The following is a 144,179-nucleotide window of genomic DNA, read 5'->3' as shown; positions in this document are numbered from 1 at the left end:
GTAACAAGCAAGACAAAATATGCAGGGTCTCTGTGTCCATAGGATCTACTCAGCAAGAACCACTGGGTTTTTATCCAAGTAAATTTGTGATCCTTCTGGGGCAGATAACTATTCCCTTCCTACTAAGCACAATAAGTCTGGACAAGCTACAATCATATGACACAACATTAAATTACCTGCCCTTCCTGAGTTCCTTTTCCTCTGACAGTTTATTCTGTGTAATGGATGCCAAAGTTTCATGAGGTGGACAATGGCTCTTTTTATCACAGAGATCTGGTCCCAGCATTCAGAGCTGTTCAGAAAAGGAAATTAGACAATGTTTTTGCAAAGTAACCTCAACCCGGCATAATCCGGGGATACCTTATAATATGAAACGGTGGTGGCACTTCCTGAAGCTGAGCTATGTCATACAACCCTCCTGGCAAGCAGTTCTGAGAGGACATCCCCTCTTTGGAGTAATGAAAATTTAAACTTTGCTTCCTGCCCAGTGCAGGAGGCTTTGGTGGAAGTTTGATCCATGCTGTATACAGGTTTCCATTACACATATCCAGCTGAAGGGTGTTTTCCTTGCTGCACAGTAGAGTTTTCATGGAACAGTAGGCATCGTTATTTGAGATTAAGTGTTAGCTCCTATCCATCTTCTTCCAGTGTTTGTGTTGCTATGTAGTTGTGTAGGGCCAGAGGCCTTCAGTCCTGTGTGTGCTTACAGCACATAGCACAGCAGGGCCACGATCCCTGACTAGGGTCTTTAGGTCTACTAATAACGTCTCAGGGTTTTGTCTACATGGGGACATTCAAAAAAATTAATCTGAATTAAGTAAAGATGTGAATTTAAAGTGAATTAGTTAAACTGCATTAAACCCCTTTGTGGACATACTCATTCAGCACCGGAGTGGCCTTAATTAATTTTAGCCTAATTCACTGAAGTGAATTCAGTTCAAAGTGAATTAAGCTAAACCAAATTAAGGCCACTTCAGTTCTGAATGAGAGCATCCAAACACATTTTTCATAAAGTTTAACAAATCCCCTTTAAATTCACACCTTTAGTTCATTCAGATTAATGTTCCTGAATGTAATGTCCCCATGTAGACAAGCCCTCAGATAGTTTGATGGCAATTCCACTGCCCACATCCTATTTTAAAATATGTTGAGTTTCCCAGCAGAGTAATTTGCATTGTGGAACACTGAAAATGCTGTTGCTGAGTCTGAGTTTGGTTCAGATCCCAGTTCTGACATATCTGCCTAGCTAAGCAATCTTTCACTTTAGTCAGCTGTAGCTTCCAGATAAATACCTCATTTACTGTCTGACACTGCACACGAGAGAGTGTGTCAACTTCTTGTATACATTACGAGTTACCCAAAGCCTAGGTCTGAACCATGTGTTAATGGCCTGGTCTCTTTTCGTTCAAATACAACGGTGATGGGTCCCAGATAAGAGCACAGGACAGACAGATTTTTCAGTGCTGACCATTAGACTGCAGGGTGAAGCTAACTTTATGGAAGTAATGTGATTCTCAGGAAATGTTAAATGTGAAAAGCAACTTTCAATAGTTTGTAGATAAGACTCCTACACTCCAGGTATTTTCATTCAGTGAGTGTACAATGCTTTTATCATGTGCTTCATTGGCTGTCTGTATTGTCAGTCAATATCTTGCTGGGCCAGTGATGTGGGAGGAGGCTGGAATAAGCCCATACTGTCTTGCTCATGTGGGTGAATTTAATCATTTAATAAAATCAGTTATTTTTCTAACTCACCTCTAGGATTTTTACTGGTGTTACTCTGGACACAGCAATGAGAATGAAGAGCTATCACAAGGAGACCTTTCAAAATGCTCAAGATGTAGGCCGTGTTGGTGTAGCTGTGTCAGCTCCAAAGTAGGTGAGGTCACATATTTTACTAGACCAGCTTCTGCTGGTGAAAGAGAGAAGCTTTCAGTCTTGCACAGAGCTCTTCTTCAGGTCTCCCATCCTGGGACAGGTTTCAGAGTAGCAGCCGTGTTAGTCTGTATTTGCAAAAAGAAAAGGAGGACTTGTGGCACCTTAGAGACTAACCAATTTATTTGAGCATAAGCTTTCGTGAGCTACAGCTCACTTCGTCGGACGCATGCAGTGGAAAATACAGAGGGGAGATTTTATATACACAGAGAACATGAAACAATGGGAGTTACCATACAGACTGTAACAAGAATGATCAGGTAAGGTGAGCTATTACCAGCAGGAGAGCGGGGGTGGGGGGGACATTTTGTAGTGATAATCAAGGTGGGCCATTTCCAGCACTTGACAAGAACGTGTGAGGAACAGTGCGGGGGGGAAATAAACATGGGGAAATAGTTTTACTTTGTGTAATGACAAATGCCACTATCCATCACCTTCAGCCCCCAACTAAAACCTCTCCAACGCATCCTCAAGGATCTACAACCTATCCTGAAGGATGACGCATCACTCTCACAGATCTTGGGAGACAGGCCAGTCCTTGCCTACAGACAGCCCCTCAACCTGAAGCAAATACTCACCAGCAACCACATACCACACAACAAAAACACTAACCCAGGAACCTATCCTTGCAACAAAGCCCGTTGCCAACTGTGTCCACATATCTATTCAGGGGACACCATCATAGGACCTAATCACATCAGACACACTATCAGAGGCTCGTTCACCTGCACATGTACCAATGTGATCTATGCCATCATGTGCCAACAATGCCCCTCTGCCATATACATTGGCCAAACTGGACAGTCATTACGTAAAAGAATAAATGGACACAAATCAGACGCCAAGAATTCAAAAACCAGTCGGAGAACACTTCAATCTCTTTGGTCACTCGATTACAGACCTAAAAATGGCAATTCTTCAACAAAAAAACTTCAGAAACAGACTCCCAACGAGAGACTGCTGAATTGGAATTAATTTGCAAACTGGATGCAATTAACTTAGGCTTGAATAGAGACTGGGAGTGGATGTGTCATTACACAAAGTAAAACTATTTCCCCATGTTTATTTCCCTTCCCTCCCCGTCCCCCCCCCCCCCCCCCAGTTCCTCACACGTTCTTGTCAAGTGCTGGAAATGGCCCACCTTGATTATCACTACAAAAGGTCATCGTCCCCCCCCGGCTCTCCTGCTGGTAATAGCTCACCTTACCTGATCACTCTTGTTACAGTCTGTATGGTAACACCCATTGTTTCATGTTCTCTGCGTATATAAAATCTCCTTACTGTATTTTCCACTACATGCATCCGATGAAGTGAGCTGTGGCTCATGAAAGCTTATGCTCAAATAAATTTGTTAGTCTCTAAGGTGCCACAAGTACTCCTTTTTCTTCATACTGGGACAGTCCAACATCCCAAATTCCAGCTGCTGCTTCACACATCGAATAGATGGATTTTTCTATTACCACTTTCATGCCAATTACAGGCATCTCACAACACTTTACACAGCACTGGGTTCTATAATGACAGTGCAACAGGTCTCCTGCACACAACTCACACTTTGTCTGAGACACTAGCATTAGTTTTATTGACACATGAATCATGGTCTTTTAGTGCCCATCTAACACTAACCAATCGTCTTTACTCAATTGGTGTCGTGTCAGCATAGTACAGGATCCTGGTATGGGACCCACAGAGACAGGAGGCATACTGGTTGTGGTGGCTTTAGATTCTGCATGCTTGCAATGAAATTGGGTCTCAAATGGGGACACTTGGTTATGTGCAAGCGGCTTTTCAGCAGAGGGGGGACATCACATTCCAGCTGGCCTCTGAGGAGTAGAATGCTGAAAGCTAAACAGCCTGGTCACCAGATGTGAACTGATGCAGTGGGAGGACAAATTGAACTGGCAGTTACAGTGGAAGGCCAATATATCCATGCTGTCATTAAATCAGTGCAACTCCCACCAAACCAGAGTTGCATCTATTGCAAAACAGTTTAATTGTTATGATTTAAGTGGAGTCAAATATTGTTAAAAGACAATTTGTGTATGGACATGAGGAAAGTTATAGCAGTGCACTCTCTCATGCAGACAACCCCTACAGGACTGCATTGCTAGTACTACCAGTGGGGATGGGCAGAAGCGATTTTGGTTTAACATCCCCTTTGATGGGAACATGAGAACAAGCGTTATCCTGTTGTCATTATATCACTGCCATAAAAGCCATTCTCCACCAGGCAATTGAAAACTGGGCAGCATAGAACTTAGCCAGTATCTTCCAGAGACTTAGTGAGCCATTCCCAGAGGCTTGTGATAAAACTGTGTCCCTAGACGCATGAGGCAAAAGTCTTCTTCACCTTGTGCATTAAGCTGATGAAGGAATGATTATGCCAAATGAAATTCTAAATGGCACCCACATAAAGGGCCAGGCTCAGTCTTTCAGGCCACATTCCTGACATTTCCTGAAGGGTCTTGCTTGGGTGCTTGCTCTCTGCCTTTAGCCTGTAAAGGCTCTAACAAATCCTGAAGCAATTTATCTTGCAGAGGAAATGAGAAAAAGTTCCACCATCTGCACTGAGCCAGGTGTCCACATCTGGGCTGCAGGCATGTGAGCTTCAAAAGGGTCACTCCCATTTGACATTATAAACATACAGATAAGCCCTGTGGGTGAGCATTTCTGGATATATAGCCTGAAGCACCGGGCTGAGTCACGCAAAAGTGTATGGGCTCAGAGACTGGCTGCTGGGACGCTACTTGGACACCTCCCTCAGATACTCTGTATTCCTAAGAGATCATTGTCATGCTCCCGTATCAGATATGGACAGGCTATAGAGCTTCCTTCTGAGCCAGATGCATACCAGATGTGTTCACTGTAAGAGCTTTTAGCGCTCTGCCTGGCATGGCGACGGTCAACTTCAATAAGGTTTCAGAGCAGCAGCCGTGTTAGTCTGTATTCGCACAAAGAAAAGGAGGACTTGTGGCACCTTAGAGACTAACCCGTTTATTTGAGCATGAGCTTTCATCGGATGAAGTGAGCTGTGCGCAGATAAACGGGTTAGTCGCTAAGGTGCCACAAGTACGCCTTTTCTTTTAACGTAAATGAGGTATTTTACATACAGTGCCATCTAGTGGATGAACAGTATACTACAGTTTAGCATCCCATTACATCTACATCCCTCTCAATTACAAAATTTACACTAATGTGCGATCTTTGACGTTCAGTAAGTACTGTTTTAACAGTGATTGTAGCTGTTCCTTTTGCAATAGGCAAGTTAGCTAAGATTTTTAAATGGATGAGCCACCTAAATCCCCCGACTCCTTTAAAAATCTCATCCATCAGACATACAACACATTCTACAGACGGGTACTTACACATTAAAGGTTACAACCATGTACCTACCCTTTTTTTTTTTTTTTTTTTAAGTAGTATGATTCTGAGAGAGCCTCCTCAGTGCTATACAAACATGGAAGGAGACAGGGTCCAATCCCTGATTAGTTTACAGTGTAGTCATAGACAAAGCATCTCAGGCACACATTGCATAGGAGCTGGTGTGAATTCCAGGGGGTGTAGGAATCTTGCAGAAGTCATTTTTGAAAGGTTTAATGGAAGAAATGTGTTTGGAGCAGGGATTTAAAGGCAGAGAGGGAAATCATTTGGCACACGGGACAAGGAGACTGCTCCAGCTACCAAACAGTTATATGATACAGAGTCCTAGAGGTACTGCCTTCCATTCTCCTGAACAGACATTTCCTCGTTAATGATGGTGACAATGACACCAACAGCACCTTCCTGAATAATAAGCCCTTCAAGGCCAGGTGTGCTCAGGACCTGAACCACAGAAAGTTTTTCATGTGGATTTTATATTTGCATGTTCTACAGTGAATGTCTAAGTGCATAGGGAGGCGTTGCTTCCCATGGCCAGTGTGGTGGTATTGGTACACTGTCCCAGAAGGGACGCAGTACTGCTCTGCTGCAATAATAAGTCTCCACTGATGTAATTTGAAAGAATAACCTCCCAATTTTCTCATCCCCTTTCAGTGGATATACCTTATCATGTAACTGGCAAAGCCTAATGTTTGGTTAAGGAGTTCAAAGGTTAATACACAACAGATGGGCAAGTTGCATATTTCTATGGTGGCTAGAGAACGGTTCTACTGAAAATACAGCAGACTTGAAATCTAGGCCAGAAATGTCAGACAATTGCTTAGCATTTCATACTGAAAATATGATTGTTTGCAGCCAAACTGAGCCTTCCCAGTACCCTCCCCTTCATGTAGGCACCAAACACGGAACAATGTTGTTAAAAGGGTTCCACAGCTTCCCATTTTTGAGTAGCTTTGTTTAGGAGGTTTTACACTAATTAGTTAATAGGATAACTTGCATATTTGCAACCTCCCTGTGCATGGCTGGGTCCAGCCATCAGGGGAACAGAGAGCAGCCACATGAGGAGGCCAGAGGGCCTGCCTGGCTCACTGTTCAGCAGGCATCACACAGAGGCCCCTGGAGGCAGCCAGCATCAATTGAAGCCCAAGACCACCTGCTTGCCCGGAGCCCAGCTGAATGCACCATTGTCACGCAAAATGCATGACCCGCAGCGGGTCTGCAGGGCTCCTGGTCTTCCTGTTGCACTCCAACAGCTTCTCAGAGGATGCGTCACTGCCCTAATACTCTCATGAGTTAATGTAAAGAACACAGCGGCCCCCAAGTGCATGTTGTGCACACACCCCTGTAGCCAAACATTCAGATCACCCAGCCTGGATGATAAAAAAGCCATTAAAAGAATCACTTTGTAACCAGGCATTTGATCAATCAGTTCTTGTTCTACACACACAAATCCTGCTTCCAATAAAATCCCTCGCTCACAAATCTGGACATAGCTTAGCAATTAAACTTCAATACTGCATGAAACAGCCACAGTCCTTCCCCCTCAGGCCACGCTCATATAAAGTTTCATCAGCCACTATCTCATATTCTGGATAATTCCCATCCCCTGGGGAGGGGGTAATGCCCCTCCAAGAAATATTATATGTCTGCATTAGTGAATGGACTATAAATGTTGGGATCCCTGCAGCAACACAACCTCTAAAGGAATAGACAGGAAACCCATTTTCTCCCAGCGATTATAGTCGACGGGCTTCTGTCTGAGTTGAACCTGCCGGGTGCTGACGGTAAACCAATCTCAGTGTCAGGCTATCAGCTTTCAAGCTGTATTTGTGAATTATGATGGAGCAGTATTCATTGCAGTGCTGGGTGGAGGCAGGTGCCTGCAGAGCCACACGGCTTCCTTTCCCCACCCTCGTCTCACACACTGCCACATTGTTTTAATTTAGCCATAAAGGAGCGGCTTTTATTCAGGGCCAGATCTTTCCCCCCACCATTTTGCACTCTTTTTTTTTTTTACAGACGTAAGCAGCTGGTTGTCTAGCAGATCCTCTGGGAACAGATTGCAAAGAGAGATAATGGAGGTGAGTAACAGAGAGGAGGGTGACTTCATGTCAGGGAGACTCGAGTCATGTTTCTTGCTTTCCTTTTACAGAGGAAAATGTTTGGTTTGTTTTAAAACCCTCTTACTCATGCTGCGGGTTCCTGGCTTTGAAGCCAGAATCAGGAGACATGTTGGATTTGACACTTAGGCTTTTTAATGGCTTTTAGTTTTTAATTTCGTAAAATGGATTCCACACCCCAAATTCCCAACCTGTGATTGCCTGCCATTCAGGGTCTCAGATGCACAGTCTCTATTCCTCAGGCTCTGGGATTTGTCTCTGCAGTGAACGTTAACCCAGCAAGACCCCAGAAGAGCTGGTCACTTTCTCTGATGTCTCTCTTATGAAGGTTTCCCCCCTTTTATTACTCACTGGACTAGTCTCATCTCCTCTCCTCCCTCGTCTATATTTCTCTTGTCAAGGATGATCATCAAATGATAGCACTAATAGATTCAGAACACAGATTCCCCCTTGCGTTGGGAGAAGGAAACCATCAGAGCTAAGCTCATTGCTCCATCCATCCAACCAGCAAGTGGGGTTGGAGAGAGGGGCAAAGGACAGTCTGACTGACTAACAATTTCCTCCAATATCCTGAATGGACTTTCCTGAATTAAGTTAAACCTTATTGAACTAGGTTTAATACAGTTGGGATCCATTGCATTAAAAATACAATTGCCTATGCATTATTATGGAATGGCATGGAACTTTTCTAGTAGGAGGGGCATGCTAATATAATTTCTCCATTATCAACCCTTCGAAGCCACCCCTGGAGAGGTACGCATATACCAGTTCAAACTGGATTCTCCAGGAACCAAAAGACAAAGAAAGGTTTTTGGATAAATAACCTGGTTTGAAACAAGCTCAGGGCCTTCTTCCTTTCCTGATCCACCAAACGGACACGACCCCTGGAGGGCCCAGTTCTGAGGGAAGGGTTGGAAGGACTGGGCCTACTGAGACCCGTAAGACTGAGGGCTTGTTCTGACTGGAAGCTGTGATGAACTGCAGACCACAAGGAAACCCTTGGGTCAGGTGTTGATGGGCTGCTCCTGCCAGAGCCCATCTGAGGGGTGGGTGATCAATGGTAAGGTCACTAGCAGCTTCGTGAATTCTTCTATTCTTTTAATATGTTTTCTCTGTAATTCTTTTTATCTTAAGGATGAAATAGGCTTGCTTAGAAAGAGCTGTGTGGTGCCTCACAGCTGTGGCAGTCACACTGTTAACTGTCTCCGAAGAGAAAGCCAGCAGGTGTGCTTGGGCAGTCTGTCTCTGCCAGGAATAACACAGTGAAGGCAGGTTCAGCCTGGGATCCCCACTCAGAAGGGGGAGAGACGTATCTCCACCCAACAGAGGTGACTGCCAGGAGAGCTGGAAGAACCAAGAGTGGGCGCCCTGGCAGCGCCATAGAGAGGGGTACAGGTTGCCTGAACTGGGACACAGCCCTCTGCTTCCACAGTCAGCGGCAGCAGATCAGGCTGCCCCATGATTTGCCAAGTCAACACAGAACCTCAAGAAGTCAGTGACAGAGCTGGCCAGGAAATGCTTTTTTCCTGTGAACATTTTTGACAAAAGTGAAATTATTTTGTTTGTCAATTTTGATAATTTTTCAGGGGCGAAAGGGGGGAAGCATGTTGAAAAGTTGAAAATTTTCAATCAAACAGGCATTTTTTCTCAGACATTTTCCTTGAGTCAAAAAGTGTTTCAACAGGAATTTTTTTTACCAGGTCTAGCTCCACTGGCACCCAAAGATAGCACCACTGCACCTTCCTTTGCCTGAGCAATTCTGGTAAAAAAATGAAAGATTAATCTGCCTCGTGACCTGTCCAGAAGCTCCTGGGGATTTCTGACCTCAGGCTGGAGTCCAGCCCCAGACACCCAGAGCTCAGTCTCTGGTTACCAGCCTCAGCCCACCCTGACAACAGAATTTCATGCAGATTCCAAGAGAGTTTGTAAAGGCAGTTTGAGTCCTGATCTGTCCACAAAGCTGGAATGGGGTCATCTACAGAGTCTGAGTGTTTGCAGTGCCAAAGTGGGGCTGCAAAATGCAGCCATAGCAGAAAAGTGAGTGGATGTAAAGAAGACAACATTAATTCAAGTAAAACAGCCAAATGCTGCTCTGCTCTCCTAGATTCGTTCTGCTTTTAAATGTACGTCTACTTCTCAGAGAGAGAAGCAGAATCCAGAGGAGGAAAACTCAGAAGAGAATCCAAAGGAGACTAGTCTGCCCTGGTCTGGCAGTTCCTCTGCTCCAGTGCTAAGGAGAAAGAGTTTAATGGAATTCTGCTGTTGCAGAGCAGTGAAGCAAATCTTATTAAGAAAATTAATTGAGCTCTTACTTTTATCAAACTAAGGGGGATTACAACACACAGGCATCAAGGACCCCAATTCTATTCTCAGGCTGTGAAGCTCCCCTTGCATATTGTTTGCTCTGATGCTGTTCTCTGTCAGATTTCATTTCTCGTGAATGAGTCTCTCCCAAAAGTTTCTAAAAAACGTTTGATTTTTTCCCTGCAACATCTGCATTTACATGTGGCAGGTTCATAGTCAGAGGAGTTCCTATCTATTGACTCCGGGCTCCATTTATCACATTGATGCCCAGACTCCCTCCCATTCTGGCATGCCAAGATCTAGAAAAACCTGTACGTTCACAGAAGATCAGGGACCAAGATACCACCTGTCCTTTGACAACAGATAGCTTGGTTCTTGATGTTCGCGCACCTCAGAGTTGCCAGGCTGAGATGAGCATTGTGTGGGACAGCTATAAATATGGGAGATGTGTCCAGTTCAGCACGGTGACCATCTGCTTCGGGAGTCTGCACACTTTACTGTTCTCATAAGGGCAGTGTGGGGAGCAGCTCAGTTGCTGCCTCTGATAACCATCACGGGACCAGGATATGCTCCACATCCCTCACCTCTCTGCACCCTGAAACCACAAAGGACTTCCAGACATCTGTGGGGTGCAATGTCACATCCCCCATGTGCCAGCAGCAAAGCTGCAGAGAGGTTTCTCCCCTTTCCAGACGGTGCATAGGCATGGCTGGTGGCTCTCTGCTGCTCTGGCACCATTCCGCTGACTGTAGTCTAAGATGGCTGTGGTGTCTAGGCTGATGGAAGCCATTCATCTGCCCTGATGGAAAGAGAGCAGAACAAAGGCCGCAGTGCTTACTGCTGGGAAAGGGCTCGGGGATCTAAAAGGGAACACGGTGACATCAGAACAAACAGCAGAGAAAACAATTAATTCGTACCAGGAGTTTGCAAATAGAGAAGAAAACAGGAGAAAAATAGAAATTAAAATTTGCCGTCACTTGTGAGTGTGTCTCAGCTTAAACACGTGCCAACACACATGCATCTACCCAACGGCCCAAGCCATCTGGTCTATCAGGAAAACACAAGGCTTTATTACTCACAAGGCCTAGCAGCATGGCCGGAATTGGAGGGTGCTTCCTAACTGCAAGTAGCCTCGCTTCAACTGAAATATGTTATACCAAAATGTCCTTTAAATATCATGTCTTTAAAAAATGTCAGTAAAAAGGGGAAATAAAGAATAAGATGGGAAACTTCGGCCTCAAAGAGAAAGATTTTAGAGACATCTCCCTCTTGTTTATTTGTAAAAGGGAACACAGCCACAACTGGTATATGTTTTACATTACACCAAATAAGGGCTTGTGGCATTCCTGTCTGCACTCAAGACATGTTTATACTGTTGGGTTCCATTACGAATCTGTTTAATATCCTGTGAATTCTCAGAGTCCTTCAGACACTCCAGGCAGGAAGTCTTTAATGCACACACTGGGAAGAAATTTCCAACCATTCAAACTTTAAATAAATAAGCATTTAAAAAATCTTCCTATTGCAAGAATTAAATTCTTCCTGCTCAAGTGTCTTTACAACAATATCTTGCCTGTAGAAAACTGGCCTGATTTTATAGCACGGTTGCTCATAGGCTCAGAGAAATGGGCATAGGGGAAATAAAACCCAGACACAAATATAAGGGGCCTGATTCTGATCTCACTTGCACCTTTGATTTGTATTTGGTAGCACTAGAGGCCCCAGCTAAAATCAGGACCCCCGTTGTGCTGGGCACTGCACAGCCACATAAGTAAGGGAAAATCCCTGTCAAAAATGTTTATAATCTAAATAGACAAGGGAGGCAAAGGATGGGGGAAAGGAAGCATTATCTCTATTTTACAGAGAGAGACCCCAGGCACAGGGAGATAAGTGACTTGCTCAAGATGATACAGGGAGTCTGTAATAGAACTGAGAAATGAGTTGAGATCTCCAGAGTTCCACTCCAGTGACTTAACAACAAGGCCTTTCTTAAACTGATGTGACTCATAGACTCATAGACTTTAAGGTCAGAAGGGACCATTATGATCATCTAGTCTGACCTCCTGCAAAACGCAGGCCACAGAATCTCACCCACCCACTCCTGCAATAAACCTCTCACCTATGTCTGAGCTATTGAAGACCTCAAATCATGGTTGAAAGACTTCAAGGTGCAGAGAATACTCCAGCAAGTGACCCGTGCCCCACGCTGCAGGGAAGGCGAAAAATCTCCAGGGCCTCTGCCAATCTGCCCTGGAGGAAAATTCCTTCCCGACCCCAAATATGGCAATCAGCTAAACTGTGAGCATGTGGGCAAGACTCACCAGCCAGACACCCAGGAAAGAATTCTCTGTAGTAACTCAGATCCCACCCCATCTAACATCCCATCACAGGCCATGGGGCGTATTTACCACTAATAGTCAAAGATCAATTAATTCCCAAAATCATGTTATCCCATCATACCATCTCCTCGATAAATTTATCAAGCTTAATCTTGAAGCCAGATAGGTCTTTGGCCCCCACTGCTTCCCTTGGAAGGCTATTCCAGAACTTCACTCCTCTGATGGTTAGAAACCTTCATCTAATTTCAAGTCTAAACTTCCTGATGGCCATTTTATATCCATTTGTTCTTGTGTCCACATTGGTACTGAGCTTAAATTCATCTCCCTCCCTGATATTTATCCCTCTGATATATTTATAGAAAGCAATCATATCTCCCCTCAGCCTTCTTTTGGCTAGGCAAAACAGGCAACCTAGTGACAGAGGATGTGGAAAAAGCTAATGTACTCAATACTTTTTTTGCCTCTGTCTTCATGAACAAGGTCAGCTCCCAGACTACTGCACTGGGCAGCACAGCATGGGGAGGAGGTGACCAGCCCTCTGTGGAGAAAGAAGTGATTCAGGACTATTTAGAAAAGCTGGACGTGCACAAGTCCATGGGGCCGGATGAGTTGCATCCAAGAGTGCTAAAGGAGTTGGTGGATGTGATTGCGGAGCCATTGTCCATTATCTTTGAAAACTCATGGCGATCCGGGGAAGTCCCAGACGACTGGAAAAAGGCTAATGTAGTGCCCATCTTTAAAAAAGGGAAGAACGAGGATCCTGGGAACTACAGGCCAGTCAGTGTCACCTCAATACCTCAATTCTCAGTGGTAGCGGACGACAGGAGAAGGAGTAATGATCTCAAGTTGCAGTGGGGGAGATTTAGGTTGGATATCAGGAAAAACTTTTTCACTAGGAGGGTGGTGAAACACTGGAATGCGTTACCTAGGGAGGTGGTGGAATCTCCTTCCTCAGAAGTTTTTAAGGTCAAGCTTGACAAAGCCCTGGCTGGGATGATTTAATTGGGGATAGGTCCTGCTTTGAGCAGGGGGTTGGACTAGATGACCTCCTGAGGTCCCTTCCAACCCTGATATTCTATGATTCTTTGATTCTAAGCCAAGCTGCTTGAGTCTCCTTTCATAAGACAGGTTTTCCATTCGACGATCATCCTAGTAGCCCTTCTCTGTACCTGTTCCATTTTGTTACCTAGGCTCCTCGCACTGATGTCCAAACATCTTAATTTTTGCTGTTTGGCCTCACTCACTTTCTTCACCCGATTAGGCACTCCACTGACTTCAGGGGAGTTACTCCTCATTTACACCAGTGAGGGATTAGAATCAGGCTCAAAATGTGTCATTACCAATGATAAATCATTGTCTCTTCTGTACCGTGAGAAGTGCGCCTGCCAGCAACAAATTGGAAGAGCAGCTGGCAAGGAACTTTTGTGCGTGGGACTCTCTAGAACTGAAGAAGAAACCCTCGGTTTGGGGCCAAATGTCCCAAGGCCAATTGAAAGCTGGTCTTCTGGACATTATCTATCAGATGTTCCCAGGAGCAGTTGCAGTTGCTTTGCCATCTTTTACACATGCAAAGAATATAACACATGATTTGGAAAACAATGTAAGGTTAATAATGTTGGATTTGGATTATGGACATAAATTCAAACATGAAACTTGGCAAGAATTCCACTTTCCTTGGCAGCTGCTTGGGCTAACTCGAGTAGCATTATTTTAGCGAGAAAAATGAGCTCCCTTTTATTACCATCTTCCCTCTGCAAAAATGTCACTCTCTCTATGCCAAAACCAAAATGAGAGGATGCCAAGAAAAAGGATGAGCTCATGGCATTTAAGTGTATGAGATCTTCCAAATAAAAACCTACACTGCCTTGCTCAGAGAGACACTGGCCATGCGGCAGAGTTAAATAGCAGGTGTCTTTCTAGTGGCAATGAAAGGAAACTGCTCCATTCTTCAGGTGCAAATGGTGGTTGCTAGTGCAGAGAATGTATTTCCTGCAATATTAAATAGATCATTCCACCATGAGCCCAACCCTGTGGCACTGCTCTCTGTTAGCCTTATTCCTAAAGTAACCTTTGGTATAAGATAGTTACTTAGGGCCTGATTTTCAAAGGTGCTGAACACCAGCAGCTCCCACTTACTTTGCTGCATTGTGTGTGTGCTTAGCATTTCAGAACATCAGGCCACTGCTGATACTTGCAGCAAGGCTCCAACAGCAGCAGAGACGCTCTCATAAGCTCCCGGCGCATTGGGAAGGACAGATGTAAGAGTAAAGTGTGGGGAGGGGAGGGTTGGGGTCGCTCTGTTTTACAGAGTTCGTAAGGCACCTAGGATTTGCTGAGATGCTTTTATAAAATGTAAATGAAGATAATGCAGTGTATGCATTGCCCACATCTCTCATTGTAGGGTGAGTCCAGCTCCATGGGCTGTCAGCAACCTTGTGCGTGCAGCCTGGCTCTACCCCAGCCTTCTCCCTGCCTGTCCTCTCTCCATTAACTGTGTGGGGTCTTTCAAACAGAGAGTTATGGAACAGTTTAAATCATAGAATCATAGAATATCAGGGTTGGAAGGGACCTCAGGAGGTCATCTAGTCCAAGCCCCTGCTCAAAGCAGGACCAATCCCCAACTAAATCATCCCAGCCAGGGCTTTGTCAAGCCTGACCTTAAAAATATCTAAGGAAGGAGATTCCACCACCTCCCTAGGTAACGCATTCCAGTGTTTCACCACCCTCCTAGTGAAAAAGTTTTTCCTAATATCCAACCTAAACCTCCCCCACTACAACTTGAGACCATTACTCCTTGTTCTGTCATCAGCTACCACTGAGAACAGTCTAGATCCATCCTCTTTGGAACCCCCTTTCAGGTAGTTGAAAGCAGCTATCAAATCCCCCCTCATTCTTCTCTTCTGTAGACTAAACAATCCCATTCCCTCAGCCTCTCCTCATATGTCATGTGTTCCAGTCCCCTAATCATTTTTGTTGCCCTCCGCTGGACTCTTTCCAATTTTTCCACATCCTTCTTGTAGTGTGGGGCCCAAAACTGGACACAGTACTCCAGATGAGGCCTCACCAATGTCGAATAGAGAGGAACGATCATGTCCCTCGATCTGCTGGCAATGCCCCTACATATACATCCCAAAATGCCATTGGCCTTCTTGGCAACAAGGGCACACTGTTGACTCATATCCAGCTTCTCATCCACTGCAACCCCTAGGTCCTTTTCTGCAGAACTGCTGCCGAGCCATTCAGTCCCTAGTCCGTAGCGGTGCATGGGATTTTTCCGTCCTAAGTGCAGGACTCTGCGCTTGTCCTTGTTGAACCTCATCAGATTTCTTTTGGCCCAATCCTCTAATTTGTCTAGGGCCCTCTGTATCCTATCCCTACCCTCCAGCATATCTACCTCTCCTCCCAGTTTAGTGTCATCTGCAAACTTGCTGAGGGTGCAATCCACACCATCCTCCAGATCATTTATGAAGATATTGAACAAAACCGGCCAGAGGACCGACCCTTGGGGCACTCCACTTCATACTGGCTGCCAACTAGACATGGAGCCATGGATCACTATCCGTTGAGCCCGACAGTCTATCCACCTTATAGTCCATTCATCCAGCCCATACTTCTTTAACTTGCTGGCAAGAATACTGTGGGAGACCGTGTCAAAAGCTTTGCTAAAGTCAAGGAACACCACTGCTTTCCCCTCATCCACAGAGCCAGTTATCTCGTCATAGAAGGCAATTAGATCAGTCAGGCATGACTTGCCCTTGGTGAATCCATGCTGACTGTTCCTGATCACTTTCCTCTCCTCTAAGTGCTTCAGAATTGATTCCTTGAGGACCTACTCCATGATTTTTCCAGGGACTGAGGTGAGGCTGACTGGCCTGTAGTTCCCAGGATCCTCGTTCTTCCCTTTTTTAAAGATGGGCACTACATTAGCCTTTTTCCAGTCATCCGGGACTTCCCCGGATCGCCATGAGTTTTCAGAGATAATGGCCATTGGCTCTGCAATCACATCCGCCAACTCCTTTAGCACTCTCGGATGCAGCGCATCCGGCCCCATGGACTTGTGCTCGTCCAGCTTTTCTACATAGTCCTGAACCACTTCTTTCTCCACAGAGGGCTGGTCACCTCCTCCCCATGCTTTGCTGCCCAGTGCAGTAGTCTGGGAGCTGACCTTGTTCGTGAAGACAGAGGCAAAAAAAGCATTGAGTACATTAGCTTTTTCCACATCCTCTGTCACTAGGTTGCCTCCCTCATTCAGTAAGGGGCCCACACTTTCCTTGACTTTCTTCTTGTTGCTAACATACCTGAAGAAACCCTTCTTGTTACTCTTAACATCTCTTGCTAGCTGCAACTCCAGGTGTGATTTGGCCTTCCTGATTTCACTCCTGCATCCCCGAGCAATATTTTTATACTCTTCCCTGGTCATTTGTCCAGTCTTCCACTTCTTGTAAGCTTCTTTTTTGTGTTCAAGATCAGCAAGGATTTCACTATTAAGCCAAGCTGGTAGCCTGCCATATTTACTATTCTTTCTACACATCGGGATGATTTGTCCCTGTAACCTCAATAAGGATTCTTTAAAATACAGCCAGCTCTCCTGGACTTCTTTCCCCCTCATGTTATTCTCCCAGGGGATCCTGCCCATCAGTTCCCTGAGGGAGTCAAAGTCTGCTTTTCTGAAGTCCAGGGTCCGTATTCTGCTGCTCTCCTTTCTTCCCTGTGTCAGGATCCTGAACTCTACCATCTCATGGTCACTGCCTCCCAGGTTCCCATCCACTTTAGCTTCCCCTACTAATTCTTCCCGGTTTGTGAGCATCAGGTCAAGAAGAGCTCTGCTCCTAGTTGGTTCCTCCAGCACTTGCACCAGGAAATTGTCCCCTACCCTTTCCAAAAACTTCCTGGATTGTCTGTGCACTGCTGTATTGCTCTCCCAGCAGATATCAGGGTGATTGAAGTCTCCCATGAGAACCAGGGCCTGCAATCTTTTGCTCTCCCACCTGGGAACCTCAAAGTGGTTTATAAACATCCATTAGCAAAGCCTCACAGCCCACCTGCAAAGCGCCCAGTCTTGTCCTCATACTACAGATGAGCGAACGGAGGCACCAAGAGTGAAAGTGATGTCTCCAAGGTCACACAGGGAGTCCGTGACTGAGCCAGGAAAGCAGGATGTTCAGCTGGAACCCCTCTATCCCTCGCATCCTTCTAGCGGGGTGGGGGGACACTGAAGTGAGTGGGCGTTACAGACATTCAGTCATCAGAGCCCTGCAGCATGACTGCATCTTGCTTGTGTCAAAGATGGACTGGGGCTGCACTCAGTGGCCAGACAGATAGCGACGCCCACCAGACTGCCTTGTAACAGCAGATAAGGAGAGCAGGGATATTTTCCACAGATGCTATAGGTCCCAAACTATCCAGTGGTTTCTCTCTCATTACCAAGGCCTGAAATGCTAAATCAACATCTACATCTGGCAACAAACAGAAAACAGTGCAAAGCATGGCACATCAATGTTCTATGCTGTCACAGCAACTCCTGTCTTCTGCACTGGCTTGAGCAGTTGGCTGCTTTTCCATTGGCACTCCTGTCTGTGGGACTCAGTAATTGCTCTGAAACACTGGAAGATAGCAGTCCTCATGCACTCTCTGCTCATCCAGTTTGCCAGTTATTAGTTTAAGTGTCTGGTAGGTGCGTACACAGCTTTCTCTGTTCAGTCTAAAGAGGAGAGAGCCAGGGCTGAACATATCCCAGCTGGGGTCATTCACATATTATGTCACACTTGCTGAACATCCGCTTTTGTTTTTTCCAGTGTAGAATTGCAGGCTAATGCAAATAACTAGTGTTTGCAGACAGAGTAAATCATGCGTTTAAACTGTCTGCTGGTTTCCCATTTCTGTGCCGCAATAGGTGAGCTCTTGGCTGTGCTTTGCTGCCTGCTGCCAAGTGCCAGGAATTATGTCATAAAATATAGTTATCTTTTCATGATTGGCCAGAGATTTTTTCTAGCCTTTTTCAGCTGCCATTTAAAAATGGAAAATAATTCAAAACATAAGCTGTGCATTTTCTGCTCTGATTCCCCTGGGGGGAAGAAGTGTTCTGAGGGGGCCACCTGCCCCCCACACGGGGTCTGTTTTGTGTCATCTGTGGCACAATAGAGCAGAGCTGCATAAAAACACCACAATAAATAACACAATAAGCTGTGCTGTGCTGAAGGCATTGCCTTCTGGCCGGCCTGCAGGGGCAGCAGAGTCACACCCTACATGGAGGCCCAGGCCACTCTAGATACCTCACCTCCTTCGATGAGCCTTTACTTAAAAGGGTCTGTGCAGTCCTCGTTTGACTCTGCATCTCACTTCACTTGACCCTTGACAATCTGTGAAACAAACAGTAGGTCTGGAACCGCTGGAAAATTTGCCCTAGTCAGTGGGGTCACAGAGCAGGTGCTCAAACCTATCCTTTCAGGAGGATGGAATTTACTTGCATTAATTTTGGATTACTACAGAGCTTTAATGAATTTCAAAAGCTTAAGTTTTATTAATAAAACAACATACAGGGGAAATGGTGACGTGCAATGAGAAGATTATTTAGGTTTTTCAGTTCAAACCGCGGTTCAGAATTCCATTCTGTGGCTTATTGCTCTGTGAACTCCATGGGTCCTGCAAGATCCTGCTGGTGAAGGAGATGCTGTCACAGGGTGATGCACTATTTAGGAGTCTCCTCTCAGGGCTGCCAGCCACAAGTGGCATTGGCTCTCCTTTACTGCCCTCCTTTCTGATATGGAAAGAATAATTAGAGGGGTGTCCCAAGGAAGCCCCACCTGGAGAGCCTTCCTAGATCAGATCATGGCATAATCAGCATGCGTGCCTCAGTTTCCCCCTTCAGGTAACCCAATAACTTCACTTCAGTCTTTCTTGTCTCAATACCAGCCCTCCTTGGGGCTGGGATATTTTAACATCGTCTAAAGAGTCTTTAACAAAAAATCTAAATAGTTAGTCCATTTCTCAGCCCAGTGCAAGCAGTCATTAAAACTCGAGACATCTCATCCCTTGCTTCCCCATGTGCCACACACTGGCGCCTTCAGCCATGCCTGGACTGTTAGTCCTCTCCTGTCCTTGTACCAGGACAGCCACCCTGGCCCTTCAAACTGGAGCACAACCCCACTCTTCCCAGCAGGAGCCCCACAGCCTCTGCTAGGTGCACCCCCGACCCTCACTGTTCCTCTGGGTCCAGCTCTCTGCTTTAGAGCTAGAAGACTACTCCCACTGGTGCTGCTCCTGCCTGCAGCCCTCTCCCAGCCCTCCGGCCCTGGATCTCTGGCAGGAGGACATGGACTACCAAACCTCTCTTGCTACTTTCCTGTCCCCAGGCTTCTCCTAGGAACCCACCTTCTGCATCCTTCCAGGACTCCTCCAGTCCCCTAGTCTCTGGCAGCTCTTACTTGCCCTTCCTATCTGAACCAGTCTGCTGTGGCTCACCAGGTCTCTCCCTGATCCTTGTAGACTCCAGGCGCTGCCCCCACTTAACTGGCCAAATGGGAGCACCTGCCCTGGCACAGGGGTGCTGGACCTACTTCATTGACTGGGGCCAGCCATCCTGTGATAGAGGGGGTCATACTGGCTCTGTGCAATCTTTTCACACAAAAAGAGGAAAACAGTTCAGCAACCACCGCAGTCATGCTTCTAAAGCCCCAGATTTGCTTGCTTCATTTGGCGTTTTCTTTAAAGAGAGAATTTGGTGCCATCTGGGGAGACCGAGTCCTTCCTTTATCAGGAAGGTACAGCATGGGCAGCAGCAGCAAAGCAAGCTTCCCAGACACCCTCTCCCTGCTACATGACTTATCCCTGTCCTGCAGGGGCCAGCTCTAGAAATGACAGGGAGTTCTGTTTCTCCTTCCACCCAGTCCTTGGTCTCGCTGCTGCAACTGCCAGCAAGGGGGGAAATTCATGTCAGCTCCAACACAGTCAAAACCTGCTAGGATCCTACCAGCTCCTTTCCTGCAGGCTGTACAGCCAGCAGGTGACGATGACTATCCATCACTCCCAATGGCTCACATTCAAAGGAGATGCCTACAGGTGGAAGGCTCTGCTCTGTCTTGCAGTGTAATCCCCTGGTCGACCAGGTGAGGGTCCCAGGGTCTCTTTTTCAGAGAGTCAGAGGACTGGTATACCCTCTTCTCTTTCCTTTGTCCCCCCTGCAATATCCATGGAGCACAGAGTCCCCCCGTTCCATTCCCACCACTGCCTGCTCCAAAGACTCATTGACAAGCAGTGACCTAATTTATTATGGCTGCTAAGAATCGAGAGAAATGAAATCCAGGGTCTGTAATTAACTGGGGTCAGGCTGAGATGATTTATGACCCGAGGAATGTGCTCACTGCTGACACTGTCACATGACCAACGGTATCACTTGGGCCAGCAGGCGGCAAACCGTGGATCCAAATTCAAGCCTGGATTTTCAGAAAATATGTGAAATAATACCGACAAGAAGGAAGAAGGTGAGGGGGTGGGAAACAGGGGCTGTATTTAACCTACAGAGCAGGGTGCTTTTCCTGGACCTCTCATTCCAGGCTGTCAATCAGTTAAACCTCAAACCTTGATTTACCACGATTCAGGGGAGAGATGCTGCCAGGAATGGGCCCTTGCCAGGAAAATTTCATCTGTCTGGAATCTAACAGGAAAAAAGAGGCTTGGAAGTTTCAGAGGAAGCTGGGATTTGTGCCGGTTACAGCGCCTCTGTTTGTGTTCACTCAGCTGGCCCGTGTTAGCAAGTTAGGCTTGCCGAGGAAAAGCGTCAAACGTTTTTTCCATCACTCAAAAACCTTGAGCTTGATCCCAAGGCAGCAGGCTGCATCGTGTGACCTGTGACCCCAAACAGCAGGAGCCTTCAGCAGGTTTCCCCAAGCCTTGTGCTGGATATCTTAAATCAACAGCTCTGTTTTCTCTATGGGCTTTAAACAAAAAGATTACAGAAGAGTTACTCTACTTTCTAATTCAAGGCCCTTTAACACGCTTCAGAAGTTAAGTACAACATGAAAATAAATTAATTCAATTTCATTTTAATTTCCTTTTAAAATATTTTATTTTGTTTTTCTTCTCTCTTGTTCTGCCTCTCCCTTTTCCCTCTCTTGGGCCCTGTCCTGCTTGCAGAATGGCACCAGGATTCAGCCAGCCTGGAGACTGGCATGCCCTGGTGCCAGTGGCACTTCCACAGTAAGCAAAGCCCGAGTTTAATAAGCAGCCCTACAGCTTTGTGTTCCTGGGAGGGCACACATCACTGTAGCAAGAGCAGCTGCAGTGGAATTACATGATGCGCGTTGCCAGGGCTTGGAAGAAAGGAACACGTCTTATTGATAACTAATCAGTTTTTGCAAAGCTTATCCCAGCACACTGAGTATGGAGTGCAGGCGGAATGACCCTGGCATGCTGCTCAAGTGGCCCTCCAGAACACCCTTGAGAAACCTGCACTCTGTCAAAGTCTGGAAACATTTGTGTTGCATGGAGTGATATAACAAGTGTGATCTTGTTTTTTTGTGTACTGCCTTTCTATAAATCTGCAGAAGTAGCTGCCACTTTGTGTGGCTGAATTGATGCAGCATGTTATTAAGGAGGTCCGTACTCTATGTTCTCACTTACAGACTTAACTTTTGTTCCTTCTTGGTTTGCTGTTTTCCCTTTATCAAAAATTAAAGAATTTTATTCAGGATGAAAGTCCACGAAACCTGCTAAGGTATAAGAAAAAGTCCCCCTTCTCTCACAGCCACCTCCCCCTTCACCTTTCCCACAGCACCAGGAAAGTATTTCAATGCAGCTTTCATGCTGTTAGATGGTTTCTTATTTTTGGACAAATTCTGTTCCAAAACATCAAATGAAGCAATAAAACCTCGAAGTGCATCCCCCAACCCAGCAACATGCCCATGCTGGGGCAGCTGGGCCAAGCTGTGAGGCAGTGCATTTCATGGACTCAAACTCTCTCCTTGGGCTAAACGATGTGGGCATCTCAGCTGGTGAGAAAGGACCTGGCAGCTCCATTCAGGGCATGGGAATATTTGATGTGGCAGTAAATTCTTTATTCCTGGAGAGCTCAGCAGACACTCAGAAGCACCAAATAAAGCAAAGGGCTTAGGGGCCAGAGAACTATACTGAGAGCATTGGAGAGCTAGAGGTAAAGAAGGGAACTGACAGTGCCCAGTTGTTAGATGTACTAGGGAAAGAACTTCCCTTTAGCTGTATGACAAATGTGAGCAGCCATGAAATACAGAATTTCTCAGGAAATAAAATTAAGGGTCAAAGAGAAACTAAGAAAAAAGCCTGCACCAGGCAAGGACCAGTATATTGCCCTTCATTCCCTAGTAACCTGCATTGGGTCATATTAGCCTTTTATCAGAGCATTCCCATGTGGAGAAGCAAGTTTGGGGCTGGTATTAAATGCCCAGACAGGTGACAAGATCGGTCCCTATGTGATGAGTCACCTACAGGCTATGGTATGGTATGGCAACCCCCATTTTTTCATGTTCTCTGTATATATATATATATATATATATCTTCCTACTGTATTTTCCACTACATGCATTTGATGAAGTGGGTTTTAGCCCACGAAAGCCCAAATAAATGTCTTAGTCTCTAAGGTGCCACATGTACTCCTCGTTCTTTCTACAGGCTGTAGTTCTCCCCGAGGAGCTGGAATCATCTGTCATATTCAAAATCTCTTTTCTAAATCTTATCCAGAATAGGATTAGTGTGTCCTGGACCCAGCATGGATGTGCAGGGGAGACGTGTGCTCACACTAATGGGAATTTAGCCTGTACTCTATCTGCCTGGTGCGTCTCTGAGAGATGAACCATGATGGAGGTTTCAGTGTTAGGACAGGTGAATACAGGAGGGACCCTAATGGGAGCTGCAAGCATTTGGTTTCATGCTTTAAACAGTGGTGTTCTTCCATTCAGTGCTCAACTCCTGGCTTTGTTGGGAGCATGATCGTGTGCAATTGGGCTTGATAGTCACCAGTGGCAGTAACCTTGGAAATGCTCTTAAATTCCAGCCATAGTGCTAGCACCTTACTACAGTACCAGTGCAAGGCAACATGCTGCAAAACGTATGGGTGGTACCTGAAGACACAAGGGAGGAAGTGGAGATGCAATGAGCAGTTAGCGCAGGGAATAATCCTGCTTTGGCAGGGAGATGGACAGCAGGAACTGACACAGCTCTCCTTTCTCTAAAGTCTGTGACTGTCGATGCCCTCCTGCATTGTTTCCTCCCTGGTTCAGAGGCCTCATGCGCTGTGCCCCATCTCCTCACTGCTGCACTGCGAGGAGTTCCTCCACAAACACCTTTTTCAGATTTGACACCCTCTCTCCCCACTGCCTGACTGGCTGTGATGTCTCCCAGCTGCAAAGCACATGACCTGCCCTCACACCGTGACACACACAGCAGATGCTACTTAGTTTGGATCCCACCAAATGAAGTTTCTTTTCTCCCCACCTTTGGGTTAGGGGCATGTGAGGGTTCTGATCATCCCTCAGTCCCCATCCCCCACACTGCAGCCTCCAAATTCACATCCCCTGCTTGCCTGCCACAGGCTGGATCCAGTGACCCTCAGACCAGAGAGCCCAAAAGCCCTGCTCAGGCTCTTAGCAGTTCCCTGTCCCACCATCCCTCTCATTTTGGTTGATTTTGAAAGGCCATTTTGCTTGAAAGAAAAAAAATCTGCCTACTCTCCAGATTCTAACATTCAGTGCTTTTTATCAAAGAATTAAATAAATTCACTGCGCAGCCTGGGCAAGTCCTGCATTTCGCTGGGCTAAGATTTGCCCAGCTCTTAAATACGGGGAAGTGGGAAGGAGAAGGAGGGAGCCTATTCCAGCAGGAAAAACCTTTCACAAGGATACTTTCTCCCCAAATTCCTTTTCTCAACTTTGAGATGTCCCAACTCATAACAGGGAGAAGAGGCTTTTACTTCAACAGACAGCCCCATCCCCAAACACAGGCTCCAGGCTGAGTCCCAGGGAGCCCTGTTTATAAAAGCTTCCAGGTTTGACTGTGAGTTCCTGATGGGGCCTGCACCACCAGCCCTGCCTGATTACCCTGCCCATCACCCTGCTGGCTAGCCAGAAAGGGAGTTAAGCCTCTATCTGCCAGTGCCCAGTAGGGATACCCAAGGAGGCTACAGCTAGCTCTCAGGAAGAATGAATTAGCTCCTGTAAAGCATTGGGAGATGCTGTGTAGTGGCAGAGTGTTGTTATTGGATGGGTCACGACAAAAAGTAATTTTCCCTCTGCTGATACTCACACCTTCTTGTCAACTGCTGGAAATGGGCCACCTTGATTGCATTGGCCTCGTTAGCACTATGAAAGTAATTTTCCCTCCCTAGGGATTCACCCCTTCTTGTCAACTGTTGAGAATAGGCGACTTCCACGCAGGGGTGAAAGTGACCCGGTTCGGGCCGGTACTGCGTACCAGTAAGAACCCGCACCGGACCATACCCAGCCCACATTCAACGTCGCTGCCCCTTCCCCCCATTGGTGGCCCTGTCGGTAGGGTCCGTACCGGCAGGGCCGCTGCCAGGGGAGGCAAAAGGGGCCGACGTGGGGGGGAAGCAAAGGACCCTGCAGCGCTTTAACGTCCCTGCCCCTTTTGCCCTGACCTGGCCGCCAACGGGCCGGGGGGGGGGGGGGCAAAGGGAGCAGCTGCCCTGGAGCCGGCGATTTAAAAGGGCCTGGGGCTCTGGATGCCGCTGCAGCTACTGCAGCAGCAGTGTCCGGAGCCCCGGGCCCTTTGAATCAATACGGGAGTCCCGGGAGGCATGGGCCAGGTGGCCTGGAAGGGCTGGCTGGGGGATGCTGACCCCCCCAGCCCCGCTTCTTCCACCCGAGGCCCCGCTCCTTCTGTGGGCCGGAGCCACCCCAACGCCGTACCGGTAAGTGTCCTCAGTTACTTTCACCCCTGCTTCCACCTTAATTGAATTGGCTTGTTAGCACTGACCCCCCACTTGGTAAGTCAACTCCCATCTTTTCATGTGTTATAATATATATTCTTCTTACTATATTTTTCATTCCATGCATCTGACGAAGTGGGTTTTAGCTCATGAAAGCTTAAGCTCAAATAAATTTGTTAGTCTCTAAGGTGCCACAAGGACTCCTCGTTATTAGCAGTGTAATTGGAAACAGCCTGCACTTCCCAGGTTGGGATCCACATACTCTTCTTCCAGAGGAAGAGGGGCAGATGAAATCCCTAGTTATTACTGCCCCCATCCCTTGGCTCTCCTGCCAGGGGGACTCCTGAGCACTCACAGCTCCGGCCTGGGAAATGCTAGGAACATAACCTCAGCTTTATAAACCCTTATCTCCAGCCCTTGTCTGCGGGATTCAGTTACTGGATGCAGTGTGTGGAGATGAATATGTTTGGCCCTGCTCTTTGCTACCTGTACTTTCACTCCCAGCCAGGCAGGACAGAATAATGTGAGCTATTTATTCAGCTGTACCGCTCCCTGGATCCTGGGGAAAGAGGATGTGTTCTGGCCTCATTAATCACTTCATTCTTAGCCGGAATAAACAGGAGGAGCTGCGGGTGGTTGTCTCTGCTCAGGAGGTTCTGCAGGGCTCAGAGTTAGCTGAAAGGGAAGCCCCAAACAAAAGAACTCTGGCACTGGAAAACGCTGGGCTGGTCGAGCCCGAGGGTGCGATAGGGGGATGAGCAGCTCCCATCCAGATGGGCCAGGGGATGCCAGGCTGCCTGTCACTTCTTAATCATTAAACATACTAACATTTACAAACAAAGGTCTGCAAAGAGAGTGGCCCAGAGGCAGATGCAACAGGCCAGAAGGAGCTCGAGGAAAAAGGGGGGTGCATTACAGACTTCCTGCTTTATAAATCTGTGTGTCCCCAGCCTCTGCTTTTTGACTGGCTGCAGGAGTGCAGGATGTGGCAAGGCTGCAATGGGCCTCTGTGCTCTGTTAATCTGGAGTCAATCAGGCCAGTCATAAAAGCACAGACCCCTTCTTCAGAGCTGTTAACCTAACTTAACTATGCATACATCCTGACCCCAGGGAGCTGCTTCCTCCTGCAGACTCCCTTCCCCAGCACCGCACCCACAGGGCAGGCCCAAAAAGCAGCAGCAGCATTGCCCCCAGTGCGATGAGGAAGAAACCAAAACGTGCTACAGTCCGAGCACTCTTAGAGTCTGGCCTTATTTCACAGTGGCTCCATGTGAATCTGCTCCAGGAGAGTCTCAGAACCAGGCGCAGGGCATGACTCTGAAGTTGCTTCTCATTATCCTTATCTGACTCCATTCCAGCCACCATCAGAGGTTCCTTGTCCTTCCTTGAGTACAATTCAGAATTCCACGTCTTGACTTTCCAAGCTGCAGCCACCCCCCCCCCCCCACTGATTCCCCTTTGCTAGGCCCAGCCTCCTCTCTTCCCTTCACATGATTATCCAGGGGAGAGGACTCTGCCCCTGCTCTTCTCTCCTCTACTCCCCACTGCTTCCGAGCTGGGCAGAGCAGAGAGATTGCTGGGTCACTCATGCTGCCCCATCTACCTGTTACCCTCAGTCTCTTGTCAAGAGCTGCCTTTTCCCTGCCGCTCCTGACTTGCCCTCTCATTGGTGGCATGGAGCTGGACAGAAGTGGGGCATGCAAACCCCAGATAGGGAGTGGGATGTCTGTGCGACTCTCTGGGAGAGCAGACAGGATCCAGCAAGTTCCTCTTTACTGAGAAATCCAGCACCGATAAAAAAGTAATCTGTAATGTTTGTGAAAAGTTCATAATTGCTGTGCATTTCTGAGGCTATTTTCTGTCCCTGTGACTTTCCCCTCCCCTGTCTCATTCCTCCCCGAGAACAGGAGCTGCTCTTTGCCAGTGGGCAGCGTATTCCCTCAAGGACTAATGCTCTGTGCTTCCTGTTATTCTCTGCTTCATCCCAGGTGGCAGGGGGCGGTGAACAGTATGGCTTCTCAAACTGGGGGGATTTCCGTCCTGCCTGGAACAGCTGCTCGGCTCTTGGTTACCTTGTCCTCTAGCCCTCTCCTGGAGCAACACCCAGCTCTGGTCTCACATTTTCCCTCCGTCCCATCATGCCTAGGAAGTCAATAGACATCTAATAAGACTCGAAGAGTCTCGTGGGAGATGCTGTAATGACATCCTCCTCAAATAAAGGATTTAGGAGAGATTTCCCAGAGTTAAAAACACATTTCCACTTGTAACATACACGTTTTAAATGTCTCTCCAAACCAAGCTGCCAGCCAAAGCAGGGGGCTTGAGCCTTTCCACAGAAAGCCCCATTTATCCCATGCTGTGGAGCAGGAGGATCACTATATCGAAAGTACCCTGTGAACGCCAGTGAATCTTGTGAAACAGCAGCACTTGTGAGGGGTTCCCTATCCACGACCTCCCCAGAGTGAGGGGAATCCACCCAGTGACCCTGCTCCTGGTGAAGAGACATCTCACCAGATCTGGGCCTGTGGGGTGAACGATCTCCAAAGACAACTACGTCTGGGGTGAGACTCCATGACAGTAATGGCTTTTACATCACCACGGAGATTATATGAGCTATCCAGTCGAAAATCTAACCTAGCCTGAAAGCTCTTTTCTAATTTGCCCCTAAAATGCCCTGCCCAGCTGTGGTGCCTGAGAAATAACAGAAAACAGCTGTCCAAAATTTTCTGAGCTGTTATGTCACTCCAACTGGCCCAGCCAACTGGAATATATCCTAACAAACCCATCCCCTGGAATAATTCACTCCAGCCCAAGAGGCACAGACAGAATTCCCCCCTCTCCAGGACTATGCCAGGGCCTTGCTGTGAAGGCTTCTGGTGGAATGCACTGGGCGATATAGTGGATATTGCATTCTCAGGGGATAAGGCATGCAATATACCCACATTTGGGACCATTCGGCCATTGTTAGACATCTGTGAACCTTAAACACGCTTGGAATTGCAGCTGCCATATGACATGACTGTGCTGGAAGGTCAATGGCCCCCTGTAGTTCATCAGGAGTGAGATGAGTTGGGCCACCTCAAGGTTTCATGGGAATCAACATTCCCAGCCTCATTGAAGGTGGAAGCCCTTTAAGCAAAACAAATATTTTAACTTCATCCAGGTCTGGAAAGGGACTAAACACTTAGAGGGAAACAAACATACAGGTCAAGGGGGAAAGGATGTGGTGAGAAAGTTTAAGTATTCTAGAGCTCTGCTAACTCTGTTGCCGAACATGAACATATGGCCGTGCCCAGCTCCACTCTGGGAGACCCAGTGCCACGAGTCCATGGGTGACAGGGCTCCTTCAATCACAGGCTCTGTATTTTACTTTTCCTGTTGTACTGTTGATGTCTAACGCCACACTGTGGCGGCTGGTGTGAGTAAATACTGAGGGATTCTAATGAAACTCAAACCTCAGAGAGTGCCTTTGAAAGAGAAACCCTTCCTCATCTCAGAGTCCCCCAGACCTCAGCCACCTCCCCTCAGTCTGCTCTGGTTCTGCTCAAAGACATGGAAAAAAAGAGGTGGTTAGGGACTATTTAGAAAAGCTGGACGTGCACAAGTCCATGGGGCTGGACGAGTTGCATCCGAGAGTGCTAAAGGAATTGGCGGATGTGGTTGCAGAGCCATTGGCCATTATCTTTGAAAACTCGTGGCGAACGGGGGAAGTCCCAGATGACTGGAAAAAGGCTAATGTAGTGCCAATCTTTAAAAAAGGGAAGAAGGAGGATCCTGGGAACTACAGGCCAGTCAGCCTCACCTCAGTCCCCGGAAAAATCATGGAGCAGGTCCTCAAGGAATCAATCCTGAAGCACTTACACGAGAGGAAAGTGATCAGGAACAGTCAGCATGGATTCACCAAGGGTAGGTCATGCCTGACTAATCTAATCGCCTTCTATGATGAGATTACTGGTTCTGTGGATGAAGGGAAAGCAGTGGATGTGTTGTTTCTTGACTTTAGCAAAGCTTTTGACACGGTCTCCCACAGTATTCTTGTCAGCAAGTTAAAGAAGTATGGGCTGGATGAATGCACTATAAGGTGGGTAGAAAGTTGGCTAGATTGTCGGGCTCAACGGGTAGTGATCAATGGCTCCATGTCTAGTTGGCAGCCGGTGTCAAGTGGAGTGCCCCAGGGGTCGGTCCTGGGGCCGGTTTTGTTCAATATCTTCATAAATGATCTGGAGGATGGTGTGGATTGCACTCTGAGCAAATTTGCGGATGATACTAAACTGGGAGGAGTGGTAGATACGCTGGAGGGCAGGGATAGGATACAGAGGGACCTGGACAAATTGGAGGATTGGGCCAAAAGAAATCTGATGAGGTTCAATAAGGATAAGTGCAGGGTCCTGCACTTAGGACGGAAGAACCCAATGCACAGCTACAGACTAGGGACCGAATGGCTAGGCAGCAGTTCTGCAGAAAAGGACCTAGGGGTTACAGTGGACGAGAAGCTGGATATGAGTCAGCAGTGTGCCCTTGTTGCCAAGAAGGCCATTGGCATTTTGGGATGTATAAGTAGGGGCATAGCGAGCAGATCGAGGGAGGTGATCGTTCCCCTCTATTCGACATTGGTGAGGCCTCATCTGGAGTACTGTGTCCAGTTTTGGGCCCCACACTACAAGAAGGATGTGGATAAATTGGAGAGAGTCCAGCGAAGGGCAACAAAAATGATTAGGGGTCTGGAACACATGACTTATGAGGAGAGGCTGAGGGAACTGGGATTGTTTAGTTTGTGGAAGAGAAGAATGAGGGGGGATTTGATAGCTGCTTTCAACTACCTGAGAGGTGGTTCCAGAGAGGATGGTTCTAGACTATTCTCAGTGGTAGAAGAGGACAGGACAAGGAGTAATGGTCTCAAGTTGCAGTGGGGGAGGTTTAGGTTGGATATTAGGAAAAACTTTTTCACTAGGAGGGTGGTGAAACACTGGAATGCGTTACCTAGGGAGGTGGTAGAATCTCCTTCCTTAGAAGTTTTTAAGGTCAGGCTTGACAAAGCCTTGGCTGGGATGATTTGATTGGGGGTTGGTCCTGCTTTGAGCAGGGGGTTGGACTAGATGACCTCCTGAGGTCCCTTCCAACCCTGATATTCTATGATTCTATGATTCTATGAAAAACCTCCACGTTCCAGAGAGAGAGAGAGAGAGAGAGGAAGCCAGAATGGGGATGGGGTGTACGAATGAGTGGGTGAAAGTACAAAGAGTTACTGGCCTCAACTGGGAACACAAGGTGCATGAAGTACCATCCCTGAACATTTCAGTGACATGTGGGCCTTTGAGTGCTAGATATTGCTTCCAATACTGCCATCTGGTGGTGGTGACTTATAGTACATCAAACTCCTGTCCAAACGCAGACTCACCACAGAAGTTAGAGAAGACCCGTTAGATCAGTCAGTCCATCTGACAGTACAGGATTGTTCCCTGCTGGGCATTTGCTAGTGTCTTTTTCCATTACTCACAAAGATTTTCCCTGGCTTTTCCCATACAAATAAATCACTGCTCAGGGAAGATGACACCATTTACACACCGCGGCCAACATCCCTACAAGTAAAAGTGCAGACCACACTACCTGCAAGCGCAGCCTGAATTAAAGCTGTCTTTCATGGAGTCAGTCAAAAATTTTCATATGAATTTTTGTTAGTTTTTCAAAACCAAATTTTTTCATGCACAATGTGCCTTTCTTGTTTCAATACATTTTTACTGAATTTTTTAAAATATTTTTTGCTTTCTGCAAAATCAGTTTTGGTACATGAAAGATTTCAATCACCATTTTAATAATGTTTCCTATAAAATTTTCACACCCTCCCAAAAAAATCCCTTTAATTAATTGAACATTTTTGAAAACATGAAAAATGAGTTTGTTTTGAACATTTTGAAATTAAAACAAGTCCAAAATTTTACAACTTTTTCATTAAAATAGGTTTTAATTTTTTGACCAGCTCGTCTTTCAGATTTCTTTACAAGATGCATCTCTGCAGTTGGGGACACAGTCACAGTTTTTAATGTTACAAAATGTGTCCTGCCCAGATACCAACATAATCCAGACTATCCAGAGAGGAGGAGTCACTGGACAAACATAACAGAAACAGAAACACAGCTTATTGGTCACCAGTGCAGCCCTGAGTAAATCTCTGGGGTTTGTACATTTCATGGACTCTCAGAAAATAAATGCAATCAACAACTGATAACTACCTCTTAATCTTAAATGTGTGTTGGGAGTGAGGAGGGGGACCAGAGCACCCAGGCCACATGGAAAACCCAGAGCTGTGAAAAATGTTCTTAGTCTCTGCACATCTTCCTCAGGCCTTGCAACATGGCTGGATTCCTGGCCATACTGCATCCCAACCCACCAGCCAACAGTCAATATCCCCTGTGCACTGTGTAAAAGCCATGGACTGGGTCTTACTGCTGTTCAGAGACTTCTCCCCTGAGTAAAGGGACACTACTGTGACAGCATGGAAGGATCCTTGCCCCTTCCCTCACCCCATGAATCAGGCCCTTTGTGACTCAGAGCTGCGTATACAGTTTCACTTGCTCACTTTCTAGAGGGTAAACTTGCAGTGTCTCCATTTAGCTGCAGTGCTCTAGAGCAGTGGTTTTCAACCTTTTTCCATTTGAAAACCCCTAAAAAATTCAAATGGAGTTGTAAACACCTTTGGAAATCTTAGACATAGTCTGCGGGCCCACAGTGATCCGCGAACCACAGGCTGGAAACCACAGCTTTAGAACAAAAAGAAAAGGAGTACTTGTGGCACCTTAGAGACTAACAAATTTATTTGAGCATAAGCTTAAGTGAGCTACAGCTCACTTCATCGGATGCAGAAATGACATTGAGATGCACCGACAGCATGCTTTTGGAGAGTGGCCTCTAGTGGACTGTGTATGTCATTGCAACCCCATCATAAGTTTTCAAAAACACAGGTATGGGTGTGGTTGGGAAGGGAGAGGGCAGTCCTGTGAAAAGTGCTGCGAGACCTTTAATGAGCCCAAAGGGTCAAGGCTCAGGTAATGGGCACTTCAGACATATGATGGTTTAGAGACATAAATGGTTCCTTATGATGTGATGCCAGAGGTTACTCTGCTCTGTAGTTGGAACAAAGCAGTCGGGGGAGGAGAAGATTCTGAGAATAGCCAAGCAGAGCAGGTTTCAGGAAATGGCAAAATATTCCTAGGTTTTGGGAGGGGCCTGGAACTGGAGCCAGGAGAAAGGCGAGCTCTTCTGGGGGAATCTGCTCCTAAACCACTCAGCTGCTTTTGAAAAGGCCCCCGGGTTTATTTTAAACACTCTGCTCTGCCTTAGAACCTGTGACTTGTTTGTTGTGGCTTCCCCACTGCACAGGCATGATGCTGTAGAAATAAAGGACTAGCTCTTCAGCCACTGAATACTGGGGCCCCTCCACTGGAGTGAATAGAGTTAATGCCTGCTGAGTATCCGGCCCAATGCGTAACAGCAACAGAAAGAACTTTGCTAGCAGCTCCCACTGTGTCCTGAGGGCAGCTGACATGCTGTATTGAAGTGAAAATCAGATGAGCTATTAAGGAAATGAAGAAGGTGCAAACAATTACACAGCACTCAATAAAGGTAAAGAAGAGGCACGCAAACGCAAACCCCATTGGTGAGGAAGGTGTATGGGGCCTGTGTGGGGTAGCTAGTTGGGAGCAGAGGAGCTGTTAGCAGGTACTAGCAACTCTACCCATCATGGCTGAAGTAACCACCAAGAAAATCTAATCAATGAAATCCCTTTTAAGTTGGTTGGATCAGTGACCCAGAAAATAGCTCCCCTGCAGAAAAGGAAATGATAGTCAATAAAGTGAGAAGTCAATGGGAAAAATCTATTAAAGAGAGTGAGCTACCAGGAGACCTTTGGTGTTAACTGAAACCTTTTGGAAAGAAGCCACAAAACTCACAGCAGACTTTTAACCCTTCAAATCCCAGCTTGCCAAAGCACAACCAACATTCATGCCATGCATCTGGCAGAGGATATAATCCATGTCCTGGCTCTACCCCTGCCATCTCCTGCCAAAACCCACGTGTGCCTGACAGCAATGGGGGATGGGGTAGGACTATCAGGCAGGCAGAACCTCAGGTTTTGAATCTCAGTTAAAAGACCCAGGCACATTAGGAATATATTACTAATGGACAGACCCTGCTGGGATTTGAAACCCACTACACTGTCCCCTTCAGAATACACGACCCAGCAGCAACCCTGAAAGCTGCTATGATATTTCTCTGTACTAAGGAAGGTGGTTTATTTTAGGCTGTGATTTAGGAGCAGAATCCCACCAGAAAGAGATTCCCCCGGAAGAGCTCGCCTTTCTCCTAGCTCCAGGTCCAGCTCCATTTTCTGTCCCCCTTCAGTGTTTTTCAAATGCTAATTAATGAAGCTTCATAGACCCCACCCTCCCCATGAGGCAGGTAATTGGGGTGGACACATCCCTTAGGGGAGGATTTATTAAAAGGGATACTCTATATCCTAGTAAAGAGGAGAAGATAGAAGCTGATAAAGTACAGGTAGGAGCTAAGAGTCCTATTCAATTATATCACATGAAGGCAGACAGCTAAATATTGACACATTTTATAAGTGCTTGTATACAAATGCAAAAAGTTGAAATACTTGGATAAGTGAACTTGAGTGCCTGGCATTAAACAAGGATATTGATATAACCGACATCACAGAAACTTGGTGGAATGATGATTATCAATGGGACACAGTAATACCAGGGTACAAAATGTGTAGGAATTTTGTCGTGCTTGTGAGAATGGTGCTATATGTGAAAGAAAGCGTAGAGTCAAATATAGTAAAAATCTTAAATGAATCAAACTACCATAGACTCTCTATGGATAGGAATTCCATGCTTGAATAATAAGAGTATAGCAGTAGGAATATACTACTGACCACCGGATCAGGCTGGTGCTGGTGATGCTGAAATGATAGAGGGGCTACACAAACAGAAAACCCAATAATAATGGGGGATTTCAACTATCCCCATATTGACATGTTACCTCAAGACAAGATGCAGAGATAAAATTTCTAGACACCATTAATGACTGCTTCTTGGAGCAGCTAATGTTGGAACTCACAAGGGGAGAGGCAATTCTTGAGTTAGTCCTAAGTGATGCACAAAATCTGGTCCAAGAGGTGCATACAGCTGAATCACTCGGTTATAGTGACCATAATGTAGTTAAATTTAACATCCCTGTAGATGGAAAATACCAAAGAAACCTACCACAGTAGCATTTAACTTCACAAAGACAAACTACACAAAAATGAAGAGTCTAGGTAATCAGAAATTAAAAGGGAACAGTCACAAGAATGAAATGCCTGCAAGCTGCATGGAAACTTTTTAAAAACACCATAAGAGGGGCTCAAACTATATGTATACCCCAAACAAAAACAAAACAGTAAGAGGACCAAAAAAAGTCACAATGGCTAAACAACAGAATAAAAGAGGCTGTTATATACAAAACAGATCCCTTTTAAAATTGGAAATCAAATTCTACTGAAGAAAATAGAAAGGAGCATAAACTCTGGCAAGTCAAGTGTAATTAGGCAGGCCACAAAAGAATTTGAAGAGCATCTAACAAACGCCACAAAAACCAACAATTTTTAAAGTACATTAGAAACAGTAAGCCTGCCAAACAATCAGTGGAGCCACTGGATGATCAAGTTGCTAAAGGAGCACTCAAGGAAGACAAGGCTGTTGCAGAGAAGCTAAATGAATTCTTTGCTAGTCTTCAGTGCAGAGGTTATGAGGGAGATTCCCACACCTGAGCCATTCTTTTCTGGTGACAAATCTGAAGAACTGTCCCAGACTGAGGTGTCAGTAGAGGAGGTTTTGGAATTGATAACTGATAAATTAAACAGTAATAAGTCACCAGGACCACATGGTATTCACCCAAGAGTTCTGAAGGAACTCAAATATGAAATTGCAGAACTGCTAACTGTGGTATGTAACCTATCACTTAAATCAGCTTCTGTACCAGATGACTGGAAGATAGCTAATGTGACACCATTTTTTAAAAAAAGGCTCCAGAGGCAATCGTGGCATTTACAGACTGGTGAGCCTAACCTTCAGTACCAGACAAATTCGTTGAAACTACAGTAAAGAACTGAACTGTGAGATGAACACGATATGTTGGGGAAGAGTCAGCATGGCTTTTGAAAGGGAAATCATGCCTTGCCAATCTATTAGAATTCTTTGAGGGGGTCAACAAACATGTGGACAAGAGTGATCCAGTGGATATAGTGTACTTGGCCTTTCAGAAAGTCTTTGACAAGGTCCCTCACCAAAGGCTCTTAAGCAAACTAAGCAGTCATGGGATAAGAGGGAAGGTGCTCTCATGGATCAGTGATTGGTTACAAGATAGGAAACAAAGGATAGGAATAAATGGTCAGTTTTCACAGTGGAGTGAGGTAAATAGTGGGGTACTCCAAAGATCTGTACTGGGACCATGAATTAGACCCCAGGAGTCTTGACCCCAGGTCCCCTTCTCTAATCCCTATACACCATTCCCGCCCTAGAGCCAGAGATGGAATGAGCCCTGTATGCATGTGGGTAAGTGAGGCCCCTGCCAAATCTGAGTCAGTTAATTGTTCCTGTCACAGTAGCCAGGACCCTGATCTGCCCTGACAAATTCCCGCCTTTGAACCTACAGGACCTGAACCTTTCTGTTTTGGCAGTGGCTCAGGCTCGAGCACAGAGGGGCACATGTGCTTACACCAAAGGAAGTGTCTTATTAAAGGTGACTTGGAAGAGTCAGCCTCTGGGGGTAGTGAATCCCACAAGGTTAACTCTGTAAGTGCCACTGCCTGACAGCAGAAAGGCCACCCCTTCTTCTTCCTCATCAATTAAAGGGAGTGGGAACCCCCACCCCCCAGCTTCACCCCCAGGCACCAGGGAAATGACAGGGGAGATTATTTCCAGGTTGTTGTCTCCAGTTTGATTTTCTCCACTCTAATTAGATTGTGAGCGCTTTGGGGCAGGAATCAAGCCTCGCTGTTTGTGCCTGGCCTGGCACAATGGGGCCCAGAGGAGCTTGATTACTATGATCCAATCCAGTGATTCTGTGCAAGGAGCTGGACTGAGAGCCCTGGAGGGCAAGGGCTTCTGTTTGTTCATCGAGCAGTGTCCTTCAAGTGTACCTTGCCCTGATCCAGAGGGCCTTGCGCTAGGGGATGAAAACAGGCATTGGGGCTGGAGTGGCCTGAGCTGGTGCAGTGTGTTGCTTTGGCTCCCCAGCTTGCTCTGCTGCTGGTGTTGGATGCTCTCCTTTGTTGCTCCTACCCTGTTAGGGCCCCACTCCTGTAGCACTTCTCCCCCCGTCCCAGCAGAGAAGAGAGCAAAAAATTAAATGCTGAAGCACTGGGACTTGGAAGTAAGAGACAAGAGGGGGTAGGAGGAGGAAAGTGCTCTAGCCCTATTCTCTTCCCGGCAGGTACAAGGCGCTGGAACGGAGGATGGCAGACTGCTGTCTGCTCCCATTTCCCTTTCTCTTCATTTTGTCTTAGCACTTCCCGAACAGACACATCTCTATTTGCTGCCACAACTGCCCTGGTGCATTATAACAAGATGACAATCAATTAACTGCTCACTCTATTGCAATAAAGAAGCCACCCAACCTTATATAACTCTTTTTAATTGTTTTCTTACATTATAACATTTTGCTAAACTTATTCTGCCATAAGTTATATCGTTTAATTTCTCAAAGTGCTAATAATTTAATGGCTTCCTTCCTGAAGACAAAGTGCCTGAACTGTCTTCTCCCATTCAGAAGATTATAAAAAAGGAGCTGGCATGAATACCTAAAAGGGCCATTTTGGCTGGAAAAGAGGTTTCTCCGAAGTCTCTATGTTGAGTCTGAGACACAGTTGCAGAGGCGCAAAACACCTGTCCACTGCTGTCTCCTTGTGACTAGGGTATACGTGAATTGTAGTCAGTCACCTAATTACAGGATTGTTCTGTAAATATCGAGTCTCGCACGCAGAATCCTGTGGCTGTTGGGAAGCTCCTTAGTGCCACGAACCACCCCTTGGGAATGAAAGAGGAAATTTCCTTCAAGTTGCTAATAAGACCTTTCATGCTGCTGCAAAGCTTAGACAGATTAGTCCGTAATTCGCAGTGCAATCACTTTACACTTTACATAGTTGTGCTTGAAAAAGTGAATTTACTAGCAGGCTTTGATTAATAATCGGCTGTCTGCAATTTAGACTTCCCTAGTCCTCTGCCAATTGTATTCACCCTGTTTCTAGGAAGGTGGATTGATTATACCAGTGCTGTTCCTGGCCTTCCCTAGGCACACACCTCTCCTAGTTCCAGATTCTGTCTGCAGATGAGTTATGATGGGGATGCCATCAAATATCCTTCTAGGAATTGGGATTGTTTCACTTAACAGTTCTGGCTCGACTTAATGCTTCAGCTCACAGGGTTACAGACCCAGAGGGCAGTGTCCAATTCAGTCAGCTCTCTGACAGTGACACATCCTTGGGGATAGATCAACAGCTAATAATCGGATTACATTATTAAAATGAAATAATGTATTAAATGGTAAGAGGCAGTTGAATCGCTAGGACTCATGCAGCCTGACCGCTTTGTCTTCTTACCCTACCACATCTCTGAAGGTCAACAGGGTTATGGCAGGTAGGTTCTGGAATGGGAGATCTCCAAGTAACATCTAGGCCTGCTAGAAGTAGTGTTGCCATCACTGTCCTTTGAGCTAGTACCCGAGCAAGGTGGTGAAGGGCATAGTCATGCCAGCTATAGGCAGTGTGTTGGCTATGGTGTAAAATCATGGTCCTGATTCTGTGTGGTTCTTGAAGGTCCCATGACACTTTGTGTAAGCGTTGGTGTGTGAACTCCACCGTCCTCATCAATTTATAGTTCTGCCAAACTAAACTCTGCACTGCAGTTTCAGTTGGGTACAAGACTGTTCTCTTTTTCTGTGTGTCACATTCCTGCTTGCTGCTAACCAGTGGCTATGTTACACACCAGATTTTCAGTGGCAGCTAGTGTGTATGTAGTTTGAGTTAGTAAGTGCTTTGGGATCCTGCAGAATGAAAGGCCTTACAGAAAATATAAATTGTTTTTGTGATCATAATTGTAATCCATCTTTCTGTAGCATTCACAGCTGGGAAGGCATGTGGTAGGAGCATGAATTTCTTCTGGTTTAGGGATTTCACTTAACAAATTCCACAAGTAATAACAGCAGCTGGGATCTCATCTTTGGACCTGATTCCTATTGATCATGACAAAGAACTGGCCTGATCCTGCAGTCCTTTATGCAAGCAAATTCCAGACAAAGTCAATGGATCTTTTTCCGCATGAGGACAGCAAGATGATTTCTAATATTGATATGATAGATAGCAGTGGACAAGTCTAGGTAATACTTGCTCTGTAGCCCTCACTGGTACTTTGGAGATGTTTCATCTGTGCTGTGGCATAATGAACTTTTCCAAAAGCAGCCCAGATTAGAGAGAGAGCCATTTCTACTGCTGAATGAGATCTACAAGAATTGCCACAACACCGAGCTCCCAGTCCTAAAGTGATAGCTGCAGCAGAAATGCAATAGGTTAGGTAGAGGGCTATGTATAAGAATGAGAGCGAGAGCGTAAACTCACACATAATGCTCTTTCTCCTTGTGCTACTCCATAACAGTAAGGAGAGCTCAGCCCTGAGCTCCACACTCTGCTGCCACTCTCTTCCTGGAGCAGGTCAGGTCAGGGCATGCTCAGCAAGATTCCTGCCCAAGTCACTTCATATCAGGCTGCAGGGAAGACACCCGCCTGCCCAAAGGGCAAACAGTACAGGCTTGTCAGCAGAGCAAACCCACTCACACACGCAAGAGCTATCAGCAGGGTTTGTCCTTCAGACCTCCCGCACCACAGCGCACTCCACCGGCAACAGAGCTAAAGGAGTAGCCGAGTGAGCTGGTAGCAATAATAGGGTGCTGTTTTTGAAGTAGGGGACTGGCCACTAGCAGGGGTTAGAGCAAACTCTTTGCCAGTATCTTTCATGAACATCCATGAAAATGATAACCAGGGACTTTGGGTCAGTCCTTCTGGGGACAGCCCTCTTGGGCAATGCTCATTCATCCGCTGGAGTTTCCCCTTTCACAATCAACTACCCCTTCCGTTTCAGCTCCTTGCAGTGTCAGAAGCCAACTTGCTGTCTCCAGTCACTCGCCTCTTCCTGCAGAATGAGAGATGGAGGCAGCCCAGGCTGGGAAAGGGTTAGAGAGGCAGGCTGCTCCTTTCTGACCCCCCCGTGCCTGAAGGCTGCCATGTGTGCAGTTCCATCCCACACCACACACAGGCATTGGAAACGTGTCTCTAGTGTTAGGATTTCTGTGTTTTCTCAGATATCACAGCATCTTGCTAGACAAAGATGGCTAATAGCAATAGGCAATGAGTAGACTTAACACCTTATTCAGGATATTCCTGTCCAGGGAACAACCGGGTATTGAAGAGTGGCTGGGCTGGTTTCACTCCAGATGTTAGGAAACCTGAGCTCTTCATCCAGCTGTGTATTATTATTTTTATAAAACGTAAAGGTCTGTTCATGCCTCCCTCCTGAAAAACAGGCCTTTTTTTCAAAATTCAGTTTGCCACATTTTTAAGACATTTGCCATTTGTTCCTTTTGTGTCAGGATCCATGACTGAGAAATCTGCATTGTACTAACCACAAATGGTGCGATTTACAGGGCAAGGAGCTGAGAACCCAGAACTGGCTTTTCTCAGACCAACAGGCTGAGGAGGCAGGTGAATGGGTTGTGGGGGGTGGGCTTAGCACAGAACTTAAGTGCTACCTAAAAAGAAACAAGCCACCAAGCAGTGAAAGAAACATCGGACTCAGGTGACATAGGTCTGATTGTTTGGGGTAAATCCATGGCTAGTCCTGAGGGAGCAAGAGCCAATTGCCTTCAGTACTTCCACACTGGCAGAATCCCAGTAATTAATCATCCTGAGTGTTAATTTCTGGGCTGGGAAGGATGGACACCGGAACCATGTGTCCAAGCCCAGTTGCTTGGGACTTTGTTAACTAGACTGGACAAACCGAAAGAACAAACACAACAGGGACCAGTTCGGGTCTGGCAGGAGGGTGAATTGGATGATCTAATAGGTCTCTTCTATCTATAACTTGTATGACTCTATGATTCCTTTGCTCAGTCGGAATTTTCCCATCCTGGCCTCAGCTCCTTTTGCACAAACGACACAAGCCCTCAGTGTTTTCCCCACTCCTGAATGATGCAGTGCCCTGCAATAAGAATGTTAATGTCTATTTTGTTTCTATTTTGTTTGTATGAGAGTTGAAGAAAAGATTTGCTTGCTAGCTTGCTCTGGGGCATGAGTCTTCCCCAAAGCTATTGTTGTCATTGAGGGATAAATCAGAGAATTGACCTTGCTAGTGATAAGTAGCCTCTGTTTCACATTGAGACACTTAACTCACCAATGAGGTCAGCCGTCCCTATGATAATTACTGCTTCATTCTATTACTGCATCTCTTGTATCGTAGCGTAATGGGTTTCTTTGCTCTTAAGGCAATGTGCTACCTGCTTTTTATTTCCAGTCTAGGAGCTCATAATATGAGTGAAACATCTCAAATAATTGGACTAAATTGCCCAGACCAATGGGGGAAAGACATCTTTTTAGTTTTAGTCATTTTTATGCTTTTGCTCTCTTCCTAGCTAATTACAGCCTGGATAGAAGTATCGGAACCCAGAAGAAGCCTGGTGAATCCTGGCCATCATAGCCCGGGCATTCTCCAGAGACCAAGAAGTGCAACAACCAGTCTGTTCCCACTATTGCAAATCCCGTGCATTCAAAACGCATAAGTCAGGCCCCCAACACTCATGAGATTGGCTTGAAAATCATAATTTTTTTAACAAAAAAGATAAATTGGGGGTTCTGTTTATGGCTTTCTGGTTTATGAGCCTTTGTGGTTCATGTTTTCCACCTTTTCACTGCTACAAACTAGTCAGGAGCTGGGGTTTTAGGAGGAACACCAAATATCTCTAGACTCACAATAAAATCTTGAGAGTTGTCAACACTGTGTTCCCATGGATTTTCCTTTGACGTTTAGTGTTTACGCTGATCCACTGCAAGACGTGAGGCTGAGGCTGTGCTCTAAAGGGAAACATGAATCCAGAGGGTGAAGTTCTGCTCTGGGTGGAGGGCACCAGATCGAGACCCAGCACCCAGGGACCACTTGGCCTCCTCCTAGCACACTGCACAGGAGGGAATTGAACCTAGTAGGAACATACAGGCCAAGCTCCCGTAGGAGGAGGAGTCATTTCTTAGAATTCCAGCAGTGAAGTGGGGAAATCCCTGTGATGACTGTTCCTGGTGGGATTCAAACTTCTGCCCAGCAATTAATTAATATTATCTACCTCAGTGGTCTCCAAACTTTTTGGCTCGCGCACCCCCAGGATGAAGTCCAGAAGACCTGCCACAGACACGCCTCCGATGGAAGAAGACTGGAAGACCAGCCGCAGGCGCGCTGCCGACAGAAGAAGACTGGAAGACTTACCGCAGGCGGGCTGCCAGAGGGGAACATGAGCCGTGGACGTGCAGAGCTGCCACTGAAGAAAAAAACGGCAGAGTGCCGTCCGGCAGCACTTCTGCTGCCGCACACCCCCTGGGACCATCTTGTGCACCCCCTGGGGTGCGTGCACCCCAGTTTGGAGACCACTGATCTACCTAACTGACTTATATGGCACTTTGCGCAGGGCTCAAAGCGCTTTGAAGAATTGCAAACTTTGGATCAGATCCTGCTTCTGCTGAATCCACGGCAAAATTCTCACTGAATTCTCACTGGCAGAAAGATTGGGCCCTATATACCATAGCTATGAGGAATCAGACGGCTCTCATAAATATAGATATAGATATAGATATAATCTTCATACCATGTATGCATGCACATAGATACACAGGCATGCACAAACACACATACATATATACACATTTGCACAAGCGTGTCTCATCCAGGTGTAACAAGGCCCCAATCTAGACTAGTACCTCTGGGCACTACTGGAATACAAATAAATGATCAATAAAATAATAATAATTAATGGTAGCCTTGCAACAAATTTTAATGAATCACAGTGAAAAATGGCATCACCATCCAGTTAGTGAAAAGGGTGATTACTATAACACACACACGCCGTGTGACTCTCTTACATATTTGTTCACACTTGCTCACAGTGGGAAAAGGGAAAGGGAAGCAGTAGCTTTGCAGTAGACTGTCTGTACAACACGGACGTGACCCTGGACCCTGTAGAACATTTGCTTGCAGCCTGAAATGGGGTTGGCTTTGTTTTAGGCTTTATATCCTGTGCAGGTGAGACAGACCAGACCAGGGACTCAGAGAAGCCCAGGGCCAGGATCTGGGATTCTGACAGCCTGGGGCCACAGTATTGGGAGTATACCACCTTTCCACCTCTTCACACACTGGGATAAGCAGCAACAGGGCCCTTCCATTCCCTTTGCCCTGACAGCTGCTTCCAGAAAGCCTGCCACTAGCCATCCTCTCTCTAACATGCCACAAGGTGGCAGCCTCTCAAAGCATTACTGCGGTGGCTATGCTGGTTTGGCTCAGGGTTCTGCACTCAGAAGAGTTAAAGGTCATGCTCTGCGGTAACCCAGAGGCTGTGAGGACGGTGATTCTCCAGCAATACTCAGGGCTGTTGTTATGGGAGATGATACTAATTTACATCACAGCCCGCCTCATCCTAAAGGGCTTTACAGAGTGCAGTGTGGGTACACACTGGAATCACACTGCCACTGCAGGGCAGCCAGCTCTTGTGTGAAGGCTGATAACACACTGCATAGTAAGGCAGCTTAAGGCAAGGACACCAGGGAAAAGCTCCTGTGAGAAGACTCTGAATCACCACCATCTCAATTGCAAGGGCTAAGGGAACCTTGCCAGGCTTCATACCTGTGACACCAAGGGATCTGGGCGGATGAACTAATGCACATGCCACTTGGTATCTGCCTCAAGTGCTCAGGACATGTCTTGCACAAAACTGTCTCTTACAACAGTGGGTCAAAGCCAGCACCCCAGCGAGTTGGCTCCTAACGACCACAGCTATGGCTTTGTTACAGCCTAATCTGGGATAAACCACTACTGTGGGGCTGAGTAACACGCTCTTGTTTGGGGTGACAAGCACTGTTGTGCACAGGGCTGGTGTCCCGAGAGTGAAGGGACTTAAGTCCTGTGCTAGCTCTTTGCACAGGGTTGAATTTCGCCCTGATTGCATCTTATTCAAGGCCTGTTAAACCCAGAAGCATCCACTAGGTGGCAAGCTTCTGGCCAGAACAGAAAGGACAGGCCTTAGGGTCCCCAAATGCTTTCAGCATCCAGGTGAGGACATGTACCCTTCTTAAGCCTCAGCAAAGCAAAATATCTCCTTGGGGCGTGCCCACTGGGAGCCCCATGTCACGTGCAAGCTCTGCAGCTACAGGGCGCGCCCTAGTTCTTCCTCTGGCAGCAGGCATGGAGGAGAGGAAACCAAATTTGCTAGACACCCACCCACACAAACATGCCTGTCCTGACTCTCCCTCCTCCGTTGGCAGAGTAGGGTCCTGTGCATTGCAAAGCTGGACCCCCTGTTCCTCTCAGTGCCTCTCCTCCCTCCATGGAGCTGGCTTGGGGTAGCCAGGGTGGAGAACAAAGCCTGAGGTGGCATGGCCATTGGGAGTGGAGAAGCAGGTTTATCTCACTTCTCTGATTCCTCCAGCCAAGATCAGTGAGTGTGTTCATGGAGCACCCTCCAAAGGAGAGCAGAACTATTCACCTTTGGGGCTGAGAACATGAGCAGGGACACATAGGCCTGTGTTGCACAGAGCATTTATCTGCAGAACCTCTGCCTTGTCCCCTTCCTTCCTGGGGGCTCTGATGAATGCACATGGAATGCACATGGTGAGTTTCATGCTGTGGAAACGTGAAGGGCTGCAGTCAGTTTGGACACATGAGTGGGACAGCCACCTTCTCAACACCCTGCAGCTGTCAGAGAGGAAGGGAAACACTCCCATGCAACAGTCTGCCACTGAAATCATAGAATTATAGGTAGGGCCCTACCAGATTCATGACCATGAAAAACACGTCATGGACTGTGAAATATGATCTCCCCTTGAAATCTGTCTTTTACCCTATACTATAAAAGTACCCAATATTATATGGTAAAACTATACAAAATACACAGCATTTCTCAAACTGGGGTTCCTGACCCAAAAGGAGTCACGAGGCTATTGTAGGGCTCATGGTATTGTCACTCTTCCTTCTGCACTGCGGCTTGTGGCAGCGCTGCCTTCAGAGCTGGGCGTCAGGACAGCAGCTGCTGCGCTCCAGCCACCCAGCTCTGAAGGCAGTGCAGAAGGAAGGGTGGCAATACTGTGACCCCTCTACAATAGCCTTGCGACCCCCTTTTGAGTCAGAACCCCCAGTTTGAGAAACGCTGAGTCTTAAGGGCTTTACATGTTTATAGCTTGCTGTTTTCAAATACATATTCATGTTTTGTTACAACACTGTGACATTTAAGATTTAAATATCTGAAATCATGAAATTCAAGATTTTTAAAATGCTATGGCCACGAAATTTACAAAAATGGACTGTGAATTTTGTAAGGCCCTAATTATAGGAGGTGGTGATGGGAAAGGCCTGTTGGGTCATTCTGTCCCTCCCTGAGGGCTCTTTGCAAGATTACACCTTACAGTACCTTCTCCAGGGCTTCCTCCACTCTCAATGGAGCTTTCGCCACTTCCATAATCTAGGGCACGCCGCGAGGAAATGTTTCCTGATATTCACTGAGTCACGCCTAGCTATGCCCTAACCCGTTTCTTCCCCTCCTTGCCTTTTATGCCCTTCACATAACTGTAGATAGTTAACATCACCTCCCTTAACTGACATGAAAAGGAGGACTTGTGGCACCTTAGAGACTAACAAATTTATTTGAGCATAAGCTTTCGTGAGCTACAGCTCACTTCATCAGATGTATCCGATGCTCAGATAAATTTGTTAGTCTCTAAGGTGCCACAAGTACTCCTTTTCTTTTTGCGGATACAGACTAACACGGCTGCTACTCTGAAACTTAACTGACATGTGGCCACGCTGTACGTACTCATCCTTTAATATCCCTGCAGACCCCTCATATTTGTTGACTAGGTGGCACAGTTACCTGTTCTAGATCCGAATGAACTAGAAACCAGATTCTCAGGTATCAGGCCCTATAAATTAATCTTCCCATCCATCGAGTCTGAACTGTGAGCCAAGCTTGTATTGAGGCTGCTTCTAGCACTAACAGCCTGTCTGGTCCAGCAAGCCATGGCTACATCCCTTAATCATAAAGTTGTGATGAACTTTAAAGGCAACCCTTTTCTCCAGCCAGTTTGGCTTTGACACGGGCGTAGGGTGTCAGAATTCTGTTTCCAAGTGGAACTGGACACGCCAGATCTGAAACCTTAGCAATGAAGCAAAGGTTGATGTTCCAGTAATATAATTAATAACTGACATTTGACACCACCAGGGGGTGGCTTCGGGAGACCACATATAACAGACAGGACCTGGATGACATAATCTTTGTCTGAATTCGGCTTTTTTATTAAATGTTTCACACCAGTTCTAACATGGGTGCTGTCACTATATCACTGTATAGTAGACATGCTCTGAGCTGAGTTAGGGGAACAGTGGTTAAAACAACAGCAGCTCCATAAAGCCTGGCTCTTTAGCTCAAGTATAGAGGCTCATGCTTTCTGCTCTGGAGATGCCTGGTGTGTCAGCCAAGACACAGCCTCATGAGTCCCATCCTCACGTCTTCTGGGGTTTAAATGAATGTAGAGGCCTGGCTATTGCTTCTCAAAGAACTGCCTTCCCCAACCACAGCCGTAGCACATACAACAGTGCCTACGGGGGTGAGGGGGGGCTGTTGTAGCAAAATTGCACCTTGGAGGTAAGAAAAACTTGTGCACAAGCAAAACAGGAAGGCATTCTAATTAAAGCCTTGGATCATTTTTCTGACTCAGACCTCTCTGAACTGGCCTAGATAGACCCACGAGTAGAGCAGAGAGCAGTCTCTAGCTCCCTAATCAGTTTAGTTAATTCTTTAAAGTGATTTTCTTTGAGATGTGGATTTTTGAGGAATATGTGGAGAGGCTCTGTCAGGTGGCAGAGGTGGCTTTTCTTGTTCTTCTTTCCCTGCCTGTCCTGGCGTGTGTGTGTGTGTGTGTGTGTGTGTGTGTGTGTGTGTGTGTGTGTGTGTGTGTGTGTGTGTGTGTGTGTGAGAGAGAGAGAGAGAGAGTGAGAGAGAGAGAGAGAGAAGCGCCTGCATTGTCAGTGTCGAATATTCACACCCGCGGAAGGCAGTTACGCTTGATGCTGCACTACGCTGCTGCGCACCTTGTGTGTCATTCGTGCCAGTGCAAAGTGGGTGCACATTGCTGCCTGTCTGATCCAGGAGTGTTTTACACCCAATTTGCACTGGGGTAAATGATTGCACAAGGTGCAGGGCAACAGAGAGTCAGCCTTTGCCTATGGCTTTCGGTTCCAAATGTCTCAATTTTCAACCATTGCTCCCCCCACCCCTCCCCAAAATGGAAAAAATTATACAATAAAATGAAAAGGAGGACTTGTGGCACCTTAGAGACTAACCAATTTATTTGAGCATGAGCTTTCGTGAGCTACAGCTACATGCATCCGATGAAGTGAGCTGTAGCTCACGAAAGCTTATGCTCAAATAAATTGGTTAGTCTCTAAGGTGCCACGAGTACTCCTTTTCTTTTTGCGAATACAGACTAACACGGCTGTTACTCTGAAACCATACAATAAAATGTAATTGTGGGGGAGGGGGCTCCTAAAAGAGGCTGAGCCAGAACTTGAGTTGCTCTAGTGACCCTACAGTAAATAAAACATCATCTGCCTCCCTGTCTTCTGCGCTACATTCCCTTGTAGTAAAGGGAAGAGGCCAGAGGCTCCCATTTCTGTTCTGTTTTTAGCCCTCTTGAGATTTCCTTGTCCATTTTTCTCCCTCGTCCTGGCTTTAGGGGTTTTTTTTTGGCAGCTCTCAGAATTAGATTTGATGTGGACTGAGATTTTCATAAGCAAATATGAGCCAAAATCCTAGTTAATCTTGAAATTCCTCAGCAGGCAATACCCTGGCTTACAAAGCACTGCTCAGCCTCTAGCCAGGAGGGCCCTTGTGGCACATAACACCATTTTCTGCCCTTCCTTAGTGTGAAAAGTAACAGCCTTCAACACCTACTTACTAATGCAAGTGGAGTTCCGCTTAGGAAAAAGTTTGTCCTCACGGCACATAACTGCACCTCCCTCCCTCCACCCCCTTTCGACTACAAGCCAATGACTTCACTTCCATAGGGAATGCAGACTCTTTACCCTGAGGGTTTTTACAAAAAAGAGAGAAATCTGCTCCTGAATATTTAGGGCTTGATTATCTTCTCATTTGCACTGTTGTAAATCAGGAGCAGCCCCAATGAAGCCAGCAGAGTTATACTGGGATAAAAACTGCTGTAAGTGAGACAAGACCCCAGGCCCTAAAACTGTTGTGAAGTCCAGTTCACCGGAAAAACTTCTTTTCTCCCTCCAGGCTGGGCACAGGTGATGGGGGAAGGGAGCATCACTGATGGATGCTGTCCCCGTCCTTGCCCCCTGCCAGATGTTTTCATAGCAGCCATGGAGCCACCCACTCATTTACCTGCCTTACAGCTGGAGGAAAGTGTTTGACTCAAGAGTGCTTGAGCAGGGGGACACAGTGGCAGTGGGAAACGGGATGCAAAAACAGAACGGATTGGTGAATGTTTGCAGAAAATCATGGGGAATTTTCCTGATTTTCCTGCAGACTTTTAAAGATTCTTTTGCAGCCTGGTCACTCATGCATTCACTGTCATGCTCCTTAAAGGACCTGGCTGCACTATAAACAAAGCCATGGTTGTAGGCCACTCTTTATTACCTGTGCAGTCAGGAATAAACATGCTACAGCCATGTTAGGGAACTACTTTTAGCCTCAGTCCATACCAGGGTTAAAACATGGTTTTTTAGAAGGCTTTTCTATGGCCCCCCTCCCATCACCATGATGCCAGAGCACCACACAAACATTAATGATTTTATCCTCTCCAACCTCCTGGGAGGTAGAATTGTCCCCATTTTAGAGGCATGGAAAGATTAAGTGACTGGCCCAAGGTCACAAAGGGAGGCTGTGGTAGAGCTGGAAATGGATCCCAGAGCTCCTGAGTCCTAGCCCAGTGCAGTAATCACAGGACCATCCTTCCTCGGAACCTCATCCTGTCCCTGACTTGTATTACTGCCCTGCTTACACTAGTACTGTAGCAGAAATAATTCTTAAAGCCTTAATTAAGGTCAGGCTTGACAAAGCCATGGCTGGGATGATTTAGTTGGGGATTGGTCCTGCTTTGAGCAGGGGGTTGGACTAGATGACCTCCTGAGGTCCCTTCCAACCCTGATATTCTATGATTCTTAATAATGTGTAGGACTAATTCTGTAGTATCAATAATGCAGTTTGGTTCCAGCTGAAGTGCCAAAGCAAAATGCATTGTAACCAGGTGCTGACACGATTGTTTTCCCACTGTAATAGGTTCTTATGACTGGCTTCAGTCTTCCCCTTCCAGATACTGTAATAAGGGCTTGGCTGCTCAGGAAAGTCATACTGGTGTAAGCTAAGGTGCGAATTTAAGATGCTATGGTTATACTGGTATAATTCCCTGTGTGGACACTCTTATTCTGGTATGACTATTTTTAGTTTAGCTTTTGTTGCTTGGGAAAAGGTTTAAACTAAACAGAAATTTTATACTGGAATAAGAGTGTTCCCATGGGATGGGGGTGGTGGAATTATACTGGTATAATTATATTGGCATAACTGGTGAAACTTTCCCATGTAGACAAGGCCTAAAAAGCTGGTCTTTGCAAAGCCCTCTCTTGCCAGATGATCTGCACATCAGTTGGGGTTCTGAGCTTTGAGGCTCATACTTCATTCAGGTGCCTGGATTGCTGGAAGCTGACGTTCACACCTTGGCTTCTGCTGCTGACCTTTGGCCTGGAGGAAGGTCATTCTACAAGGTCATTCGACCAGGACCAGGGCATGGTTATCCTGTCTCACCAGACATGTCTCACCAGAATGCTGTGATGGCTCAAATGAAGAGTCCACACACTGGAGCTGAATGGATGCAATCTCCGCCCCGTCTCCTCAGAAAGAGTCTCATCTATCATTTATATTGCAGTCATGCCTGGATGCCTCCGACGCATCAGGGCACCATTGTGCTAGGTGCTGTACAACACATTGGTCGCTGCCCCCAAACAGCTCACAAGCTAACACATACGAATGACTGTGGGGGAAACCCCTAGTCTCCTGTGCTCCTTTTGATAGTTCTCCTGAGCCAATGGCTCATGGGGCTGATGTGATCAAGGCCAGCCAGTTTCACAGTCAATGGTACAGGGGAGTAATGACTGCCCTAACCAACAGATCAGGTACCCATTTTGCAGCTCGATGAGTTGGAGGTGGCTTTGATAGGAGTGCATGAATTTTTCTTTTGAAATGAAATGTCTGTTGCAATTAACCCTTTCAGGTATTAGGAGAAGAGTATGAAATTGGGGAGGTGAATGACAGGCTGCGTATTTGAAGGTAAAAGGCTGGGGCTGCTCCATTTGTCACTATTAGAGCCTCGGAGTCTCTGATGTTAACACAGTCACGCGTGTGGGTGGGTGGGTGTGTGAGAGAGAGAATGAGTGTAATACAGTAAAGATTGCTAGGAGGGCCGTTTGTATTTTTCAGAGGTATGGAAAGTAAAAAGAAGATGTTTACTGAGGCCTCTTCTTCCTCCTGCAATATTGCTACTGCCAGCTGGGTGGGAAATTAAAACATTGTAAAGTAAATAAATATTGCAGTAGAAAATCCCATCCGGTTTAGAGGTCAGAGTGTAACCATATGTTGAAATCAGAGCTGAAATAACAAAGGCTCCATTATCTCTCACCCAGGAAATGTGCCACCAGTAAAAGTCAAGTTGTTGTTTTACAGCAGTCTGCACAAGTGAGAGTGAATAGTATGGGTATTTGGTGTTAATTAATTATTTTAAGCAGAAATGGAACAGATAGATCAACAATAACCTAACTGGGAGGGTTCTTCCCATTCAGTCTCATCCTGACTATTAAACACAGATTAATATTTATAGCCTGTTTGTTGTTCTGGAGGTCACAAAATATCTAAAAATTCATGGAAACGAAAAATATCCAGGCAATTTGCCTGAACTGCAATCTCAACAACGTAATCTCCCGCATTGAGGACTGAGTCCCAACTAAACTACACAGCTGCCATGGTTGTGGGGAAGAGGGGAGGAACTATGCTGAAAGATGTTAATTGCATGATAGAGTTAAAACATTGTTCAGTCTTGTCTGTGCAGACAGTGTTGAACTGTGATTGAGCTATGTTTTCAGATAAAGCTACAGCCTGATTTGGCAGAAGGGTTCAAAAATGTTTAATTAACTGTTATGCTAAATAACAGTCTGAGACAGCCACATACCAGAGAGAGAGAGAGAGAGAGAGAGAGAGAATGTCTTGCTCTAATCTACCATACTGAGGTTCCACATTGATATTTGTGATGTGCAGAACATGTTATTATGCCTAGTTTTCATGTAAAGACTCACCCCTTTTTCTTTCTTTCTTTCTTGACTCTCTCTCCAGTATCAATCTTTGTCTAGGGGATAATTTCCCCCAGAACAATATCTTCTTGTAACTGAGTCCATGGCCCCATGGAACTCTAAGGAGAAATTTAAAAACTTGAGTCCACATAGGTTTATGAAAAACAGTTATTTATTTGGATATGCAAATGACATTTGAACAGGTAAATGCAAGAGATGGAGCACCTGGTTTGCACACACAAATGTTGACTGTACATGCAGGTGTTCTTTTCTGGGTGTGCAAACTCAGGGACTGGAATTTTATTTTATTTTATTGGCTCTAAGTACTTATACCAAAGAAATTGGTGTTGAAAGCCACGGTTGCCTAGCTGGTACAACGGGACAGAAGGAGTGATAAATGTGAGTGATATTTTCAAAGTCTCACTGAAACTTTAAAAAAAAATCCTTCATAACAGGAGTGTAGATACTTTAAAAGCTGCTTTAAAATGACCCCCACGTTGAGTGTGAGTTGGCAAGCCTGGATGTGTGTAAGTCCTGAGGAAGTCTGATGGTGTGAGCCGTGCACACGCCGTGCCATGCACAAAACTCAGCTCAGCACAGCTCTGGCTCCCCGTGCCTTGCAGACCTTTATGAATGAACTTTGGGAGTTTTTTTATGAATGGGAGCCCCAGCCTTGAATGAATCCCAGAGTGACGCGATCTGATTGGCCCTGGAAGCCGTAGCCTCTCCCCCTTCTGCTCTGGGTGAGGGCCAAGCCGAGCTGTGATTGGCGGGCGTGTCCCAGCCCGGGGCTTCATTCACAAAGTCAATGAAACAAAGAAGCAAGAAAGCCCAGCCTGGGAAGGAGGAAATGCACCAATGGGAGGCTCCCCCCGGGCACACTGTCTGAGCCGCCAGCAAAGCGAGCCCTTTCCCTGGGAGCGGGACTGGGGGAATATCTGCACGCACAGCCCTCGGGGCTGAGCCGCTCCGGGAGCCCCGCCGCAGGTGAGAGCCCGGGGGGACTGGGCGGGGGTGCCGGGTGGCAGTTACCACTGGGGAGCGAGGCATCACCCCACCTCTTCGCACAAGTTTTGCCAGATGCAGCATGAACGACGTCTCGTTGCACCTCACACCCAGCGCTGCAGCCGGGGAGCAGGGAGGGGGCGGTGGGGCTGCTGCTGGTAACCTGCCCCCAGGGTCGTTTTAGGAAGGGGCTGTATCTTCGAGCCCCGCTCCTGTAGCTAGGACAAGCCCGTGGAGGGGGGGCGGGGAGGAGGAGATGCCACGAGGCCCAGCCTGGGACGTGGTGGGCTAAAGCAGGTGCAGCCGAGACTAAGAGGCGCGCCCTGTTTGCCCCCCAGCCCTTGTGAAACAGGCTCCCTCTGCCCGTCTCCCGCAGGTCGCTGCGCTGAGCTGAGCTGGCTGCTCCATGCCCACGAGGAGCTAACGTATGGACGGGAGGATGAAAGGGTACTTGGACCAGCAAGTGCCTTACACTTTCACACACGTGAGTAGCGCTAGAGCCCCAGGGCCAAGTCTGCTCTCAGCCCCGGGGGAGGGGGCCCAGGGCCCAGTCCTGACATGACTTTCCCAAGCTGGTTTGTCCTTTTCTTCAGAAACCGCCCGGAAATGGGACCCTCAGCAGCCGAGCTCTGATGGGCACCAGGAGACCCATGGACCCAGGCTTAGCACCCCCTCAGGACTCGGAAGGTAAAGGCAGTTGCAGCACCCCACGGGCAGTGGGGGGGGGCAGGGCTCATGGGGGACAGTGGGTGGAGGTAGCAGGGGGAGGGACAGGGCTCATGGGTAGGGAGTAGGTAGGGACCAGACCCTCCCCTCCCTCTGCTTCACTCCCCTATTTCCCTGCAGTGTTTGTGTTTCTTTCCCATCCCACATCACCAACCCTGGAGCATCCTGCTGTCAGTCCAGCCCAGGCCAGCCTTCAGTAAAGGCACCTTTCACTTTTCTTGCAGACCTCTTCCAGGATTTGAGCCAGTTTCAGGAGACTTGGCTGACAGAAGGTAGGCACCCATTCCTCTTTTTGTTTGTCTCTCATTTGTTTGTCTTTGGTGTTTGCTCTGTTCTTCCTTTACTTAGTTTGCCTAGTTCCAAACATTAAATATATTTTTCAGCCTGGCCAAACTCTGGTCTTGTGTAAGTCAAGGATTATGAATCACACTATTGTGCTGGGTATTTGCTTATGAATGGAACTTCGCCCTTGGCCCATTTTCAGTGTCTGCTGGCAACTGCTGGGATTTTGTGTTAATTTGTCACTTATCTTTGTTAGTTGCCAAAACACTGATGATTTCTTTAATAAACAATGGAATGTTGCCTTCAGTTTTGGGAGCAAAATGCTCTTCTGCTAATTCAGAAAAGCTAGTGCTCTGAGGAGGTTGTCTTGGAATTTCTTTGTGTCTCTAAACTGTGTATTTAGTTTTGATGTCTAAACTGTTTTGCCTTTTGACTTCAGCACTGAAGGGAAATGATAAAATCTCTATTAGCCCAATTAATTTAAATTGCAACTAATTCTAAGTGGTCTTTTGTATTTGCTTTAACTGCAACGCTACCAGCAGCCTGTCCTCTGAAAGCGTTAAAATGTTTGTTTAATTTACTTATTAGCTGAAGAAGTACTCTTATGTCTCAGAAAGCCCCTAGTATGTTGTTGGTACTTAACAAATATTTAATAATAATATCCTAAATACATATGGTAATCTGAGCAGCAATCTTTCCCCTAATTCTACCACAACAAGAAAATATACTCCTGCAAAAGCAGGATTTTTTTAAACAAAAATTTGTCAGTGGAATACAAAAAATTGGCTTTTATTTAAAAAAAATGTTTTCTATTCAGTTAAAACCAAAGTGAGAAGACCTTTCGATCAGGCAATGTTCAGGAATGCAGACTTCATGGACACAAAATATCATCTGGAGGCCAGTCCAGGGTTATAATACCCATTGTGTTCATGCTACAAGGGAAAAAGAGGAGGATTTGCTTGAAGTCCATCTATGTAAACACCCTTCATACACTCAGATTATGAAAGAAGTTCTTTTAACTCTCAAAACCTGTGGAGGTGTTAGTAAAAGGACTTCCTGTCAGACTTGGGTTCTGGTGGAGTTTCAATTCTGGGCCTTCTGCTCTCTGATAGTTGTTTTAAGTTTGACACCATTAAAATTGGAAGAGCTTGCACAGAATCTCTTGTGCAATGTTCCATAAGTAAGTAATTGCATGCCCTGCAGTAACTAATTTGTGAAATTACTAGAGGGGAAGGAGAGGCCACATCAAGGTCTCACTGCTATGGACAGAGATAAGATTTCATTAGATAGTAATGCAAACCACAAAAAAATATAGTGAAGAAATGATGGTTCTCTGCCTGGGCATACGTTGGGTGAAAGTTGTGGAGAGCTGCCTAATGGTTAGAGTGCTGGACTGGAAGAAAGAACTTCTGGATTCGGTTTCCCAGCTTTTGTCACCGGCTTTCTGTTGGACAAGCCAATTCACCTCTCTGATCTCCAACTTCCCCACTTGCAAATTCATAATAAATATTAATCCTTTTCACTTCTATAGTAACCTGCCATTCCAGGATCTCAAAGCACTTTACTGACAGTGATGAATGAACCTCTGTGAAGTATGTATTGCAATTCCCCTTTTGAGGCCTGGAGCATCTCGGAGACTTGCTCCAGGTCGCACAGCAAGGAACAGACTCCAGGTCTCCTGATACTTGGTTGCACGGTATAACTGTAGGACCACACTCCCAGTCATGGGTGATAATATGGACCCACTTTACCCAGGCAATAAGTGTTTGTAAAGTGCTGTGTCATCTTTGGATGAAAATGCAGAGTTGTTATATTTGATTATTGAATATTTGGAGATGGGAAAATGAGATTTTTTGCAGGGAGGAGTTGGTGGACTGGGGTAGACATTTCCCTTCCCCTGCCAAGGAAAGCATTAGATACAGTATATATTAGGGAGTGAAGAGAAGACCATCCATGATAAGTCTGTGAAGCTGCCTGCATACCAAACCCTATGGACTTTCCATTCCCGCCACCTCTTTGTCTTTCATAAGATCCGACTTCCAGCGCAAAACTAAAGAGAAATCTTGAGCTTCCCAGTTATTTATAGACCACCTGCATTATAAGAAATGACCAACTATAACAAAAATGATAGTATTTATTTGTAAAAAAGTGAAATGCTGTTTCCGCGGACACAGTTCTCCTGGAACCTGCCAAACTGCTAGTATTTTAAATCTAGCTCACTGAGTCTAGTCAGAGTCCAACTGGAGCCCTAGTTGAGATTGTGCACATGCTTTAACAATCCAGGTTCCGTTCCTTAGACTGTATGTGTATGGTGAAGTGGCTCTTCAGCTAATCTGAGATGCTGTAATTTTGTAAATGAAACAAACAAATTGCAGGCTGAGGATTTAAGTCCGAATTTCCCTGAGGAGAGCTCCCCTCTCAAGCAGGCTATTATTTGTTCTCCGTACTCGCATTCGCTGACGTGTTTGATAATCAGTTATTATCTAATGTCTGTGTATGTGGAGCTATCTGCTCGCATTTTTGTATCAGATTTAGACAATTCTAAACTACAGACATATCTTTGAACAGTGCAAGGGATAACTGACAAATTTAAGAATTATGAATAATGTGAAAAAGGTGAAACTTTTAAATATTTTATATATTTCCTGCCTCCACCTCATGCAGTTGAGAAATATAGCTTTGTGTTAAAGGCTTCCTGCAATTACTTTTAAAATAAAATACCGCAGGAAGGAACCAACTTGTAAATATAAAATCAGGAATTAGTCTGTGCCAAGCATCCAGCTATGCACAAAATAAAAAATTTAAGTATGTAACTTAACTTTGTTCTACAATTAGTTTAATTCAGGAGGTTTTTATAGCAGCAAATAGGGCCCAATTTCCACATTGCACTGGTATAAATCACCAGTCTCTGTACATATGTAAGTCTTTTTTAGCAGACACTGGAATCTTAGGCCTTATAGCCACAACTTTGATTCTCTTTTCCACATCACTTTCTGTTTGAATTGGAGTATGTTAGAATGAAATGTGACTCTTGCAGTTGATAACTGTGGAACTAGTTTTGTGCCAAAGCTTTCATAAACGTGACTCAGGATTCAAAGATGCAAAAGCTTCCCTGGAGAAAAGTTTCTGTACTTTCCTTAGTTGTCTGTGCGGACTCCATCTCTGTTTTTAGAACCAGTGGGGAAGTGGGCTGGGGGAAATATTCTTCTTTGTGTGCCTCTGGTCTGAATGTGTTGGTTGTAACCCTAGGGAGCCCGTAAGTGCTATGGGATAAGACGGGGCAAGTGCTGATGGATTCAGGTTAAGTGACTAAAATAAGTCAGGAGAGAGGCTATGAGAAGCCTGTTTAGTTCCCAGCTCTCTTGGAAGCACGTCTGGTGGCTTAGGGGCAAAGAGGTTGGAAGTAAATTTCTTGGTTCTGTTGCAGTTATGTGAGATAGAGAACAAATTTGGAGAATTATGTTTCTCATGTAAGTGAGACTGACTGACAGCTCTGGCTTCAGGGCACAGGGCCTGTTGGTGCATCCTCCCACTGCCCTCCCCCAGCCCTACAGGGCAGTAGCTCTCAACCTTTCCAGACTCCTGTACCCCTTTCAGGAGTCTGATTTAGCTGGTGTACCCCCAAGTTCCACCTCACTTAAAAACTACTTGCTTACAAAATCAGACATAAAAATACAAGTGTCAAAGCACAGTATTACTGTACAATTGCTTACCTTCTCATTTTTACAATATGATTATAAAAAAAATCCATTGGAATATAAATATTGTACTTACATTTCAGTGTATAGTATATAGAACAGTATAAACACATCATTGTCTGTATGAAATTTTAGTTTGTACTGACTTCACTAGTGCTTTTTATGTAGCTTGTTGTAAAACTAAGCAAATATCTAGATGTGTTGCTGTTCCCCCGAAAGACCTCTGTGTACCCACATGGGTACGCGTACCCCTGGCTGAGTGCCACCGCTATAGGGCATCACACCTCAGAGTTGCATTCCAGCCATGCCCCTTCTGTTTGATTCCTCCATCTCAGAGTAGACACCATCCACTCTGTGGGGCTGAGATATGGACCATTGCCCTTTGTTCTCTGTTACCCTGAGTAAAACTGTCAGCAGCCCAGGGCAGGCAGCTGGCCATGATGCTCTATTAAAAATAACAGAATAGACACAGGCTCTCCGGGCAATAGACTGAGACCCCCAAACTCAGCTCATCTGTTGCTGAGACTGAATTTTAACCTACAGTCCCCTTGGTGCTATTGTCCAACTACTGCCTGGAGCCTAGCTGCCCTCGTCAGTCACTTGCGATGACAGAGTTCTCAGACTGTTCGCTCTTTGAATTCTGTAGGAATTTTCTTTTCTTCACTCTTGGTTCCACTTAGAGCCATGCAGGTTATTTCAAATGACAGTAATTGGAGCTGGCAGAGTTTTACTGGCTCCAGTCTGGTCTGTTACTCAGGCCAGTACTGGGTTATTCCCTACAGTATATTTCAGGGGTGCTTTGTCCAGTCTAGTTTTAAGTGCCTCACGTGGCTGGGTTTCCACCAGTGGATGTAGCTGGCACCTAGTCCTACTATTGTATCATTCAGGTAGCTGCTAGTCCTGCCTTACCTCTGTCCTTTAAAGCGTATGGTATCTATCCCACTTTCTGCAGTGCAGTTGAAAATGGTTTTGTCCATTCAGCACTAGCAGCCGAAGTGTTTTCAGCAGCAATTTGATAGAGGCTTTGGGGAACAAGCATTCACAGCTGGTACTCGTTTTCCTGCTGTGCAAAGGCCCAGGAAATGCTTGTAAGAAATAATAATAAAACATTAGCCGGGCCTGTGCTGTCTGGTCTGTATTGTCTCAAAGACAATTTCGTTTATGGCAGTGGGCAGGTGCGGGGTCCTTTGGCAGATATCATAGAATCATAGAATATCAGGGTTGGAAGGGACCTCAGGAGGTCATCTAGTCCAACCCCCTGCTCAAAGCAGGACCAATCCCCAATCATATCTTATGGACATGCCCTTTGCGGTCTCCGCACTGCGCTAGTGACCCGACGGTGTGTTACGGCAGGTCTGTCTGAGCGAGGCTCGGGACTCTGTCCCTATTTGTGTGTTCCAGAGAGCAGAGTTAACACTTAGCTAAGAGGAATTGGAAGAGTGGGCAGTGTGCACACAATCACTAGTTGCCACCCTGATTCCAGCTCTGTCCCTGGGAGACTGTCTTGGGCTGTGACGGAAATGTTTCCTGATATTCAGCCTACAACTTCCCCTGACCATTCAAGTGAACTGGCTGGTTTTGGTTCTATCCCCTGGGATCACACCCTAGTTTTCTCCCATCCTATGCTCTTCAGAGACTTGCAGCTGTTTTTCATTCCCTCCTGCCCCCATCTACATTACCTAACATTTTCCACTCTTTCACCTCCACTGGTGGTGCCAATGCAGAGAAGGGTCTTGGGTCACATAGACCTGCTCTGAGCAGGGTTGGCATCAAGGTCTTAGCGCACTAGCAGCTGCTGGAGCCCTGTCTATACTGGAGCCCCAGGGGAGCTGGACCCTTGGGAGCAATGGCAGAAGCCGCCGTAGTTGCTATTTGTCCAAGCAATGCACATTTACCTCTCATCATCGCTTTTTGCGAATCAGCTCGAGTCATTTGTGCTGCACTTTTTAGTTCCTGGTGCTTTATTGGCATATTCCTGGCTGGAGCAAATGAAATGGTCACATGCTCTTGGAGTGTTTAAAAACAGGTTACAAAAAATTTGTACCAAAGGAAACTTTCCCTTCCTAAGTGGTGTCGATCAGAGAGCTGCTCCTGCACTTGCTGCTACCGCCCCTGCCCCAGTATGGCTCCGGCTGGAGATGCAATAAGTCCCCTCCTGCCCCCCGTGTGCCATGGGGCAGTCAGGACTGTCGTTTTAAATTACACTAAACCACCTTTTTTACGCCAGCGTTTAAGAGTTACAGCACAAATGTGCTCCCTGCTGTGCAACAAGAGTGACCTCCTGTGGCAATCCAGGCGGCTCCTAAGTGCGGTGCCCATGGGCCTGTCCCCAGGGAGCACTGTCGGCTCTTCCTAGTTCAACTTGCATCTACGGTCAGCGATACATATTGGTCACTGTGAGTCCCAACCGTTGGGATTCCGGGTGGGATCAACTCCCTTCCAGCAGGCTGGAACCCTCTTTGCCGGGTTTCTGCTTGTTACTTCGGGTTTTCTCAGCACTATCCCTCTACTGCTGGGAAACTCAGAGGGGCAGTTCGCTTCAGACAGTTTCTCTGTTCAGTCCCCTTTGAGTCACTTCCAGTTTTTCGTGGGACTTTATCTCCCCTCTCCAGAAGGGAGGAAGCTGTGCACTTCATTTTTGGGGCTGGTGAATGGTGGGGCTAGCAGCTACTACCCCTGGGGGGTAGCTCTCTGTTTAGCAGCCGTAGAATCTGACACTGGTGGCTGCAGCTGACAGGCCAGGTCCCTGCACTGTCTTCTCCACTTATCTGTGATACCAGGGAAATCCTTGTCTGGTTTCACTCCCCTGCATGATTTTCACTAGCCTTGAACTTTGGTTTGTAGAGTTAACTGGAAAAAAGAACAAAACAACTTGCGCAAAAACTATCCGTTTGCAAGTTTCCTAACTAGGTTTAAATGCGGACCCCTAGATCTCTCCCGAGAACATACCTCTGCAACTAGACACTGTGCTGCATCTTATTGTTCCTTAACCTGCAGAGCCTGATGTCTCCACGCCCCGGCTTCTTGACAATACGGATGAAAAACTTTGGATATGGAACACTTTCAACCCCTGAGGAAGAGCAGCGTTGTTCCAGCCCAACCTGGCAAAGATTAGTGCTATTGTCTCCTTTGGTGTCACTGTCAGTTTCCCCCCGTCCCCATTAGTTTCTGACAAGACTAGAGGTGGTGGCAGCATGAAGATCTCTCTTTAATCTGTTAATATGCAAGTAATACGGTAGCTGGTTGTTTAGACCCAAAATATTGCCTAAAAGTTAGAACTTCCTCCAGACCATAAACTTCTCTTTTAACCTGTAATAAAATAAACTCCCTGCTCTAGCCAAGGTGAGAACACGAGCTGTTATTTTCTAGTTCCTTAAGAAACCAAGTGAGTTTTTTCCTCTTCCTCCTGCAGCAGCAGCAAAGAGATGCTATTCTCTGGGCTGGGCTGGCTGACCTACCTCACTGATGCTGTGAACAAAGTAACAGTAATAATATGTATTAGTATCTGTAAATTAGGCTCTGTGTCCTCACCGCCCCTTGTAGGTGTAGGTGCTGTCTACATTACAAAGTGCAGCTATGCTGTGATCTGTTTTCAGGATTCATCTATATTAGAAATACCACCAAGACTTGCCTCTGACAGTGACACTATCTGTGGACCATGATTAGAGAGCTCAGTTGTTCCTAGATCACAGTCCTGTGCGCTGCCCGCTAGATCACTCTTACAGCGTACAGAAAATGAGCTACGTTCCTTTCAGCTCTATTAGACACACAAAAGTTAGCCTTTTCACATAAAATCCATCTTTCCCAAGTGGACAAGGGCAAAAGCCAGTAAATACATCATGTTTCTCCCTTTGTTTGTATAACCCAGTGCAAAGTTCTCATCTTTTCAGCAAGAAAAGCAAAGCTGTATTCAAAACACACAAACCACTTACAAGTGAGCAAATTTGATCTCTGCTGTCCAAATCTAGCATTTAAAATGCATGAAACAGAGCACATGTAAATGTCGAGAATTTCCATGTTGCTTATCTCTGCTAGGCAGAGAAATACATATTTTCACTAAGCAGAGGGAGTAGGGTTGCCATGTCTCTGTGTGTATGTGATATACATTTTTCCTGCATCATAGTGCCATGATACAAAATATATTTCAGGGGACTATCCCATGGAAATCGAAATGGATGTCGGAGCAGCTCTTCTGAATCATGTTGTGATGTCCCTTTTACAAGCCCGGACTTAAATACTCACAGTGAGATTGCAAGTCTCGATTTCTGAACTGCGCAGTCTTTCTTCTAGTACTTTAGCCTCATTTAGACTAAAGTTCAGCACCTACTTCTACAACTTCTTGCTAAGTCTCCTTTATTTCTATTTTAAAAGTTTCTATAGGATTTTGATCATCTCATTTTAAACCTCAACAGATGAGCTGCTGCAGTCTGACTCTCATTTTCCTTACAGATTGTTCAGATTTATATTTATATACATAGGGATATTTTTTTCCTCTGTGGTCTAACTAGAACATCTCACCATAGTCAGTGGCTTGGTTCCTTAATTTGTTTCATACAGAAATGCTTAAAGGGATACTGTCAACTTGAATCTGGTCTCAGATTTAATTTTTATTTTCTTTTTTAAAAACCCAAGCTTTTATAAAAATGTGAGACTAAAATAAATGTTTCCACCATTTTAAAAAAAATTCAGACAAACAGGTTTTTTGGAAAGGCTCAAAACCCGAGCAATGCAGAGCCATAAACTTGACAATGAAACTGATATAAACAAAAGATGAACCATTGGATAAGTCCACATAAATTGCATCCACAATTTTTTTTAAAGGCTAACATTAAAATCTATTAATCTATTCTTTGGCCCCATGCTATTTAATATCTTTATCATTGACCTGGCTAAAAACCCCAAAGTCATCACCAGTAAAGTTTGCAGATGACAGAAAAATTGGGGGAGTAAACAATTAAGAGGACAGATCTCTGATTCAGAGCGATCAGGATCACTCGGTAAACAGGGCACAAGCAAATAATGTGCATTTTAATGTTGTTTTTCTAGAAGATTTGCTCTAGGAATTATTTTGGGACAGTTCTATGACCTGTGCGATATAGGTCAGACTACACGATCACAAGGGTCCCTTCTGGCTTTAGAATCTATCTATGAGTCTCCTCACCCAGCTAAGAGAAATACAAAAAGTGAATAAAGAGCATAATATTCCATAATATTGAATGTTCCTAGTAACCTAGGGAAATAAATGTACCTGCTTGAAATGTGTTTTCAAGTTGACCAAGTCGCTCTAAAGTTCTGGGGCCTAATTGTTCCATCAGCAGGATCAGTCAATGGGAATTGTGTGTGTTCTATTGACAGGATAATAGGAGGCAGCTCCATGTCCCTCTAGTTCTAACCTCTTCTTCCATTATTGGAGCTTTATCTGATGGATAGGGCTCCGGGTCTGTCACGGAGGTTGCAGAAGTCACAGATTCGTCCGCGACCTCCATGACTTCTGCAGCCACGAGTGTGGCTGACCCTGTGCTCAGGTAGACCTGGGGACAGCCACACCGGCCGCTGCTCAAGTTGCTCTGCAGCCAACCGCTCGGGCGGCCCCGCAGCCAGCGGCATCAGCCGCTACTGGAGCAGCCCCGGGGCCAGCCACACCGGCCGCTGCTTGGACAGCCCCAGGCAGCTGGCCCCGGGGACTGCCTGAGCAGCGATCCTGGGGGTGGCAGGAGCCGCTGCTGCTCGGCAGCCTCCGGCAGCGGTCCTGGGGGCAGCCAGAGCAGTGGCAGTTGGGCGGCCCCGGGGGCGCCCAGAGCAAGCAGCCGCTGCTCAGTGGCCCCCAGCACCTGGTGCTGTTGACTCTCCCCGGCAGAGCCACGGCCCTCCCTGTGCCCCCCCTCCGCAGCAGTGGCCCCCCACCTAAGATTTAGTCAGGGATATTTGTAGTACAAGGCCGTGAATATTTATTTATTGCCCGTGACCTGTCCATGACTTTTACTAAAAATACCCCTGACTCCATGCATCTGATTAAATGGGTTCTAGCCCACGAAAGCTTAGGCTCAAATAAATTTGTTAGTCTCTAAGGTGCCACAAGGACTCCTCGTTATTTTTCCTGACTAAATCGTAGCCTTACTGATGGAGCTAGCAGTGATAGATCTCGTATGGTGCTTCTGGCTGCTCTAACCCCTTGCAGTGAAACTTGATGTAGGGTGCTGGTTCTCGGGTTTTGAAGCAAAGAATCCTTGCTTCTTGCCCCACTCATGTTTGTGTGTTCTGTATGTGTGTGTTCATTTGCTCTGACAATTGTCCAAAGGCCTGGTACTGATGATGTGTCAGTGCAGTGGAACTGGACAATCAGGTGCCGATTGTAGGCACTATGTGTCCTAACCCTTGTCCTATGGCTTTGCTGTGGGAATCATAGGCGCCAACTCTGTGGGTGCTCTGGGGCTGGAGCACAGCAGCTCCCCGCCCCCCCCCCGCCCAGCTCACCTCCGCCTCGGCTCCGCCTCCACCTCCTCCCCTGAGCGCAACACATGCCCACGTTTCCCCCCTAGCTCCCAGCGCTTGTGCCGCAAAACAGCTGTTTCGCGCGGCTGGGAGGGAGGGGGTGGAGGGGGAACGCGGCACGCTTGGGGAAGAGGTGGGGCCGGGGCGGGCATTTGGGGAAGGGGTCCAGTAGGGGCAGGGAGGGGGCGAAGTTGGGGCAGGGACTTTGGGGAAGGGGTTGGAATGGGGGGGGCGGGGCAGGGGCGGGGAAGGGGTGGAGTCAGGGCAGGGCGGGAGGGCGCGAGCACCCACTGGCGCTGGGGAAAGTTGGCGCCTATGGTGGGAATATGATGAAAGCCCCTCGAGTTGTGTGGCAGCTGAGGCCCCCTTTGAAGCCTGATGCCAGCCTCATGGAATCTGTGACAGGTTCTGTTTGGGATGCCCTGAGCTCCGGGGTGGCTAATATGGACTTCAGCCACTGCTTGTACTTTACCTAACTGCCTGTATCCTTCCGATTAGCATCCCAGATTGTTCTGTGTGACTCCTTGGGAGGTAAAGCGTCCCTGGTTTCTGAAGAGACAAGTCTGGTTTCTCGCCTTCAGGCCTCACTCTAGATTTCTAAGGAGGAAACTGGAGCTGTGCTTAGCCTTATCCTGTTAAATTTGCATGAGTGGTGCGATTTGGAGGAAAAGGAGCATCTTTTATGTCGTGATAAACCTGCCTTGATTTGCCTACTTTTGATGATCACTTTAGATAAGCTGTTAGTTACCAGCAGGACAGTGGGGTGGGAGGAAGTTTTGTTTCATGGTCTCTGTGTGTATATAATGTCTTCTGCAGTTTCCACGATATGCTATGCATCCGATGAAGTGAGCTGTAGCTCACAAAAGCTCATGCTCAAATAAACTGGTTAGTCTCTAAGGTGCCACAAGTACTCCTTTTCTTTTTTCTTTTTACGAATACAGACTAACACGGCTGTTACTCTGAAACCTACTTTTGAGCAGTTTGTTCTGAACCCAAAATGTGGACTTTTGCCTCCAGTGAAGAAAGATGTGCAAATCACCCCACCTTCCCTCCCTACACATTCACCCATGCCTAACTACTGGGAGTCTGGGACGTTCTTCAGAGTAGCAGCCGTTCTTGATTGCTAGAGAATTTGTCGACACTGACAAGCTTACAGCAGCACAGCTATACTGTCCTGTGCCTCTGCAGATCTCCCGTGTAGCTGCTTCCCCAAACCACCCCCAACAAGCGGTGGTAGCTACGTTGGCAGAAGAGCGTCTCGCACCGACATAGCGCTGCTACAAAACATAGCTGCTGCTTGTGTTGACTCGTGGCATTAATTCAAGCCAGCTCTTTGAACCCTGGTGAAATGGAAAGAGTCTCAAAATTCAATGACAAGCTACACAAGTGTTGCCAAAGTGTAAAGGTGACAGGAGAGATCATGTGTCTCTCAGAGGTGTGTACAGCCCAAGCACCTGCCCAGGACAGGGCCTCACAGCGTATCTAAGCCTTAGTCCCCCGGGTCCAGGGTCCTTGAGACTGAGTGATGCCTGACTTGCCAGAGCTGCTAGAGGGCAACATGCATGTCTCAGCAGAGCTCCAGGGAACCAGACTTGGAAACATGCTGCATTGGCTCACAGGGAGCGCCTTTGTGGGGACTTGTGATGTGTTTATAACTGGTTGACTGTCGTCCTGACCTCCTCATTACTGACAGTTTTCTTTAACATTTTGCATGTTGTACCAGCACGGTGCAGCCCTACGGGGCAGTCTAATGCAGATGAGGTGCCAGTGTGTCTGGACTTGTTCAGACAAACTGGGAAGGCAAGCAAGAAAATGCAGGTGACTAGAAGGACAATTAGATCTTCCTGCTTTGGCGGAAAAGCAATAGCTCTGGAGGCTTTTCATTTGAAAATTGAAGGCGTATTCTTCTGTGTGAGAAGGTAGGGTGGGAAGGTAAACTTAGGGGGAGGGGTGTTTGCACAGAATTGAATGCAGATGTGCAGCTATTCTGAGGAAGTTCGTTGGGTGTGGGCACTGCAACTCCCGATATGTTGCTTAGGGCTGAAATCTCTGCACAATGTAAGTTCAGACTGGCTGGAAAAGAGTTAGTTGTGTATTGGTACAAGGGCCAATTTCTGAGCAGCAATTGCTATGCTGAAATCAGGATTTGATTCCTATACTGATTGCCTCAGTCTCTTTGCTGTTCTTAGTAGCTCACGAATAGCTCACGAAAGCTTACGCTCAAATAAATTTGTTAGTCTCTAAGGTGCCACAAGTACTCCTTTTCTTTTTGCAGATACAGACTAACATGGCTCCTACTCTGAAACTTTAGTAGAAGTGTGTCTTCTCATCCAGAAATTAAGGGTGTTCTAGAATAAATACAGCTAGATGTTGTTGCTTTTGAAGACAAAGCTGGGTTGGTACCTTTATTTTTTATATTTTTGTCCCATAAGGGAGACGATTATGAGAGAAGAACTTCAACAACAGTGTACATCCTAGGTTGAGGGCAGTCTATTTGAAGTTAGGCTGGACCAACATGGCTCTCAATACCTGGAAAGACACTGAACAAATTATTAATCAATTTGTTAGCCTCTAGAGGATAATAGGGTTATAAGGAGAAGCAAACTAGGGAAATGTGATCTAGAGGAAATTACTATAAGGTGGGTGCAAAGCTGGCTGAATGATCGTATTCGAAGAGTACTTATCAATGGTTTACTGTCAAACTGGGAAGATGTATCTAGTGTGGTCATGCAGGGGTCTATCCTGGGTCCAGTACTAATCAATATTTTCATTAATGACTTGGATAATGGAGTAAGAGTATACTTATAAAATTTGCAAATGACATCAAGATGGGAGGGGTTGCAAGCACTTTGGAGGAGAGGATTAAAATTCAAAATGACCTTGATAAACTGGAGAACTGGTCTGAAATCAATAAAATGAAATTCAATAAAGTCAATGCAAAGTACTACACTTAGGAAGAAAAAAATAAATTCACAACTACAAAATGGGGGCTAACTGGCTAGGTGGTAGTACTGCTGAAAAGGATCTGGGGTTAGAGTGGATCACAAATTGAATATGGATCAATGTGATATAATTGCAAAAGAGGCTAATACCATTCTGGGGTGAATTAACAAGAGCATCATATGTAAGACATGGGAGGTAATTGTCCTGCTCTACTTGGCATTGGTGAGGCCTCAGCTGAAGTCCTGGGTCCAGTTCTGGGCACCACACTTCAAGAAGGATGTGGACCAATTGGAGAGCATCCAGAGGAGAACAACAAAAATGATCACGGGTTTAGAAAACCTAAGCTCTGAGGAGAGGTTAAAAAACCTGGGAATGTTTAGTCTTAAGAAAAGAAGACTGAGGGGTGACCTGATAAGTCTTCAAACCTGTCAAGGCTGTTCTAAGGAGGGTGGGGATCAATTGTTCTCCATCTCCTCTGAAAGTAGGGCAAGCAGTAATCAGCTTAAACTGCAACAAGGGAGATTTAGGTTAAATATTAGGAAAAAAATTCTAACTAAGGCTAGTTAAGCACTGGAATAGGCTTCCAAGGGAGGTTGTGGAATCCCTGTCATGGAAGGTTTTTAAGAACAGGGCCCTGGACTAGATGACCTCTCATGCTCCTTTGAGCGCTACATTTCTATTCTCATATAGCTACAGCAGAAGGAAAATGGCACAAATAACCTGGGAGGAGGGTGTGTCTACAGACTCATTATAATTGGAAAATCTGAATTACAGTTCAGCCCTGAATTACTCCTTCTCTGAATGTTTGAGGGGAATGTTCATTAAAGCTCTTCCTAGCAAAAAAGAAAAGCGGAACAAGAGCAAATCCCTATCTGCCTATTCCCTGAAACTGAAAAGACGTATAACTGGAGGGTGCCTATCTAAGGTAATGGTAGAACAGGAATGGGCTGTAGCATTACGGCACTATTAATATAAAGTTTGTAGGCTGGAATACCCTTTCCAGGGCATGCCCATAGAATTTGCTGTGTCAGCTCTCCGGGTTAAATGGTTTAGTCCTTGTTCCTTTACTGTATATGTTTTACTCTATTTTATTGTTATTTATATTGTGATAGTGCCTAGGCAACTCAGTCATGGACCAGGGCCCCTGGTTCAATCCCAGAACAAAGAGACAGTCCCTGCCACCAAAAGCTCACAGTTTTATGACCAGAAACAGGTAGATACAAGTAGGCGGGGAGCACAAGATAACAGTGAGTGACCGGGAGTCAGCATGATAGGCAGCTGCCCAGCACACCAGCTGCCTCACCATTGTCAAGCTTTTCACAGGCCTCGTGTGGAAGGAGGATTCTAGGATTTAAGTCTGTTTAATTGAATGTTTGTGTTAGCTGTAAGAAAAGTTGAAACAATAAAGCCTGAGAGAGGTAATTAAGATTCTGACTACCCTAAAGGCTTGTAACCAGTTAGTGGCTCCATAAGGTGATTTGTGACCCATAATGCACAACATGGTTAAAACTTGCTTACCAACCAAAGTGGTGACAGTGTTTTGTCCCTGCCAGAGCCCTAGTCTGGCGCACAGATGGCTATCTGTAACCAGGTCATCACACAGTGGACAGGGCGCCCTAAGTATATTTGTGTAACCAGTTTGGCTGGGCGTACTTACTCCCAGCTGCCTGTGAAGTAGGGTTCCCTAGGGTGCATTGTTCTGTATGTCCTCTGGGCACTATATCCCCTACAAATCATGGATTTGCACTGCTGCAAACATGGTCATGATACAGAAAATTTGCCGTGTGCAGACACAAAATGTTACTTGTAACCAGCTATGGCCACTGCACATCTACCTGGGTACAAAATCACAGTTAAGCGCTGCAGTGCGGAGAAGGCATACATGAATTCATGTCTACTTGTCTCCTGGTGCCTCAACCTGAGTTGAGGCATCTCCATGAAAACTTACAAATGTATGCTTTAAAGAGGCTCAAAGAATTCTTATCAGAAGAAAGCAAAGAGCCGTCCCTGGAAAGGATTCTTCATTTGTTCTAGATTCTTCATTTGTGTCTCTGGAGTAGAGGCCGTGGGGATCTCTGCACATGAGGTTTTACAGCTTTCTCCGAAGTCTAAGCTTTCATTTAAAATAATAATAATAATTAATAATTCTAGCCCTTTGGGATGTGGGGAGAAATCAGAGTGTAAACTGCCTAGCTGTTGTCTTTTCATCCCTGCAGATAAACAAGTGTGGCTTGATGAGGCATTAATTCTTGAAGTCTTGTTATTACTATTGAGTTGCTAACGCTGTTAACCATTTCATTGCTCTTCGTGCTCCCACAAGATGGGATGGTCCACGGGGAATGAGGCTGCAGATATTCAAACACCTTTATCAGACAGTTTCTGGATAATTCAAAAACCACGGAGGCACTTGCTATTGTCATTATGATGAGTGCTGTTTACAGTATCTTCAGCAGGAAGTGCAGGCCTCCTGCAGTGTGACTGTGAGCTGTTTAGTGTTGTCTTTGTGAAGAGAGAGGTCAGGTGTTTGGCAGGTCATATAAGATGCCAATATGCTACAATTTTCTCCTAAATTTCCCACCTGAGAGATCACGCATACAGAGGGGAAGCTTTCTCTCCCTTTCTCCCACACATATATGCAGAGTTTAAACTCTTTCTCTGAAATGCTCCTTCTCCTGTTAGTAACTTACGAACTCCGGCCTTCCGCACAAGTGCCAAGCAATCTGCTTTTTCTGGAACGATTGCTTTGCAAAGGCTACGTCCGTGCAGAGACAAACGTTTCTTGCTTCTCTCAGGACCTTGGCATATCGTTCCCAACTTGAGTTTCTCAGTCAGTAGCTATTTGTGCCACAATGAATTCTCTAAGATTCCTGGGTATTGGGAAATAATGAACCCTAGTTAGAAAGAGCAAATAAACCTAAATAGTCATCTTGACTTCGAAGAAAAGAGGGAAAGAAACGGAGGCCTGATCTACACTACAAACGTAGGTTGACAGAAGCCACCTTATGTCAACCTAATAATGTGTGTGTCTATAGTACCGGGTCCCTACCGCTGACCTAATTTGCCTGTAATGTCGACTTAAGTACTCCACCTCTGCGAGAGACATAACGCTTAATTCGATGTTGATGGGTCAACAGAGAGGTGGTGTAGACACAACATTGCGTAAGTCGACCGAATTAGCCTCCAGGGGGTATCCCACAATGCTCTGGAGACTGATTGCTCTGGAGATCGTTTTCAACTCCGCTGCACAGCAGCCAGGTACACAGGAAACAGCACCTTCCCTATTAAAGCCCCGGGAACTTTTGAATTTCCATTTCCTGTTTGATCAGCATGGAGAGCTCGCCAGCCCAGCTGATCATGGTAACTCAATGCCCCAAACATGCTCCAGCCTGGAAGTTGTGGATCTTATTGGTCTGTGGAGAGAAGAGTCTGTGCAGGCACATCTCCTATCCAGCCGAAGAAATGAAGACATCTGTGAAAAGCTTGCGCAGGGCATGGGAGAGAAGGGCTACACCAGGGGCATGCAACAGTGCCATGTGAAAATCAAAGAACTTAGGCAGGTGTACCAGAAGACAAGTGAGGTGATCAGTCATTCTGGTTCTGCACCACTGACGTGCCACTTCTACAATGAGCTGCATGCGATTCTCAGCAGTGACCCCACCACTGCCCCCAAACGCAATGTGGATACCTCCCAGGAGTCTGAGTCCTGGGCCACCTCAGGCAACAACGAGGAGGACATTCTGGACGAGGAGAATGTGGGACAGGCAGGTGGTGGATCCATTCTCCCCAAGAGCCAGGAGCTACTTTTAATCCCATAGCCCAGCAAGTCACAGGACAGCATGGTGGCCAAGCATGATTCTGGGGACGGCACCTCTGGTGAGTATGCAATTCCAACCAAACTGTAGGGGTTACATGCTCTTATACTTTATGTTTAAGATGAAGAAAAAGTGAGGTGCGGTGGGAATCTGCTTCCCAGTGGCCACTCCAACTACGCAGAGGGTGCACCCCGGAAGAGACTGTTTATGTGCACAGGGATGGTCTGGGAATCCTCCATGGAGACCTCCAGGAAACTTTTGGAGGTACTCTGCAATCCTTTGCAGAAGGTTTCTGGGGAGGACTGCCTTATTTCTTCCACCACGGTAGGACACTTTCCCACGCCACTCCGGTATTAACTCTGCTAGCTTCATTGTAGAACACAGCATAGCAGCATAAGGACCAGTTCTGTACCCAGACGCTTGCAGCATCTGCTCCCTTGCCACCTCTGTCACCCTCAGGAGACTGATATCACATAGGGTCACCTAGGGGAGACTGTGGACGTTTTCATTACAAATGCTCGGATCACAAACAATCATCCGTGGTGATTTCCGAGTCCCTCAACTACGGTTTCCCTAACATGCCAGTGTTTTGGTTGGCAGGGAATTCAGTATCTGCAAGCCCAGGGCGACTGTTGCCTGCAGCGTTAAGGGAAGGGGAGGGTGGGCTTCCTGTGTTTTCTCGTGGCCGCAACGCCCCCCACCCCCCCACACACACACTTTGGAGCTGCCTCAGATAAAAAAACCTCAATTTGGGAGGCTTAACACTGGTCCCCAGTCTCCAAGCACCGTCCATGTTGCTAAAGGGAAGAGGCATTGTCCACTTACCCACCTGTGCTCCCAATGCGCGTTTCCCACAAGTTGCAGCACAAGGCCTGTCGCCCATGCCACTGGGCCATACTCACCACGGCAGGAACAGCAAACAGGTTTATTGAATGGCTAGAGATTCTGATTATGTTCTGGCTTGCACTTGAGTGTAATAAGGGGAGGAATATTTAAATAGCATCCTTGTACCAGACCCTAGGTATGCACTGACGATGGTTGCCTTGTGCTTTGCACGCCTTACAGTGGAAAGCTTGGCCTTCAGCACAGCCTCCACACCAGCAGAGAGGCTTTTGCAGATTAGAGGATGGAAAAAGAGACCATGTGATGACTTGTTCAGCGAGATAATGAACAGCGGACATGGAGCTCAGAGCCTGGAGGATTTCATTGTCTGAAAAACGACATGGACAGAGAGAGCAGGAGAGCATCCCAGGAGCACGAGCGGGCCACGCAGGATGAGATGCTGCGGATTATGAGGAACCAGTCAGACATGTTGGAGCGTCTGGTTGAGCTTCAAGAAAAACAGCATGAGGCTAGACCCCTGCAGAATGGCCTGCAAACATCACCCTATTCCCAATTGCCCTCCCCCAAAATGTTCCAGGAGGCGGGGTCGGGGGGGAAGATGCAGTATCCCTTCCACTCAACACCAGGGGAGGGCACTAAGAACAAAAGGTGGCCATTGGAAGACCTTTGATGGGCAGGACTTCTGTGCTTTCACAGACAAGCTGACTTGGTTTCTCCCCTCCCAATTTTATCCCACGGTTTACCCAAGGTTAAAGTATTTCCCTGCTCTTTCAGTTTCTGTATGTTTGTGCAATAAAAGTCAATGTTTTGAGAATGAAATGCTCTTTATTTATTGCGAGCATGAGGGTGTGGGGGGGGAAGGGGAGGTGCAGGGAAAATGATGCAACAGAGGAGGTGGTATGGGAGGGCACAATGCAGATAAACAGTGCACATTACTGTGGCTCATTACTGAACCAGGTTTTCAAACCTCCTGGAGACAGAGCTGCTCACTGGGTTCTTCTTATTGCCCTGGTATCTGGCTGCTCAAAATTGGCTGTCAACCTATCTGCCTCCACAGCCCACCCCTGCGGAAACTTCTCTTCCTTGGCCTCACAGATATTGAGCACACAGCAGGCAGCGATAACAATGGGGATGTTGCTTTCACTGAGGTCTAACCCAGTAAGCAAACTGCTCCAGTGACTCTTTAAATGCCCAAAGACACATTCCACCACCATTCTGCACTTGCTCAGCCTATTGTTGAACCGGTCCTTACTGCTGTCCAGGTGGCCGGTGTACGGCTTCATTAGCCATGGGAGCCGGGGGGGCTGGGTCTCCCAGGATCACTATTGGCTTTTCAACATCCCACACTGATGTCGGTGAAACGGCCCCTGTGATCCATGAGTGCTTGCAACACCATAGAAGAGTATGCCTTTCGGTTTATGTACTCTGGCAAGATGGTCTGGTGTCAAGATAGGGATTTGTGTTCCATCTATAGCCCCACTGCAGTTAAGGAACCCCATTGCGGCAAAACCATCCACTATGTCCTGCACATTGCCCAGATTCACTACCCTTCTTAGCAAAAGTCTATTAATGGCCCTGCACACTTGGATCACAACAATACCCACGGTGGATTTACCAACTCTGAATTGACTCCCCCCACTCTGGCCTTGCAAGCTTCCTCAGAGAGATCGCCACTCGCTTCTCCATGGTCAGAACAGGTCTCATTTTAGTGTGGCTGCACTTCAGCGCCGGGGAAAGCTCTGCACGAAGTTCCTGGAAAGTGGCCTTCCGCATTCAAAAGTTCTACAACCACTGCTCGCCATCCTGCGGTCATGCTCGTCATAGCTGCATAATGATGCGATCCCACCAGTCACTGCTTGTTTCCCAGGGCCAGAAATGACACTCCACCATGTTCAGCTGCTGTGCAACTGCCAGCAGCAATTGGGAATTGTTTCATTCCTTGGGTTGCAGCAGGGCTGCTTGAATAACGTCACAATGTTCCGTGCAGCGGCTCCTGTCTCAGCTCTGGAAATACTGCAGGATAAGGCTTGAGGAGTTTGTAATGCTCACAACAAGAGTAAATAGCTGAGCTGGGTCCATGCTTCTTGGTCTATGGCGTATGCGCAGCTAAGCCAGGCTTTCAAAAAAGGCACAAAAAACTATGGGTTGAATGCCGTTGCTATCAGGATAGGGAGGGAGAAAACTACATCGTGTGAGGTTGAAGCCATGTTCCCATTCTCATTCCCCCCTGCAACAATATTTTGGTCCCATGAGTCATTGCAAGCCCTTCCCAAAAACCCCTGCAGCTAGTTGCACTGCTTTACACGCCTTACAAGGGCTGCTAGTGAGGACGCACTCCACTGACACAATGAGTGTGGTATAGACTCACCCAACCGACTTAATTCCTGCGGCGTCTGGATGTCGGCTTAAATTAAGTCAACCTAATTTTGTAGTGTAGACGTGCCCTGAATCTGCAGGGGAAAGAACTGCATCAGTGTGCTTGTAATCCCTAAGGGAAACCAGCCCTAAAGAGCCTTCCAGCCAAAAGCTCTGATTTTAAACACAGAGACTCATTTCTGCCTCACTGTTTAATTACAGCTTACTAAGTGCCAGATCTGATTCTCCGCATCTCTCTTTCTCCCTCTTTGCAGCTCAGGTTCCAGACAGCGATGAACAATTTCTGCCTGACTTTCATTCGGAAAACTGTAAGTACCGTGGGAATGTGTTTACGGGGAAGGGGCAGGAGCTGCTTCAACCAAACAAATGTATCAATGAGAAGATCACTGTGCCACATGGAGAGTCAAAGCAAAGGCACGAGGTCCCTCCTGCACCACCCAAAGTAGAGGGATAGTGACCACCTCTCCCCTTCTTGAGAAGACAAAAATATCCCTATCTAATTCCAGTCAAAGGCATTTGGCACATTCCCCTAATACTGAGGTTCCAAGGCTGTTGGCGTTTGGTGGCAGATGTGTATGGTGGTTAATTGGGCAATTCCAGCCAGCTAAGGAGTGGCATTGGCATGAGATGCAAGGGCGAAACCTTCACCTATAGCCACCAAGCTGAAGGAAATTGGCTTGGATGGAGATGTTCTCACTGGAGGGAGAGGAGAAGAGGGAAAATAAAAAAGGAGGGGAAATCCATCTTTAGTCATAAGTCAGTTATTTTTGGTTAGGATCTTATTTCCAAAGCTCTTGAGGTGGGACATTAACAGTACAGAATTGGGGTCTGGGTTACAAATGCCAACAGCTCCTTTAAATCTCTGAAGTCTGGAGTCTGAAGGCACGTACCCACCTTTGGCTATAAATGGAAGTGTGCTGAGAGCTCCCTTGACGTGTTGGGAACCTCCTAATTATCACTTCTGCTGGGCTCTGATAATCAGCTTTGGCACCTGCCACCTGGGCAGGGGAGTGGATTAGGAGCTGGGTACTGTGTAGGGGGACTTGGTGCTGCCCAGATTGGAGACACTGTGAAAACTGAACTCTCCTGAGGCCGACCTGCAGTGGAACAATCAGTTTCCTAAATAGATCAATTCTTGTGTTTTACCAACCTTCAATGAAACAATCACATGGGTGTGTTTGCCCATGTGTGTGGGAGCATTTATATCACCCACCCTCATTCTAACACCAGAGCACTTCTGTTCACAAAGGAGAGTCTGATACAGCGCGCTTAGTGCAGCACCAGGGAGCTGTCTCTGTATAATAACGGTGCTCAGTCCTTGCAGAGCACTTCCATCCTCCAAGGGCTGAGCAGGCCCTAAGGAACATCCCCAGGAGGGATGGCTACTTTCTAGGTGTGGACCCAGACGCAAGGTCACACAGGCATCACTGGCAGCGCTGGGAAGAGAGCCCAGGAGTTCCTGCCTCTCCATTCATGGTCCATCCCTTTCTCCACTCCAGGAAGCCCCTGTGCTGACCCCAGCCTGTGTACATGGCACAGGGTGGTATTTTGAGAGCCTAGCTGGATCCTCATCAGAATTAACCTTGTAACTGGGAGCCATTGAACCTGCTGTCCGTTGTCCTGTGCAACTGCCTGTCCCATCCAGCTGATGTTAACAGACTGTTCTGAGTAGAAAGTCTGTGTTCCAGGCTGGCTGAGAGAGCCCAGAGCCTGGCGTGTCAGAGCTTCAGGAAGCCCCGCTCCCCTCTCCAAGCCCCTGCACATGTGAACATCTCACAGTAACTGAGAACAGAGGGAGATGGATGTTTAAAGCCCTTCCAGACAGCTCTGTGCTTTTCCAGGGACGATGCTCCTCAGTCCCCAACAGCCCCAAGGATGGGTTCCCCTCCCCCTTTCTGTGTCTGCTCATGAAAAAAAGGACAACGCACTTTTTCTGATTGCTCCCCTCTCGCCCTCATTGGGATTTGGCTTTGCAGCACTGGCCCAGCATGTGCTCTAAGTCATATGACTTCTTTCTTCCTCCCGCTGACCTGGAGCTGAGGAGAGGGCTCGTCCCATGTTTCATTCTGAATGAATGAGCCAGTTGTAATGTAATAGCCTGTTCCAGCTATTAGGGGCCGGAAAGGGTTGGCCGCTCCTAGCACACTTTGCTTCATGAGGCTTGAATGGAGCTCAGTGTACTGGCCAGTGGGGTTTTTTCTCTCCCTTGACAGCAGCATTTTTGTGGCTGGTTCTGTAGTTTCTGTTTACTCTGTAAAACGAATTGAGCTGTCACAGACAGAAGGGGAAGGAGTGCTCCCGAGCTATGGAAAGAGACGTCTCTCCTCCACCCCTGCTCCTGGGACCTGCACTGTTTGCACAGATGTCATGCTTCAGACACTGAATCTCTCCCAGGTGTGGGACAGGCCCTGGGGGGCGGGGTTGTGGGGGGAGAGGACTCTCTCCTGTTCGGTTGTGCAACAAGCTATTCATGAGCATGCCACTCCACTGTGATTGATGGACGCCTCAGGTTTGGCTGTAGGATCAAGCCCTCAGCAATAAGGACTAGGAGCCTCCCTGCTGTTGCGGGTGTATTTATTTGTGTTGATTTCTACCTGAGGGTCTGGATCCCTTGGGGGTCAGGAGGGATTTGAGGAATAAGCAGATGGGCTCTTCTCCTCTGGGCTGAAAGTCAGAGCAGGTGAAGGGGGTGAGGCTCCAGGTGCCTGTCTCTCCCTCTGATTGAGAATGGATTTGTTTAGAATGTCAGGCGTGGCCTAGAGCCACACTGAGGTGATAAGCTGCCCCCTTCTCCAGTCCTGGGATGCCTGCTTATTTACAGTTGAGGGGCCACACATGTCACCTCCACAGAGAGCTTACTTTGGATTTGAACCCAGGACCTCTAGTATCACTAGCCAATATTGTACCATTAGGCCATTGTAACAGGGCCAGCCACCTCCTAGGCCTCTCCTCTCATGGCCAGAATGCCCTGCTACCAACTTCTGCCCTCATCAGGGCCCCTTAATAGCTTACAAGCCACAGGTAATTACAACATTCCCCTCCTGGGCTACCTATATTGAGTCCTTACATAACAGGCCTCCAGGCTCCAACCCCAGTTCAATCCCTCTCTCCCTTTATATAGGGAGTTCCCAGCCCTCCTTCCCAGAGCTAGGCCCCAGGTCAACATCTTTCAGGCTTTAGCTGGGAGGAGCTCAGCCTCTCTCAGCTCTCTGGCTTCCAGTCCCTAACCCTTCTCTTGGGCAGGATCCTTAGCAGGAGCCTCCTGCTCACTACAATTCCTTGCTCACAGACCCCTTGGGCTCAGAGTCTCACCCCTGCAGGAACCATTCACACTCTCTCTACCACAGCCTATCCTTCCCTCCCTCATGGGAGCCTCCTGCTGCTCTTTATAGGCAGCCACCCTGATCTCTCCCAGGAGTGGATCGTTCTCTCCAGCCCATAATGGGTGAGCCACCCTATTATAGCCTCCAATCCACTTCTACCTCAGGTAGGTTGTTTATGGGGCGTCCAAGGGAACATCTTCAGCATCTCACAGAGCAGAAGAGAAACACCAAGGGCCAACGCTGCTTTCAGCTACAATAGCATAATTCCAGAGTAACACAAAGTCATTGCTCCAGATTTAGATTGCTGTAACTGACAGCAGAGCTGCTTCCAAGCATTTGTTTCCAGCAATATCTGCTCATGAAAATAGGAAAGTTAGTACCTAAAATGTTAGAAATTTAAAAAAAAACAACCAAACAAACCCAAGCCTTGTCCTGGAGAGCTCTCAATGGCCAGGCTCCTGGGTGCTCAGTAAGGCTTCAAGAATGCTCAAAGGTGCCTCCTTGTGCAGCTGAAGAGCAAAGGTGGCTGGGTTGGAGAACGACTGCTGGGGGTGATGGAAATAAAAAAAACTGGGCAACTCTTGGCAGTAAACTAGCCTGACACAGTTGGGGTGTTGCTCTTGTTATTCCTGGGGGGATTCTCAGGGGCTTGTTCTCCCACCTCAGGGGCACTAGGAATTTCAGAATTCACTTTGATCCCCTCTTGTACGGGGTGAAGTACGTCTTGCTCCCTTCACCAGCTGCTGCAGGGCAGAGTGCACAGCACAATCCTCATGGACAGAACTCTGCAAATCAGCCAGCGTGGCTCATCTGAGAGAGAGCTGTCTCCTGTTGACAAAGGATCTGGCATGAAGTTGACTGGCCAATTAACATCTCAAGTTACTTAGTGCTAAAATAAACTGAGCAAGCCATTCACAGATCAGTACTTAACCTTGCCTAGGTTTTTAGAGATTTTTAAGCATCTGAACCCCTGGTAAGTGAAATGGTATCAGCTAGAGTGGATGGAATTTTTAACTAGGCATGAACTTGTGATTGAGGACTAAACATAGACCCGGTGCAAGAGTGCACATCTCTCTGTACCTAACCCCTCCACTCCTTATGCTTCTTCTTCCCTTTTCTCCCCTCTCCTTGTTGAATGCTCAAAATGGGGCATAACCCATGTAGCTCTTTCCTTCCTATGTCCAGCGATGACTTGAAGGAAGCAGTGGAGGCAAAGGCAGAAGGTGCTTACCTTGTTCATAAAGCTGCATGTGGCCCTTAGCCTGGGACATGCTCCTCGGAAGAGCCTGTAAAGAGATTTTGCTCCCTGCTGGATTTAATTATGCATAAGAAGTAACAATATCCGCATCCCACTTCCTGACCCTGTAAACTGCAACCCACGTTTGTTATTCATTACATTCTAGCCAGCTCAGAAATATTTCTTCCCGCCTGCATCAGGCCAAAGCCACTGGCTGGAGCGATGAAGATGGGACAGTGCTCTTTCTTTAAATAAGGAATGCTTGTGTGGAATCAACCAAACATGCGCACATACAGAGGACTGCGATTAATTGTTTTCCATGATCGCTGAAAGTAGGATAAGAAGCAATAGGCTTAATCTACAGTAAGGGAGATTTAGGTTAGGGATTAGGAAAAACTTTCTAACTCTAAGGATAGTTAAGCTGTGGGTCAGGCTTTCAAAGGAGGTTGTGGAATCCCCAGCACGGGAGATTTTTAAGAACAGCTTGGACAAACACCTGTCAGGAATAGTCTAGGTTTACTTGGTCTTGCCTCAGCGCAGGGGACTGGACTTGATGACTTCTCGAGGTCCCTTCCAGTCCCTTCCCTTCCACAGTTCTGTGATTCTATACCTTTCTGCAATGGTTCATGCAGTAACATGCTCCCCACCCCCATGACTCACTCCTCTTTCTCCCTTCCCCCCCACATCTGCGCACACGCTCCTATGGGGGGCTACTGCATCTCCTCTGCAAATTCACTCTCTGGCAGTCTAGCAGTTTGGACCAAACAGGCTGCTTGTTCCTCCCTGCCCCTCCTTCAGCATGGAAAGAAGCCAAGCCCACCAAAGGAAATTGCCACAACCCACCATGCCACTGCTGCAGAAACCTGGAGCAAAGTGGCAGACACTTGAGCTGTTGCAGGATGAGTAGGGTACAGAAAATGTAGGCACGTGTGTGCACTGCAGCTGGGAGATGGGTGGCATTGTCCTTCCTGCTGATGTGTAATGTGCTAGCGCCTGTCCAGAGAAGTGGTGGCACATTGAAAATTAAGCGGGACAAGACACTAGGGAGCACTGGGTCCCCGAGGGATGGACTGCGTGTGACCTAGCTGGGCTTTGCCAGCCCTAATTAAAACATTAGACTAGAAAACCTGCCTTATAGTGATAGATTCAAAGGAGCTACTTAGCTTAACAAAGAGAATGTTAAGGGATGACTTGATTATAGTCCATAAGGACCTTACTGGTAAACAAAGATTTGTTAATGGGCTCTTCAATCTAGCAGGCAAAGGTCTAACGTGATCCAATGGCTGGAAACTAAAGCTACACAAATTCAGACTGGAAATAAGGTGTGTGTTGTTAACAATGAGGGTGGGCGTCACAAGGGAACTCTCTGGCTTGTAGCTGCCTACTGGCTCTGCCTGGTGGCTTTCCATGCTCTTGATGTCAGTGAGGGCCTGTTGGTTTGTATCTGATTTTGGTCCTTATCTGCAGGGATTCTGGATAAAGAGCATTTCCTAAAGATCTAAGATAAAATGCACTACTGGCAGACTGACTGTGTGACTTTAAAGTACACAGTGCTTTGCTGAGCTGTCACTCACTAGGCAAACATTTACCTGGCTACATTGGGCCTTTCTCCAGACAGCTGCAACCCAGAACTCTGTGTGACCTGCACTGTTCTCTGTTCTAAATAGATATTGAAAAATAAAAAGGAGGGTGTTGGGGAAGCAGTGGTTATGTCTCCTTCACAATAAATATCTCCTCCTCCCAGCTCCATGAGCAGTCTCTTTGCAAGAGGGCGCCGGGGAACATCCCTCATTGTTGTATGTTGTCTGAACCCATGCTGTCAAATGTCACATAGCATGCAGCCGGCTGTGTAATGGTGCTGCGGGTGTTAGTGAACTGTGTGGTTACACTTAGCTGGTTCCCAGGAGACAACCTGAAATCTCTAATGTTACAAAGGGGCATCTTGCTGATACTGCTAGTTAGGAAGGGGTTTTAATCTTCCAAATTAAAAAAAACAAACAAAACTCCCTACCACTGAAAGCTTTGACCTCTGAGCTGTGAGTCCAATGGTCCTGTGTGATACAGTCTGTACTGACCTCTGGTCAGAGACCTTGGATAAAATTTTCAAGAGCCCCTAAGTGACTTAGAAGCTGAACTCTCATTGAAAGTGAGTGGTATTTAGACTTCTAATTGTCTGAGTAACTTGAAAATGGAATTTAGCCTCCTAAGTCACTAAGGGGCTCTTGAAAATATTAGTCCTTGTTTTCTTCTGCATTGGTACAGCACTAAGGAGCGAAGATGGCTCAATAAGTATAATAATATTTCCCTACGGACATCCTTCAGCAGCCTGTGTAGCCGTTTCTATGGTAACCATCTTAAATTGTTTGTCCTACAGGACAAACTAGCGTATCATGAAATGTACCTCATGAGACTGTCAGTACAGTATGGCACAATGAACGACATGGCGATGTCACTCACAACACACTGTTAGCACCCATGTGAACCTGAGAGGGTGGTTTGCATAATGCAAAGCCAGACCTTAGGGTCTAGGTGTTGAAAAGCAGAATATGAATGTGTTACCCTTTGGGTTATAACACAAAATAATTAGACACCCACTCACCATGTCACCTGTCCCCTGAAGGGCTCAGTATGAACCTAACTAAATATTCGGACAGCAGCTAGTACAAACAAAGGGTACGGAGGGGTATTTGGGACAGAGTTCGGGAAACTCCAGAGAACAGTTGTACCCATTGTTATTCTGCTTCACCTAGAGCCAGGTAAGTAGGTCAGGCAGTGTGTGTCAGTTGCCATTAGTTTCTCCGCTGGCACAAATGCCATCTCTCCAGGCCCAGGAGGAGTTTTGACTTGACTGTTCCTTTCTCTCTCTCTCTCAGTAGCTTTTCACAGCCCTCCTGCTAAAGTTAAGAAGGAGCCACAGAGTCCCTGTTCTGACCCAGCACTGTCCTGCAGCCATAAGCAGCCATTTCGGTACCGCAATGGCGAGCAATGCCTTTACGCCAGGTAATGCTGCTTGCATGCAGGAGGGAGGGAAGGGTAACTAAAGGTGAGGGAGTGTTACTGCAACGTGTCCTGTTCAGTCCCTGGGTCTCTTCTGACATGCTAGTGCAAACTGATTGATGGGTTACTTCCCGTTTAACACTGCACCCCCAGCAGCCTCCTCATGTGCTAGTTTATTGTACAGTACCACACCCAAGAAAATCAGTGCCAGGCAGGAGCGGATTTACCATGAAACAAACCATACAGTAGCCCAGGGCCCCCAACAACAGGGGGGCCGCCAAAATGCAGGACAAATACCTGACAACCAGTCCCCAAGTCCCGGCTGGTGGCGCAGCAGGGCTCAGGCAGGCAAGCTGCCTGCATGCTGTGGCTGGTGGCCCCACACCACTCCTGGAAGTGGCCAGCTGCTGGCAAGTCTCTGCATGCCCCTGGTGGGGGAAGGCAGCTCCACACGCTGCCCCACTAACTCTAAATCTGCCACTGGTGCCAGCCAGTTTACTTGTTCAAATAAAACCCTCCTAATGTAGCAGTGCTCTCCTGTACCCCTGTTCTCAATCCCTGCACAGTCCCCTTGCATCTCCTTATTGATGTCTTGGCTGCCCCTAACGCTTAGAACAATTTCCCTCTTCTTGTCTGCCAAGCACTTTCCCTCTCCTCCTTCATCCCTCCCTTCCCCAGATCCTCCCTGTACTGACCTTCCCACCACTCCTCTGCACCTCTTTGTATTTGCACTGTAAGCACTTCACCACCCAGGCCTTGTCCTCCCATTCATAAGAACATAAGAACAGCCACTCTGGGTCAGGACAAAGGTCCATCTAGCCCAGTATCCTGTCTTCTGACAGTGGCCAATGCCAGGTGCCCCAGAGGGAATGAACAGAACAGGTAATCATCAAGTGATCCATCCCCTGTCGCCCATTCCCAGCTTCTGGCAAACAGAGGCTATGGACACCATCCCTTGCCCATCCTGGATAACAGCTCCATGAACTTATCTAGTTCTTTTTTGAATCCTGTTATAGCCTTGGCCTTCACAACATCCTCTGGCAAGGAGTTCCACAGGTTGACTGTGTGTTGTGTGAAGAAATACTTCCTTTTGTTTGTTTTAAACCTGCTGCCTATTAATTTCATTGGGTGACTCCTCTGTAAAGTGCCATTAGTTTGATCAAGGAGAGTGATCAGTAATAAGAAAGAGGGAACTTTACTCAGAGCGCTGCATTGCCAGGTGACTGCCTGTGGCACGTTCTCCCCAGGTGAATGGAATGGGTCGCTGTCAGGAGATTGTAATATTCCAATATCTGTTTGACTGTCCCAGTGCCTATGACCAAACCAGACAAGTTGGACTCAAGTCCCCAAACCCAGGAACCCCGATACAGTCACCGCTTCAACATTTCCCTAGGCAGGACAGGAGCTTCCTGAGCCCTCGGGGGCCATCCCAACCCACATCCAGCCGTGGATTCCTCATGGAACACAGGTGAGTGTCCACAGCAGTAGCAAGGTGGTAGACAGCCTCCAACGAAAGGGGCTGCCCTCCCCAAAGCTCCCTTGACGTTCTCCCCCCTTCCCCCCATATCTGAATCAAAGCTGTCTCTTTCCAGCAATCATAGACCTTCCCTCTTGTTACCAGCCTGGGTCCCAAGCTGCTGCCCTGTGCCCATGTGGGGGAAGTCTATTGTCTGAAGCCCATTCAGCTCTATAGCCGTAGCTTCTATATGACCTACGGCTATGCAACAGCCCCCGGGAATAGCTTGCTAGAACTGTGCATGTGTGTCCCTTTTGATTAAGCTACAACCCTCTAAAATCCCTGTTCCTCCTACCACTGCATACGGGTCTCAAATAGTTTGTGATTAGGGAAAGCAGTCACCACATCAGCTATTTCCCCCCGTTTAGCTCCATCTACCAGCCACCTACGGAGATGTGCCGTTCCTTCCCCTCCTCTCAGGCCATGGGCCAAGACGCTCCAGTTGCCTACCAGCGCCAGATGTCCGAGCCCTGCCTACATTACCATCCACAGGACTTTAAACAGGAGTACCACGACCCAATGTATGAGCAGGCAAGCCAGCTGGGGGGCAGCAGTGACCACTCGTACCCAGCGGGAGTGGTGATCAAGCAGGAGCAGACAGACTATGCCTATGACTCAGGTAGGGCAGGAGAATTATCCTGACTAAAGCAATACATGCAGGCCAGATGCTGCTGGGTGTGTTGGCTCCTGGGGAACCTTCTCGCTGGCATTGTCACGGGCTATGGGGCAACAGCACATAGGTGCTTTGGCTAACAGCCTCCCTCCCCCTGCAAAACCTCCCCTCCCTATTTCCACACCCTGAGGGAGGTTTTCTGAGAGCAGGGAAAGAGCTGTGAGAATGATTCAAGGTTGGAAAACATGCCTTAGACTGAGTGAGAGGCTTCAGAAGCCCAATTGGTTTAGTTTATCCAAGAGAAGGTGAAGAGGTGACCTGATCCCTGTCTATACGTACCTGCCTAGGGAAGACATTTCTGACAGGAAATGGCTCTTTAGCAGAAAAAGGCAGAACAAGACCCACGAATTGGAAGCTGACATGAGACAAATTCCACCTGGGAAAAAGGCACCCATTTTTATTAGGGTGGGTGATTAACCATTGGAACAATTTACCTAGGGCCATTGTGGATTCTTCATCCATGAAATCTTTAAATCAACACTGGGTCTCTTTCTAAAAGACAAGCTCCAGCTCAACCAGCTTTTAGAGGTTTGATGCAGAAATTACTGGATGGACGGGCCTGTGCTATGCAAGAGGTCAGACTAGATCAGGGGTTCTCAAACTGTGGGTTGCGACCCCATTTTAGACTTGCTGACACCTGGGACTAAAGCCAAAGCCCGAGCCCCACCACCTGGGACCAAAGCCCAAGCCCTAGGCAGCAGGGCTGAGGTTACAGGCCCCCGGCCTCGGGCTGAAGCTTTGGGCTTCGGCTTTGCGCCCCTCCTCCCCCACCAGGGGTGGTGGGGCTCGGGCTTTGGCTTTGGGCTCCCCCGGCCTCGGGCAGCAGGGTTTGGGTGGGGCTTAGGCTTCAGTCCCCTCTGCTGAGGTCATGTAGTAATTTTTGTTGCCAGAAGGGAGTCACAGAGCAATGAAGTTTGAGAACCCCTGCACTAGATGATCAGAATGACCCATTCTGGCCTTGAACTCTGTGAATTGATGAATCAGACTTTCCAGGCTGCAGAAGGAGAATCCCTCAGCTGCAGCTGCCCAGTAGGAATTTATGTTGTTAGGGTATTATTTCTATTTTAATATTGCCTAGGGGTTCTGGTCAAAGAGCAGGACCGTATTGTGCTGGGTGCTACATACACACATTGGATGTCCCCAAAGGGAAAGGGGACAGAGCATCTCAGAGGGTCTGCGGGAGATTATAGGTCACTAGGCTACTCCCCAAGTCTGTCCTCTACCTTCCCCTGAAGCCTACGATAACATCTCAAAGAGAGGTGTGGCCTCCCTCCCCCCTGTGCCTGAGCACTAATTACAGGAATACTGCCCTGCCAGAGATACTCGTGGCCCTCAGAGCTGGGAAATTAATGAAGGCTAATGCACAGTAATGCATGTTCTTTACTAGCCTGTTATTGACAATCTTAAGTGGTGAAGCAGCCAGAGACGGAGGCCAAGAAGCGTAATCTCTCTGCCTGGCCCTAGTTGGCCTATTACAGGGGACATTCCACGGGCTCTCTGGAGCAAATTCCTTTCTCCCTGAATGATAAAGTGGAGGATTTTTGGAAAGCAGTGACTTTTGAGATGATGATGAGTCTATAATTGCTTAGAAAATGGACTGCTGCCCTGCCAGTTTCCAGTGAAACCTCAGAACTGCTTGGCAGTATTGGCAGGGATGCCATGTCCTGCCTGCTCAGCATCCCAGTGGGTTCTGTGCTGCCCACAACCCTGCAGGGGTGGGACGATCCTGCACTATTGCGATCAATGGCAAAACTCCATCAGCAATGCAGGACTGGGCCCTTATTGAGCCCAGTTTGTAAAGAGTCATGGAAGTGCCTTGGAAAAAAGCTCAAGTCCTATATTCAGTCTTTGATTCATGCCCCACAATCTGCCTGCTAACAATAACAATAAATAATAACTTATGCTTCCTTAAAAAGATCAGAGAATGTTTCCTGGTAGGAGTTCTGACTCTTGCAATCTGCAGAAATGCTCTGCAGCTGGCCAGGCTGCAATGGCCTCCTCTTGATGGATCTGAGAACACTGAGCAGGACTCTTGCTTTCTGGATGTATTTTTAGTCATGTTCTGGTTGGATTCCAAGGGTGAGTCCTCAAAAGAAGGAGCCCTTTTCTCTGGATCCAGACCTGTGTATGGGCAGGGTAGGTCACATCTGGTTTCTCTGCTTCCTTGAAGAGTCCCGGGGGTGCCTTGTTGTCTTCTGACCCCTCCCCCAGCAATGCACAATCACTAATCCAGAGTCCCCAGTGAATGAATAAGTGACAAAAAACAGAGGGGAATGGAACTCTGTGTGTGTTCCTCATACCACAACATATGAACTGCCACTCCTGATCAGACCAGGGGTTCATCTAACCAGGCTTCTCTCTGCAACAGTGCCCAGCACCAAATGCTTTCACAAGCGATGTAAAACACCCTACAATGGACAGTTATGGAATAGTCTTCCCCTATCCCCAGGCATTTAGAGGTTGGCTCATGCCCTGAAGAAAAAGTGTTTAACGCCCCTATGAATTTGTATTTTTTAATGTAACTCTGGATAGTCTCATGATTTACATAAATGTCAAATCCCACTCAGCTCTTGGCCTCAAAATATCATGTGGCAGTGCGTTCCAGATGCTAAGTATGCATTGTGTTTAAAAAAACCCAGGAAGGATAGCATCTCAGGAGCTTCATTTGCCCCCTTGTTCTTGTGACAAGGCAGGTGAGGTAATATCTTTTATTGGACCAGCTTCTGTTGGTGAGTGAGGCAAGCTTTCAAGCTACACAGAGCTCATCCTCAGGTCTGGGAAAGGTACTTGGAGTGTCACTCACTTGTTCTGGTGTCATGAGATGGGTCAGAAATGAAACACTTGTTAGTGAAGACCACTAGGGGCTTCAGTGTGGCTCTTGGTTTTGCATAGAAAGTGCTCAGATACTGTGCTGATGGGAGGCTGCTATTGCTCCCTATATAACAGGTGTGTCGGGTGGGATCGAGCTTAGTGCATGAGCTAAAAGCCAACCGGTTGTTAGCTAAGGTCTGTAGAGCAGACTCATTTTACCTCTCTCTCTCTCTAAGTGGTCTCGATGCCACTAGATGGGCCAGAACACCACACCCAGAAGGTGTGTGGGCTACACTAGCTCTTAGGAAGAGCTTTGGCCACCTAGGAGGCAGCAGTGGCCGGAGGGAATAGCAAGTGGGTTCTGCAGAAAGCGGTTTTCTTACCCGGGCCAGTGTGCGCCAGGGGCGCTGGAACAGTTTGTATAGTTGAGGTGCTGAGAGCCATTGAACCAAACTGGAAAGGATGTATATAATGGAAACCCCTTCAAGGGAGGCAAAGAGTCCTGTGGCACCTTATAGACTAACAGACATATTGGAGCAGAAGCTTTCGTGGTGCTCCAATACGTAGGTTAGTCTATAAGGTGCCACAGGACTCTTTGCCGCTTTTACAGATCCAGACTAACACGGCTACCCCTCTGATACTTGACACTTCAAGGGAGCAGCTGCATCCCTAGTTCCAGCACCTATGGTGTGCACGCTGCAAGCTCCCCTGCATTCTGTTTAGCTCTCTGCAGACTTTGCTGTGTTCAGCCTTGCAGAAGTTGCACAGAAATCCCTTTGTCAACAGCTGCAGAAGGGAGTCCAGTGGCTTGGAACTAGGACAGAGAATGCACTGCGGTCTCTGCAGCGCCAGTGACCTTCAAATGCTAGGGGAGCTGGAGCACTCCTCCCCAGTGCCAGGGATTGCATTACATAACCTTGACCCGTGCTCCCGCCCTGCAGCTTGGCACACATTGCTCCTCTCCCTCTGAATGGAGTCAGAGGAATTTCATTCACAAAATGGAGGGCTGGGGAAGGAGCTGAGCTCCCAGTTGGGCTGGCGGTGGTGTCAGCTTTCACCACATGCTTTCTTTTCATAGGCAGCTGACATCAGCCGGTGGCTGGTAACATGAGCTGGTGTGTTGCTGTCTGACTGCTGCCTGGAGCGAGTCAGGGACAATGAGAAACGACTCCCTCGTTTGGAGGTTAAATCGCAAGATAAACCAGCTTTGTTCTGAGAAGCAAATCTTTTCTTTTTACATCTGTGCCACTAACACCAAACTGGAGGATGGGAGCCACTCCCAGCACAGCTGGGCCTGTCTGCTGCGCTAAGCAGAAATTTCTAATCAGCTGGACTTACTATCTTCCTCTTGGCTCTGTCACCGCCACAGCAAGCATCCTGGGGGAAGTCAGGGGTGAAGACCCAGTATCTCAGAGGATGCCAGAGCTGATCACAGCACTACAGAAATGTTTATTAATAATCTCCAAAGGGGGCTGCCTGGGAACCCAACCAGTCAGGGACTAAAGTTAGTTTCTCTCAGTGAAAAGCTTATTTTCCAGCAGACTCCTGCCTGAGGTGTGGGCACATGCTGCCGTGATCCATACTAGATTAATCCCCCTTTGAAGAGAGAAGGCTGCTCCTGTTCTCCTGGTGTTTTAATGGCCACTTTGGACTGGTTTTCATGAGCAAAAATAAATTCAATCACATTTCCCACTGGGGTTCTGAATGTATCTCTGTGTCCGCCATGGAGACATACCCCTCACTGAGTGCCTCCACCCAGACATGGGTAAAAATGACCCTGCTTCCAGCAGAATGGCTTTCGTGAAACTAGTTTATGTCTGTAATAATGTACAGTGCAGACTGCAGTCAATTCAGTGTACCCCTGCCTTTAGCATCAGCAGAACAGCGCTGAAGGCAACTGCATTATACAAAAAGGCGTGAGAAACGTGAGAAAACTCTTCCAAAGTGTCCAGTTAGTTCCCTCATTCCAGCTGGGGCTGGAAAATTAATGTATAAACTACAGTAACCAGTCATACTGTATGTGCAGTATGGAACCTTTAAAATTGCTGCCCTCTTTCACACCCACCTTGTTTTTACCCTTTCACTTTTTCTAATGCTCATGAGAACTCCCAATCTTTGCATGCAGCTGTCTCAAAGTAACACCAGTAAGACCCCAAGTGCTTGCAACAATATACCTGAAACAGACTGTCCATAGTAGCACTATGCAGCAGGGGCCCTGCAGTCCATAGCTGCACTGTAGCAAAATAAGAACATAGGAATGGTCAGACCAAAGGTCCATCTAGCCCAGTGGCCAATGCCAGGTGCCCCAGAGGGAATGAACAGAACAGGTTATCATCAAGTGATCCATTCCCCGTCGCTCATTCCAGCTTCTGGCAAACAGAGGATAGGGACACCATCCCTGCCCGTCCTGACTAATAACATCCTCTTCACCTGTAACAATCAGAGTGCAGTCCAGTGTCACGCATAGCTGCCGACTCCGTGGGTGCTCCGGGGCTGGGAGCACCCACGGGGAAAAATTGGTGGGTGCTCTGCACCCACTGGCAGCCAAGCTCCCCACCCCAGCTCACCTTGCCTCCGCCTCCTCCTCTGAGCGTGCCGCGTCCCCGCTTCTCCTCCCAGCACTTGCCGCTGCAAAACAGCTGTTCCGCAGCGTAACAAGCTGTGGGAGGGAGGGGGGAGGAGCGGGAACGCGGTGCGCTCAAGGGAGGAGGCCGGCAAGAAGCGGGGCCAGGGCGGGGATTTGGGGAAGCAGTCCAATAGGGGCAGGGAGGGGGCAGAGTTGGAGCGGGGACTTTGGGGAAGGGGTTAGAATGGGGGCGGGGCAGGGCAAGGATAGAGTCGGGGCAGGGGGGAGTCGAGCACTCACTGGCACCAGGTGAAGTTGGCGCCTATGTAAGGCCTATGCCTAAGTAACGTCACCCTAAACCCTAAATGAAGGAGAAATAGCAAACAAATTTAACCTGTGTTAATATTTCCGCTCTCTCTCTGTCATGGTGGATAGAAACAGTGCTTTGGGTGGTGTCACAATTGCACATTAATTTAATCCATGGCTATTGAAAATGTGGTGAGAGGACAAGCCCTAGAACCAGTCTGAACTGGAGCAAAGACGGGATCTAGAGTCTCAGTTTTCTCTTAGGAGGGCACAAAGCTAGTGGTTGGCCCGGCTGTTTCAGGGCCTGAGGCTGTGATCCCGTATGATGAGCAGGCCGGCTCTGATGGGTGTTGTGCTTGGCAGTGATCTGTGTGTGTTGATCATTCTGTAGATGTTCCTGGCTGTCCTTCCATGTACATGAACGCTGAGGGGTATCAAAGCCATTCAAATACCGAAGGGACATTAGGTAAGAAACCTCCATGGCTCTGTCTCCTCTTCATCTGCTCCTGCAATGGACCTCACTCCAGTGCTGCAGCTTGTCTGTGTTCTCTGATTGCATCTGCTGCTGTCTCTTCCAGGCTATGGCTACAACAAGCAGATGAGGCCATTTGCTGATGATGTCTGTGTCGTCCCAGAGAAGTTTGAAGGTCAGAGAGAAACCTGTGTGTCTTCCAAATCTTGGGGTAGGATGAGGTTACCCCAGGCCCTATGTAGCCATGTGAGCGGGCATAGTCACACTGCCAGCTCTGCTCACTCTGTTTGTGACCCTATTCATTCGGAGATGCCGCACCTGGATGTATGAGTCATGGCTGATGTTGTGCTTCCTGGGAGTTTGTTTTCTGAGTTTTCATAGAAGCAGACAGACATTTCAGCAGCTGAGCCCAGATCACTGCAGTTGGTGGTGAATTTCTCCTCCTCTTCACTCCTGTGCAAACTGAAATGTTGTAGGCAAACACTTGAGAGATGCTGATTTCTGCACAGTAGTTGAACCCAGGATCATCCAGCCAGTAGCCCCATTGCCCAGCCTTGTTATTGGTGTTGGGGCCCAGTCCCTCTTGATTACTGTCCCAGCTCTCCACAGGCACCCCCAAACTTTCTCGCCAAGATCACTGCCCTTTCCTAGTGCCAGCTGAGCATGGCACCCCAGGGCCTCTTTACCAACCCAGCTTCAGGTAACAGTAGTCCCCATACACCCCTAGAGTCGCTGTGTGGTTGTCAGGGTCACTCTGAAGGCAGAGCATCTAACATGGGCTCACTCACAGTAATGGAACTTGGTCCTGATGTGCAGCCTGCCACCCATACAGGTCAGAGTGTGTGGGATTGCCCTGGGATGAGACACAAGCTGAAATCATTCCAATGTGCTTTGCTGCTGCAGGAGTCAAGCCTGAAGATGTAAATGCCTCGTGCCAGAAGCCAGGCCCGGCATCTGCCCAGAATCTTGGCACCTGTATTTCTCAACCTCTCTCCTCGTCCCCTTTGGGATTCGCCCACCCCCATTGGGACCCAAGGGCCAGCCCTGCCTTTGTGAACATTAGAGGAGGAGATTACCTAATGGGCTTTGATGCTGGGCATCAGCCAGCTGGGCTGTCTGCACATTAACAGCAGTTCTGAGCCTGGGCCTGAATGAGTCGCTAGTGATTCCTCACTGCCCAGGGATGTGGGAGTCGAGGGAGGTGGGGGCCAGTCTCTGAAGGGGGCAGTGATGCTGGGGGGAAAGCACATTTGGTCTAAAGCTCTATTTCTGCAGAGTTCTCTCAGAAATCAGAGGGCAGCCGGTTACTTTAACATCCATCTCTGGAGGATGGGGCTCCACTGGGAGCGGATGCCATGTCCTACTGCATTAGGGTCTTGTTGCATTTACACTGTGAAGTGATCCCTGAACTACAGTAAAACTCTCCCAACTTCTTCCAATTAAACAAAGAGCGAGCAACTCTTTCGGCTGGCTTGTCACACGATTCCTGCTGCACTCTGGGCTCTGGCTTTCTGACCAGACTCTCCTCTTAGGTAAACAGCAGGTGAGAAGAGGTTAGTCCTCAGGCATCCCTGTAGTAACCTCTGTAGGTGGCCTGGAGCCTGCTTTGTCTTTTGTGGCTTTCCACCGAGAAGCCCTCTCTGCATCTTCCTCCCGTCAGGAGAGGCAGAACTGCTGGAGGGCAAGGGAAGGGACATAGCAAAACCCTTTGTGTTTGTTCTGCTCAGCAGGAGACATCAAGCAGGAAGTGGGCGGGTACCGGGAAGGACCCCCATACCAGCGCCGAGGGTCTCTTCAGCTCTGGCAGTTCCTGGTGGCTTTGCTGGATGATCCCACCAATTCCCACTTCATCGCCTGGACCGGCAGAGGGATGGAGTTCAAACTCATTGAGCCTGAGGAGGTGAAAACTCTTCGGCTTCTATCCATGGAGCAAGAGGGGCCCCTGGGCTGACTTATTGATTCTGCAGATTCCTAAGGGCCAGGGCCTTTGCCACATGTAAAGCCTCCTGCCTGCTAGTTGCCCTAAGGGTCACCACTGGGGCTGGGGTTTTAGAGGAGGAGGCCACAGCAGTTGAGTGCCAAAAATCCCAGCTCTATGATGGCGGCACCCATCATCTGAGCTTCAGCAGGTGAACAGTCTGGGTCAGTGGGTCCCAGATACAGGAGATGGCAGTTTCCACTCCAATAGCTCCCTCATTAGGATCTCAGAGTTGCTAAAGGGAATTGCAGTTGATGGGTTTCTCAGCTGGTCTCCTCCTTCCAAGGGGTTTTACTCTTGGGCTGTCCCATGTTGGTTCTGTGCCACCTATCTCATGTTCAGTGCCCGATGCTGTCTCTGAGATCCGGGGCAGGAGTGTATCTCATTGATCACAGCATTTTAAATAAAAATCTGGGAGAAACCATGTCCTAATCTGGGGATGGATGGATTCGAACTGCAATTAACAGATATCATTTCTAGTGCCACCATGTTCCAAACAGAGCAATAAACTCTGATAATAGCTGGGAAATGTGTCTGGAACATCCATTAATGTCAGGATCCGATTTATGGCTGTGTTTAGCAGCTGCTCCAGCTAATCCCCCGGCTCTTACGAACATGTGCAGCGCAGATGGGCTGAGTCACTTTGCTGGGTCACTTCACTATTAACATTCATTTACAAGTGTTTTCTCAGCCTCTTTTTTGTATAATAGTGCTCATCGTTCAAGGGTGAAGGTGGTTTCAGATGAAGTGGCCCTTTCCCAGTGCTGACCTGGCTGTGGGCATGTCCCGCCAATATAGAGGCACTGGCTAAAAGTGCCAAGCACTTCGCATGTAGACTGTAGTAACATGTGACCTTTTTATCAGCTATTCAGCACCCAGGATTACCCAGTATTCTCAAACCCCTTACTTTCTGTCGGAATGATGGGGGATCGAGGAAGGGAGTTTGTGGGCCAGTGACAATGTTTGCCTACTGATAGACTTTTCCATCAATACAATTGCCACAGGGACATTTGCAGGCACACATTCTCTCAGTGATGAAAGGAAGCTTCTGTTTATCAGCCTTGCCCTCCCTGTTCGCTGCAGTGAAATGTGAACGATGCTGTATTTATTAGTTGTATTCCATTGTTTGTCTACATTAAATTATTATTTATATTACCTTTTGAGCAGCATCCTTCCCTCAGAAAGGAATCACACGGAACATCCCCCAGACCCATAAACACAGGCATTTGTCATGCGCTCCTTTCCTCAGAGCTTACAGACATTAATGCACCCTGGCGTTTTGTCCTGCAGGTGGCCCGGCTGTGGGGTATCCAAAAGAACCGGCCAGCCATGAACTACGACAAGCTGAGCCGGTCCCTTCGCTATTATTATGAGAAGGGCATCATGCAGAAGGTCAGTTTGTGATGGGATCCAAGTTCTATGCTCGTCCTGACACTTGTCTTGCTTGTGATTGGAGGTTTGGCTGACTCATGGCAAGTTCTGAACCCCCTGACTTCCTGAGGGTCCCTCTTTCCCTGCAACTCTGTCCCTGGCCCACCATTCGCAGAGCAGGAAGCAAAGAAACAAGACCCCTGAGGAAAGGTTGAAGGAGCTGAATCCAGGCATCCTAGGGGAAAGCCGATCAGGGGGCGGGGTCATGCTTTCTCCACGTTCGCCTGCATTGGGGAGCAAGGGGGGGATCCTCTCAACAACAGTCAGGGCGCCTGTCATGGGATTAGTTGGCAAGGGAGTCTCTTGTTGTTATTAGTGCTAGTTAGAGTTATAAAAAGGCTAAAGGTAGCACCTATCCATGTGCTCTGGGCACCCTTAACATAGCCTATAAATATAGCGTTAAGTCCAGCAATTGAAGATAACCCACGACAAATCCTGGTCCTCATCGAATGGTTCTCCGACCCGACAGTTAAAAGTCTCTTTCCCACCCTCCCCGTTTCCAGCCCCCTAAGAGAAAAGCTGTGCCTTGCAACATGCCCCGCCTGCTTATCGGGTTGAGGTGTCACCATCCCTGGAGCTATTTCAGATGGGACTAGGGCAGCAGCCACAGAGGATGCTGGACGAAGTGGTGAAAACTCCCTCTCTGACATGGGGATGGTCTAGAGGAGCTCAGGGTCTTTCCTAGCTCTGTGGGGTCCCTCTCATCCCCCACTGAACAACTCACATGCCCATGGCTGCTGTCATTCGCTGGGAGCAGCTAGCTGCATGCCAACTGGGTGGGACAGAGACTGTAGCATTCACCTTGTCTCCTCCCTGCAGGTTGCTGGAGAGCGCTATGTGTACAAGTTTGTGTGTGAGCCTGAAGCCCTTTTCTCCCTGGCCTTCCCTGACAATCAGCGGCCAACCCTGAAAGCAGAGTTTGACCGGCAGATCAGCGAGGAAGATACTGTTCCTCTCTCCCACCTGGACGAGAACACGGCTTACATCCAGGACCTTGGGAGCCTCCCTTCCCAGCCTTACAGCAAGGGCTACCCCTACTAATTCCACCGGGAGCCCACTGCACAGCCATTGTGTTTGTATCTATGGAGGTGTTTGTTAGTAATCGATCTGCATAGAAGCTTTCCTGGACCAGCTTGGGCCCCACTGGACTCTTTGAATAGCTGCCTTTGAAACAGGCAGAGGTGATGCAAGCCCATCCTTGGACAGCTCGCCAGCATCTGAGGCTTTGAAAGACATTGGCTGCACCTCATTCACCCAGACTTGGTGCAAGGGAACTGGCTCTCTCACCAGCACAGAAACTTCTCCGTGCTGCCAGAGCGGAACAGCAGCAGCATCCAGAGCCAGCGCTGCCTCCAGCCAGTTACATGTGTGATTGTGTCACATCCCTGCATCGATCCTGTCTCTGGCTTTGACCTCCCGCCGAGCAGGGTGGGGAGGAAATGGGACCCTGTTGGGCTCTCTCCTCTGATTTTACGATTCTATGAAAGCTGTTAATTCCCTCACTTCTCCAGACACACAAACGCTCCTACACAGCTTCCCTCAGACACCCAGCCCACCTACAAGCACTGTTATTACCCCCACTACTTCTTACGTGCTGGGGACATAAGAAGCAGGGCAGTAAGCAGGGCAGTAGGGAGCTGAAGCAGGGCAGTAGGGAGCTGAAGGCTTCAGCTCACACTCGTTCCATACAAACTGCTTGGCGGGAATGGGGAATATTTCTTCCCTTGGATGCATTTGCTCCTGTCTTGGTGCCTTCTTGCTCAGGATGCTTCATCTCTGGGCTGTTTAGTGTTTGAAGCCTGTTGTCATTCTGGCAACGACAGGAAGGGGACCAGCTGCCACCAGCCAATGCTGGCGTGGTTCTGGTCTGCTTGACAGGAAATGTCACCGAGGGTGAGCCATGGAGCCCCTGGACTCCACTGGCCTGGAGTGTGGCTCTGAGCCAGAGGAACCCTGCAGATAACTGGGAATTTGAGGATAGAGAGCAAAGCCTGAGATGGGGTCCGAGGAAAGGGATGCTGGTGTCCATGGGCTCCAATGCCCAAGCCAGTGGCTGGGCTGCTGATTGCTCCTGACTGAGCAGGGGCTACCTACAGCAGCCAGACTCTTCAAAACTGAAGAGCTTCCACCAAAAACATCCTCAGCAATTTTGAGAGACCCATTAGCGCTGGTCAGACCTGCTGTCCCTGGGCAAGTGGGTAAACCCTGGAGGTTAGAAAACAATCTCAGCCTCTGGATGTGAGGCATTTGCTTTGCAAAAAAGCCACACTCTCCTTGTTCATCTGATTCTGGCCTTCCCAGAAGGGCACATGCGAGGGGTAAGGGAGGAGTTCATGAGAAGCTGTCAGGGGTCCCAACTGGTTAATGCAGCACGGGCTGCATAACAAGAGATTGTTATGCAATCTCTCACAGCCTTCTCACTGAGAGGGCCCCTCCCCTGCCCCCACTGTGCTAAGCAGCCCCACCCAGGCACAACCACAGCAGGATCACAAGAGCAGCAGTGCCTGTGTGGTGGAGCTCAGCTCTCCTTGCGCCCTGCTGCTCCTCTGGCTGACTTTCAGGCTCCTGAGGGCAGAAAGCTTTTGGCTCAGCCTCATGTGGCAGTTTGGAGGGAAAGTTTTTTATATTGCTTAAGAGGCTGATTTCCCAGGAACTTCCTCTCTATGCAGCTAGCAGGGATCCTCGCTTCGGCCCCAGGTGCAATGTCTGGAGGGGAAGCTCTCTGTGACCCACAGCATGGTGGGCATGTTCCATTTACAAAGTGCTCAGCCTGCTCCTCTGCCCCCTTGTGAGAACCTCCCTCCTCCTCTACTGGCCCCACCCCTCCTCTGGCCCCCTGCAGCCCTCGCCCTGCTCACTCCTCCTGTGGGAAACACACTTTCTCCATTGCCCCATGAGTGAAGGAGAGGGGGAGCTCTTCCCATCGGCATCACTTATTTTTATTATTTATGAGTGTAAAAAAATACTATAATCAATAAATTGGTCTATATCTTTGGCCGGTGCCCCTTCATTCAGCTCCCTGGCTTCTTCTACCTTCCCTTCTAAGCTTGCTCTGCTTGTCTCACTGGCATCAGCTTGCAGCTTTGTATGGACTGATTCAGCCAGACGGGGGGTGTGCGTTTATTTTCATGTTCGGTGTAGGCCAAGGTACTGTAACTGGCCGGAACCCTGTGGACTAGTGACCTGCTCCTGTGCAATCACTTGCAAAGGGACAGTTCCCACTCAGCAGCCTCCAGTTCCTTGTCCTCCAACCCAAGTCGTGTCTGCCCTGCTGAAGCCCACTCCAGAGGGCAAGACAAGGACAGGAGCAGTGGCAGATCATGGGCTCGCAGTGCGAGCTGGACATGTGCAAGTTTTATACCAAATATTTGGGGGGATGTTTTTTCTCACTGTGTGTTTAATTTTTGTACCTGGCTAACAGCATTTGCTTTTTATGATTTGCTGTCAACTCTCAATGAGAAACAATGTACATTATAAGACTGCGCTAGCACCAGCTGCCTAAGATAAAGGTGCAAATTCTCCCAATGCTATAAACCACCATTTTGGGTCAGCCTCTGTTTAGATAAAGCCTTTACAAATTACAGTGCTGGGCATTACAAAAATCCCTTCCTACAATCCCAACCCATGCATGATTCACCCTACAGCCCAGCACCAGCTCCAGTCTTACTGGGCCATTGTCAGGGTGCTGAGAGTTGCTTTACCAATATACTAGCTGCAAATGTTTCCATGGGAAATGCTATTTGAGCTGTTCAAGCCTGCCCAGGGCTGGCTGCTGCTGGAAGGAGGATGGGGGCAAATACTAGATTTATAAACTTAATATTAAGTGAGAAAATGGAGTGTTTTGTTTTGTTCCCTGCCAGGCTGTGCAGGCAAGAAACCCAGAGTGAATGACTTGCCTTCACACTGGCACCATGCTAGGCTTTCTCTGCATTTTAAACTGCTCCTGTCACAACACTGCATAAGTCCCTGTTTAAAGGGGAAGTCGGTGGTCCAGCAGAGCCTCTCCATTGCAGGAGGGCTGAGAGAGTGCACATGTCCACGCTCAGGAAGAGCTTGTGATACCTGGACAAACCTATGTGGCTTTTTCACTCCTCAGAGGTGGGCTCTGTGACCTCAGGCGTCAGTGAGCACCTTTGGATTTGAGTGCCTGCAAAGTGCATCCCAGCAGGAGTCCTGCCCTGAGGGAGCTGGGCCTCAGTGCTTTGCACAACTGCCTGGGTGGCGGGAAGCAGGTGAGAGGGCAGTGGTGGGCTGGGGAGAAAAATACACCAGGAAGCAATGAGGCAAGAGAAGAAATGTGTTTCGCAGCTTGTCATTTTGGCACAGGACAACTGGAGACGCTGGCTGGGCTTGTGGGGGTCTGGTCATGCGAGGGTGACGCTGGGACTCTCCCTTTAAACTTGGACAGGCAGGGGTTTTAATGTAGTGGTAATGCCCAGAAGAGGGAAGGTGCTTGTCATGACTCCACGCTCAGCAGACTCTTTACTCCCTCCCTGAGCCTGTCTGTATTCACCATCCTCGGACCCGAATAAAAGAACCCACTGTGCTTCATCCCACCCTGTCTCCATGTTCTCTGTGTGAGGATGTTAGCAGACGGCTTCTCCCCCTGCCTTGGCTAAGAAGCTCTAGGCCTGGGGGTTTCCCCACAGAAGAAGGATTGTCCAGAGTCCCAAATCCCCTGGTCCGTTTCCATGACCACAGACCTTCTGTCCATCTTCCGCTATAGAGTGCTGGGAAGGAGGGAACCCCGGAGAGTCACAAGCCAGGTGAATTTACTTCTGAGCTGAATCTCTCCTGACCATGGGCCTCTTGACTCTCATCGCAGGCAGGTGCATGGGGTCAGAGGGGTGGAAGCTCGTGTTAAATAGGAGGGTTGAAGGGCTAGGAGGGGGGAGCGGGGTGGGTGCTCTGAAGCTGGAGCTGTTGAGACTTAGCACAGGAGGGGAGGCTGACAGCTCTAGGCTGGGAAGGGGGGGCCCCAGCAATGCATCTCTCTCCCCAGGTGTCACTGCTGCTGGCCCCGGCCCCATCACCCCAGTTCCTACCTGACCCCAAGCACCGCAGCAGCCACTCCAGTTCCCACAGTTCCTGCTCTCATTTTCATCTGTCCCCACCCACCTGGCGCATGCATGCAGTTTACAGGGAATGACACACGAGGGTGCACCCCCACAGTATTTCCATTGCAGCAGTGCTAGCCTCCACTTCCGCAGCCTCCGTGCTGGTTCTATCCCCCCCATGCTGGGTGAGAGCCTACCATACTCCTGGATTAAATGCTGACTTTAAGGCTCCTGAGGGTACAGCACAGTGGGGCTGTGAGCTGCGTTGTAATGCACATGTACAGCTGCCTCCCAGCCTGGCCTTCAACGTTACAGAATGTGAATGCTGCATGGGATTCTCTGTGCTTAGTAAAGCTTATAAAGGTGCTCCGTGTAAGCAGGGCACTGGGGACTCTAAACTCCAGCTGAGAGGCCAGGGCACCAATGTGCAAGGTGTGGGATCTGCAGAATCACTGGCTGGAAAGTCCACTTGTTTCTGTCCTGGCTCTGTAGTGTTTGCAGGGGTGGGGAAATCCCTGCTCTGGAAACTCCTGGTGTGTTCTATGGTCCAGTGGCTCTTGCCTGGAAGGAGCTATAGCTGCTCCTGCTGCAGAAGCCCCGTCCTGGCAGTGAAGCCAGGAGCGGGGTTTGTGGTGTCCCCCGGGGTGTTGCTACAGGATGAAGGAGGAGCAGACTGAAGGCTTTGGGGGACATGGGAAGAAGGAGAGTTCATTATCAGCCCAGCCTGCCTCAGCATGGCCCTGGGGTCACTGCCGTCCAGCTCAAGCGCTCGTTGTTAGGACAGTACACAATGAAATCAGTAGTTTCCTGCTGCACCTGGAGCCAGGGGAATAGCTATCTGCCTCTGCAGAGAACATCCCCCACATTGCTCTGCACAGTCCCAGGCTGATAAAGGCTCCTGCCATTGGATCTCAGCTCTGTTATTTTAATTAAAATTGTCTTTCCCTGAGCCTGCTCCATAGCACCACCCTCTTGTTGGAAAGTGTCACTGTGAGCACTAGGGATGAGCATGGGACCATCTTATGGCTGAGCTCCCAGACCCTAGCTGCAGAGCTGCCCGTATAATAGAACAAGGTGCCATACAGGCAGTAGCAAGCAGGATGACATCACCCAAGTGCACAGCAGAGGTAAGAGAGAAAAGCCATCCTGGGAGGATGCTGGAGGCACAGTCATCCCCTCAGCTGAGCTTCAGAAACAGCCTAGGAAATGCTGGATCCAGCCAGCAACTGGCACAGGAGCCATCTCTAAGCCCAGGAATTCTTCCTTGCTGCAACGTTGCCTCCTGCCCCAGGAAGGTCTTGTACATTCCTAAAAATTATTTTCTGTCTTCTAGGAACCAAACCGTGCAGCTGTGAAAAAGGATCTGAGCTAGCCCCCTGTGTTCCCTGGCGTTGCACTTGCTGCCTCGTGAAAATTAAGAACAGTGGTAGCTTGCATTTATCCAGCGTCTTTCACCCTGCAGGATATGACAGAGGTCTATTAATTCATGAATGGTGTGGAGAAAGTGAATAAGGAACACAAGAACCCCAATGAAATTAATAGGCAGCAGGGTTAAAACAAACAAAGGCAAGTACCTCTTCACACAACATACAGTCAATCTGTGGAACTCATTACCAGGGGATGTTGTGAAGAATATAACTAGGTTCAGAAAAGCACTAGATAAGTTCTTGGAGGATAGGTCCATCAATGGTTATTAGCCAGGATGGTCGGAGATGAAACCCCATGCTCTGGGTGTCCCTAAACTTCTGACTGCGAGAAGCTGGGACTGGACGACAGGGGCTGGATCATTCAATAATTGCCCTGTTCTGTTCATTCTGTCTGAAGCATCTGACACCAGCCACTGTTGGAAGACAGGATACTGGGCTAGGTGGACCATTGGTCTGGCCCAGCAAGGCCATTTTTATGTTCTTTTCCTGAAGTGCTTTGCATACACATTATGCTGCAATTTCTGTGCTAGTGCTCAGCCCAGCCAGCCCCTGTGCAGGGAATTTTGGGGACTAATTCACTTTCAGACAAAATTTTAAACCTGTGTCTCTCTTTGGATTTTTCAGGTCACTGCAATAGGATGGACAGACATGGGGGGTGGTTCTGGGAACTGGTGAGATCAGGTTCTCATAACTGAGGAGGAGTGAGCTCTGAAGGACAGAGGTTTATAATCAGCAGATCAGAGCCCTTTCAGTCAATAAATCCACTCTGGGTTTCCAGCTCAGCAAGAGACTGATGGGGCAGGTGACTAGTGAGGGAACAGCTCAAATATTAAAGCCCACATCTTCCATCCCTAACTCTGCACCTGAGAGGCAAGTATTGTTCCTACCAGATAAAACATTTGTCAATTCTAGGCCTGACCTACATAATGGTGCACATGCTAGTTAGTGTATTAACGCAGCAGCAGTTCTTTTGTTACAAAGATCGTTCTAAAGCACAGCAGGGTCTGAACAGAGCGGAGTTTTCTCTTTGACTCCCATGTTACTGTCAGTACAGTAGATTTCCTTAAATGTGTTAGCTGCAGTTAATTGCTTGAAAGTGCGTCAAGCTGGCAAAACACACAACCTCCCCCAACCCATTAGAAAAATTCACAATAAAAGTTTTGTTCCCTAATGGGCAGATGGGGAGAAAGGCCATGATCTTCTTTATGGAACCGCCAAAAATCATGGGTTCTGTCACAGGAATTCTGATCATGACAAAGAGCCAGACAACTGGGTACAGTACATATATTTGTAAAGTTCTCACTATCTTTTCCATTGTTACTGATTATACCTCTTGTTTTAGCCTGGTGAATTATCCACTAGAATGTGACTATGCTACAGGACCAACTGGAAAAAAATTCTCCATGATCATTTCTTTGTGATTTAGTTTTTCCTAGTGTGGATTTTCTATTTTCGGAGCAGTTTCTATCGTTGCTCTCGTCCCACAGCTACTCCTGCTGTAGGAATAATACAAAGCCCAGCAGGAAGCATCATAAATCTACTACCCAGAGTCTGATGCAAAGTTCCTTTCTGGTCATACTAAATAATTAACGTAACGTTACAGTCTGTCCCAGATGTGCCCTTAGACTACGCTGTAAGGGAATTAATCCTAATATTAAAGGATGGCGATGCAGAACTGCACTAGCATCAGAGTGCAGGCTACATAAGAAATTGTTGGTAACATAAAAGAATCCTCCTACTCTGAAATATTAATGAATAGAGATACTGAAGGACACATGCAGCAGCAAAATTCTTATTGAAGGTGGAGCCATGAGTGAATAGGAGAGGGTTAGGAGAGGAGGATTATATTATATGTTGCTTCGGTCAGATGCAATCATTTATAGTGCCTTGTCCATTCTGCTTGGGGATTCTGAAAATGCTTCCTAGCACCATGAGTGAAGCAGCATTTGCAGCACTGTGCAGGCGAGACACACACTGCTGGAAAGGGATTATTGCCTGGCCCCAATCCCCTGACCTGGGTCAGAGTCCCAGAGGCCACGTGACAGGGTGAGTGTTATCATGAACATATAGCTTCCCCGCTACTGTTATGTGTGTTTCCAAATAATGTCTTCCTGACAGCCCAGCATGTTGCTGCTGAACATTCCCTTCCTCCCACTGGCCTCTGCCAGAGAGCCCAGTTCTGTGGGACGCCCAGCCTCTGCATGCTGACTCAGTGCAAAGCAGCTCACCAGTTTGGAGTGAGCTGGATACTAGCCCATCATTCCATTAATGCTAGTGGAAGGGACTGGAGCATATTAAGCAGACAATCTACCCAACAGCCACTGGGATCCTGACCTGCAGTAACCCCTTGCTCTCCCAGGCAAGGAAATCCCACTGAACAGGGCAGTAACACTGTAACGTGGACTGAGACTCTGGAGCAAACTACACCTTCACTTGTGACCCCATGATGCCCTCCCAGCCCCACCATGAGATGGGTCAATATCATTCACCCTAGGTTACCAAGAAGGAAACAGACACCGACAAGGGAAGTGACTTCCAAGAGGAGTCAGTGCCAGAGCGGGACGCAGGAGTTGCATGCTCCCTATTCTGGGGTCAGCCCCGTAGACCACAAATCCCTTCTGCTTCACCATATCCAAACATTGGGATGGGCACTTGGGACAGGGAGCCTGTCCCCTCGGCACATACCCTGCCCCCACTGCAGTGAGAGAGCTGCCACACAGCACACCTAGAAACAAGTCAGCCTACATTCCCTAGGCCACGGCTGGCTGGGTGTAGTGTGTCACTAGGCCAGCCCCAGGGGGATTTATGTGACAATACTGGGATGTTTGAGTCCTTTCAGCTGCATAAAGCCCCTGAGAAGGAGGTTGGCATGAACTTTGCTGATATTCTCAGGAGATTCGTTCTGTCAAATGAATCAGCCCTAATGCTACCCATACATTGCCTTCCCCTCTGCATTTCAATCACAGTAATATCGTAATCCACTACAACACTGAAGACCACTTGATACAATGAATATTGATCTCTGTGTATCTTGATAGCTGATATACTCGTGGAAGGGCAGAAGGAGAAGTGTCCACCACCATGTTAAATGAGCCAGACAGAATGAAAGAGCAAAGTAGGGACTCAGCAAGGGCAGCAGCCCTGTTGATCCAAACTCAGCAGCTGTCCCAACCCCATCCAGAAACGTGTCTGCACTGAAGACATAAGAACAACCATACTGGGTCAGACCAATCATCCATCTACCCTAGCACCCTGTTTTCCACCAGTGCCCAGTGCCTGATGCTTCAGAGAGAATTAACAGAATGGAGCAATTATTGCATGATCCAGCCTGTCATCCAGTCCCAGCTTCTGGCAGTCCGAAATTTAGGGACACCCAGAGCATGGGGTTGCATCGCTGACCATCTTGGCTAGTAGCCATTGATGGACCTATCTTCCATCAACTTATCTAATTCTTTTTTTAACCTGGTTATACTTTTGGCCTTCACAACATCCCTTGGCAATGAGTTCCACAGGTTGACAGTGTATTGTGAGAAGAAGTACTTCATGTTTGTTATAAGCCTGCTGGTTCGCGTGTTATGTGAAGGCATAAATAACACTTCCTTAGTCACTCTCTTCACACCATTCATGATTTTATAGACCTCTATGACATCCTCCCTTAGCTATCTCTTTTCTAAGATGAACAATCCTTGTTTTTTTAATCTCTCCTCACATGGACGCTGTTCCTTACCCCTAACCATTTTCATGCCCCTTCTTTGTACCTTTTCCAATTCTAATCTATCTTTTTTGAGATGGGGTGACCAGAACTGCATGCAGCATTCAAGATGTGGGCGTACCACGGATTTATATAGTAGCATTATAATATTTTCTGTCTTATCTATCCCTTTCCTAATGGTTCCTAACATTCCATTAGCTTTTTTGACTGTTTCCGCACACTGAGCAGATGTTTTCAGAGAACTATCCATGATGAATCCAAGGTCTCTTTCTTGAGCTGTAACTGCTAACTTAGACCCCCATCATTTTGTATGTATAGCTGGGATTATGTTTTCCAAGCGTGCATTACTTTGCATTTACCAACATTGAATTTCATCTGCCATTTTGTAGCCCAGTCACTCAGTTTTATGAGATCCCTTTGTAACTCTTCACAGTCAGCTTTGGACTTAACTATCTTGAATAATTTTATATCTGCAAACTTTGCCACCTCACTGTTTACCGCTTTTCCAGGTCATTTATAAATATGTTGAACAGCACTGCTCCCAATTCAGATCCTTGGGGGCCCCTGCTGTTTACCCCTTTCCATCCTGAAAACTGACCATTTATTCCTATCTTTTAACCTGTTACTGATCCATGAGAGGACCTTCCCTCTTATCCCATGACTTCTTACTTTGCTTAAGAGCCTTTCATGCAGGACCTTGAGAAAGATTTGCCACTACCCTATTTATTGAGCACATAACTGCTGCATCTGTCCCTGAAATTCCCTTCTCCATTATTGCTCACTGATCTGTTATTTCATGCTGCATGTTTCCACTTTTCTGAATTAGCTTTATGCTCCTTGCAGGTGCTGCCCACTGTGATTGCACTTTTGCTCTGGTTCTGTGTGATTACATCTGCCTACTTGGAGCTGTCAGCAGTGAGGACTCTCCCATCAGTCTAGGTCACAAACCAGCTTCCAGCAACATCACAGCCCACTGGCTGACTTTCAGTGCTAGAGCCCAGCTGCACCCATTGAACTGCTTCTAGCTGCTTGAAAACTCCAGCTACCCTGAAGTGACTGAACTTGAACCCATGGAAGGAAGAGCTCTTAGAAGGATGAATGGTTTAGAGAGGGAGACAGGTGTCAGTCATGGAGCTGAGCAAAATGTTGCAGCACCTGGAGCGGAGACTGCAGGAAACTTGCCTGCTTTTGCTACAGAGGCTCACACAGGAGCAGAGCAGGTGGTTGGCGTTCACTTTATAGCACTGCATTTAAATCAGGTTTCAGAGTAGCAGCCGTGTTAGTCTGTATTCACAAAAAGAAAAGGAGTACTAGTGGCACCTTAGAGACTAACAAATTTATTTGAGCATAAGCTTTCGTGAGATACAGGGTTTCACTTGCCCATTCCAGCTGCATTTTGCAGTTGGATTTGGAGTTTGTCTGAACCCAAATCTTATGGGCTACACAGGCTCCAACAGATTGGAACCAAAGGATCTCATCACACAAACCGCCAAGGCAAAACCTCTGTCAGTCCCCACAGCATGGGGCAAATTCCTTAATCTCTGCTCCCCTTGTGTGTGAACACTGAACTCAGTGCTCCCCCTGCTGGACTCAGGGAGAGTGACTGACTAACTAGTGCTGCCTAGGCCCTTGTCGACCAGGAAAGCGGCTGCTTCGCTCCAGCTGTCCCTGACATCATTCCTCACCCTGGCTCTGCTCCTGGCCAGAAAAAATAGATGGGACCGGGGCAGCTCCACCACAGCCTGACTGCTACAAACCGCAGACAAGTAACGCAAACCTTTACGCAAACCTTCCCCACATCCCCCCACCTGTCCGCACACAATGGAAACAAGATCCCTGGCTCCTCAGCTTGTCTTTCCCACTATTTATCCTCTCACAGGCTCTACATTTCTGCTTGTTAGTGGGAGAGGATTTGGGAGCTGGCAGCACCTGGCATCAGGTTTCCCCTTCTAGGATTTGCTTTAAACCTCTGCAGTTTGTGGAAACTCCGCTTATTGGACCTTCTCCAGGGAAATCGTTGGGAAAATAAATTTTTTGGGGGGGAGGAAAAGGCCAGAGCCCTAGAACTGACTGACAGTTTTCTGCCACATATTCGCAGGCACAAGCCAGCCCAAGGGAGCACAGAGCTGTACCCTACACTGGCATTTCTATCCCTCTGCCCCTCATAGGGTGACTAGACAGCAAGTGTGAGAAATCAGGACAGGGGGTGGGGGGCAATAGGAGCCTATACAAGAAAAAGACCCAAAAATCAGGACTGTCCCTATGAAATCGGGACATCTGGTCACCCTAGCCCCTCACAGCCATCCTCAGCTGGGATAGGTGCTGTCTCCTTTGTCCTGCTGAATTCAGGGGTTTATCCTGAGCTAGAGAAGCCCCAAACCGGATCCCAGGCTTTAGAAATGCAGCAGCCGCACAGGTTGAGGGGACAAAGGGATTGCCTGGGGCCAGGAGGCTGCAGGGTAAAAAGGCAACCACCCAATCTCTGGGTTCACACTCCCCCTCACTGCATGCACACACCACCCCCACTGACCTACTAGACTGAAGAGACTGAATTTATTGCCTGCCACCAGTCACCTGACTGGGGTCAGAGTTGAAAGGGTCAGCACCCTTGTCATATGATAGGTTAGTGTCACCTGATTGCCCAATTACAAAGACCTACCACCCATCCTGAACACACAGTGCTCAAAGTTCAAACCAAGCAAAGGCCCAGGCAGGCCTCTGTGGGGGTCAGACTCTGGCCAGAGCCCTGCATATAAAAGGAAGCTTAGAATTTTTTTTCCAACAAAAATGTTGTTTCTCTTTCATTCTCCTATAATTAAAAAACTCAGATGGGAAGTTGCTCAGAACTCCTGTTTTGGGGGAGATATCTGTAGCAAACACCACAGCAGTGAATGCTACAGGACGTTCTGCAGATGGGAAACAAGGGTTGTAACGGAAAGTGTTTTCCATCCTGAGCTATGGTGCTAGCTAGTGGCTGTTCTAATATAACAGTGAGAAACCTGCTCAGCGCCCCGTTCCCTCTGCTGCAGGAACAGATCATTCACAGCACAGCCAGACCTCAGCCTTTCTTGGCAGACTGCATTCTTGAAGGTTGTGCAGCCCATCTGAGCCACAGCCAGGATGCCAGCATTGCTGAATGTCATGATAATTGGTGTTTTTCTGAAAGCTGCAGCTTCCGGAAGCAAGGGAGTGCCTAAGAATCTCAGCTCTCTCTCTTTTTTGTTTTTTAAGTAAGTTTCTAGCCTTCATGGTTGTGAAGAAAAGCTTGAAAACATGCAGCAAGTGCAGCCTAAAGGCTCAAAAGCCAGAAGGCAAAGGAAAAGAACCAAACAGGGACTTAAAAAAACCACAACTTCATGATTTTCAGACATCACTTGATTTTTGAATGCTGGGTCTAGTGCTAAGTGGGATGTGCGGGCTGGGCTGCTTACCGCATGTGTATTTGTGTTGACTCAAGTATTCACTCGATGGAGAGAGAGTGAAGGGTGAGCAGCCGTAGCCCAAAGCTCGTCACAGACTTCTCCACCCGGAGATGGAATCAAATAGGTGCCTTGAATTTATTTTTCCAAACTTGAAGGAAATCAAACAGTGGCCTTATGCCAGGGGTTCTCAAACTGGGGGTCAGGACCCCTCAGGGGGTCGTGAGGTTATTACAAGGGGGGTTGCGAGCTGTCAGCCTCCACCCCAAACCTGGCTTTCCCTCCAACATTTATAATAGTGTTAAATATATTAAAAAGTGTTTTTAATTTATAAGGGGGGGTCGCACTCAGAGGCTTGCTATGTGACAGGGGTCACCAGTACAAAAGTTTGAGAACCACTGCCTTATGCCATTGCTCTCCTTAGAGAGAAACGCTATCACTCGGGCTGGTTTGAGTCATGAGACTTTCTGATCACACCCAGCTAGTAATGGAGGTTGAATCAGTTTTCTGATACGGCTGTGACCAAACACTGTAACACTGTGGTTTGCATCTACACACTGCCATAGATCACACGCCATTCTAGGGCCTAGCTGCCAGCACTGGAGGCTCTCATGTGGTTTCTGATAGCAAAGTTACTCTTTTAAATATTGTTGCCCCCTGTGCTAAAATCATGCCAACCCCAGCCATCTTGGAGGGAACAAACATCCTCTCCAGCACAATTCTATCAGTCCCATATGAGACACAATTTCTGAACAAACCTGCAGCAAGCCCAGTTCTGTCCCCAGGGTATGTGAGTGCCTAAGCTGTGCGAAGTGAGCGTGCATTAAGAGAAGAACATTAGTTAGAACACAGGACTGGGAGTCAGCACCTAGTCTCTCCCACTGACTCAGAGTGACCTTGGGCAAGTAGCTTCCCCTTGCCTGTGTCCTTGTAGAAGGGAAGTAACACTGAACACAGACAGGATCAGGAAGCATATCTACATTAAACAGGGAGGTGCTGTTTTGAGTGGCATTTTTTGGTGTAGAACTGCACTTTGACTGAACCAACTGCTCACCAGCCACAAGCACAGGGTGATTGTTCTGAATTTAAATAAACTAGTGTGCAGGTTTCTTCACCCCAAACCTATGGTCAGACCAGCTACAGGATTTATGTATGCTGCACAACACACACCTATAAACCACATTTGGGAGATTCAGATACTCAGTTACCATATTCCCAGCTGGCCTGAAAGAACAATACATTCATAAATGAGAAATTCCACCAAACTGCTAATGGGTCAGTATCGTGACCCTCTCTGTAATTGTCACAAAATCTCATGAAAACCGAATTAGGAGAAAACAAAACTCTCATTGTATGGCAGCACACTGCTGTCACAATGGCTCTGGTAACAAGCCCATTAAATAAAGGGAAGGCAGTTGCTATAACAGATGGAATACGTGTGGGGCTGCCTGTAAAAGTCTTATTTATCTTTCTTGGATTAAGGGCAAAAGTTGATTTATTTGGAGAGAGAGAGAGAGAGTGTGCGTGTGAGAGAAGTTTGATATTTTTTGTCCAGGATACTTTATGTGACAAGCAGGCTGTATGCAGGCGATACATACAAAGTGGACTGCAGATCTTCGGCATGTGCAGCTGGAGTTTGGACAAGTGCACTGGATGTTTTGTGTCCCCATAAAGATTCACAGCTGTACTCAACAGAATCGGAGGGGAGCAGGCAGGGGCTTCTTGTACTTGTGGGTAGGACAGCATCACACCAACCTCTGGGAAACAAGTGGGAGTGACCTTACCTGAGGCTAGTTACTGCACCTTGCATCAGTGTGCTCCAAAAGTAACACTCCCAGCTTCTAGAAGTGGAAAGTCCACAGAGAGACTTTGACGTGAGCTGGGCCAGAGAGGCTGCAAGCTCCTCTTTGTCAGAGCCCAAAGCTCCTGAAAAAAGCAGAGTGTTTCAGATTGCAGCTTCTTGGATTTCAACCGAGAGGCCTTTTGAATAAAGCAGCTGCTACAAGGACACATGATGCTATAGCCAGGTAGCAGAAGGCAGGGCAGGACTGCCCTTTGCCTACCCAGATCCTGAGCACTGATGTCTGATGGCAGCCTATGGTAGCAGCACTGGTTATACACTTTTAATTGCTGGGTTCCTAGATCTGCATCCCTGGTTCTCCCTGTGTTTAACTGTAACTTGCCTTCTGCCACCAGCTATAAAGTTAACAAGGATGCTTTGGCAGCCATTTCCCTGCTTAATTACAGCTTATGGCTTTCTGCAAGCACTTCATCCAACTGCAACAGGAAGCAGAGAGCCACCCCAGCCTGAGGGCATACTGTTCTCTCCCCCCAACCCCCACGTGCGAGCCTGCTGCTGCTGCTGCCAGGGAGGAGAAGCTAGAGCCAGCACACCCCATTACATCATGTTCATGAAAAGATCTCTGCTATCATACCCGGCACCATAACCAGGGCTGCAGAAGTGTAAGGAGATGGGTCATTTCTATGACTCTGATCCCCAGTGGTGGAGAGGGATGGATGAGGAAGCTGTGTGTATGGCTGTACGTACACTGCTCTGGGTCAAGTGTTCTCTCAGGCCTGTCTACGTGGGAAAATTTTTATGAGTTATACCGGTTTAACCCCCTCTGTTGACACACTTATGCTAGTGGAAAAGTGGCTTTTTTGGTTTAAACACCTTCCTAAATGGATATAAGCGAATGCCACTCTGATACCAGAATCCAAGTGCCTACAGACTGGGGCTTATATTTGTATAACTATATTGGTTTAAATTCACATTTTACCTTATATTGGTATAACCTTCCAACATAGACAAGTCCTCGGACCCTCTGTCACCTTCATTTTCCCAGAGTTTAGTTACGTGCACACTACTGAAATATTCTTTAGACTAACTGCAGATGGACCTCCTAGAGGAATCACTGAGTGAAATTCTAGGGCCTGTGTTATACTTGAGGATAAACCAGATGCTCATAGTGATCCTTTCTAGCCTCAGAATCTAAAAATATCAATGAACAGTTGCTTAATGTTAGACTAGAAACCTTTGCAATGACTGTGCTTCCTTCTGGCTCCAATTCCATGGGTACAGTGACTGAGGTAACCGCTTTCTAGCATCTGCCAGTGGATACATCCGAGAACTTGATGATCTGAGTTGTTCCAAGCAGGACAGGTCTATAAAGCCTATTGCAAAGGGTTATGTGTAAACCAACATGCCTGTTTCATAGTTCAGTTCTAGAAGGCATGTGTGCGCTGTCTTTTGATTCCCCTACCAAAGAAGGGCCAAGCTGCCAAGGAAACAGAAAATGCTGTTCCAAACAGGGAGAAAAATAAAAAAGAATTTGGAATGAAGAGACCTTGCCTCAAAGCCCCACCGCTGTCTGACCTGAGCCCTCAGTTAATATATCCCATATCTTCCACCGGCTTTTTAAAAATGTGGTTCAAACACAAAGTTTCACTGGTAACAGGTACAGCAGCACAAAGAGGTTTTACCAGGTTGGAAGCCATTCTGTTACCACCAAAGGACAAACCCCTAGTGCTTATTTGATGCTGAAACAGTTTCCTGTTTCAGAAGTTTATTTTAATAATAAGTTTCTTTGTGAAGGCTTCTAAGGAACTTAGGCCATTTGTACAACATATTAAAAACAATATCTATGCCATCCCTCTCACTGCCCTCTTTACAGACAGATGCAGATTTCAGGTGTAGCCAATTTTCAGTGAGCAAGTACCGTGGTGTCTTGTAGCTCACAGAGTCAGGTATAAATCAAACCAGTCAGCTCTTCTGTGCACTTTTCACCAGTCACTTCGTAAATACACCAACTTGAGAAAAGTTTCAAAGTTTGGGTCTCTCTAGTTCTGGAGCCAGATAGCTATTTCCAGCTTTGAAAAGGCAGGTCTGAGCACCGGCATTACCATAACGAAAAGAAAATAAAGCAAGTTTATGTACAGCTTCAGTCATTCTGGAATTACATTTTCATAACAACTGTTCTAGCAGGTCTTTGCTGAAATGCACCTTTAGACCTAAGAAAATATTCTATAAAAAAAAGCCAGTTGTGATGTCACCTAATGTTGTCAGAGGAAACAAAGCACATGACACACTGTGTAGAAAATCTCTCTCTGGGACATCTGTAACCATTTAAGTTCACAGACTGAGCTGCGCTGCAGAGTGGATGTGGTTAATTAACATGTGATATTCTAGTTTTCAGTGCATAGGAGATGCTGATGACGGATAAGACCACCAGTCTGACCTGTGCCATTGTCCAAGCATAACACACACTCGGGTTGGGTTTCAGGGGATCTCTTCCACCTTATTCCAAACCACAGACTCTAAATCTCTCTCCACAGCTGGCTGCAGGAGTTTTTGATTTCAAGTAAGAGACAAATAGTTACAGCAAGTAAGAAAATGGAAAAGTTAAAGCTGACCACAAGTGGTGAAGCCTGCCAAAGAAAAATCGGTCATTGTCCAAGAGCAGTGACAGGAGTGTCGGCCGAAATCAATCCCTCTTCAGAGTGGCTAGAAACTCAGGCCATTCTAGCATCTGAAGATCCAGTCAGATGGGAGACGATCAAGTTGACAAACAATTGGTTTTTAGATCATTGCCTCATTTGTTGATTAGTGCCCAGATTTCTAAGCCTTTAGATTTTCAAACGGCTGGAAGTAGGAGGAAGTGATACAACACACCTGAGTGAGCCTGGACATGAGAAGTGACCTGCTAACTGTAGCAGTTCCAAGGGCAGAGGACATGAATCAGTGATATTGTCCAGTTCTTTTGGCCCATAATGAAGGTATTTATAAAGTGAATAGGAAATAAATTAAAGCCTGAATCAGTCTGGATTTCAGCTGCAACTGGATTTGGGTTCAACTGCATGTGTCCTGAAAAGGGGATTTTAAAACAGTGCAGAATCTCAGCCGCCAGGAACTCTTCGCCAACAGCAACCCATGCCAGAGCCAGGCTCATCGCCTCCTGAATGCACGAGAGATCCTCCAGGCATTGGGCTCCTCATAGCGATTGTACAGGGGCTCAAGCCGCTGCTGCTTCTTCTGTTTGCTCAGTTTGGTTGGATCAGAGACTTTGAAGAAGGCTGGTGCAAATTCCACCAGCCAGCGTGGGTCAATGGTGGTCACTTCGCGCATATACTCCTTGGTGGTCAGCACCAGCTCGTGATAGACCACCCTGTAGAGAGAGAAGACAGCAATATTAATGCTTGCAGAAGGGGAAATTAATGGTTCTTAACAATAAGAAGGTCCTTGGGGCTGAAGACCTCATCTCATGTCAGGGGTGCTTGAGACCTGTCCCCCTTGGTCCAGTTCTCTAACTCTCCTTCCCCCTTCATCACCACCTCCAGGCTCACCAGACCCAAAAAGAGCCACCCCCAGCAGAAAGCCTCTCTCATGCATCTCCCGCATTCTGCAGCATGGAGCTGCTTGGTTTAATGTCAGGATCCCCCTCTTGCTGACTTATGCTGCTGCATTGAACTCCATACCTGGAGGAGAGGCACAACAGGACAGCTGGAGGCAGGACTCCAGACAGCCTTGCTTTGCAGTGATTGTAGCACCTCATATGTCCTGTACACGTCTGCTCAGGAGCTGAGAACAGACTACAGTCTGTCTCTTTGCTCTCTATTCTCGCTCCATGCCCATCACGGAAGTATTGGAGCATTCACAGATTTTGGTCTGTATTTTATGTATAACCCATGCTGAGGACTTTCTAGTTGTAGAATTGAGAATTAAACTTAGAATGAAGAGTCCCTGTTTTCCTACCATTCTGGCTGCCTGTTGAAGAGGGCACTGGATGGGTGAATATAGACCACCTGCTGGTCAATGAGAGTCCGGTACCCCTCCTGGGGGTCCTTCTTTGCTGCATTTCGGAAGAAACCGCTGCAGATGGCCTTCTGGACTCGCACTGTTGCCTTCCCGCATGACACCACATCCAGCTTGTGTCTGCCAGAGGAGAGTCATAAAGAAAGAATTTAGTGGGCCCCCGTGTTTGGTGTGCAAAGCACAGACACCATAACACCCAAACAGCAAGCGCCAATCAGCTGCTGCTAAAGGACAAGAATGCTTTTAAAAAAAAAGGCAGAACCAGTTCCTGCCCTCTGCTGGATTTGCTCACCTGTCCATAATGCCCAGCATTTGTTTACGGATGTCCTGTGCCCTGCGCAAGGACCGGGCCTGGATAAAATTCTCATAGCACCAGGGATTTGAGAACTTATTATTCTTCCAGGAATTGTAGACAGCAAGCAGGGTGAGATGGTCCCCTTCTGTCTGGTGGAACTTGGCTTTCTTCTGGTCAGCAAGTGCTTGTTTATCCTAACACACAAAACACGTTTCCATCACATGTGTGTTTTAGAGAAAGTATCATGTACCCCTGGCAACGGGGCACTGGTTCTTCTTTATGCCCAAATACTGCATGTTATTATGTGCTACTAAATGGACAGCCCCATGTTTAACCAGTGCAAGGCTGAGAGGCATACACAGCATACTGGCTTTTTTGTAAAGGATTAAATACAAAGCACTGCAGATCAGACTCAGCCCTGCAGGTCAATGGGAGGTCCATCGCCCACACCAGGGCTGAACTGGACCCCTACGATTAAGGCATTACCATTATGACACAATGTTAAACTTGAAAAAGACAAGCACAGCTCCTACCTGAAAACACAGACATGCTGCAGACTCCTCCTCTCCTCTCTCACAAGAGGGGAGGGCTAGAGCAGAGAACCTGCAACACTGGGTCTTTCCTGAGGCACCCTTCTCTTTCCTCACCCTAACTATTCTTGAAATGATACTACAGGACATATGGCTCACTTACGCTGTCGGCTGCACTGTGTTGCATGCATAGAACTAGTCAAATTTTTGTTGCTTAGAAATTGGACATTCAATGACAGAGTGTATGTCTACACTATGGAGACTATATGACAATCCTGTCAGCATAGCTATGCCAGCACAACCCCCCTACACAAACAGAGTTTTTCTGTACGTTTTGGAAAACCGCCTCCCTGAATGATATTAGCTACGTTCACAGAAGCACTCTCTCTCTCTCTCCACATAGCTGCGTCTTCACTGGAGACATAACTATGTCAGTCGGGGGTATGGTTTTTCCACACCCCTGACTGATGCAGCTATGCCGATATAACTTTTCAGTGTAGACCAGGCCTAATCAATAGGCTCTGCAGAGAGGTCCATGTTTCTCAATTCCATGGATGTATCCTTGGGATATCAATCAAACACTGAGGTCATTGAATCAGACAGCAATAGGCCATTATAATGAAGAAATAACAGATCCAAAAGGAGTCTGATACGGAGCAGCCATGTCACCACCACAGCCTGCAGACCAGAGGTGCAAGAAGAAGGTCAGCGCAGGAGGGGCTTATGATGTGTAACTTCATTCTGAAACCATTTCTGTTTCTCTGGGAGGGGAACAGGGTTCCTCCAGCCACCCTACAAGAATGGCTCCGAATTCCAAAGCAGGAGATGGCAGGTTCTAATGTTGTGTTTCATTTACTGTTGAGAAGAGAAGAAAAAAGCAAAGCCTCCAACTTTCACTTCCCCGAGGGCAAAGTGGCATCAAACATCCACAGCTAGGGGGCATGTAACAAAGAGGTGAATTAGCTGTGCAATATGTGATCCAATGAACCCTTTAATTATAGTCTTGTCTGGGGGAGTACACACGTACCATTACACCAGATGCATTCAATAACCACCACCAGATTCCTGCTTCCCACCATGCAACCAGGGCTGGGCACTACGGCACATAGGCCTCTAATTCCTTACCTTTGGTCTGTAGAACACATTCTGTACAGACAGCATAGAGACTATAGTTAACATTTCTTCACTGCATCCCAAATGTACAGACATGATCAACATCTTACATAACATGGGCTCCAAGGGGAACTCTGCCATCTGCAGGAATAAAGGACAACAACATATATTTTCAGTGGTGCTGAAGCAAGGCTTTAAGAGGTCTCACAAGATCAGAAAATAGGCCAGACTCATTTCACTTGGAGGTAACTAAACCTTAATGGGAGAGAAGACGATGCCATTGAGTGTTTCCCTACCACGGCACTGCCCACTACCTAGGGGAGGTTTATTCGGCACAGAACAGATGACCGCTGCCATCTACATGATCAGAGCAGCCCAACACTTACAGGGGATTTTTAGACACGTGTAAAATGGAACTCACAAGAGAAAATGGCACTACTCCACTGGGAAGCAGAAAAGGCAATATTATTTACTACTTGTCTGCAAAGGCCAACTGCTAGTGGGGAAGTGTGGCTTTGGGTTGACTAACAATGCACAAGAGCACAGAGAGAAAGCACTGACAATGGCAATTACCCCTATGGATAGCTACACCCAGGCCAGCCTGAGAACACAATACAACCAATGTTCAGAGGCACGATATTTAACCTACTCTGCGCCCAAGTCGAGTGAGCAGCCCCTCATCATCCAGGGCTCCCAAGGTGTAGAGCTGTTCCATAGCAGTGATTAGCGTTTCCATCGGGGGAGCATCCATAAAATCAAAGGACAGCAAGTCGTTGATCCCCATAGCCTGAAAGAGAGTGAAAATCTGAGGGTAAGAGACACCAGGAAAGAAACTGGAAACCAGGCTCCATAAGTAGAGACATCTCCAAGAGCATCAACAAATGAGTCAAAAGCCAAAACCAAGAGTTCATCAGTGCTGCTTAGACCTTGTGCCCAGGGTTCATGCCTTATCTCCAGTGTAATCACAAATCCCAGTGGGCACATGATTCCATCCCTTGGGACAAAAACCAAAACAGGAAAAAGTTCTAGTAAAGGTGCAATAGTGAACAATCCTGCACTAACGCCAGGGAGATGTGTGGTGACCTAATAATTCAGTGCCATCTGTAACATCTATGACTCTCACATCTTGGACAGTTACTTAGCCAACTGCAGTTCTCAGAGGGTACAGTCTTCTATAGATCTTCATATACATATATTTGAAAAAGACACAACTACCACTACCCCAGAAAGAGAAGTCCTCGCCTATGAGGTGATGGCCTGAGAAATGTATGTGTATTTTATAAAGGGTTTTGTTTGTTTTTTTATAACAGGGCATGGAAACGTATGATTCCACTAAGACTCCTGGGGCTTTCCATTTCTAGAACTTGCAATGAAATATGGCTTTCAGGTTGTGTGTAAAGAATGGCTTTTCTGGGACTGATATCTGTAAAGCTAAGTCTGAGTCTAAGTTATAGCCCCCTGGGAGAAAGAACTGGAGAGTGAGCTATAGCTCTGCCAATGGTACAGTGTTCCTTCCTATCCATTTGCGTTTAGTAAAAGGGTGGAAATTACAATCACATTGGCCTGTATTTCAGCAAAATAATGAGACACTGATTCCTACCTTAAGGGAGAGCACTGTGCTGGCTAAGTTTGTTCTCTGGATTTCAGGCACGTTGGTGGTTAGCATTTCATCTCGGTAAGCGCGCTCCGTGTAGAGCCTGTAACACTTTCCTGGCCCTGTTCTTCCAGCTCTTCCTGCTCGCTGCTTTGCCTGCGCCTGTAGGATTTCAGAGGGAACACAACATCTCAGAGGCAAGCAAGCATTATCCAGGACAATGGTTCAGTCAAGAGACTAAGTGAGAGAGGAATGAAGGGCTAGTTGTCTGCAGTTCTGTTAACATTATTACGGGGCTCCTAACGCAATGCAAGGAGACATGATGCGCTAAACATAGTCTGAGTGTGATGCAAGGCATTGTGTGTGGGAAAGTGGTATTTATTTCCCCACCTTGTTTCCATAAAATTTCCTCTAAGCCACAGATTTACTTCCCATACATTATCAAACATATGCTGTGTACCTGGGAAATTGGTGTAACCACCAGCTGATCAATTCCAGTCTTGGAGTTATACACTTTCTGCTTCACAAACCCAGGATCTACCACATAATAGATTCCATCAATAGTCAGGGAGGTCTCAGCAATGTTGGTAGCAATGACAACCTGTAAGCAAGAGTACAGTCTGATTCAGATACTATCTCTGCTTGCCAACCAGACAGAAACAGAACTAAACTAAATGAGTGTTGCTCTGTTTATATAAACCATTCAATATGGTATAATCAGACTATTGCTGACACAACTGCTATGATTTAAAATTATTGATTATTCTCCTGCCAATATGTGTGAGCAGAGTTCTCCTTTCACCCACAAAAATGGCCAGATTTTAAACATTTGCACCCTGTTTTAAGCTTTAGGGCAGTATATGATGCGAACACAGTGGAACTCATTGATAAAAACAAGGAAAAGGTTACCAATTTCTGCTCAAATAATTTTATGTGATCCGTAAAAAGTATTTTTTTGCCTGGCTCTGCAACATAGCCCTTATGAGACAAGAAACCACCACAGAACGTGCTTCAAGACAATTACTGCCATCCTCTGGGAGCTGCTTCTATACACACCTTTCAGAAACTCCGATTTCCACAGAGGACAACAATGACCTTGAAAGGTATCATCTAGAGAATCTTTCTGCTGTATCAATGTTATTTATAAAGCAATTCTGCGCAAAAGGGTTTGGGCTAAAATAAAACAGAAGAATACTTAAATGCCAAAAAATGAATGGAGAATTGGCCAAGAAAAGTTCTGTGAGTTAAGCCACGTAAGAGCTGCTGTTTCAAAGCTACAGAGCATAGTCTATAATTACTCTCCTCCCCAACCCATAGCAAATAAGATTCTGAATGGAATGAACAGTGTAACAAGTCCCACTATTAAGTGTTTCATCAGAGGGGGAAGCCGCCCTTTGCCTGGGATTACCTTCCTGCTGCCTGGTGGGGCTGGGTCAAAGATCCTGGTTTGCATCTCGCTAGGTAAAGCTGAATACACGGGAAGGATAATTAACTCTGGCACGTCAGGTCCTAGAGATTTCATTCTCTCATAAAGGATCTCGCAAGCTGTATCAATCTCCTCCTGACCCGTCAGGAACACTAGGATGTCACCTACAAAAGGGAACGTGTCCACAGAATTAATCCTGCTCCACACAACTTCTGTCTAACCACTCCCTTTGCTTCCTTCTTCCCCTCTTCTCTTCCATGTAGAAAGATCTCCCGTTCAGATGTCCTCCTTATCAAGCCATATGACCCCATGACACAGGACCCTGCCACCGCCAAATTTTATCACACTTACCTGGTGGCTCCGTCAAATGGATCTGCATCACTGTGATCAGACTGGCATCCAGATAATCAGTCTCTGGTTCTTTTGTGTACAGAATTTCCACAGGGTATGTTCTGCCAGGAATTGTGAAGATTGGAGCTTCATAGAAATACTGGGAGAATTTCACAGCATCTAATGTTGCCGAAGTTACAATCAGCTTCATATCCTGACGTTTCTGCACTGTCTGTAGCAGGAAAGAACGTTCCCATACCACGTTAATAGTGACAAGGGCAATAAATAAGGGCTTCAACAAGCCCCTTCGCTCAGTTACATTTTATTCCAGGTAACAAGAGGCTTCAATCACCTCAGGGACTTTCGTGGATTTGCAGAATCATCTAAATGCAAAGGAGGATACACTGTCCTTCTCAGAGAGGCAAAAGGCCAGAATCTCATGCAATTTAAAGCTAAGGCCATATTTAAAATACACTTCTCTTTTTTCCTAGTTAAGGGAACTCCCAGCACAGAGACCTTTTGTGAGAGGCAGACTGGGTTAAGTGAGACTGTTTCCTTATTCTGAGAGAGTTGCTTATTCATCCCCAGAAATGTTCTGAATTAAATGACCTTCATCTGTTGCCAAAACTCCATTTAATTTACAGTCAGAGCTAAGACCAGGTGAACTACTCCTGTAAAGGTACAGTCACCTTCAACCATAGCTCAGTGCTCACAACTGACCGTTTTAAGACATGAGGGTCTCAAAAGGCAGACATGCCTGTCTTCCTCCTGCGTTCCCTCCCGATATAACCTGTGGAGAGACCAGGGGCCAAACATAACATTACCTTTTTCAGAAGCCCAAAGAGCACATCAGTGTGAATGGTCCTCTCATGAGCCTCATCCAGCATGATGATGGCATACTGGGTCAGGTCCGGGTCAATCAGGCACTCCCGCAGTAACATACCATCCGTCATGTACTTGATGACGGTCTCGGGGCTAGTGCAGTCTTCAAATCGAATCGTGTAGCCAACCTACCAAACAAGAGATGGAAGCAGAACAATGGGTTTGAATGAGTAATTACATCTCCACCCCTTACACTAAACTAACTGAATTGATGAAACAAAATTGTTGGCAATGATAATCCCAGGTTGAGTTATTCTGCCCCTCAATTCAAACTTGCCATAGACCATAGGGCATAGGTTAGGGACTATTTAGAAAAGCTGGACGTGCACAAGTCCATGGGGCCGGACGAGTTGCATCCGAGAGTGCTAAAGGAATTGGCGGATGTGATTGCAGAGCCATTGGCCATTATCTTTGAAAACTCGTGGCAAACGGGGGAAGTCCCAGATGACTGGAAAAAGGCTAATGTAGTGCCAATCTTTAAAAAAGGGAAGAAGGAGGATCCTGGGAACTACAGGCCGGTCAGCCTCACCTCAGTCCCCGGAAAAATCATGGAGCAGGTCCTCAAGGAATCAATCCTGAAGCACTTAGACGAGCGGAAAGTGATCAGGAACAGTCAGCATGGATTCACCAAGGGAAGGTCATGCCTGACTAATCTAATCGCCTTCTATGATGAGATTACTGATTCTGTGGATGAAGGGAAAGCAGTGGATGTATTGTTTCTTGACTTTAGCAAAGCTTTTGACACTGTCTCCCACAGTATTCTTGTCAGCAAGTTAAAGAAGTATGGGCTGGATGAATGTACTATAAGGTGGGTAGAAAGTTGGCTAGATTGTCGGGCTCAACGGGTAGTGATCAATGGCTCCATGTCTAGTTGGCAGCCGGTGTCAAGTGAAGTGCCCCAGGGGTCGGTCCTGGGGCCGGTTTTGTTCAATATCTTCATAAATGATCTGGAGGATGGTGTGGATTGCACTCTTAGCAAATTTGCGGATGATACTAAACTGGGAGGAGTGGTAGATACGTTGGAGGGCAGAGATAGGATACAGAGGGACCTGGACAAATTGGAGGATTGGGCCAAAAGAAACCTGATGAGGTTCAATAAGGATAAATGCAGGGTCCTGCACTTAGGACGGAAGAACCCAATGCACAGCTACAGACTAGGGACCGAATGGCTAGGCAGCAGTTCTGCGGAAAAGGACCTAGGGGTTACAGTGGACGAGAAGCTGGCTATGAGTCAGCAGTGTGCCCTTGTTGCCAAGAAGGCCAATGGCATTTTGGGATGTATAAGTAGGGGCATAGCGAGCAGATCGAGGGACGTGATCGTTCCCCTCTATTCGACATTGGTGAGGCCTCATCTGGAGTACTGTGTCCAGTTTTGGGCCCCACACTACAAGAAGGATGTGGATAAATTGGAGAGAGTCCAGCGAAGGGCAACAAAAATGATTAGGGGTCTGGAACACGTGACTTATGAGGAGACGCTGAGGGAACTGGGATTGTTTAGTCTGCAGAAGAGAAGAATGAGGGGGGATTTGATAGCTGCTTTCAACTACCTGAGAGGTGGTTCCAAAGAGGATGGTTCTAGACTATTCTCAGTGGTAGAAGATGACAGGACAAGGAGTAATGGTCTCAAGTTGCAGTGGGGGAGGTTTAGGTTGGATATTAGGAAAAACTTTTTCACTAGGAGGGTGGTGAAACACTGGAATGCGTTACCTAGGGAGGTGGTAGAATCTCCTTCCTTAGAAGTTTTTAAGGTCAGGCTTGACAAAGCCCTGGCTGGGATGATTTAATTGGGGATTGGTCCTGCTTTGAGCAGGGGGTTGGACTAGATGACCTCCTGAGGTCCCTTCCAACCCTGATATTCTATGATGATAGGTCAGTTATCTCATTACTGATTTTTCCCCACTTTTCATCGTGTTTATGCAGCTGCCTCCTCCAACACAGAACTTTACCTCCTGTCCCAAACAGCAACCAAACTCCTCAGACACTCTCTTGGCAACGGACATTGCAGCCACTCTGCGAGGCTGGGTGCACCCAATCTTCCCTCTTGACGTGTAACCTGCCTCAGCCAGGTATTGGGTGATCTGCGTCGTTTTCCCAGAGCCTGTCTCACCAATAACAATCAGGATCTGATTGTCATGAACTGCCTGAAAGAGGACATGTTAGAAAGTGCTTGTTAGGATTTTTTTTTTTTTAAATACTGTCAGTCTAAGACTAGATGTAGCCCCTGAGTGCCCTCACTCATGCTGGCTCAGACAAAGTGTTCTAGCCTAGGTCTTGCTAACCAGCAAGCCAGTAAACTCTTTAACCACTCAGATGACTCACCCTGCCATAAAGACTTGTGTCATTTGGGATCTTAGCTCCAATATTGGCCCTACTGCTTTAAGAAGTACCTGCAGTTTTATAAAGATTTATAGAGAAAAATTATGATTTTAAAATACAATTTCATTCTTAAAACTCTCAAGTGGCTACTAACTTGTCAATAAACAGACCCAGTAACATTCATATTAATCCTTCCCACTCCAAGGAGAAGGCGGTTCCTGCATGGGACTTACCTGAATCAGCTGCTCCTTTAATCTGAAGATTGGGAGACTCTCCCTCTGCTCAATGATGGAAAGTTGGGTTTTTTTACCATAGGAGGCTTTGTTGCCACCGAATGCATGTTTCTTCCACTCTGGGATATCATTGGGCATCATTCCAATACCCCGCATGTTGGCAGCTATTTGTCTCCCGTCCACTAAGAAAAAAAAGAGAGAATTTAGTTATCGCACTTCAGTTCACATGGCACAAATGCAGTAATGAGCTAGATACAGTAAAAAGGCATTTTATAGAGAACACTACAATCTGCCTGTTTAGAACTCGAGTGAGCTGTTCTGGCATATTGATTGTGATTTTGGGCCTACTACGATTTTTGCCATAGTTCCATCTGTGTATCACTTGGTAATATACTCAGTCCACTCTTCCATCACCCTTTGACTAGAAGACTAAACATATAAGCTAGGCTCAAGATGAAAAAAGTCTTAAGTGAAGTGGCCACATACATAGACACCAAGATACTCTCCTGGAATGGTTCAGCTCCCACAATGAATGGCACAGTAGATACTTAAACAAAGACAAGTCAGAACACACCGTCAGGAAGAGGATCCACCCAGTGTGTATTAAGTCCCATGGGGATAGAGTCCATCTCTGCTTCCCTTTGAGCTTGTTTGAGTTCTCGCCTTTCTTTGGCTAAAGCACTTTGCATCATTGCGGCCTGGGACAAGGAGCCATCAGGATTCTGAAGAACAAAAAACAACATACAATTACAAGCACTATCCAGTCCTGGAGCCTTTACTACCCCTCTCCTCTGTACACCTTTATTACAGCCCAGCCCATCTATCCTCAAGCTTGAAGGCAATCTCTTTCCCACAGCTACTTCAAAGGCTTTTAAAACTCTATTTCACAAATGCAGAAATATTTTTGATGGCTAGATTTCCAGGATGCAGGTGGCTGTGACTGTAAAATAGCAGACTCCCTTCATAGTCCAATCAAGGATGAGCTTACTGGTACTGAGGTGAGAAGGATAGTTTCCTGGCTATCCACACCTCATCAAAAACAAGAGGATGAGTGGGGCAGACCACCACTTGGATCTACCTCTTTTTCTGTTAAATGTAGGCCGCATGTTAACCTTGCACTTCTATTCCATGATCTCATCTCACTGTTACCAATGAAATTAAAACCCAACTATGTATAATAAAAAAAAGATCTCCAGCCCAGCGCTCCTGATTTTCTGGGCTATGGATACCAAGATTCCACTCATTATTGCTAATTCCAGAGCATTTACATAAAATCAGCATGCAAATTTTCAATCATTAGTCTGAAATCTCTTACCTTCACTATTTTAATGGGACTCATATCCATGCTTTGCTTGGTATGCCCTCGCAGGAACGGTGGCTCTTCTTCAACCAGCTCAATCTCAAGGTCCTCATCTAAAACACACAAATAATTCAGGTTTAACAAGGAGACAGATGCAGCTTTTTTTCAAACAAACTTCCGCCGCAGGAAAAGGAAGCTACATTGCTGAAGTGTTTTCTGTGCATCCTGTTTACTGTATAATTACATATTCTACAAAGGTAAAAATGTCACAGGCAAGGAGAGAGCTCCCGGCCAAAGGCAACCAGCACTTCATTAACCAAAGGGAACCAGCACACCTGCCAGCTCCAGGTGTTCAGAGCTATTGCTAACTCAAACTCCTTAAACTTGCTTGCATCAGAAGCTCCTTTTTGCATAGATCACATACACAGAAAGGAATCTGTTATACCCACAGTGAAAGTACCAGACAACATTACCTTCTTCATCATCAACTTTGGGGAGGATCCCAGTCTCCTCATCAAAGTCAGGAAACTCTTCTTTGGAGAGCACGTTAGCAGCAATCATCTGGGAAAGGAATGGAGAGGGGAGGATTAGTTCCCACATGTGAACATCATTCAAGGGTAGACTGGCCCATTTAAGATTCTACAGCTCTCTGGGATGAAAGGAGGGTTCACTTTGCAAAGAGATAGGAAGTGTAAGTTCTCCCAGGACATTGTGGCACTGGGATTGTCTGAGGGGACTAGTGCCTATTAGTGTGGTACAACACAGTATAAATAGGAAAAAAATAGGATGAAATTAAGAAAGGGACATTTACAATTAATATCAGATAATACATCCCAACAGGGTGATATACTGGGTTGTAGACTCCTCCGAAAAGAATTCAATTGTGACTTTAAAACGTCTCTGGACACAACATTAGTAGATGTGCTGCCTGGAACAACCCAGCATCAGCAGAGATGCATTAGGATGCCTAAACGGGCTTTTTAATCTCTGACACCTTGTCTTTCCTGGATTTTAGTGGTGAAAGATGCTGGAACGACAAGTGACGCTTCTCACAAAGATGTGTCAGTTATTAACAGCACTGGTCAGATTTATGAATCAGGGATATAGGAGTGAGAGGCTCCACATTCCATTATGGATCCCGGGGGGGGGGGGGGGGGGGTGTTCTGAATACTGGCAGAGAGGGACACCTGTCTTATACTTAACTGGATCACACTATTAGCCAAAGACTACTCAAAGCCTGATGAGGTCAGAGCTTGGGAAACCCATATTTCAGAGAGCTTATAACAGTGAGGAGGATGTACCCAAGAAACCATGGACTATTAAGAAAAATGGGAAGCTGGATGGTAGTCTTTGAAGCTCCCCTACAACCACACTGAATGACATCGCCCCAGACACCCCAGTATGAGTTGGTAATGCTTTACACCTGTTTGATTTCCCATTTCTCCGGGTCTGAAATCCGGGTGAGACGCTTCCGTTCCAGGCTATCATCCTCCACTTCAGGGGCATTCACCAGGGAGAGGTGACTGGGTCTGTCTGGATTCCTCATAGAGGTCTCTTCATTGGTCTCTCCAACTAGGTTTCTGCGTCGGTTTGGGTTCAAGTCTTCCCCAGTCTCTTGATCAACATCCTATATCAAATATGATTGACAAATTTATTAATCACTGTCCCACCTTTTCCCTAGATACCTGACCTGGACCTCCTTCCTCTACCAAGCATATAAAGGCAAGGATCTCTCCGCTTCCCAGAGGGGCCAAGCCCAAACACAGCCCATGTATATGAAGACATTTCACTATTGTTTGTTTTTTAAATTAACATCTCAGAAGTGATTAAGCAGTCTGTGGTCAGAAACACATTGTAGCCTGTAATTTAAAATAAAATGCCTCTTTCTCATGCAGTGAATGGAGGATGGGCATAAGCGACAGCTTGGGGTCTGGCTGGGCACCTGACTAAAGACTTCAAAGTTACCACTTTATTTGGTTCAGTGAGTGGTACAAACACAGTTGAATGTTTAGAATCTTTATATGCAAGGCATCTGAAAAGAACATGTGGAGACAACAGGAGTAGGAACCAATGGGTGGCATAAATACAGAACTATAACTTACCAGCTTTAAGTATTAAAATATGATACTTTGAAGGGATTCAAGTTAGTTTACAGCAATATGTGAAATACTAAAACTGTAAACACTCTCTCTCTCCACCATAATTTGATCTATAAAATTCTTCCATACCTTCATGCTCAGGCTGGTTTTGGACCCAGTAAAGGATAGCACTTTGACCTTTACTCTTTGACCTTTGCTCACAACATCAGCAACATTAGCAACACGTCCCTCTCTGCGAAGTTCAGAAATATGAACCAAGCCTTCCCAGCGTTTCCTGTGGGTCACACGTGGAGAGAAGAGCATGAGATACTGTATATTACTCTGGAAACCAGCCCTTCACATATCATTTAAGCTCTTAAATGTCTTAAAATGTTTAGTGCTCAGAGGTTTTACTGTGTTTATAAACTGTCTCTGGAAAGAGGAACATTCTTTACTGTCAGCTTTACTTTTTTGAAAGAGAAAATTCACTGTGGTTGTGAAATGCAGTGTGTATCACTGGCATACTTGCCTTCGCCTAATAAGGCATCATACCTTTTTTCCTTTTTTTTTAAAGTCATATTAATAACTGAAATTGAAGCCAATGTTTATAATACACAAAGGAAGGATGATGGTACAAGAAGTGATAATGGCTCATTGTGAAGGTCAAATGGGTACCTTAGTCCTTCCAGCTGCACAAAGCACCCAAACTGCATTATACTTGTGACTTTGCCATTGTAAATTTCTCCAATCGAAGGCTCTTCAGGTGGGGGCCGATCCACATGCTTGTCCCTCCATCTGTCATTGCTCTTCTCTGCATATTTCTCTCGATCCTTACGGTCCCTGCTGGGACTCAGACTCCTGCTCCTTGAGCGGTATCTGGATTTCCCCTTGTTCTTATCCAGAGTCCTAGAACGTGACCTGGAATGGGATCGGTGTCTCCGTTTCCTGTCCCTGTCTCTGCTGTGACTGCGACTCCTCCTCTTCTTTTTTGCCCTGGCAAACATTAACAATCTGTGTTCAACTTTCATACAAGAGAAGGTCATGCAGACAGAAAATTTACTGGCTAGCCATGGCCCAGAGATGCGCTGGAAACTTACCGGCGGTCATTATTCCTTTGTTTTTCCTGCCCACCTGCACTAGGCATTAAAGCTTCAAGTTCTTTAAGAGCATCAACAGCCACTTTTACATCATCTTCATCCAGCATAGTCTGTAGACACAGAGAATACCTCTGTAAGCAGGCTGATTAAAATCCTATCACCAGCACAGAGCATTAATCTGTGCAATGGGACAATCACCAGAAAGAAGGAAAGTATGAGAAAAGATCACAGAGAAAATGCGATGTAAAGAAGCAAAGATATGGGGATCATTAAACCAGGAGTCTCAACACCAAAGCCTTCTCTGCCACATGTCTCTACCAGGTCTGCCTCTATGTATGAATTTGGAGACTAACTTTTTAAAATTGTTACTGAAACCTTAATATGCATGTTACTAGTAGGCATCTTGGGTAGCCTAGATTTTAATCCTAAAGTTTTGACACAAATTAACTTCTCCATAAGTAGATGCTTATTACAGTTCCCAATCTGATTAAAGGTATATGCTAATAATTCATTTCATCCACCTCACCTTCAAACCTCTGCACAGTTCCCACCTCCTCCTCTGCCTCCTCTATGCCTCTCATTTTCTGCACTCTTCTGGATCTTCTTTCCAATCTGCCATCTTCAGCTTTCCTGCTCTTTGTACCTTCTATCATGCAACCCCTTATAGTAGGTGTATAAGGGCCTTTCAATCCCAGGTGCCAAACATGCTCCTTCAAAACCACTCCTTAAACAAAGTGTCCTACAGTGGTCTCAGTGTCACCAGGCAGTCTTGCACCTGAAACATTATCTGCTTATTATGTTGTCTGAGTTAGACTGTGAATTTGTCAGGGTAGGGTCCTTGTCTTGTTGGGTGTTCTGCAAAGCAGTGTTTGCCCTAAGAGAGCTATATTAGCAATAGTCCCCTGTAACTAACCTCCAGCAATCCCAAACCAACTACTTACTTCCCACTCCATTCTGCATTTTCATTTCTCATACCCCATCACATTTTGTGCATTAGAAGCACAATATAGATGGTTATGTTAATGTAGCAACTGCAAACCAAGAGTGAGAAAACAGAAAACAAGCATATTTCCATTCACTGATTGTTAATATGTGAAATTGCGTCCTTACCCTGATGGTGGGATTGTCTGGCCTGCAAAGGGCTGGGAACAGGTCCTTCAGCTTTTCCTTTTCTGTTTTGGGTTTGACAACTACCTCTGTTTTTAGAATAAAAAAGGGAAAAAAAAAAATTAGAAGTGCACCTTTATCACATGGCTAGAATAATTTTCTACTGTCATTTCTGAAACGGAGTATTCATTTCATCTCTGAATGTAAATTTTACTGCAGCTTTTAAAAGTTGAATTAAAAATAACTACATTTCCCCTCACAAAGGAAATTCTGATTAAATGAGATAGTGAAATATGCAATATTCTGAATTCTGCACTGACTAAGGCTCTCTTCGAGTAGCCCCAAAGCTTTGCACCAGCAACTCATGTAATACAGAGAACTCCACTGGAATGATAGTAGATAAGATATAAGAATAGCGATTTCATCCGTCATACCCACAATGTCCAACAGATGCTGAAAGGGTTAGGTCTGTTTTCTATTGAGCTGTTGGAGCAGTGAGACTGTACTTACCTTTGCCTGCAGATGGCTTCGCTGGAGGCCGCATTGTCTGTATGAGACGTAACAAATTACTAATGAGGGAGTCCTGAAAAATTTGATAAAGCACAGAAGATTTTTTTAAGTGATTGCAACATTTTTGCACATTAGCACAAGGGAAGATTTGTTAGCAGGGAACAAAAAGCTCAATCCCAGCTTCTAAAGATGTAGAAATATAGGGCCATAGCCACAAGAAATCACACGTACACCATAAAAGTTCAGTTGTAAAGAACTAAGACAAAAAGTGACTTGATTTTACAATGTTATGAAAATTCCATTTAAGTGACTCTCCACACCAGTCACTGGTTCTAACTAGGACAATCATTTTGACCTGTTTCTAAGGTACTTATCAGCCTGGTGTGTGAGCACCATAAAAAGTTTGTTTTCATGACAAGTTGTTTTTCTTGCACTACACATGAATAGTAATAAGACACCAAAGAGCCCAAATGAGTCTTCAAAATTGCATAGTGCTTCAAAGACTGCATCAAGCAAAGTTAAATAACGCTTAATTAGACAGAAGTGTGTGGAAGCCAGCATGTATGAACTATTAAATGAAAATAATTGCACATTAATAAACACAAATACTTAATACTTGCAACTCTCTTTTAAATAAAAGATTCTCTCTGTGTTCATATCTCACTTACTGTGAACTCGGCGCCATTCTTTGTAAGGGCAGTCTTGAATGTGTCAAATGTGGTGTTTTTCTCAGCGAGGTTTATCACAAACTCAGCTGCAAAGAAAAAGTGATTGAGAGTGAAACAAACAAAAATAATTTGAAGTCAGGTCACGTGCATTTCACTCTGAGGAAAGGGGCTGGCTTGGCAACCTGAAGTCCCTCATCTAGCCAGAGAACATGGAATGCATGGTCTGCAGCAGTGCAAGTTTCTCTATCTACACTGCCTTAAGTCCATTTTCAGGAACCCAGACCTGGAGGGATTGTGTCTCAGGATGAGAGGAGAGCTCATTTTCTAACTCAGACTGTCAACTCTTTGGGGGCAGGGACTGTCTTTTTGTCTATGTTTGTTCAGTGCTTTGCACAACTACTGGAGCTCAAAGATACTACCACAATACAAACAATCAATAACAGACGTGTCAGGGCAATGAGGCTGAAGCTGGTTCCTTGTTCCCAATTCCTTATTTGATTATATAATAAATATTTACATAATTACACATTTACTTTTTTACCACAGTCACTCCTGTTAGTCTGATGAAATTTCTAAAAATATAAATCTTACACTGAGATTCTTGAAAACAAACCCCGTTGCCTTCTCTGTCCCCATATCTGCACCATCATGGGACCCAACCCCACCAGCCACACCATCAGGGGCTCATTCACCTGTACATCTACTAATATGATATATGCCATCATGTGCCTCCAATGCCCCTCTGCCATGTACATTGGCCAAGGATGCCCCTCTGCCATGTGATTGGCCAAGGCCTCTATGTAAAAGGATAAATGGACACAAATCAGACATCAGGAATGGTAACATACAAAAGCCAGTAGGAGAACACTTCAATCTCCCTGGACATTCAATAACAGATTTAAAAGTAGCCATCCTTCAACAAAAAACCTTCAAAAACAGACTTCAAAGAGAAACGGCAGAGTTACAATTCATTTGCAAACTTAACAGCATCAATTTGGGCTTAAATAGGGACTGGGGGTGGCTGGCTCACTACAAAAGCGATTTTCCCTCTCTTGGTATTGACACCTCCTCATCAATTATTGGGAGTGAACCACATCCTCCCTGACTGAATTGGCCTGGTCAACACTAGTTCTCCACTTGTAAGGGTTTCCACTGAATGCACCCGATGAAGTGAGCTGTAGCTCACGAAAGCTTATGCTCAAATACATTGGTTAGTCTCTAAGGTGCCACAAGGACTCCTTTTCTTTTTACGGACACAGACTAACACGGCTGCTACTCTGGAACTTGTAAGGGAACTCCCTTCTCTTCATGTGGCTTTCACTCCATGCAGCTGAAGACGCGGGTTTTTCACCCACAAAAGCTTATGCCCCAATAAATCTGTTAGTCTTTAGAGCGGCACCGGACTCTCCTCGTTGTGTCTGTGGATTCAGGCTAACACGGCTACCCCCCGCGACTTGAAAATAACGTTGGCCTCTGAACAAGGAGCTGGGAACCAGGATCCAACTTCAGCCGCGTGTCCCGGCAAACGCCCAGCCTCGCACCACCGCAGCGGCTCCCGCCCCTTCCTCCTCCGGGGGGGTCCCCTGGCTCCTGCCCCCCGACCGGCTCCGTCCTCCTCTCCCGGGGGTCACCTCAACCCCCCCGGGGACGCCGCCCGCCCCGCCGCGCCGCTCGCTCCCCGCCGGGCCCCTCACCCAGGTCCTTGTCGTTGATGCCCAGGTGATTGTCCAGCTCGGTGCAGACCTTGGACACCAGCGACAGGTACTCGAGCTTCGCGAGCTCGTCGGCGCCCGCCGGGTCCCCCATGGCCCCCGACTCACAGAGCGCAATCCACTTCCGGGTGCGGGCCGCGCCGGGGCTACGTCACGTACGTCACTGCTGGGGGTCACGCAAGGCGCTGGCCATAGAGACGGCGGCGCTGGCTAGAGCGGCTCAGGCTGGGGCCTGGGAGGGAGGCAGCACCTCCGACTCTATGGTCTAGGGTGGCTGGGTTGGCGGGCTGGCCCTTTTTTCCTGCTCTCTTGGAGGGCTGGGGTGGGGAGAGAGCAGCAGTGCCCGGCACAGTGCCGCCCTCAGCACTGCGGGGAGGCGATTCGCTGCTCCCCGACTGTCAGTGAAAAGAATCGCCCCCTCAGGAGCATATCCGTGAGGAGATTCCCCCCTCACTGTATGGGCCCCCCCATCCGTGAGGAGATTCTCCCGCCCCCCCTCCAGTATCCGTGAGGAGATTCCCCCTCACTGTGTGGGGCCCCCCGTCCCTGAGGAGATTCCCCCTCCCCCGTATCCATGAGGAGATTTCTTCCTCCACTTTCACAGCGTTGTGTCGCCCTGTTACATTCGGGCTTGTAACTGAGGAATGAGCCTCTGTCCCTACCTTTCCCCTTCGGATGCTCATTCACAGACCTTTACAATACACACCAAGGGAAAATGCTCGTCTGCTCCAGGAACTTTCCAGGCTGAATCCAGAACCTGAGGCTGAACCCTAAATTGCCACAAAGTGGCAGTCTGAGGGAAAACATCTGGCGCAATGAAATCCCTGCACCCGCCCATCTACTGTAGGGTGAAAACAAACATGGAGCCAGGCCCTCCTCACCCTATCAGTGACCTACCTGCTTCACTAGGTCCACTACCTAGGGCACCAGCTAAACAATCAGGAATAAAATGATGACTGTCTGGTGGTAACCTGGTCATACTATTGCACACGAGGTCTCCATCCATTTTGCCAGCCTACTGCAAATCAAGGGCTTGCCAAGTCATCCTGCAACCAGTACCAACAAAGTCACATTGTTTTTGGAGAAACCTCAACACAAATTTTGTTAGAGACAGAGATATTGAGTATATGTTAATTAGGCATCTGGGCCACGTTAAAAACTCATCAACATTTGGGTTGGTTCAAAGCATTAGAAGAAAAAGCTGTCGGCTTTCTCTGGCATAGAGAAATGACTAGAGAAACACAACCCAGTGATAATGCTACTGCTAAACCTACTGGACAGTATATATAAATCTTTTGTATTGTATGGAGTGAAGGCAGGGACCCAACCTTAGCAAATATGCTAGCTGGGACAAAATGTCACAGAAACCTTACATGCATAACTCTGCAAGTAACTATTACAACATTTATTCCAGCAACAATGGGCTGCAGAGCAGAGGTAGATGATTTCCACGCTTCTGGTGCCACCTCAACCGAAGCAGCAAACACTTCTCCTCTCTAAAGCACTAGAGAGCCCAAAACGAAATCCAAACAAAACCAAAATTCACTGCTATCTAACATCACTCTTGCAGCCCAGGAGCACTAAGCTGCTGAGCAATGGAACAAACAACCATCCCAGACAAATTATACAATACACCAAAAACACCAGTGTCCGAGTGACTGTGAAGAAAAGTTCGGAAAAGTTTGATACAGAACTATCACCCTGCACATATACCTCACCGCAGTGAAATGTGCATAGCTAAGGTAGAATCTTACCAAATACAGAAACAAAGTCAGTAAACAATAGGTTAAAACTGGGAGACATAAAGCAGAGTGCAAGCCCAATGAGTAACAGCTGGCAACTAATGTGACAGAGAAGAGATCAGGATAGTGAGACACTTTGTACTCCTAATGTCCAAAATATGAGGGAATATGAAAATAACTACAAGTGGAGATAAAGGATAAAATCCCTAATGCACTTGTGAATCATGTTCTGAGGGACAGTCAACGTACCTATCTGTTTCAGGGGATAACAGGTGTACCTGCCTCAATCATAGCCTAGGCCCTGATACCTGTGTCTTGAAAAAGATTCTGTTAAACACTTTATGGATTATAAGGAAAGGCACATAGATGACAGACATGTTGGGGAAGAGTCATCATGGCTTCTGTAAAGGGAAATCATGCCTCTCCAATTTATTAGAATTCTCTGAGGGGTTCAACAAATATGTGGACAAAGGAGGTGTAGTGGACATAGTGTACTTGGACTTTCAGAAAGCCTTTGACAAGATCCTCTCGTGCATCAGTAACTGGTTAAAAGATAGGAATAAATAGTCATTTTTCAGAGTCCTCCAAGGATCTGTACTGAGACCAGTGCTGTTTAACATATTCATAAATGATCTGGAAAAAGGGTGTAAACAGTGAGGTGATAAAATTTGCAGGCAGTATAAATTACTCAAGACAGTGAAGTCCAACACAGATGGTGGAGAGTTACAACAAAGGGATTTCACTAAACTGAGAGACAGGCTAGTAGGTTAGATGGATCATTGCCCTAACCTAATATGGCCATTCTTATGTACTACAGTTGTAGTGTGGACAGTAAAATCCTGGGATGGAAGGTATTACCGGAGTGCAAAGTGTTTCTGTTTTGCACTTTGAGTCAATGAGATGTGTCATGGCTGCAAATGCGTCTGCTGTCTTCCCACAAGAAAAATTAGGGCTGTTTGTCTCCACAGCATTCCTTTGTCAAATAGTGCATAGCAATTTAAAAGAAAAATCCAGACCCTGTTGTATATTGCATTTGATAGAGAGGAGGAGAGGCTAGGAAATTGAATGGCAAAGTATCAGCATTGAAGGAAAAGAATCTCCTTCCAGCCCCAGTATTCTGCTAGAAAAAAGCATTTATGGAACTCTTAGATAAGAACCCATTCTGAGAAAATTAGAGTAAAATAGAAAAGACACTAGGCAGAAATTTAGTATCTTTTCATGAAATCTTAGATTTTTAGGAAACAGCACTAAATACGTTCAAAACTGCAGAGACACCCTTAAATTCCAGGATCCACTATTTTTTCTCAGTGGGATTCTCTTAGTCCATTCATAATGACCCTAACCATGGTTATAAATCTGTTGCATATATTTCTGCTTCCATTGCTCTCTGCCTACGGAAGTAGAGTCTGCTAGTGAAGTCCCCCATTCCATGGCTATACTTGCTACGTGTGTCCAGTAAACACATTACTACAGGTGCTTTGCCAAGTCTGAGTGGTAGAAGTTGGGCTGATCTGGTCTAAGATGGACACAGTTGTAGGGGGCTTTAGGTATATATCTCACTTCCGGTGAACATGTGTCTGTGCTTCACTACAGCTGATTAGACATCAAAGGAGGGTATCATTCCCCTGACTTTACAAAGCCAGTCATTAGCATGACAGAAATTGGTCAGCAGCTGTTCCCCTCTTTGCCACATAACAACTGCCATCCCTTCATTAATTGCTACTCTGGACTCTGCTCTTGGCAGCACTGACTTATTTGTATGCATTGACATCCAACTTCACCATATGATAATTCAGCAGCTAAAATGTCTTTGTTGATGGCCAGGGGGAGAGGCAGATGGACGAGAAATTCAGAGCCTTGATTGGATTTCAGGCAAAAGCAGTTCAGCTGGACAGATAGTGAGCACCTTACCACCCCAAGGGGGTTGGAACAATAAATTACCCTTGAACAGAGAAATAGAACATAAATATTCAAATTGAATGCTGATGGAAACAGGCCTTGGTTATAATTTGCTTCCAAATATGCTAATAAGTCAAAAGGTCCCTGTAGTGTCTGAAGGAGGGGCATAGCAACATTGCAACAGAAATGCTGGATTCTGCTGTCCTATGCCATCAATGTTCATGTCATGCAGGAATCAACTTTTTCCATAGGAGACTGAAGCCCAAAACCATTCCTCTGCAGCATGTCCTAGCTGGGAACGTAATGTTAATAGAGTCAATAAAAGTAAAAAAAAAAAAATCCTGATGTTTTAATACTGCATCTTGTATCCAAGGTGAACGTTTGTAAGAGACTTTACAATGCTAACTATGGATTGTGAGTTCTGTCTGAACAAGTGATGAAACACCGTCTATTAAGACGTTTATAAGTGGACTGGACAAAGTACTGAAGAATACACTATGGTACATAAATTATGAGATGCCATCACTTTACTAAGTGAGCACACCAGCACATCAATCAGCCTTTCAGTTATCAGCTAACTGTGCTAATCACTTGCATTGCAGTGTCAGCTGCCTATATAGAATAGGGGAAAATCCTGCACTGGCCAAGGGAAGGGCAACAGATATTTTCCATTTCTTTGTTACTGAAGCTGTTGCCCTAAGGCATGATGAAGAGAACTGTATAAAGCTATTATACTTCAATGAGTATTTGATCTGCTCTTTGGGAGTTTTATTTTTCATCATCCTCTATATTTCAGACTGTTTGGAGCACAACATGGAAATAACGACATGGAATGTGACCTTGGAAACTTTGAATTTACTGTGTGTATGTAATTGTATGAGATTCTATAGTCTTATATTGATTAGTTTTCACTTCCCTTTCACTTCAGATGCCCAGTGTGACCTTCGGTGGCCCTAATTCAAACTAAAGATGGCAGCATATTGGAAGGTATATTCAGAATTACATTATTTCAGATGCTGCTGAGTGAACTGCAGAGAGAACACACAGGGAGTATGTCTCATGCATTTGGCCTCTGAGGTCTCTCTTCCCTTAGATTTGAGTTCTCTTAAAAAAATCTACCCTTTAAGACTTGCTACATGCAATGCAGATGCTGTGTGGCTCCAGCAAATATAAATTTCATGGCTCATTGATTAAATAGGTCATAAAAGAGTTCTAGCCTTGTATGTCTTGACAGTCTTCCAGGAGAAAAGTAAAATTCCAGCCAGCATTCTATGGTCATTCTCTTCTGTGGTCACATTCAAGGAGTGGAGAAATCCATGAAAAGTTAGAGAAGTATTATTTTTGCTAGACACATTCAGGGGGCCTGGTATATCCCATTGTGAGTGTGCAACCTCCATTAGTGTTATTTAAATAGAACTTTTCATTTTAATCAAAATGTCCCACCCTAATGTTCAGTCTCTTATCAAGAAAAACCCATTGTATGTGGTTTATATGGAGGAAGCCAAGCTAATTTCTCCCACCAAACTCTCTGTGCCCTGGCTCAAAAACATTCACTAACTTGATAGCCAGGGAACAGATTTTCTTCTTGGCTCTATACATCTATAGTCTGCATGATAATAAGAATGGCCACTGGTTTAGGCCAATGGTCCATCTAACCAAGTATCCTGTTTCTGACAATGGCCAGTGCTAGATGCTTCAAAGAGAATGAACAGAACAGAGCAATTATTGACCGATACATCCCTTGTCGGGCAATCCCAGCTTCTGGCAGTCCAAGGTTTAGAGACACTCAAAGCACAGGGTTGCATCCCTGACCATCTTGTCATTGATAAATCTATCTTCCATGAACCTATTTAATTATTTTTTGAATCCAGTTATATTTTTGGCCTTTGAAATATCACATGGCAACAAGTTCCACAGTTGACTGTGCATTGTATGAAGTAGTACTTTCTTCTGTTTGTTTTAAACCTGCTGCCTATTAATTTCAGAGGGTGACCCCTTGTTCTTGTGTTATGTGAAAGGGTAAATAACTTTTCTATTCACTTTCTTTATACCATTCATGATTTTATAGACCTCTATAATATCCCTCCGTAGTCTTCTCTTTTCTAAGTTGAACGCTCCTAGTGTTTTTAATTTCACCTAACATGGAAGCTGTTCCATACCCTTCTAAGCATTTTTGTTGCCCTTCTCTGCACCTTTTCCAGTTCTAATACCTATCTTTTGAGATGGGGTGACCAGAACTGCATGCAGTATTCAGGGTGTGAGCATAACATTGATTTATATAGTGGCATTATGATATTTTCTGTCTTTTTATCTATCCATTTCCTAACTGCTCCCAACATTGTTAGCTCTTCTGACTGCTGGTGCACACTGAGCAGATGTTTTCAGTGAACTATCCCCGATGACTCCAAGATCTCTTTCTTGGGTGAAAAGAAAAGGAGTACTTGTGGCACCTTAGAGACTAACCAATTTATTTGAGCATAAGCTTTCGTGAGCTACAGCTCACTTCATCGGATGCATACTGTGGAAACTGCAGAAGACATTATATACACAGAGACCATGAAACAATACCTCCTCCCACCCGACTCTCCTGCTGGTAATAGTTTATTTAAAGTGATCACTCTCCTTACAATGTGTATGATAATCAAGTTGGGCCATTTCCAGCACAAATCCAGGTTTTCTCACACACACACCCCCCTTTTCCAAAAACCACACACACAAACTCACTCTCCTGCTGGTAATAGCTTATCCAAAGTGACCACTCTCCTTACAATGTGTATGAAAATCAAGGTGGGCCATTTCCAGCACAAATCCAGGTTTTCTCACCCCCCCCCACCCCCAAACACACACAAACTCACTCTCCTGCTGGTAATAGCTCATCCAAAGTGACCACTCTCCCTACAATGTGCATGATAATCAAGGTGGGCCATTTCCAGCACAAATCCAGGTTTTCTCACATCCCCCCCCACCACCACACACACACAAACTCACTCTCCTGCTGGTAATAGCTTATCTAAAGTGATCACTCTCCTTACAATGTGTATGATAATCAAGGTGGGCCATTTCCAGCATAAATCCAAGTTTAACCAGAACATCTGGGGGGGGGGGAGGAAAGAACAAGGGGAATTAGGCTACCTCAGCCCCTCCTCAGGCCCTATGCTACCAGCACTCCCAGCTACCTTCGAGACACCACTGACTTCCTGAGGAAACTACAATCCATCGGTGATCTTCCTGATAACACCATCCTGGCCACTATGGATGTAGAAGCCCTCTACACCAACATTCCACGCAAAGATGGACTACAAGCCGTCAAGAACACTATCCCCGATAATGTCACAGCTAACCTGGTGGCTGAACTTTGTGACTTTGTCCTTACCCATAACTATTTTACATTTGGGGACAATGTATACCTTCAGATCAGCGGCACTGCTATGGGTACCCGCATGGCCCCACAGTATGCCAACATTTTTATGGCTGATTTAGAACAATGCTTCCTCAGCTCTCGTCCCCTAACGCCCCTACTCTACTTGCGCTATATTGATGACATCTTCATCACCTGGACCCATGGAAAAGAAGCCCTTGAGGAATTCCACCATGATTTCAACAATTTCCATCCCACCATCAACCTCAGCCTGGTCCAGTCCACACAAGAGATCCACTTCCTGGACACTACAGTGCTAATAAACAATGGTCAAATAAACACCACCCTATACCGGAAACCTACTGACCGCTATTCCTACCTACATGCCTCCAGCTTTCACCCTGATCACACCACACGATCCATCGTCTACAGCCAAGCTCTGCGATACAACCGCATTTGCTCCAACCCCTCAGACAGAGACAAACACCTACAAGATCTCTATCAAGCATTCTTACAACTACAATACCCACCTGCGGAAGTGAAGAAACAGATTGATAGAGCCAGAAGAGTTCCCAGAAGTCACCTACTACAGGACAGGCCTAACAAAGAAAATAACAGAACGCCACTAGCCGTCACCTTCAGCCCCCAACTAAAACCCCTCCAACGCATTATTAAGGATCTACAACCTATCCTGAAGGATGACCCAACACTCTCACAAATCTTGGGAGACAGGCCAGTCCTTGCCTACAGACAGCCCCCCAACCTGAAGCAAATACTCACCAACAACCACATACCACACAACAGAACCACTAACCCAGGAACCTATCCTTGCAACAAAGCCCGTTGCCAGCTATGCCCACATATCTATTCAGGGAACACCATCACAGGGCCTAATAACATCAGCCACACTATCAGAGGCTCGTTCACCTGCACATCCACCAATGTGATATATGCCATCATGTGCCAGCAATGCCCCTCTGCCATGTACATTGGTCAAACTGGACAGTCTCTACGTAAAAGAATAAATGGACACAAATCAGATGTCAAGAATTATAACATTCATAAACCAGTCGGAGAACACTTCAATCTCTCTGGTCACGCAATTACAGACATGAAGGTCACTATCTTACAACAAAAAAACTTCAAATCCAGACTCCAGCGAGAAACTGCTGAATTGGAATTCATTTGCAAATTGGATACTATTAATTTAGGCTTAAATAGAGACTGGAAGTGGCTAAGTCATTATGCAAGGTAGCCTATTTCCCCTTGTTCTTTCCTACCCCCCCCCCCAGACGTTCTGGTTAAACTTGGATTTATGCTGGAAATGGCCCACCTTGATTATCATACACATTGTAAGGAGAGTGGTCAGTTTGGATGAGCTATTACCAGCAGGAGAGTGAGTTTGTGTGTGTATGGGGGTGGGGGGGTGAGAAAACCTGGATTTGTGCTGGAAATGGCCCACCTTGATTATCATGCACATTGCAGGGAGAGTGGTCACTTTGGATAAGCTATTACCAGCAGGAGAGTGAGTTTGTGTGTGGGGGGGCGGAGGGTGAGAAAACCTGGATTTGTGCTGGAAATGGCCCAACTTGACGATCACTTTAGATAAGCTATTACCAGCAGGAGAGTGGGGTGGGAGGAGGTATTGTTTCATGGTCTCTGTGTATATAATGTCTTCTGCAGTTTCCACAGTATGCATCCGATGAAGTGAGCTGTAGCTCACGAAAGCTTATGCTCAAATAAATTGGTTAGTCTCTAAGGTGCCACAAGTACTCCTTTTCTTTTTGCGAATACAGACTAACACGGCTGTTACTCTGAAACCTTTCTTGGGTGGTAACAGCTAATTTAGACACCATCATCTTGTCTGTATAGTTGGGATTGTTGTTTCCAATGTGTGTTACTTTGCACTTATCAACAGTGAATTTCATCTGCCATTTTGTCACCCAGTCACCCAGAGTGAGATCCCATTGTAACTCTTTGCAGTCAGGTTTGGATTTAACTATCTTGACTAATTTTATATTTTGCCATCTCACTGATTACCTCTTTTTCAAATAATTTATTAATATGTTGAACAGCACAGGTCCCAATACAGATCCTAGGGGGACCATGCTATTTATCTTTCTCCATTGTGAAAACTGACCGTTATTCCAACCCTTTGTTTCCTATTTTTTAATATCTATGGTCATTTGCCCAATTTATTCTGAAAAGCTATTGACTATCACATGGATGAGGATCCCTGTCTGCACTGTGCTCCCACATACAAGTGCTGGCCCAAAGATTCTCTTACACAGCTTCTCTCAGGGCCCTTGAATGTTCTGAGTTGGTGTTGCCTGTCTCTGTTTCAGAGTAACAGCCGTGTTAGTCTGTATTCGTAAAAAGAAAAAAGAAAAGGAGTACTTGTGGCACCTTAGAGACTAACCAGTTTATTTGAGCATGAGCTTTCGTGAGCTACAGCTCACTTCATCGGATGCATAGCATATTGTGGAAACTGCAGAAGACATATACACACAGAGACCATGAAACAAAACTTCCTCCCACCCCACTGTCCTGCTCGTAACCTGTCTCTGTCTCTGTTGTTCACCACCCACCTTGTTAAATTCACTTTCTGAGGCTATGTTGAGAAGGGGAGGACAGGGATTTACATCACATGTAATTCTCAGGAGCAAAGTCACCAGATCTATTCAGCCCTTATAATATAATAAAATACACAATGGGCAAAAAGTCTGAAAAGGTTTTGGGCAGCATGTTCATTATACGGATGCCTGGATCTTGCCATCTAAGAGTTACATTTTTGAAGCCAAGAGAGAGATGTGTGATTCACTTTGGCCAGTGGGGGGCAGTAAAGGACCTGTCTATGTTTTTAAAAGCTGGGATTTCTGAAAGGTGCTGGTATTTTTTTGAGGTTACATATGAACATAGGATTTGCCATACCTGGTAAAAGTACTGCTCCATCTAATCCAGGATACAGCCCCCAGCAGCAATGCCTTATATTTCACAGAAAGGTGAAAATTCCCTGACTCGCACTTAGCCCAAAGTAGGCTAGGTCTTACCATGCACCAGTATAAACTTCCCACAACAGCACAACCTGGGACCTTACGACAAAGTCCTGCAGAAGTTAGAAAGGAAGAATGGAGCATTGTGAGGAACTACAACAAACACCATTGCCAGTAGCAGGTCGATCAAACCCCATGTTTATCGTTTCCTATAACAATAATAGGTTTGAATTGACCAATTGTTTTTCTCACAGATATTTCCATTTTCTCTGGGAAGGTTTTTCCTGTCCTACCATAGCTTTGCCAGAATTCTTAAGTCCCTTTTTACACCTGTATAGTTAAATATAAGAAGTACCAAAAGTGCATTAAACAGAGTTGACCTGCTCAGGCCACTCAGTGTCTCAGCCCTGCTGTAACTCCACTGACTCCAATACATTTATTCCTACTTACACAAAGTCTGACTCTGTTGGGCAGCAGATTAGCCCCCATAATATTGTATGTATAGTTGGGGTTATTTTTTCCAATGTGCATTACTTTACATTTATCCACATTAAATTTCATTTGCCATTTTGTTGCCCAATCACTTAGTTTTGTGAGATCTTTTTAAAGTTCTTCACAGTCTGCTTTGGTCTTCAACTATCTTGAGCAGTTTCGTATCTTCTGCAAACTTTACCTCACTGTTTACCCCTTTCTCCAGATCATTTATGAATAAGTTGAATAGGATTGGTCCTAGGACTGACCCTTGGGGAACACCACTAGTTACCCCTCTCCATTCTGAAAATTTACCATTTATTTGTACCCTTTGTTCCCTGTCTTTTAACCAGATCTCAATCCATGAAAGGATCTTCCCTCTTATCCCATGACAACTTAATTTACATAAGAGCCTTTGGTGAGGGACCTTGTCAAAGGCTTTCTGGAAATCTAAGTACACTATGTCCACTGGATCCCACTTGTCCACATGTTTGTTGACCCCCTCAAAGAACTCTTATAGATTAGTAAGACATGATCTCCCTTTACAGAAACCATGTTGACTTTTGCACAACAATTTATGCTCTTCTATGTGTCTGACAATTTTATTCTTTACTATTTCAACTAATTTGCCTGGTACTGACGTTAGACCTACTGGTCTGTAATTGCCAGGATCGCCTCTAGAACCCTTCTTAAATATTGGCATTACATTAGCTATCTTCCAGTCATTGGGTACAGTAGCTGATTTAACGGACAGGTTACAAACCATAGTTTATAGTTCTGCAATTTCACATTTGAGTTCATTTCTCCTTTAAAAGAATAACTTTGTTGAAATTCTTTGAGACTGAGTTATGTGTCTCTGGTTGTGCTACCCAAGACATGCCCGCTGACACTGAGGCCTGACCAAGCTGCACATGACACCAGCATCTGTCACAATGACCCTTAACAGAGCAACAGGGAGAAGCCAGCATTGTTCTGCTAGCAGCCAAATTACCCTTTGCTGGAGTGGTGAATTCCTCTGGAGTCTTGTGACGTACACTCAGTGATCTACGTACAGTGCATGACATTTCTCTGGGCACACTCTTATAGCTAGTGTTCATGAAATGCCTCAATCTGACCTCAAGTGCTTTTCCTAGGATGAGGAGACTGATTAAAAAACTATGTAAAGCCAGCATGACTTCATCATTTCCATTATCCATTTTCACAGAGTCTTCATTGGACATAAGTAATCCACCATCCATAGAATTAGCCTTAAAGGGTCCTATAAATCTAATTTCTCCCACATCCAGTACCCCCGCCCTCCTAAACTGGAGGGAGCTCAGAGAAGAACAACAAAAATGATTTGTGGTTGGAAGTACTGAGGGGGTGAGGTTAAAAGAGCTAAACATTTATAAGTTTCAGAATAACAGCCATGTTAGTCTGTATTCGCAAAAAGAAAAGGAGTACTTCTGGCATCTTAGAGACTAACCAATTTATTTGAGCATAAGCTTTCGTGAGCTACATCCGATGAAGTGCCGCACTGCTATGGGTACCCGCATGGCCCCACAGTATGCCAACATTTTTATGGCTGATTTAGAACAACGCTTCCTCAGCTCTCGTCCCCTAACGCCCGTACTTTACCTGCGCTATATTGATGACATCTTCATCATCTGGACCCATGGAAAAGAAGCCCTTGAGGAATTCCACCATGATTTCAACAATTTCCATCCCACCATCAACCTCAGCCTGGTCCAGTCCACACATGAGATCCACTTCCTGGACACTACAGTGCTAATAAACGATGGTCACATCAACACCACCCTATACCGGAAACCTACTGACCGCTATTCCTACCTACATGCCTCCAGCTTTCACCCTGACCACACCACACGATCCATCGTCTACAGCCAAGCTCTGCGATACAACCGCATTTGCTCCAACCCCTCAGACAGAGACAAACACCTACAAGATCTCTATCAAGCATTCTTACAACTACAATACCCACCTGCGGAAGTGAAGAAACAGATTGATAGAGCCAGAAGAGTTCCCAGAAGTCACCTACTACAGGACAGGCCTAACAAAGAAAATAACAGAACGCCACTAGCCGTCACCTTCAGCCCCCAACTAAAACCCCTCCAACGCATTATTAAGGATCTACAACCTATCCTGAAGGATGACCCAACACTCTCACAAATCTTGGGAGAAAGGCCAGTCCTTGCCTACAGACAGCCCCCCAACCTGAAGCGAATACTCACCAACAACCACATACCACACAACAGAACCACTAACCCAGGAACCTATCCTTGCAACAAAGCCCGTTGCCAACTGTGCCCACATATCTATTCAGAGAACACCATCACAGGGCCTAACAACATCAGCCACACTATCAGAGGCTCGTTCACCTGCACATCCACCAATGTGATATATGCCATCATGTGCCAGCAATGCCCCTCTGCCATGTACATTGGTCAAACTGGACAGTCTCTACGTAAAAGAATAAATGGACACAAATCAGATGTTAAGAATTATAACATTCATAAACCAGTCGGAGAACACTTCAATCTCTCTGGTCACGCAATCACAGACATGAGGGTCGCTATCTTAAAGCAAAAAAACTTCAAATCCAGACTCCAGCGAGAAACTGCTGAATTGGAATTCATTTGCAAATTGGATACTATTAATTTGGGCTTGAATAGAGACTGGGAGTGGCTAAGTCATTATGCAAGGTAGCCTATCTCCCCTTGTTTTTTTCCTACAAACCCCCCCCCCCCAAGACGTTCTGGTTAAACTTGGATTATTGCTGTGCACATTGTAAGATGAGCTATTGCCAGCAGGAGAGTGAGTTTGTGTGTGTGGTTTTTGGAGGGGGGGGGTGTGTGGGGGGGGGGGTGAGAAAACCTGGATTAGTGCTGGAAATGCCCCACCTTGATTATCATGCGCATTATAAAGAGAGGTTTCAAAGAGGGATGGGCTATTACCAGCAGGAGAGTGAGTTTGTATGTGTGTCTGTGTGGGGGGGGGGGGGGAAGAGTGAGAAAACCTTGATTTGTGCTGGAAATGGCCTTCCTTGATGATCACTTGATGATCACTTTAGATAAGCTGTTAGCAGCAGGACAGTGGGGTGGGAGGAAGTTTTGTTTCATGGTCTCTGTGTGTATATAATGTCTTCTGCAGTTTCCACGATATGCTATGCATCCGATGAAGTGAGCTGTAGCTCACGAAAGCTCATGCTCAAATAAACTGGTTAGTCTCTAAGGTGCCACAAGTACTCCTTTTCTTTTTTCTTTTTACGAATACAGACTAACACGGCTGTTACTCTGAAACCTGAGACAGGTCAGTTATATCAGATGGCTTCTATTTGGTGGAAAACACAATTGCTTTAGGCCAGAGAGATCAGAATGACCAGATGACAAAAGGGAGGCCTCTTTCTGCACTCAGAAAAAACTGGGGGCACTAAGACATGCTCTAATACCCACTGCCATGGAAATCCAGCACTAGAGAAGTAATTGGTATTGTTTGGCTTTCATGTTGACTTGCACACTTACATGAAATCCCGTGCTGAAATACAAGAGACTCTGGAGTAACAAAGTGTGAGGGACTGTTGTTGATTGGAATGTGTACAAACTGTTCCTGCTGTCTGAGGGTTATGCTGCTGTAGCCAAGGAGTGAATTCCTCATGTATTGACGTGGTTCTGCTGCTGTTTCCTTGGCATCTGTTAATTATTTAAAAAATGCCCCAAAAACTCCAGGTCTAGTCCTGATTGTCCTGTCTGCTACCTGAACAAAGAGGTGATAGCAGAATATCTGATTAGACCATAAATCTCATAGGAAACCATCAGAATTCACCTGAAAGCAGTGATACACAAACAATAGGATGTGATGAGAGCATTATAGTGTCAGCATCAGTTCATCGCCAGGTTAGGTTTACTGCAATCAGTTATTTTTGTCATTCCAGTTTATCTTCTTATGCCAGGACACAATCTAACATGGCCAGCTAAAGCTGGCCTCGGCTTTTGTGTATTTGACCTGAAATTCCCTCTTGCTTTAAAGAGGAATGCCGTAAGTTTTATAACCTGCTGCCCTCTAATAGACATTCCACCTCAGAGTTGTCCCCTTAACTCTCATTCTTGCCAGAGCCAGAGGCAACGCATATGTGTGTGCGCAGGGGATGTGGGGTCATGCCCCCCCCCCCCGATTTCTGCCAGGGTACATATGCCCTGCCCTGAAACCCGCTTCATACCACCAGAACCTTTAAATGGTGCACCCTCCCCCCCCCCCCCCAACTAGCAACAGTTACACGTAGTCTCTGGCCAGCTGTATGAGTCAGATGGATACAGCACAGTTCACTCTTGGTATGTGGTTCTACTATGCCAAACTCAGAAGTGCTGTGCATGCTGGAGAGAGCTAACATCTCTCTCTCTCCCCACTCCACCTCTTTATTCAATTTATGATGCTGGATTCTTCCCTTTTTGTGGCAAATAATACAAAAATCCTGAAGAGAGAAGCTAAATTTCCAAATCTTGAGCCAGCAGTGCACAACGAGTCTATACACAGAGAGAGCCAGAGATGCTGTGTTTCTTTGAGCATCCCCTATCAGCTTATACACACTATGTATGTGGAGCAAGGTAAGGCAATTTCACTTAACCTGCCTACTCCAGGATCAATGCAATCACCTCACTGCCAAGTAAAGCAGCAATTGGAAGACTCTGTGCAGTGCTATGCATGAAGTCTGAGGGGCTCAGCATAGCCTGCTGCCCTGATGTGATCTGAAATCACTGAACACACTGACCTGAGCTGGGAGGATCCAGGAGATTCCCCCACTAAACAGTGTTTGTCATGGTGTTAGACAATCCCATGCCCAGCACAGGGCAGCATCGGTTCCCCTTAGAATCCTGCAGTACTCAGCATGCATATGACAGGTTTAGGTTAAGGGGGAGAAGTTACATTCTGAT

At 46.6% G+C, this 144,179-nt stretch overlaps 2 protein-coding genes across 4 annotated transcripts; one reads left to right on the top strand and one right to left on the bottom strand.

The window, feature by feature from the left end:
* Positions 1-51,481: 51,481 nt before the first annotated feature.
* On the top strand, positions 51,482-96,690 carry ETV4 (ETS variant transcription factor 4). 3 transcript variants are annotated; one of them, XM_074941049.1, is made up of 13 exons: positions 51,482-51,670; positions 52,065-52,172; positions 52,282-52,375; positions 52,639-52,686; positions 73,115-73,168; positions 80,294-80,420; positions 81,811-81,885; positions 82,302-82,552; positions 88,681-88,755; positions 88,868-88,936; positions 90,489-90,661; positions 92,030-92,131; positions 92,990-96,690. In XM_074941049.1, exons 2-13 carry the CDS (start codon positions 52,116-52,118, stop codon positions 93,209-93,211), a joined length of 1,347 nt encoding a protein of 448 aa, XP_074797150.1. In that variant the 5' UTR covers positions 51,482-51,670; positions 52,065-52,115; the 3' UTR covers positions 93,212-96,690. The 3 variants fall into 3 exon arrangements, with proteins under 3 accessions (XP_074797150.1, XP_074797149.1, XP_074797148.1); XM_074941048.1 differs by having other exon boundaries at positions 81,727-81,885; positions 90,492-90,661; XM_074941047.1 differs by having other exon boundaries at positions 81,727-81,885.
* A 12,672-nt stretch (positions 96,691-109,362) lies between these two features.
* DHX8 (DEAH-box helicase 8) lies at positions 109,363-128,932 on the bottom strand. The gene is made up of 23 exons (XM_074940452.1): positions 128,771-128,932; positions 127,077-127,162; positions 126,409-126,481; positions 125,902-125,987; positions 124,792-124,901; positions 124,370-124,687; positions 123,845-123,989; positions 123,040-123,243; positions 122,090-122,177; positions 121,632-121,729; positions 120,891-121,038; positions 120,317-120,498; positions 119,714-119,908; positions 117,710-117,895; positions 116,907-117,117; positions 116,538-116,719; positions 115,590-115,730; positions 115,136-115,291; positions 114,185-114,322; positions 113,548-113,676; positions 111,890-112,086; positions 111,538-111,717; positions 109,363-110,950 (listed from the first exon to the last, which is right to left on the bottom strand). Exons 1-23 carry the CDS (start codon positions 128,880-128,882, stop codon positions 110,731-110,733), a joined length of 3,585 nt encoding a protein of 1,194 aa, XP_074796553.1. The 5' UTR covers positions 128,883-128,932; the 3' UTR covers positions 109,363-110,730.
* Positions 128,933-144,179: the final 15,247 nt, after the last annotated feature.

The sequence above is a fragment of the Natator depressus genome, chromosome 27, assembly GCF_965152275.1.
Source record: "Natator depressus isolate rNatDep1 chromosome 27, rNatDep2.hap1, whole genome shotgun sequence".
Lineage (NCBI taxonomy): Eukaryota > Metazoa > Chordata > Testudines > Cheloniidae > Natator > Natator depressus.
The sequence above is the reverse complement of the archived record's forward strand: the minus strand, read 5'-3'. Positions and strand labels throughout refer to the sequence as shown.

What these genes read in the sequence shown, in the direction of transcription:
- DHX8 (XM_074940452.1), bottom strand. Translation starts at nt 128,882, where the DNA reads ATGGGGGACCCGGCGGGCGCCGACGAGCTCGCGAAGCTCGAGTACCTG. An exon ending in AGAAATGGGAAATCAAACAG is followed by an intron (nt 122,178 to 123,039) that starts GTGTAAAGCATT and finishes TTCCTTTCCCAG; the next exon opens with ATGATTGCTGCTAACGTGCT. An exon ending in GCACAGTGCTCTCCCTTAAG is followed by an intron (nt 114,323 to 115,135) that starts GTAGGAATCAGT and finishes ACTCTCTTTCAG; the next exon opens with GCTATGGGGATCAACGACTT.
- ETV4 (XM_074941047.1), top strand. Translation starts at nt 52,116, where the DNA reads ATGGACGGGAGGATGAAAGGGTACTTGGACCAGCAAGTGCCTTACACT. An exon ending in GGAGACTTGGCTGACAGAAG is followed by an intron (nt 52,687 to 73,114) that starts GTAGGCACCCAT and finishes CCCTCTTTGCAG; the next exon opens with CTCAGGTTCCAGACAGCGAT. An exon ending in TGACTTTCATTCGGAAAACT is followed by an intron (nt 73,169 to 80,293) that starts GTAAGTACCGTG and finishes TCTCTCTCTCAG; the next exon opens with TAGCTTTTCACAGCCCTCCT.